The 144,179-nt window shown below is 32.9% G+C and overlaps 4 protein-coding genes and 2 long non-coding RNA genes across 20 annotated transcripts; 1 reads left to right on the top strand and 5 right to left on the bottom strand.

Moving 5' to 3' along the window:
* Positions 1-44,912: 44,912 nt before the first annotated feature.
* Positions 44,913-77,724, bottom strand: LOC115718995 (protein CHROMATIN REMODELING 5). 4 transcript variants are annotated; one of them, XM_030647831.2, is made up of 32 exons: positions 77,347-77,706; positions 76,948-77,022; positions 75,705-76,556; positions 75,468-75,535; positions 73,167-73,604; positions 71,838-72,062; positions 71,578-71,661; positions 69,843-69,902; positions 69,636-69,739; positions 68,784-68,835; positions 60,635-60,698; positions 60,024-60,117; positions 59,835-59,922; positions 59,604-59,738; positions 59,280-59,471; positions 59,117-59,184; positions 57,942-58,035; positions 57,699-57,823; positions 57,539-57,602; positions 51,378-51,590; positions 50,087-50,329; positions 49,844-49,954; positions 49,622-49,708; positions 49,187-49,369; positions 48,907-48,987; positions 48,511-48,747; positions 47,491-47,646; positions 47,180-47,357; positions 46,924-47,105; positions 46,102-46,455; positions 45,916-46,009; positions 44,913-45,827 (listed from the first exon to the last, which is right to left on the bottom strand). In XM_030647831.2, the coding sequence occupies exons 3-32, from the start codon at positions 76,420-76,422 to the stop codon at positions 45,376-45,378; spliced, it is 5,244 nt and encodes a 1,747-aa protein (XP_030503691.2). In that variant the 5' UTR covers positions 76,423-76,556; positions 76,948-77,022; positions 77,347-77,706; the 3' UTR covers positions 44,913-45,375. The 4 variants fall into 4 exon arrangements, with proteins under 4 accessions (XP_030503691.2, XP_030503689.2, XP_030503693.2 ...); XM_030647829.2 differs by lacking the exon at positions 76,948-77,022 and having other exon boundaries at positions 77,347-77,724; XM_030647833.2 differs by lacking the exon at positions 76,948-77,022 and having other exon boundaries at positions 75,468-75,532.
* A 43,732-nt stretch (positions 77,725-121,456) lies between these two features.
* On the bottom strand, positions 121,457-122,695 carry LOC115718680 (nucleobase-ascorbate transporter 1-like). 4 transcript variants are annotated; one of them, XR_009686425.1, is made up of 3 exons: positions 122,651-122,695; positions 122,225-122,401; positions 121,457-121,875 (listed from the first exon to the last, which is right to left on the bottom strand). XR_009686425.1 is itself a non-coding variant. In XM_061110951.1 (3 exons), the coding sequence occupies exons 1-3, from the start codon at positions 122,577-122,579 to the stop codon at positions 121,798-121,800; spliced, it is 333 nt and encodes a 110-aa protein (XP_060966934.1). In that variant the 5' UTR covers positions 122,580-122,695; the 3' UTR covers positions 121,457-121,797. The 4 variants fall into 4 exon arrangements, 2 of the variants coding, with proteins under 2 accessions (XP_060966934.1, XP_060966933.1); XR_009686426.1 differs by having other exon boundaries at positions 121,457-121,837; XM_061110951.1 differs by having other exon boundaries at positions 122,502-122,695.
* A 347-nt stretch (positions 122,696-123,042) lies between these two features.
* On the bottom strand, positions 123,043-123,916 carry LOC115721016 (uncharacterized). Its single transcript, XR_004012360.2, has 3 exons — positions 123,823-123,916; positions 123,691-123,731; positions 123,043-123,606 (listed from the first exon to the last, which is right to left on the bottom strand). It is a non-coding gene; the product is annotated as an uncharacterized LOC115721016 (long non-coding RNA).
* Positions 123,917-125,221: 1,305 nt separating this feature from the next.
* LOC133034550 (zinc finger BED domain-containing protein DAYSLEEPER-like) lies at positions 125,222-125,755 on the bottom strand. Its single transcript, XM_061109655.1, has one exon. It carries the CDS (start codon positions 125,753-125,755, stop codon positions 125,222-125,224), a length of 534 nt encoding a protein of 177 aa, XP_060965638.1.
* Positions 125,756-127,422: 1,667 nt separating this feature from the next.
* Positions 127,423-129,986, bottom strand: LOC115718678 (uncharacterized). The gene is made up of 4 exons (XR_009686427.1): positions 129,643-129,986; positions 128,548-128,612; positions 127,809-127,868; positions 127,423-127,442 (listed from the first exon to the last, which is right to left on the bottom strand). It is a non-coding gene; the product is annotated as an uncharacterized LOC115718678 (long non-coding RNA).
* Positions 129,987-131,155: 1,169 nt separating this feature from the next.
* Positions 131,156-135,683, top strand: LOC115700825 (ABC transporter A family member 1-like). 9 transcript variants are annotated; one of them, XR_009686424.1, is made up of 8 exons: positions 131,156-131,676; positions 132,119-132,498; positions 132,771-132,912; positions 133,509-133,547; positions 133,730-133,826; positions 134,194-134,321; positions 134,412-134,516; positions 134,886-135,683. XR_009686424.1 is itself a non-coding variant. In XM_061110949.1 (8 exons), exons 4-8 carry the CDS (start codon positions 132,845-132,847, stop codon positions 135,096-135,098), a joined length of 591 nt encoding a protein of 196 aa, XP_060966932.1. In that variant the 5' UTR covers positions 131,208-131,676; positions 132,119-132,224; positions 132,405-132,498; positions 132,774-132,844; the 3' UTR covers positions 135,099-135,683. The 9 variants fall into 9 exon arrangements, 5 of the variants coding, with proteins under 5 accessions (XP_060966932.1, XP_060966930.1, XP_060966929.1 ...); XR_009686423.1 differs by having other exon boundaries at positions 131,159-131,676; positions 132,774-132,912; positions 133,487-133,547; XR_009686422.1 differs by having other exon boundaries at positions 131,159-131,676; positions 133,487-133,547.
* The last annotated feature ends 8,496 nt before the right edge of the window (positions 135,684-144,179 follow it).

Here is a 144,179-nt window from a genome sequence, read left to right as displayed (position 1 = left end):
TGTGACTCTCTTATGTCAGGGTATTTTAGGTACAATACATATAAAAAGAGGTATGTTTCAATTAAATATAAAATTAGAGGTAAATTTGATTAATTGATTAATAAAAGTGGTATTTTCCAACTTACCCCTGCTATTGGCCCCCTAACTCTCACACAAGGCCCAATGGAGAGGAATTTAACCATTAAATAAATAATTGTTATTCATTGAATAAACCCAATTCTAATTGGGCCTAAATAAAATTACTTATGTGAAATTTTATTTTTAGCAACCTAGTCCATTAACTTAGTAAAACTTAAATGGGCTTCCTATATGCATCTAAGCCTACAAGCAAACATATAGGCTCACACAGGTCAAATGATTTGGATGGGCCCTATCATGTTACTAGGTTTACACAGATGAAAAAAGTACAAAATTTACCTGTTACAAATTATTTATAAGATCTATTGACAATTCTATGATTAAAATCACATCATTGGATCTGTCAACAAGTTAATCATAGCAATTTAGATCAAATAAATAATAAGTTTATTAATTTTTTTCTTGAATAAACAATAAAATTAAACAAACAATGTCCATGTAACAGATGTGATATAAGATATTAATATAATTAAATTATTATTTTAAACTAACCAACTAAATTTTGAAAATTTAGGGTTGTTAAATAAAAATCTCATCAAAATTTAAATTCAAAAATGAAAAAATAATTTAAAATATCTAGGTTTATGTGAATTATTTTTATCAAATTAAATTAAATATCAAATAAGATAAATTATTTGAAAAATAATATTTTCAATATCATTTTCTAATCTTATAATTTAATAAAATTAAAATAATAAAATAAACCAATTTTAAAAAATAGATGTGGTTAGAAAATTATTATTTTAATAATAAAATAATAAATAAATAATAAATATCCTAATTATATGTCAAAATATCTCAAATTAAGCATTATTCAAATTTCTACAAAAATATCTAAGTTATTTAAATATTTAAAATATAATTTATAAATTTCTAATAAGTAAAATGATATAAAATGTAAAATATCATTTTTCAAACTTATAATTTATAAACAATTAAATATTTAACAAAACAACAAATTTTGAATTTGAAAATATTATGGTTAGAATATTTATAAAAATATCTAGGTTAATTTCAAATTTATTAATTATTTAATTTATCATATAAGATAATTTCAATATAATATTTCAAATAAAAAAGATAAAGTTATCTTTTAATTTAAAATATGTCAAATATTAAAAAATCTAATCTTATAAATAAATAATATATAAATATTAAAGAAATTAACAAATTTTTAAATTTGACCATAATTTAAAAAATAAAATAATCAATTTTTAAATTTAAACCTTAAAATATCAAAATTAATAATAATCTATTAAAAAATATATATTATTAATTTAAAAAATGATATTTAAGTTCAAATATATTAACAATAATATTTTATTTTAATTTGGTGGTTTGAAATTTGAAAAATCCAAAATTTGTGGAAAAAATCACAAAAATCGCACTTTTTTGGGAAAACACTTGGCTGCCCAGCAGGAGGCTGCATACGCGTGCGGAGAGGGGGTGACGCCGAGAAATCTCGGCATTTGCAGCCTCCTTGACCGAGAAACCTCGGTCAGGTGCAGTGTCCTGGGCGTGTCTGTGTCTGAGCATTCAGCGCCTTCAGACAAGGATTTTCTGAAGATGCGCGCGCAAATTGGGTTGTCTGAGGGGCTGTCTCGTGCGATTGAGCACCCATTCAACCCGAAACTTCCAAAATTCAAAACTTTTGTAATTTTTATCGGAATCGAGTTCCGTAAAAACCGAAATTGCTTAATTTTTCACAAGGGATCCAAATAAAATATTTTTAGAAAGAAAAAAAAATATTTTTCAAGGAAAAATTTCATACAACAAATATATTCATCATATAAGCACATAAACCAACATGAAACCATCCAAATAAACACAAAACATCGTTTTAATTCATATTTCATGAAAGTAAATCATTACCATGGCTCTGAGGCCAGTTGTTGGAATTATTTTACCAGGATCTAGATTAACTAACAAGTATGTTTCATTAACATCCTAATATGAATTTCTAAAACAATGAAATAAACACATAAGGGTTTAAGAAACCTTACATTGGGTGCAGCGGAATATAATGACTCTTTCCGTTCAGATCTCTAGCCCTTGATTCCTTTTTGTAGCAGAGCATTATCAAGATCTGAACCTGGATCTCTTTCTCTCCTTCTTGAGCCTGATTCTCCTTCTTGTTGATTGGATTCTTCACAGTCTTACACACTATGATTGAGATACCACTTGATGTGTGTGGGCACTCACTCTATCACTCAAGGTATGAAAATTTGAAGAAGAAAAGAGAGGGTATAGGTTCGGCTATAGGTAGGAGGCTCAATTTTCTGAAGACAAGAATTTTTATCAATCTTTAAGTGTGAGCCATCACTATCTATTTATAGGTAACTACTAGGTTTTAGGTTAGATTTATTTGGCATTAAAATATTAGAAAAATAAATGGTAAAATTTACACTAAGTGGCCGGCCATGGGTATTGGATTGGGCCCCACTTTGTAATTTTGCCATTTTGTCATTTTTCTATCTCATTTTCTCAGAAATACCAAATTTCAAATTTAACCACTTAAATGCCAATTCCAATTATTTAATAACTAAAAATTAATTATTAAATAATATTTTCATTTAATATACTTATTAATTAGACTTAATAAAGTCTCTTAATTAACAAATAAGATCTAGAATCTTTATTCTTCACAATTTTGCCCTTGCTTAGTGAAAATTCATAAACTAGATATAGTCTAATTTTAGAATTATAATTGATTAATTAAAATCAATTAACTGAGTCTTACAAGCAGTATGGTCTCAACTAGTATGGGGACCATGGGCCTATATATCCGAGCTTCCAATAAGCAGACCCAGAATTTACCAAGTAAATTCACTGACTTATTAATTCCTTGTTGCATCCACGCATAGAACTTGGAATAACACTCTCAGTTATATAGAACACTCTATATGTTCCACGATATAGATACGCTATTAATTATCCATTGTTATAATCCCAATAATCAATGATCCTCTATAGATGATCTACATTGCATACGAATAAAATTACCGTTACACCCTTTCAATGTATTTAATCCTTAAAACACTTGGCCACCTATAAATGATATTATAGTGAATTAATAATCACTAAAATGAGCGCTCTATCATTTATCTCTATTTAGCAAGCTTAAAGGAAAACATCGTTTCACTTCTAAATACCTATAGAAGCTATAGATTCCACATTTATGATTAGCGCTCCCACTCAATTGCACTATCATGTTCCCAAAATGTAGGTATCACCCTGACCAAAAAGTAGGCTTAACTAACAAATCAAAGAACATGTATAATACTCTTGAGATCAAACCTAAGCATGTCAGGATTAAGATCATTTAATCTAGGATCAACTAGGTGATATTAAATTGAATAGATATTCTGATAAATTTATCATATCTAATCAAAGTTCAATATTTGTCCCTTCCAATGTATACTCCATACATCCGATACTAGTAAACTTTGCCAATGCCCTGGAAAGGACATAACACTTATCCAAGGTGTAAGTATACCTATCGCTGAATATCATGCCAGTCTAAATCTAGTGAACTGACAAATCGGAGAATTAAACTTTCGAACATATAAACATGATTATATTCCAATGTGCTGACAACACTATAATCACGAACAAAAACATATGTTCTGGAATTAATAGAATTTATACATTAAAGATAATCATGAAATAAATTATATGAACCATGCCACATAAGATGTGATTTCTGATCTTTATTAATTAGTAAATCTGATCTTTAATCATTCGAAGTTGCATTTTTTTTCATTTTTCATTATATTTTAATTTTAGACCAACTTAAATTGTTATATTTTATTTTGAATGATGCATGAATATCACTTTGGAAAAATGTGGTTTGTAAATGGCATAGGAATATGTTATTTACCATGTATGACTTGAAGGAATTGTGCTTAAATTGGTATTCTTAAAATTAATTGGGCATAGGAATATGTTAATTAATTAGAGAATCAAACCATAAATACTTTGGAAAAAGGATTATGACATTTTAAATTCCTAGTTGACATCATCAATTTACAACAATACTCATTTGCACCATTATATCAACTTTGCATTTTTTAGGTCAATTTAATAGTTCTAGCTTGTTTTCTTCATAGTTTGTCTTTGTTAATTTTTTTTTTTACATATTCTCATCACTTTATTTTATTTATTTTTTTTTGTTGAAACCAATTTGTGAGTAATTAGTTTTATAAATTAATTTCAAATTTTTAATCCCTGTGGAGACGATACTCGATTTACCACTTTATTACTTGTTACGATTGCGTGCACTTGCGTATAATAATTTTCACAACAAGTGTTTGGCCTCGTTGCCGGGGATTGATTTAGTAAAATTTTGTTTGTGGAACTTAATTACTATCAATTTGGTTTTTTTTTTGTTTTCATTTGTTTAGTTTTTCTTTTGTTCTATTTTACGATTTGTTTGTCTTGTTTTGGTTTGTTTTGCAAGGAGCTTGAGATTTCGCATCGACAAGTCCTTATGAATTTTGTTCAACGTGACTTGGAGCCCTTGTATAAAGCATGGTGGAGATACAAGGCATTTCTAATGAGATTTCCATATCATGGGTTGTCCAAAGAGTGTCAATTAGAGGTCTTCCTCAATGGGTTGAATCCAAGGACACGAGAATGGGTAGAAAGAGGAGATGGTACCACCAATTTCTACCAATTATCAATTGATGAAGCCTATTGTATGTTGGAAGACATGGCGGAGTACAATGAGTGGTGTCGTAATTGTCCAAACAATGACCATGTTTGGGAGGAGAATTACAACAATTTGGAGCCAAATTTTGATACTTACACTCAAGGACCAAATGATGAGATTTTAGAAGATTTACAAGAGTTCAACATAGAAGAAGATCTTCATCAAATGGCTCAATCAAGCTCATTTGAGGTATTGATGATGGAGTTCATGGCTAAAAATGATGCCTTAATTCAAGGCCAAGCTTCATCCTTGAGGAAATTGGAGAACCAATTTGAGCTTTTGGTGAATGAGTTATGTGATAAACACCATGAAGCTTTGGGGATTGATATGGAAAATTCAAGGGAGAAAGAAGAAAGTTAAAATGTCATTTTGAGGAGTGGTAATGAGTTGGAGATACTTGGGGAAAATTTTGAGCAATTACAAGAGCTTACTTCAATCCAAAGTAGTGAAAAAAAAATAAGGAAGCAAGCATTCCAAGTTGGTCAACATTTATTGCTGCTCATAATGCTGTAGCATTATCACAGCAAAACTGCCCAGTTTTTGAAAAAATTCAGCAAGAATATTTTTGCATTCCTCAAGTCAAAAAATTCATGGTAATGGAATATTATGTTTATGAAGATCCTTTTTGGCCACCACCTCCTCCTCCACCATTGGCATGGTACCTTGGCATCCATCATGTGCATTCATTGAATTCAAGTCAACTTGAGTATTTTACCTTTTCAATTCCATATCTCGCCAAGCTTGAGGGCGTTCATGACGAAGACCCATTTGTGAGGGCATATGCCACTCTCTATGGGCAGAAGCCGCTCTTTGACGAGTGCTTCTTAAAAAGTCAAGCCGACGACTTTAAATCAAGCGCTTCTTGGGAGGCAACCCAAGCTTTCTAAACTTTGTCTTTATTTTGTTTTAAATTCAATAAACATGCAATGTTAAATGGCTTTGACAATTGCATTGTAGTTTTTTTTCTCTCTTTCTTTTCTTTTTCTCTCTTGTAGGTGCAGGCATAAAGTCAAATGGAATTGGGCGCACCTACGGAGGTTGACACTAGCGAGTTTGCACATCATTGAAAGAAGAGTTCTTCTTTAACTCTTCTTTATTAATTTTAAAGTTGCTCACACATATTTGAGAATTTTGTGCATACAATGTTTTGGGAAACTAAATATTTTTTTTCTTTTCTTTTATTTTGTTTGTTTGAAAAAAAAAATTGAGGCATATGTGCTTTGGTTTGGTGATTTTCCACATTCTAATACATGATTGATAGTGTGCATAGCTTTTTGAAAAATGTAAATATTGCTTGAGCTTGTGACTAATTCGTGTGCTAGTTTCATTTTGATTGAGATATGTCCAATTTTGAGCATAAATGCCTTTATCATTTAATTGTGTGTGATTTGGTGAAAGTTTGTGTAAATATGTGATTTTGTGATCTCCCAAGTCTTAGAATTTGTTTGATTCTCTCTTGAGGCGAAATCCTAGACTACACTTAACCAAATACATTATTTAGGCCATTTTTGGATCGTTTGAGCCTTTTGAGCCAACCATGATATCATTTTATCCCTAGTCACCCTATTAGAGCATAATTGATCCCTTTATTTTTTTTACCACATGTAAGCCTAGCCAAATACAAATCTTTCCACCATACACTCGTTGAGCACCTTATTATTCTAAGATTTTGTTTGTTGTGTCATTAAGGGGAGGGGAGGAGTTTAATTTTGGTAGAGTGGTAATTGGGTGAGTGTTTTCATTGTGTCATTTTATTATTCTCACCATTGGGACACCGTTGAATTTTACGTTGGGGGAGAGTCAACATATTTTGTGTATATTACCATTATTATATTTGTATTGTTAGATAAAAAAAAAGAGAAAAAAAAAATAAAAAAAGTGTTTAAAATTAAGTTTGGGGTGTGCCACCCCTTGAAAAACAAAGGCGTGTTTAAAATTAAGTATGGGGTGTGCCACCCCTTGTTAAAAAAAGAGCAAGATTTTTTTAGAAGTTGGAAGTTCCAAGTGTTATAGCATTGCTTCAGCATTCTGGAGCAGAGACCCATGAAAAAAAATATTATGCTAAGGCATTGCTATAACTCCTGGGAGCACATTATTTTGCAAAATTTTGGGGCAATAAATATTGGCAATGCTAATACTCAAATTTTTCTTTGGGATATTCTTTGAGGAAGTAAGTGTGAGGTCTCATTTTGGTCTTAGGAAAATTAAGGTGCTTTTAGGTGATTTGAGCCAAAAATGACTTCTCTTAACCACCTTCACCTAAGCCTTACATTACAAGCTTGAAAAAGTCCTTTTGATCTTTAGTTTTGTGTTTGTCTACATTAGTGGAGAGAGAGATGAAAAACAAACCTATGAGACTTTGTCACTTTAGAGATTTTGTGCTTAATTCATATTTACATAAATTGATCTAAATTGCAAGTAATATTTTGATAAAAGGCATTTTACACACACACTTGGAGTAATCAAAATTGGAATGAAACTTGTGCTTGAATTTTTCACAATTATTGGACAATCTTTTTATTTTTCTCTAAGCTATGTTCACTAATCAATCTTTAAGGGAAATTTGGAGATCACCAACTTTAGTGTCATATTGCCTATTGTTTTACTTTGATTGTGATTTTTTTTCCTTTTGCTTGAGGACAAGCAAAGTTTTAAGTTTGCGGTGTGATAACTCTATGAAAATAGAGTTCTTTATATCTTTTTGGGCATTAAATTAGTTTTGTTCTCAAGTATTTTTAGTTTATTTTAGTAACTTTTATTTGGTTTTATTTAGTTTTTCATAAACATTAATTTTAGTAGTTTGAAATTAATTTTAATTCATTTTCTTAATTTTTATTTGTTTCTTTAGTCTCCCATAATTAATTCATGTGGTGTTATAAGATTTTAAAATGCAAACTTTGCGTGTAATATTATAGGCCCATCCATTTAAAAGAGAAGAAAACAAAAAGAAAGAAAGAGAATTGGGCCATCACATTATGGGCTTGACATTTAGAATTTAAAAAAGAGATGTGTAAGGTATATATACATTGATATACATATATGTGAAGAAGGCAGTAGGCGTGACTTGAACAAACACAAGGAAGAGGAGGGGCGGCTGGGTCTTGCTGATGCTACTCCAACGCCTACAGTGAAGAAGTGAAGAAATGAAGAAAAAGAAAGAGAAGAAAAAAAGAAAAGAGAGAGAGAGAGAGAGTTTTATTTAGGGTTTAATTTAGCATTTTTATTTAGAGATTGACAAAAATTAAGAGGAAGAAGAAGAGAAATTTGGAAGAGAAACTTGGAGTATTGTGACAAGCTCCAAATGAGTTTTTATTTCTATCTCTCTTTTCTTTTAAACTTTGTAATTTTTGCACAATCTATTATGAGTTAATTTTCTTTTTGCTAGAATTATTTTATTGACTTGAATTGTGTGATATTTTATTGTTATGTTTTAGTAAATTAGTTTTGTTCATTCAAGTGTGTTTATTGTGCAATTGCTTACTTTTGCTTGATCACCATTAGTAAGTAGTAGCTAATCTTGATTTTGGAAAAAATAGGGTTAGTGGAATTGCTTGAATGATGCATGAATATCACTTTGGAAAAATGTGGTTTGTAAATGGCATAGGAATATGTTATTTACCATGTATGACTTGAAAGAATTGTGCTTAAATCGGTATTCTTAAAATTAATTGGGCATAGGAATATGTTAATTAATTAGAGAATCAAACCATAAATACTTTGGAAAAAGGATTATGACATTTTAAATTCCTAGTTGACATCATCAATTTGTAACAATACTCATTTGCACCATTATATCAACTTTGCATTTTTTTAGGTCAATTTAATAGTTCTAGCTTGTTTTCTTCATAGTTTGTGTTTGTTAATTTTTTCTTACATATTCTTATCACTTTATTTTATTTTAATTTTTTTTGTTGAAACCAATTTTTGAGTAATTAGTTTTATAAATTAATTTCAAATTTTCAATCCCTGTGGAGACGATACTTGATTTATCACTTTATTACTTGTTACGATTGCGTGCACTTGCGTATAATAATTTTCACAACATATACTTACACCTTGGATAAGTGTTATGTCCTTTCCAGGGTATTGAAAAAGTTTACTAGTATCAGATGTATGGAGTATACATTAGAAGGGACCGATATTGAACTTGGATTAGATATGATAAATTTACCGTAATATCTATTTAATTCAATATCACCTAGTTGATCCTAGATCAAATGATCTTAATCCTGAAATAGTTAGGTTTGATCTCAAGAGTGTTATTTATGTTTTTTGATTTGTTAGTTAAGCCTACTTTTTGGTCTGGGTGATACGTACATTTTGGGAACATGGTAGTACAATTGAGTGGGAGCGCTAATCATAGATATGGAATCTATAGCTTCTATCCGGACATAGAAGTGAAACGATAATTTTCTTCGAGCTAGGCTAAATAGAGATAAATGATAGAGCGCTCATTTTAGTGATTATATTAGTTCACTATAATATCATTTATAGGTGGCCAAGTGTTTTAAAGATAAAATACATTGAAAGGGTGTAACGGTAATTTTGTCCCTATGTAATGTAGATCATCTATAGAAGATCATTAATTATTGGGATTATAACAATGGATAATTAATAGCGTATCTATATTGTTGAACGTATAGAGCGTTTTATGTAACTGAGAGTGCAATTCCAAGTTCTATAGTGGATGCAATGAGGAATTAATAAGTTAGTGAATTTACTTAGTAAATTCTAGATCTGCTTATTGGAAGCTTGGTTATATAGGCCCATGGTCCCCATACTAGTTGAGAGAAACTCCTTACAAGACTCAGTTAATTGATTTTAGTTAATCAATTATAAATCTGAAATTAGACTATGTCTAGCTTACAAATTTTTCACTAAGATATTGCTTGATTGTGAAGAAATAGTGTTTTGGGGTTTATTTGTTAATTAAGAGACTTTATGGAGTCTAACTAATAAATATTATAAATGACAATTTTATTTGATAGTTATTTTAATTATTAAATAGATAGTTTTGGCATTTATAAGGTTGAAGTTGCAAAAAATGGTATTTATGAAAAATAGGTAAAATAGTTGAGAAAAATGAGAAAAGCCAAACTTGTGTGGGACCCATTAAGTGGCCGGCCATCAAGTGGTATTTTACTCTATTTTATCATTTTTTTATTCGTAATAAATCAACCCTAACCCTATTGAAGATAGTATAAAAGGAAGGCTATGGTCTCATTATCCAACTAATGCCTCCAAAGCTAAAAACCTACTTTTCTCTCTAGGTTTAATGATACCTCTTCCTTCTTCTTCCTCTTCAATTTTCGAAACACTATAGTCTCTCTTCACAAACAATTTAGCCATTAGTGATTGAGTACATGCCCACACATAACAAGTTGGTCTTCAATCATAGTGTGTAAGACTGTGAAGAATCCAAACACAAGGAAGGAGTTTTGGACTCAGATATTGGTGATACTCTGCTACAGAAAGGATACAAGAGTTAGAGATCTGAGCGGAAGGAGTCATTTAATTCCGCTGCAACCACTGTAAGGTTTCTCAAACTTTATATGTGTTTAAATTACATTGTTTTAGAAATTCATATTTTGGATGTTAAATAACATACATGGTAGTAAATCTAGATCCTGGTAAAATATAATCCAACAGTTACTGCCTGTAGGTCGTACAAGGCTGGATGACTTATCATGGCGTTGAAGGCTGAGGGCATGTCCATTACTACGAACTACGACATCACTATTCTGGTTCTTGGATTCTCTCAAACAACTAAGGGCAGTCGGATGTACCCCTTGGGCGCAATGCTTTGGCCATAGACGTTGTACATTACTAATGTGCAAGGTGTCAAGTCGGTTAGTTGGAGCCCCATTTTTCATATTATTTTCTTGATTTTTGCCCACTTGATGTGGCATGCTTACATAGACAATATCAGTGCCAAGTGGCAGTATAACTCACCAACAAGGAGGTCAAGTCAGCACTTTAGCCAACGAGGGTCCCTTCACTAAAACGAGACAACGAGCAACAGACCAGCCACCTCAATGGGGCTAGCCAGCCACCCCTAGTAGGCCCTATGGCCAGCTAGCTTCTAGACTGCACAAGGCCAGCCAGCCTGCATCCTACAGGTGCATGGCCAGCTAGGATTGGACTTGGCAAGACTTCAATGCACAACCTTACACGTGGACTACAAGTTAGACTGTGAATTGGGCCTTAACAGCCCACGAAAGTACATAGAAAATACCTATTTTTAAGGGGCATTTTAGTCTTTTGTATTTTACCAATTTAATATGTAAATATCTCTTATTTTATTTACTAATTAGGGTTTAAGCTCTCCTATATAAAGAGTCTTAACTTAACCCTAAAACTCTAAGTCTAATTTTAAGCCGTAAAGCTCTAAGTATGATAATTCACTTCATCTCTCTCTCACTCGCCCACTATAGCATCTCTCAACACTTAAGATTTGCCATCTTTGATTCCTACTTTGTAACCTCAAGAGAGCTATATCAGATTCCACCAATAGTGATCTGAATAGTGTTATCTCTCGGTATCAATACAGCTAAAATGGGAGTAGGTCATTACCCACTAACTAAGGGGGCTAAACCTCTATAAAAATACTTGTGTTCTTTTACTTTCTAGTTCTAATTGTGTAACACATGGCAAGCCTCAGTTTAATACGACTCCACTGTCAGTTGTCCAATTTTTGAGGTCAAGAGTTTGGTAGTTTCATCGAGAGCAAGTTGACATCATATCTGATCAAATGCCATGGTTAACACGAGGAGAACTCTAGTTGCACCATATGCATCATCGGGTCTTCCTCAAGACCCTCTGACTGTAGATCCTGATGTCCATGTTCCAGCCACTACTAGAATTCCCATGAACACCACAGATGTGGTCAATCTTACGATCACAGTAGGCACTTCGAATCTGGTCACTACAGCTGGCAAGAGTGACACGAACGTCCCGATGGATCTGAACAACAAGCCTTTGCCTCTGAGGGAGGACCCTCCACTTGCATCTCCTCCGACTGAACGAAGGACCCTTAGGGAATAGCCCATAGGAACAACAACTTGATCTCATCTCCGATACTATGTTAAAGAGACAGGACTAGGAATCGGCAAGCAAGATATTGGCGAGCCCCATGTGGACTAGGGAAAAGATCTCGAGTTAGCCAGACTGAGAGAGGTCGTCTGTGAAGCCGACCTAAGTGAAGAACTACGAGCTGCTGATTGCAATGTATTTGCTTAGTAGAGATGCGAATACTTGAGATGGATGGATGACAAAGAGTACATCCTTCGATCTCACTAGGTTAGGTGGAGTTGGATCGTTACAATAGAGAAGTCAGCGACATGATAAGGCGGTTCAATTAGAGAACCAATCGAAGAGCGCAGGATCTCATCAGAGATCCACTCCAAGGAAGACTAGTTTATAGATCAGGGAAGGTCTATCTGTTGGAATATATTTTACCAGGATCTAGATTTACTAACAAGTATGTTTTTAACATCCTAATATGAATTTCTAAAACAATGAAAATAAACACATAAAAGGTATGAGAAACCTTACAGTGGTTGCAGCGGAATTAAATGACTCCTTCCGCTAAGATCTCTAACCCTTGTATCTTTCTGTAGCAGAGTATCACCAAGATCTGAGCCCGATTCTCCTTCTTGTTGTTTGGATTCTTCACAGTCTTACATACTATGATTAAGGACTCACTTGTTATGTGTGGGCATGCACTCAATCACTAATGGCTGAATTTTGGTTTGTGAAGAAGGCTATGGTATTTCGAAAATTCAAGAGGAAAAAGAAGGAAGAGGTCTCATGAAACCTAGAGAGAAAAACTAGGTTTTTAGCTTTGAAGGCATTAGTTGGATAATGAGACCATAGCCTTCCTTTTATACTAAATTCCAATAGGGTTAGGGTTGAATTATTAGGAATAAAAAAATTGATAAAATTAGAGTAAAATAGGCATATAGTGGCCGGCCACTTAATGGGCCCCACACAAGTTTTGTTTTTACCTTTTTTCTCAACTATTTTATCTATTTTTCACAAATACTTTCAACCCTATAAATGCCAAAACTATTTATTTAATAATTAAAATAATCATCAAATAAAATTGTCATTTATAATATTTATTAATTAGACTCCACAAAGTCTCTTAATTAATAAATTAACCCTAAAATACCATTTCCTCACAATCAAGCCATAACATAGTGAAAATTCATAAACTAGACATAGTCTAATTTTAGAATTAAAATTGATTAACTAAAATCAATTAATTGAGTCTTACAAGTAGTTTGTCTCAACTAGTTTGGGGACCATGGGCCTGTATAACCGAGCTTCCAATAAGCAGATCTAGAATTTACCAAGTAAATTCACTAACTTATTAATTCCTCATTGCATCCACCATAGAACTTGGAATTGCACTCTCAGTTACATAGAACGCTCTATATGTTCCACGATATAGATACGCTATTAATTATCCATTGTTATAATCCCAATAATCAATGATCCGCTATAGATGATCTACATTGCATAGGGACAAAATTACCGTCACACCTTTTCAATGTATTTTATCCTTAAAACACTTGGCCACCTATAAATGATATTTTAGTGAACTAATATAATCACTAAAATGAGCGCTCTATCATTTATCTCTATTTAGCCTAGCTCGAAGGAAATTATCGTTTCACTTCTATGTCTGGATAGAAGCTACAGATTCCATATCTATGATTAGCGCTCCCACTCAATTGTACTACCATGTTCCCAAAATGTACGTATCACTCAGACAAAAAAGTAGGCTTAACTAACAAATCAAAGAACACAAATAACACTCCTGAGATCGAACCTAACCATCTCAGGATTGAGATCATTTGATCTAAGATCAACTAGGTGATATTGAATTGAATAGATATTACGGTAAGATTATCATATCTAGTTCAAGTTCAATGTCGGTCCCTTCCGATGCATACTCCATACATCCAACCCAAGCTTACTTTAACCAATGCCCTGAAAAGGACATAGCACTTATCCAAGGTGCAAGTAATTGAGTAAACTACGTTGGAGATTATCATATTTGTTCAACCCTGTGTACTGATAAATCTAGGAATACATTTAATCACACAATTTTGATTACTTTCCACTGTGTTGACAACACAATAAATAAGAATACCAGTGTGATAAGGGTTTGGATGAATTTTTTAATCAAATAAGTACATTGATGATCACATGAAGCAAATAACACATTAAACAAGTAATGAAATTTAAATCTGTTTCTTTATTGATAATTGAAAGAAAAGATTATATTGAAATAAAATTTATTTAGGGCACAAAGCCCAACACTATTAGCAAGCTGACAAATCCAGTTCTTTAGGAACCAAGACAGACCTTCCTCTATTCGAAGGAGGACATGCCTTCCCACAAAGGTCTACTGGCAAGAATAGCCAGATCTCTGTAACAACAGCATGGGGGCCATCCAAGGATCTCAAGATCAACAACAGCCCCATCAACTAACCTTTGGTCGGTCGCCCACCTGTTGGAATACCTCTGGCCAGCCAAAGAAGTACACTCTCTCCCTGAGGGGAGAGAGCCACTCAAAGGCCAATCTTCAACCAGTTAGAACTAAAATGGGTGGAAACACCCAAAGTAACAATTTAAGAAGTGAAACTGATCACTTTAGGTATCTAAATCCACTAAACTCCAAAAATTGGTGTGATCTACCTCCTATCAACACACCAGCAACATTAGCCAACTAGGGAGTTATAGGCGACCAGGCCCTGCCTAATGTAGGTCTGGCCAGCCATGCGCAACTGCCTAGTGTAGGCTTGGCCAGCCAGAGCCAACATCCCTACTTAAGAGTGACCGGCCAAGGCCTACAACACAACACTGTTATGGCAAACCTCCACCATACACTCTCTCAGAGTATGGCCGGCCAGACCTTGAGCCTGCAATCCCTCCAAGGAGGGCTAGTTAGTGAAATCCCTACAGCAACAAATCCTTTGATACAAGCACAATTGGACCAACTAAGGGACATGATCAAGGGCCTAGTTGGTTCAAAACCTTCAGATCTTTAGCTAGATCGGTCAAGGGGATCACCATTCTCGGCATACGTAAATGCCTTACCCTTGCCTAAATTTAAGATGCTGGTATAAAAGATGTATACTGGGCGAGAAGACCCACTGACGCACATCAAATACTTTGAGATGGAGCTTGATCTCTAAAAGATTATTGGTGATGTGCAGTGTTGTATATTCTCAGCCACTTTGTCGAAAATAGCTTAGCAATGGTACTTTAAACTTGCTCTAGGAAGATTAAATTCTTGGGTCGAGTTTTCCTAAGAATTTTACACACAATTCTCGTCCTCAAGGCTCATACCATTGTAGCTAGAAGACCTTGTCGAAGTCAAACAACGACAAGAAGAACCTTTGAAGGATTACATGGCTGAGGCCACCAAGGTCAAAGGTCTTACAGAATAAAGTCAGTATACAGACATATTAGGGGGCATCCTCCCATTGAGTGACTTCTGGAAAGACATCAAGAGGACTTAAACTAATAACATGAAGGAGTTCCTCACTAGAGCTGATGGATTTATCAAACTAAAAGAAGTTGTCTGACAGGCCCAGACAGAGAAAGTCAATAACAGGCAGTCACAAGACATCCTGCAGTCCCATGACTTGCCAAGCGCACATGTAGGTACCAGCAACACTGCCCAAACCTCTAGTGGCAAGAACACTAGGAGCAAACACAATAATGAAAACTCTAGAAGAAATAGTGGGAAAAAGGGGAAGTTTAACACTTCTCCCATTCCATAAAACTAGAAGGACAAGGAGGAGAAGAACACATGCTTCACCCTTCTGACGGAGAAACTTGAGACCATCTTTATGGCCATCCAGGGAAAAGTCCCATATAGAAAGCCCTTTCCCATCAAAAGGGAACTTAGGGGTAGAATGACCAGACTCCGGAACAAGGTTCCCAGAACAGAGATCCAATGCCACCACCAGTGGCAAGACACTTAGGGGTCACAAGAGAAGAAGACGATGTACAACACCCTTTATACTACATCAGTAAGAGATTGATTGACGCTGAAAGTTAGTACCCACTCATGGAGAAGCTGACCTATAGCTTGCTCTTGGCTTCCAGAAAGTTAAGGCCATACTTCCAAGCATACCCTATAAAGGTGTATACCAATTAATTATTGCGGCAGGTTTTACAAAAACCTAAAGCATTAGGCCGACTACTTAAGTGGGCCATTGTGCTTGGTCAGTTTAACATCACATATTAACTAAGAATGTCCATAAAGGGTCAAGCCCTTGCAGACTTTGTGGCTGAGTGCACAAACTCATCTATTAAAATCTCTCAAGATTTATGAGAAAAGCAAGAGCCATAGAATAAGAGAGAGCAAGAGCAGCTATAAAAACCTAAAGAACCAACATGGAAATTCCGTGTTGACGGAAGCTACACTGACCAATTGTCTGGTGTAAGCATTTCCCTTATAACACCTTGGGCCAACAATTGCACGGAGTAATCAAATTCGGCTTCAAAGCCTCAAACAACATGAATACAAAGCCCTAATAACTGAACTCAAGTTGGCACATAAAGTACGAGCTTACCACCTAGACATATTCAACCACTCTCAATTAGTCGCGAATCAAGTCCTAGGTGAATACACAGCTCGAGGTGAAAAAATGGTGGCCTACCTGAGCAAGATCAAAGACTTGCTAAGTCAGCTCAAAGGCTACACAATTAGGTAGATCACCAGAGAACAGAATGCTACAAAAGATGTACTTGCCCGTCCGACAATCAGCACCATTGCTGACAAGGCAAACCTAGTGCCAATATAGCTCATGAAAGAACCAAGCATTACCATCCCTAAAGAAATTGAAATGTTGGACGAGAGTCCAACATGGATGACACCTATTATAGCTTGCCTTCAAACTGGAGCTTTGCTAGAAGGCAAGAATGAAGAAAAAAAGATAAGAAGAAAAGTTGTTAGGTATCCAATCCTAGATGGAGTAATGTACAGATGGAGCTTCTCAATGCTGCTCTTAAGGTGTGTCACCAAGGCTCAGGCCAAGCGACTAATGACAAAAGTGCATGAAGGCTTCTGTGGTAACCATGCGGGGGGGCAAAGCCTATCCAAAAGGATACTCTAATAGGGGTACTTTTGGCCAACAATGATCAAAGACTCAATGGACTATTTCAAAAGATGTGACAAGTGCCATAAATTCTCAAAAATTCTAAGAGCTCTACCCAATGAGCTCACAATGATGTAGTCTCCTTGGCCCTTTCCAGTATGGGGGATAGACCTGATTGGTTAATTCCCGTAGGGAAAAGAAGGTGTACAATTTATTGTAGTCACAGTAGACAAGTGGGCAGAAGCTGAACCCCTGACAACAATCACCTCCAAGAAAGTCCTTGACTTTATTGTCAAGAACATCATATGTTAATTTGGACTTCCACAAAAGATTGTGTTAGACAATGGAAAGCAGTTTGACAGTGACATGTTCACTAATTTCTACAACATACATGGCATCATCAAAAACTTCTCTGTCGTGGTCAATCCTCAAGAAAATGAGCAGGTAGAAGCTATCAACAAAACCCTCAAGGACACCCTGAAAAAATTCCTTGAGGAAGAAAAAGGCAACTAGATTGAATTGCTCCCAGAGGTCCTATGGTTGCACAAGACTATCGAGAAGATGATCACCGAGCAAACTCCATTCGCTCTAGCTTATGGCTATGAGGCGATGTTGTCTGTAGAGCTGGTGCCACCGTCTCACAGGAGGACAACCTATGACCAAGATACAAACAACATATTGATGGTAGAATCCCTTGACGAAGTAGAAGAAAGAAGAGATCAAGCTAACCTAAAGTTGGAAGCCTACCAGTAAAAGGTAGCAAGGAACTTCAACAAGCAAGTTAAGGATAAGAAATTCTTCATAGGAGACCTAGTGCTTCGAAGAGTGTTCCTGAATACCAAAGATTCAGTAGTAGGAGTGTTCAAACCCAATTAGGAAAGCCCCTATCAAGTGACAAAGATAACTAGTAAGGGAGCGTACAAGCTGGGAAGGTACAATGAGACAATGGAGCTTGTTCTCCTACCAAGATATTGGAATGGAGAGCACCTTTGCAAATACTATCAATAACCAACTTACAGAACACTACCATAAAGTAGCAGTTCTACCAACTCAACATTAGATTGTAAAAGAGTTAGTACCCACGACCTTTTTAGCGTGGCTTCCCACCGTTCTTCAACGGCGACCTCTCTTATGCAAGTCAACCAGGGGTAGCCATTTGATATCTAGAAGCAAAACTTTGTTATGTAAGCGTGTAGATTAAATTTATGTAAGTTGCACATCAATAAAGACCAATTAATGAATAGAATACAATATTTATGTTCAAATTATCATGTTTAAACTACTTGCTAACAAGATTAACTTCTTAAAGTTATTCTTTTTTTAGTTCCACATGCGTACAATAGGTAGCCCCCCAAGAAAATTCCCAGGCAAGGTCTATGAAACTTGGTGAATTGCAAGTGACCAAGAGATTGCAAGTCTGTGTGCTCACTTGGAGGGCACCCAAACTGTACAATGAACTAGCATAGAGAACTTATGCAGAGAAATTTTAATGCTTAGGATAAGCTACTAAACCTGCCTCTAAGTCAGGTGCCAACATACTTCAACTTGACAAAAAGAAAAGTAAATTTGGATACTTACACGTCAAGCCCATAAGAAGATAGCCAGGATTAAAGACCGCCCGTTCGGTTGCACAATCCATGATAAAAAGCAACAGGGCTAAACAATAGTAATGTTCAAAAATAGAGTGCCTATAGGCCAAAAGTACAAACATGAAGGCCCTAGGGTTGAAAAACAGTAGTGTTCAAAAAGTAAAAGCATACAAAACATGAAAACATTGTCTATACTATAAAACCATAATGCTGAAAACTAATAAGCTGAATCTACATGTGTGTAGGTGAAGGTGGGACTGAATCGAAAGCTACAAAGTCTGGATCACCTTTGTGTGGGCCGAACATAGCCTCCATAGGCTGGCTGGCCACTTGATCATGGCCCTAGCTGGCCACCTCCTCAACAGATGGGCCGACCATCTCTTCATCAAATTTCCCCAAAGAAGACCCCTCTAGCTTGATGGTGGTTTTGCTGCTTCCAACCTGCTCTCGAATAGTGCTTTGCCTTAGGCCAGTGTGCTCTCTAAGAAAGCCAAGTCGCCCATATAGGAAAGATCAGCATTGGAGTTGCGCAACTTGAACTCATAGATGATTTCTAAAGACAAGCTGACATACTCGTCCCTTATCGCATGCTGGCCATCAAGGGTTGCCCTTAGCTTCACACACCATGAGCTTAGTCTCCAAATGTTAGCAACTTACATGTTATTCTCTTGATTCCTGGTGCCAAGCATGGCCTCCAAACCAGAAATCATGCTCTGGTTTTGTAGGCTAAAAGCCTCTATCTCAGATAAAGCATGGCCCTTCACCAGGAGATTAGCCTCCTTTGTTATGAAAGCAGCCTCCAAGATCTTTATCAGCTCACAAAGAGCGATCGAAGACCCCCTGGAGCTGTCACATGATAAGCTCAGCTTCATAAAGGCCTGAAAGCAAAACAAGATCAAAATCAGTGTCAAAAGACAAAACTAGCCAACCAGCCCTTCCCCAAAAGTTGCCAAAGTTGGCGAGCCCCTTAAAGACACAACATTGGCTAACCAACTCCATGCAACAATCACTATGGCTGAACAACCTATAATAATGCCAAAAAAATGAGCAAAGTTAAGTGTACAACTCACCGCGGATAAATCCAGAAGGCTAGTAGAATAGAGCATGTCAGGGTTGCTATCATCGAGCTCTTCATGCTAATCATCTACAGAAGGAAAGGCTCTCTTTAGATGCCTGTGAGCTGCATCCATGGCTCTCTACCTCGTGGCTGAGCATGCTCCCAGACTAGGCCTCAGGCAACCTTTGCCCGAAGGCCGTTCCCTCTTAGCTGGAGGGTCATCCATCACGAGTTGCCCGACTGGTGCAGGCCCTAGAGAAGGAGGGGAGAAATGATCTAGTAGCATCTTTGGCACGGGTGGTCTGAGCCACCTTGGCCCTCAGACGACCTAAAGGCTCCTCTGATGGTCCATCAACAAGACCTCTCAACTTGGAAGTCATATCTACAGAAAGAAAGTAGGAAAGTTAGAATGCAAGTTACAAATATTCAATGCAAGACAAGAATATAAAAGATGGTACAATTAGTTATCAAATACCATTGTCCTCAGAAGAGGAATCATTTGAATCCTCAACAACCGCCTTGCCCTTGCCTCTAGATGCAAGCAAGGGCAAGTAGGTCCTATGGAGCTTTGGCCTCTTAGCTTGGTTAGAAGAGAAGCATCACCAACTGTTCCCCACAAGCCAAGTGCTGGCGGAGGGCCCTCTCTCTTCTTCAAACCTTGAGCTATCCGAGATAGAGGAACATCATCATCCATCTACAGAACTTTATAGCTAGGGCTCCATCCACACCAACTGATGGACATGGGCCCGCATAACTCTAGAGGCAGGAGGGTATATGGCATACCTTTTAAAGTTGGCCACACTAGCCAATATAATTATATTCTTCTTCTCTGTGAGGAGGGATAGGATGTGATTTGCCCTATCCCTCATCTACAATGTAGGGATGGAGCGCTTGTAAAGCGGCATCCGCTGGAACTGGTGGTGTCGAATCTCATGGATGTCCCAAGCAATGAAGTAGTTCTAAACATACCCACCAACATTTCACATAGTTGTGTTGTTGGTGTCACCCAACCACTGATGGCCAACCTGACTAAAGTAGATGTACCTAGTCTAGTTCTGCTTTGAGGCAGACTTCAGATCAAAGTAATATCCAATCTCATACAGAGTAAGCTAAGGCCAACCTAGCTCTGCATACAAAATAAACATTGTCAAAAGGTACTTTATACTTTTCGGGGCGATTTGTGTTGGACAAATCCCGAAATAAGCATCAATGTCTCTAAAGTATGGGTGTAGTGGTAACACCGCCCCTGCTGTATATGACGCTCTGACCATGCCATCCAAACAAGGGCAAGTCGGTGTGCCCTCTAGTCTCTAGTGGAAGATATGTCACAATGAACACCCCTCACTAGACCACTAGCCAGTATCTCGTCAAAAGTCTAAATAGAGAGGACAGATGCGGGAGAAACTTACCTATCTCCATGTGATCTAGCATCCAATATCTTAGGCTCAGAAGGCTAAATCAAGACATGGCCTAGACCCATCACTGAAGGCTGACCAAGCCTGTTTAACGGCTCCCTGTCGACATCATATCCACCCAAAGGACAACTGCGAAGGACAAAACAAGTTTTGTAGGTCCTTCTCCTAACAAGCACATCCTCCACTTCAGATTTAGAGTCAAAACTCTTGACCCCTTGGTCGACCTCAAGCCCCTCTGCCTGACCAACCTCTTGATCTATATCCTCACAAGTCTGTGTCGCCTCCTCTACAACTCTGAATCTACCCATTGTTGCCACCCTGGAAACATGAGGATCATAGGTGCTCTATGACATGATTATTTTGTTTTGGCCATGACTGTCAGTCTAGAATCACACAAAAGGAGCAAAGGGACAAACTAAATGCTCTCTCTGAAAAGCAAGGCTAACAGGACCTATGACACAACAGTTGCCACCTTACAAATCAACACTTAAAATCACCTTCATAGAAGAGATATAGGAGGAAGGTGAGCAACCTGACAAAGCTACAAAAAAAATTCCAATTAACAATACCCAAGGGTACCTTCCAGGTAAATCACATTGTACAAGGCTGGGTGTCAGCGAAGTACCATCTTAAGTACATCTACTTAGATAAATAGTGAGTCCTAAGTTGTGCACTCGACTATAATGGACTCACTATCAAGTCCTAGATAGTGTTCCCAAGGGGAACCACGCATAAGACAATAGTTGTATTACCTCCAAGGCTATCACGAGACCCTAGTTGAGGTCAATAGAGGACAAAAGATTGGCCGCTTACTTGGAACCTTGGCCTTGGTCGGCCAGGGTTCCTAAGCCCTAGAAGGCCGACCAGGTCCCATGACACCCAGCATAGGGCCAGCCAAGAACTTCACTTCCAGGTATAGGTCAACAAGCCTATAGGGTATCCCCCCACGACTGACCGAACCCAATTGTGACCACCCATGGTCAGCTAGGTCTCTAACAAGACCTCCTTGGTCGGTCAAGAAATGTATAGGATCTGTACACGTGTTTTTTCAACTCAAACACGTTCTTCATGACTCAAGGAGTCAAGAATCACAAACAAAGGTCAAATCAGATCTTTTTTGTCTAGAAATTACACATTACAAATCCTAAGACTACCATGCGGATCAAAATACCTAAAGGATTACAATCTAATGTGAGAATTAAAAGACACTCAAAGCAAAGAACAAGGTTCATACATTCATGGCAAAATAAACTAAATCAAGTAAATAACATGAATAAAAACCTTACCCATAACAAGAAACTATTGATGAAGAAGATGGAAAGCTTGGATCGTCAAAATGACACAAAAATCCCAAGGGAATGGAGCAATGTGGGTTAAGCCTATAGAGAGAAGGAGGAGCTTCTTCAAAGTTTCTATTTGTAGAGAAATATTTAGAAGTGTAAAGTGAAGAGAGGTTTCCCCCAAAAAGACTTAAATAGATTTTGTGGGGCCACTCTTTTACTTGCCACGCATTACTCAATTAAAAGACATGTAGAAGTATAATGCAGTTAATTTACTGCAACAAATGAGATTAGATAGTCAAGAGTAGATATTTCAAAGACTAAAATTGAAGCAGCATTTATTCAGTAAAGGCTACATCAATTCAAACTTAGCTAGTAAGTCCCTATCCATACAGATGTCCACATAGGGACTTGGGGGGGCAAATGTTATCCCAATTTTTGCCCACCTAATGTGGCATGATTACATGGAAAATATCAGGGTCACATGGCAGTACAACTCACCAATAAGGAGTTCAAGTCAGCACCTTAGCCAATGGGGGTCTCGACAATGAGCGACACACCAGCCACTTCAAGGGGGCTAGCCAACTACCCCTACGACCATCCAGCCTGTATCTTGAAGGTACATGGCTGGCCAAGATTGGACTTGGTGGGACTTTGGTGCATAGCCTTACACATGGACTGCAAGCTACACTGCAAATTGGGCCTTAACATCCCACGAAAGTAAATAGAAAAAACCTATTTTTAAGGGGCATTGTAATATTTTGTATTTTACCAATTTAATATGTGAATATATCTTATTTTACTTGATAATTAGGGTTTAAGCTCTCTTATATAAAGAACCTTAACTCAACCCCAAAACTCTAAGTCTCACTTTAGGCCGTAAATCTCTAAGTCAGATAATTCACTTTCTCCCTCTCTCTCTCTCTCACGCTCATTATAGCATCTCTCAACACTTGAGATTTGGCATATTTGGTTCCTACTTTGTAACCTCAAGAGAGCTATATCAGATCCCACTTATAGTGATCTAAATAGTGTTATCTCTTGGTATCAATACAATTAAAAGGGGAGTAGGTCATTACTCGCTAACTAAGGGGGTCAAACCTCTATAAAAATCGTTGTGTTCTTTTACTTTTTAGTTCTAATTGTGTAATATGTGGCAAGCATCAATTTAATACAACCTTGTCATCAGTGGAACAATTTCTGAGGTCAACACATGTGTTGATCTGAAAAGAATGTTGGAGGAAGATCCGTCATCAACCATGCACCATGCAACCATCATGCTCTCGATTTCTACAGCAATGACCAGGGGTCATTGTGTGGGAAGTTGACTTGGGTAGCATCTCCCTCTATAAAAGAGATGGTGGCCTCTCCAAGCTTGCGTTGCTTGGAGCCCCTCTTTTTGACGGCTAGGATATCACTTTTAGGCTCATGAAAGATTGTCTGAGCATAGCCTAAACTTGCTAGTTTTGCCTACAATTTGGGGTCCGCCAATAATGACCCCTAGCTGACCCGCCTTTGGGGGTGGTATAAGGTCTCCATTTTGGGTAACTTGTGCCTAAGATTGGTTGTCCTGCACATAACGATGCAAGTGGGGATTGTACCTCCTTATAAGGAATTCAATCTCCCTCCTCAAGTATTGACACTCGATTGTATCATGGCCAAAGTCAAAGTGATATCGATAGAATTTTTACATGTCTCGCTTGCTCATCTCCTTTTTGATGGGAAGGGACTTCTTGTATGGGACAGTGCTCTGAGTGGCCATGTAGATGGTCTTAGGTTTCTCCATTAGGAGGGTGAAGTAGGTGTACTTCTCCTCTTTATCTTTCTAGTTTCGTGGCATGGGAGAAGTGTTGTAATTCCCCTTTTTGCCACTATTTATTTTGGAGTTGTTATTGTTGTGCTTGTCCCCAATGTTCTTGCCACTAGAGGTTTAGGCGACATTGCTAGTTCCGACCTGTGCACCTGACAACTCCTAGAGCTATAGGGCGCCTTGAGACTACTGATTGCTGACTTTCCCTATCTAGGCTTGTCAGACAGCTTCCTCTAGCTTGATAAAGCCATCCACTCTGTCAAGGAACTCCTTCATATTGTTGGTTGAGATCCTTTAGATATCTTTCTAGAAGTCACTCAATGGAAGGATGCCCCCAGTATGGTCGTATACTGACCTTCTTCTATTAGGCCTTTGACCTTGGTGGCCTCAACCATGAACCTTTGGATGTAATCCTTCAAAGGTTCACCTTGTCGTTGTTTGACCTTGACAAGGTCTTCTAGCTATGAAGGTATCTATCACGAGGATGAGAACTAAGTGTAGAATTCTCAGGGAAATTCATTCCAAGAATTGAATCTTCCTAGAGCCAGCTTGAAGTACCTGTTGGGTTATATGCCCTAAATAAAACTCTTTACAATCTGATTAGTTATCAATATAAGAAATTTGAAGTGATTTATGTTTGCATGAATTTTACATGCTAATGGTTTAATATGTTTATTACATTTATATACAAAATCAGTTAAATCCAGATCATATGTTTATTCACAATTACAGTATCGTCAACACAGTGAAATGTGATTGTGATCATATGAATCAAAAGACTAAGTCCCAGTTTCATCAGTGTTTCGGATTTACACTAATGTGATAATCAGCGATGATGTGTACTTACACTTGGAGTAAGTGTTATGTTCTTTCCAGGACATTAGTAAAGTATACTAGTTTCGAATGTATGGAGTATACATTGGACTGGACCGATATTGCAACTAAGTTAAGATATTACAAACTTACCGTTATATCTTTCCAAGTCAATATCAGTAGTTGATCTTAAGATTAAAAGAATCTAAATCCTGATATGCTTAGGCTCAACTCAGGAGTACTATTCATGTTCTTTGATTTATTAGTTAAGCCTACTTTTGGGTCAGGGTGATACGTATATTTTGGGAACATGATAGTATGATTGAGTGGGAGTGCTGAACATAAATATGGAATCTACAGCTTCTACTGGTGTATAGAAGTCAAGTGATGATTCCCTTCGAGCTTAGCAAATAGAAGTAAATGGATGAGCTCTTGTTTAAGTGACTAATTCTTAGATCACTAAACACCATTTACAGGTAGCTAAGTGTTTTAAGGGGAAAAATACATTGAGGGGTGAGAACGGTAAAATTATCCCATCTTGATGTAAATCATCTATATAGAGGATCTTTGATCACAATAAGATTATAACAATGGTTAAATGAGATAGCATATCTACATCGTGGAACATATAATATGCTCTATATAAGTCTAAGAGTGCAATTCTAAGTTCTAAGAGTGGATTCAACGAAGAATTAATAAGTAGGAATTTACTTAGTAAATTCGGTTAGGAATTATTTGGCATTAAAATAATGAAAATATCAATTTGAAATTCCACAAATAGTGGCCGGCCATGGTGTGTTTATGGGCCCCACTTGATTTTGCAGTTTTAACAAATTTTATTTCTATTTTCTCAAAAACGCCAATTTTCCAATTCTAACCATTTAAATGCCAAAACTAATTATTTAATAACTAAAATAGATTATTAAATAATATTGTCATTTAATTTAATTATTAACTAGACATATAAAGTCCATTAATAAATAAATGAGCCTAGAATCTCTTTTCTTTACAATTTCACCCCTGCTTAGTGAAAATTCATAAAATTAGACATAGTCTAACTTTAGAATTATAATTGATCAATCACGAATCAATTAATGAGTCTTACAAGCAGAATGTTCTCAACTAGAATGGGGACCATGGATCTATATGCTGAGCTTCCAATAAGTGAACCAAATTTACCAAGTAAATTCCTACTTATTAATTCTTCGTTGAATCCACTCTTAGAACTTAGAATTGCACTCTCAAACTTATATAGAGCATATTACATGTTTCACGATATCAATATGCTATCTCATTTAACCATTGTTATAATCTTATTGTGATTTAAAGATCCTTTATATAGATGATCTACATCGAGATGGGATTTCTTTACCGTTCTCACCCCTCAATGTATTTTGCCCCTTAAAACACTTAGCTACCTGTAAATGGTGTTTAGTGATCTAATAATTAGTCAGTTAAACAAGAGCTCATCCATTTACTTTTATTTGCTAAGCTCGAAGGGAATCATCACTTGACTTCTATACACCAGTAGAAGCTATAGATTCCATATTTATGTTCAGCACTCCCACTCAATCATACTATCATGTTCCCAAAATATACGTATCACCCTGACCTAAAAGTAGGCTTAACTAATAAATCAAAGAACATGAATAGTACTCCTGATTTGAGCCTAAGCATATCAGGATTTAGATTCTTTTAATCTTAAGATCAACTACTGATATTGACTTGGAAAGATATATATAACGGTAAGTTTATAATATCTTAACTTAGTTGCAATATCTGTCCAATCCATGTATACTCCATACATTCGAAACTAGTACACTTTACTAATGTCCTGGAAAGAACATAACACTTACTCCAAGTGTAAGTACACATCATCGCTGATTATCACATTAGTGTAAATCCAATAACACTGATGAAACAGGGACCAAGTCTTTTGATTCATATGATCACAATCACATTCCACTGTATTGACGATACTGTAGTTGTGAATAAACATATGATCTGGATTTAACTAATTTTGTGTGTAAATGTAATAAACATATTAAACCATTAGCATGTAAAATTCATGCAAACATCAATCACTTCAAATTCTTTATATTGATAACTAATCAGATTGTAAAAAGTTTTATTTAGGGCATAAAACCCAACACTTCTAACGTTCCTTATTTGATTACATCTCCGATAGCTCCCAGTCAATAGCAGATGTCTGGTTAAATATTGTTGGGTTTTATGCCCTAAATAAAACTCATTTCAATATAATCAGATTTACTTATTAATATAGATCAAAAATAACATTTAATGTTGCATGGTTCACATGATTTATTTCATGATTATATGTACATAATGTATAAATTCATCTGAAACCCTTTTCACATACTTGATCCTGTTTATTGTGCTGTCAACACACTGGAAAGTAAACATGACTATGTGAATAAAGTTTCCTAGATTTATCAGACATAGGGTTTTACTGATATGATAATCTACAACAGAGTTTACTTGCATTTGGAGAAGTGCTATGTTCTTTCCAGAGCATTGGTTAAAGTAAAGCTCATGTTGGATGCATGGAGTATGCATCGGAAGGGACCGATATTGAACTTTGACTTAGATTTAATTAAACTTACTGTAAAATCTATTCAAGTCAATATCACCAAGTTGATCCTAGATCAAATGTTCTTAATCCTGTTATGATTAGGCTCAATTTCGAAAGGCTATTCGTGTTCTTTGATTTGTTAGTTAAGCCTACTTTTGGGTCAGGGTGATACGTACATTTTGGGAACACGGTAGTGCAATTGAGTGGGAGCGCTAGCATAAACATGGAATCTATAGCTTCTATCTGGCGAATAGTAAGCAAAGGATGATCTCCTTCGAGCTTGACCAAACGAACGTAAATGGTGGAGTACTCATTTCACATAAGCTGAAATATCATTTATACAGGGTCAAGTGTTTTAAGGAATAAATACATTGTAGGGTGTAACGGTAATTTAATCTCTTTACAGTGTAGATCATTCATATAGAGGATCAGTGATCACATTAGGATTATAACAATGGATAACTAATGATGTGTCTATATGGTGGAACATATAGAGCATTCTATATAACTGAGAGTGCAATTCTAAGTTCTATGCGTGGATTCAACGAAGAATTAATAAGTTAGTGAATTTTAGTAATAAATTCTTGATCTACTTATTGGAAGCTCGGTTATATAGACCCATGGTCCCCCCACTAGTTGAGATAATATTTCTTGTAAGACTCATATAATTGGTTTTGATTAATCAATTATAATTCTCAATTAGACTATGTCTATTTGTGAATTTTTCACTAAGTAAGGGCAAAATTGTAAAGAAAGAGTTTTAGGGGCATATTTGTTAATTATGATACTTTGTATGGTTCAATTAATAAATATGATAAATGACAATATTATTTAATAATTATTTATAGTTATTAAATAATTAGAATTGGTATTTAAATGGTTGAATTTGAAAATTGGCGTTTTTGAGAAAATCAGATGCAGAAAAGATAAAACTGCAAAATTGCAAAAAGTGAGGCCCAAGTCCACTAAGCATGGAATACCACTTTTGTAGGGAATTTAAACTGATATTTTCATTATTTTAATGCCAAATAATTCAAACCTAACCCTAGTGGAATGCTATAAATAGATAGTGAAGGCTTCAGGAAAATTACACTTAAATTTTCTACTTTTTCATTCAGAAAAAACTGAGCCTTCTCTCTCCCTATCTTTGGCCAAACCCACTCTCTCTCTTCCTCTTGAATTTCGAAATCCTTAGTGTATGAGTAGTGCCCACACACAGCAAGTGATACCTCAACATAGTGAGGAAGATCGTGAAGAAAGACTTTCAGCAAGAAGGAGGTTCCAGCATCAAAGATTCAGATAAAGAGATCTAGGTTCAGATGTTGATAATGCTCTGCTACAGAAAGGAATCAAGGGCTAGATATCTGAACGGAAGGAGTCATTATATTCCGCTGCACCCAATGTAAGGTTTCCTAAACTTTATATGTGTTTATTTCATCGTTTTAGAAAGTTCATATTTAGGGTGTTAATCAACATACTTGTGAGTAGATCTAAGATCCTGGTAAAATAATTCAACAAATATTACTTTTAACCTCTTATTGTTTGGAGAGATATCTAGTTGTGACTTATTGTATTAGTCTGAAACTACAAGTTTCTTTTAAGACTAAATCATCAACATAGCAGACTAGTATTTGAAGTGAAAAATACTTGCTAGAGATTAAGTAATCAAAATTAAGATACCATAAAATGTTATGAGGATTAAGAAATCTTGGCTCAAGTCATTCGAATAGACTGTGCTAGAATTCCTTTATCTTATTCTCATAATTCTGATAAGTTATTTCTATCCACATGAATGGTTAGATTTGCTTCTCAGTAGTGTTCTTAAGTTCCTATCACAAGTGTCAACCAAATGAAGATGGGTAAAGAATTTTAAAATTCTCCCACTCAATTAAGGTAGTGTGATACATTATCAAAGAACTTTTATAGGTATCATTATTTACTACAGTTGTAAAACTAAATTGGAACATACAATCAAGAGCAAGGATTTATACTGATAATAGCTAATTCATTATATTACTTCCATGTTTAAAGAAAATATGTGTTACATAGGGTATTGTGGATAAATCCACCGCTAAGTATATAGTGTTGGGTTTTATGCCCTAAATTTCATATAATCAGATTTACTTATTAATAAAGATCAGAAATAACATTTTATGTTGCATGGTTCACATGATTTGTTTCATGATTATATGTATATAATGTATGAATTCTTTTTTAAGTCCAGAACATATGAGTTTGTTAAAGATTATAGTGTTGTCAGCACAGTGGAATATAATCTTAATTGTATGTTCAAAAGTTTATTCCCTGATTTGTCAGAACACTCGATTTAGACTGACATGGTATAATCAGCGATAGGTATTCTAACACCTTGGAAAAGTGTTATGTCCTTTCCAGGACATTGGCAAAGTTTACCAGTATCCGATGTATGGAGTATACATCGGAAGGGACCGATATTGAACTTTGATTAGATATATTAAAATTTACCGTAATATCTATTCAATTCAATATCACCTGTTGATCCTAGATCAAATGATCTTAATCCTGATATGGTTAGGTTCAATCTCAAGAGTGTTACTCGTGTTCTTTGATTTGTTAGTTAAGCCTACTTTTGGGTCAGGTTGATACGTACATTTTGGGAACACGGTAATGCAATTGAGTGGGAGCGCTAACATAAACATGGAATCTATAGCTTCTATTTGGCAAATAGAAAGTAAAGGATGATTTCCTTCAAGCTTAACCAAATGAAGATAAATGGTGGAGACCTCATTTCACTTAGCTGAAATATCATTTATACAGGGTTAAGTGTTTTAAGGATAAAATACATTGAAGTTGTAGCGGTAACAGTAGTGCCTTTTCAATGTAGATCATCTATATAGAGGATCAATGATCACATCAGGGTTATAACAATGGATAACTAATGACGTGTCTATATCATGGAACATATAGAGCGTTCTATATGACTGAGAGTGCAATTCCAAGTTCTAAGTGTGGCTTCAATGAGGAATTAATAAGTTAGGGAATTTACTTGGTAAATTCGGTTCGACTTATTGGAAGCTCGGTTATATAGACCCATGGTCCCCATACTAGTTGAGACCATACTGCTTGTAAGACTCAGTTAATTGATTTTAATTAATCAATTAAAATTCTAAAAGTTAGACTATGTCTACTTTATGAATTTTCACTAAGCAAGGGCGAAATTGTAAAGAAAAGAGATATTAGGTTTATTTATTGATTAAGAGACTTTATATGTCTAAATTAATAAATATATTAAATGGCAATGGGAATGGAAAATAATAAAATGGGAAAGTTGCAAAGTGAGGCCCAATCCCTTTGTATGGCCGGCCCTATGCATAGGAAATTTCATTTGTAGTTTCCATTATTTTAATTCCATACAATTCTAACCTAAACCTAGAGGGTTTTCTATAAATAGAAAGTGTTGGCTTGAGGAAACAAACACAATTTTGATCATTTAGTTTTCCTCAGAAAATGCCTCACACGCCTCTCTCTCTTTTCTTCTCTCTAATTTTCGAAACCTTTGAGTGAATGAGTAGTGCCCACACACATCAAGTGGTACCTCAATCATAGTATGTAAGACTATGGAAATTCTGCATCAAAGAAGGTAAAAAGAAGATCCAGGTTCAGATCTTGGTGATGCTATGCTACAGAAAGGAATCAAGGGCTAGAGATCTGAACAGAAGGAGTCATATTATTCCGCTGCACTCACTGTAAGGTTTTCTAACTTTATATGTGTTTATTTTCATTGTTTTAGAATTCATATTAGGTTGTTAATCCAACATACATGATAGTAAATATATCCTGGTAAAATAAATTCCAACAACTGGCACCAGAGCCATGGTAATAATTTACTTTCATGTAATATGAATTAAAACGATGATTGATATGTTCTGTGTTGATTTGGATGGTTTAATGTGGTTTATGTGTTAGTTGATGAATGCATATGTTATACAGTTTCGTTTTCCATAAAAATATTTTTTCGATTTTTGAAAATATTTTATTTGGATTCCTTGTGAAAAATTAAGCAATTTTGTTTTTTACGGAACTCAATTCCTATAAAAATTGAGAAAGTTGTGAATTTTAAAAAAATTGGATTTCGGGTATGCATGGATGCTCAATCGCACTCCCAGGAGCTTCGGACAAGCTCCTCCTCCGCGCGCGTGAGCTGAGCATCTAGCCCATGTGCACCCTGCTGTACGCCCACATACGCCCACGAAAACCCTGCTAGCGCCGAATTTTCTCGGCGCCCCTCCTCATGATCCGCGCGCGTATGGGCAGTGGTAGAACCCCCCTGGGCTGCAGTGCAGCCTACTGGGCTGCCAACCCAAAAATTGCGATTTTTGGGGTTTTTTCCCCAAAAATCCAATTTTTTCATGGGATTGTTTCCCAAAATTCATTTTTCTATTTTTAAATATTTCTAAATTGAAATGTTTCTAATTTTATATATTTTCAATTTGGAATTTTTCCAATTTTTAAATATTTCTATTTTGGAATGTTTCCAATTTTAAATATTTCCTATTATGGTTAGATTTAAAAATTTGTTAACTTCTTTAATATTTATTTATTATTTAATTATAAGATTAGATATTTTGGTATTTAAGATATTTTAAATTAAAAGATAACTTTGTCTTTTTATTTAAAATATTACATTAAAATTATCTTATATGACAAATTAAATAATTAATAAATTTGAAATTAACATAGATATTTTTATAGATATACTTACCATAATATTTTTTCAAATTCAAAATTTGTTATTTTGTTAAATATTTAATTATTTATAAATTATAAGTTTAAAAATAATATTTTTTCTATATATATCATTTTTTTTCTTACTAGAAATTTATAAATCATATCTTAAATATTTAAATAACATAGATATTTTTGTAGAGATTTGAATATTTCTTAATTTGAGATATTTTGACATATAATTATGGTAATTATTAAAATAATTATCTAACCAAATCTATTTTAAAATTAGTTTATTTTATTAAATTATAAGATCTGAAAGTGATATTGAAGATTCTTTCCTTTCAAATCATTGATCTTATTAGATATTTAATTTAATTTGATTGAAATAAACATAGATATTTTAAAATTAGTTTCCTTTAGTTGGTTAGTTTAAGAATAATAATTTAATTATATTAATATCTTATTTTCACATCTGTTACATGGACAATGTTTGTTTATTAATATTGTTTATTAAAAAAGTATTTTTTACAAACCTATTATTTATCTGATCTAAATTGTTATGATTAACTTGTTGACAGAGCCAATGATCTGATTTTAATCATAGTCCAATTGACGATAGATCTTATAAATAATTTGTAATAGGTAAATTTTGTACTACTTTCATCTGTGTAAACCTAGTAACATGATAGGACCCATCAAAATCATTTGACCTGTGTAAGCCTATATGTTTGCTATTGGGCTTAGATGCATATAGGAAGCCCATTTAAGTTTTACTAAGTAAATGGACTAGGTTGCTAAAATAAATTTTGACATAAGGAAATTTATTTAGGTCCAATTAGAATTGGGCTTATTCAATGAATAACAATTATTTATTTTAAGGTTAAATTCCTCTCTTTTGGGCCTTGTGTGAGAGTTGGGGGCCAATAGAAGTGGGTACGACATACTGAACCCAGCTCCCCCTCACATGAACTACCCCAATTGTATTAGGTTAATTATATTAGTCTAACCTAATTAAAATTGAATTAGCAACATAATTAACTTTTAAAATATATGAAATTTATTTTTCATTGTAATATTTTAAAGTTAATTTTAGAAAAACACTTAATTAATGATATATATTCTAGATAGTTATTTCTATACTAATTATTATTTCTAATATTAAATAGGAAAATATCATTGATTGTGAAATTAATTGTTTAATAATTAATTTTGGTACAATATAAGTTTAGTATATTTTCCTAGTATTAAACTAGAATTAATAATTAAGTTTCCTCTATACTTAATTATTTATTTCTTGAATTCAATACATTTAATTAAATTGAAAATTTCAATATCTAAGTTGATTTTCATCTTGATACTTAAATATTGTTATTTTCATGTTATTTAATTAAAGTTGAAAATTATCTTAAGTTTGGAATCTTTTATTTCAGAATAACTTAAAGCTGAATAATTTTCAAAATATATTTTATTTTATTTTATTAATCATTTCCCAAATTTTCAAAATTGCATTTCTTTAATGCAGAAATTTCGAATTTTATTTGAAAAATAGATTAAAGTTGAAAATTATTTATTTAATTTTGGACCAACTTAAATCAATGATTATTTCATTTAATGATTAATTAAAATAAATGAACTAAAATATATTATAATTAGAAATTTAATTAATTAGTCTATGAAAGTCTAGATAGATATTATCTGTTTTGCTTGAAGTATTTTTCTAGTGTATTTAATTAAATAGAAAATTAATGTTTAAGTTGATTTTTTAATCATGATACTTAAATATTTGAAATTCTTAGATATTTAATTAAATAGGAAAATTAAATTTTTTGTTGAAAATTAATTTTTATTAATTTTGGGCCAACATAAAATTAAAGTAATTTTCGAGGATTTATTTTTATTTTATTTTAAAGCATTTTCGAAAGTAGTATTCTTATACATTTTTTTTCGAAAAATGCAATATATATTTATAGAAAATTAAATTTGAGTTGTAAATTAATTTAAATTAATTTTGAAACAACTTAAATTGAATAATTTTCTAAATATTTATGGAAATTATTACTAAGATGGAAATCATTCACGTTATTTTCATATCCATCTAAGTATAATTTATAAATATTAAATTAAAATTTATATTTGGAATTTTTCATTCTAAATTAAAAAATTTAATTAAATAAATATATATTTAAAATAAATTGATTAAAATAAATATTAGGAGAAAATACAACCTTCATTAAATAATGAGCTTTATTATTATAAGAATATTCGATCTCCATTGTTGGTTTTACATAGCTATTGTTTTAGTGAGTAATCCTCCCTAATGGAGGAACGTTCATTAGCAAGTTAGCACCGTTTAATCTCGAAAGATAAGTAATCTTGTAAGTTTTTTATATAGTTTATGATCACCCTAATGGTGGCGACTGTATAAGACTTGCAAGAATATGAAACAATGGTGGAAGCTCATAAGATAGAATAGCCTTGACTCTCGCCTAAACGGGACAACGCGGATTCCAATCTTGATCGAATAAAAGGTTGTTAGAATGTTGATCATTTTAGATGAACTCACAACTCTATTCAATGGATGGTAGCTTTGACTCTCCCCTAAACGGGACACTGATATCAGTTTGTTGAAAACCTTGGAAATTATTTAGGATTGTATGTTTTAGTATTTTCACTTGTCATTCCTATTTGCTATGTGCTTCATAATTTCTGAATTGTGTATGAATTTGTATTGAACCATGTTATTCTCTGTTATTAAATTGTAGTTTAATTTCGAATCTTCATTGTTGGTCTAACTTGGCTTGTTTTTCTAATGAGATAAATTCCTAATGAATTTTCACCATTAGACTAACATAATAGTGTTAGATCTCGAAAGATAAATATTGTATATGCAATATCTAGCTGTTCATCAATTGATGACACCTTAGACTAGTATTTTAGAATATGAAACAAGAAGATTGTATAAATAAGATTACTTTGACTCTCGCTAATCGGAGCATTGTTGGATTCTTATTTAAAATGAAATTATCCTAATTCCTCTTAGCTTATTCATTTTCGAATCAGCTTAACAACATATCATTGGATGAATGGTCTATAAATCATATAAAATCATTCCATATTTTCTCTTAAGAAATTAAATGACGCATATGATTATATTCACGAAATTCTATCCCAAAATGATATAAATCCTCAATCTTAGAAATCTCCTACTTGTATGGGCAAATCAACTTAGAGTTAGATTAGTAGTGGTGGTCCAAGAAAGAATTACTAATTATACAGTTACACTTTCACAAGTGTTTTATAATCATTTTCTTTCAATGGATTCAAACTGTATGAGTTTAGTATTCTGTGACCAGAATCCACTTGCACTATTCTAAGAACTCTTTGATGTAACTAAACTTAAGTCATCAAAAGATTCAACCACATATTTTATAAATCTATGGCATCTGTATCTTATTCATAGTGGTTTTGACAAGATCATTCTCTGCAAAGAGTTAATATACCTATATCCACTGAAAGTACTTTCATCTCATTCGCAGATGGATGTACATTCAGGGGTGGATATGAGTTATCGTTGTATTCTTAAAACGATCACTCTAGATTTTACCTTATGCAAAAGAAATTTGAAATGTTTGAAAAATTTCATGAATTTCTAGCAATGGTGAAGGTAAGTGGTTAAAGATCTTGCGAACTGATAGGGGTGGAGAAAACGTTAGTTGATATGCAGTTCAAAGATCACTAATTTGATTCTGAATTATATCCAAACTTACCTCCCCAGAAATTCGAGTTACATATTGATGATTAGTTACTAGTCGTTGCCTAATTCCTTCTATGGTAATATAATTTCAGATTGATGCAATGGTTGTATACTTAATGTAAATCATTACTAGATTCATGGATGACCTAATCGAAATCTTAAGAAAAGCTAGAACTGCTAACCCTGGTTTGCATGTTTGTTAGCTATTCTAAGTGATTAGGGGTGGAGCATCCCATAGTCATTAGATAAGAAAGTGTTTGTTTAAACAAATACTACTTTTCTAAGAAAATGACTAAGTCTGAAAATAAAGTAGCAAATAAAGGAGATAATTTTTCTTTATTCCATAAGTGTTCTATCGTCTTATTCGTTACAAGATGATCCCACTGCCTCTGTTGTCTTAACACAACTGAAGAGGTCAATACCATTTAGTTTTCTTAGACATAATTCACGGTACCTTGTCGTAGTGGGAGAGTTACAAGGAACTTTACCTTCTCATGACTTGGAAGATACTAGTGATTAAAATCCATTGAGAGTTTAAACAAGTAATGGATTGTCAAGATAAGAAACTAAGAAGAAAGCCAAGAGAACTATGGTTTGATCCATTCACATGGAGTAACTTAAAGTTTTCTATAACAAGGACATGAAAGGAAATTTTCGTTAATAAGTCTATTCAATGGACTCAACAAAACTTCCTGTTCCTAGTATTATAGGTTTGAGTTTATCTAAACCTATGGCTTGTGGTATACCTGGTAATTACTTACTCTAATGCAAGCATGAGATGCTGAAGCATTTTCTTTCCAATGGAAATCTTTAAAAGCTTCACAACTTCTTAGACATAGATTTTATTTATCTAAGGAAAAGTCTCAACTATTCCAAAGGAGATAAAGCCATGAAAGAATTTCTTAAGTCAACAGTGAGAGGTCTCAGATATGCTTTAGTATGCCTTAGACCAGACACCTGTTGTTGAGTGGGAGCAATGAGTAAGTATTAGATTAATCCAGGAGAAGAACATTGGAAGACAATCAAGTAAATCTTAAGATTAAGAAGAGGAACTATATGTTAGTCGATAAGGGTGTGTTTAAAACTCTTAGACTACACCACATCAGATTTCAAGACTTGCCTGTGTGCTAGAAAGTCAATTGATGAGATGGTGATTACTTTGGGGGTGGAGTAGTGATTTTGGAGAAGTGTAAAAACCTATCTGAAATCTCTTAGTCTACCAGAGAGAGACTGAATGTTAAAAGTTGCAGGAAAGATACTTATTCAGTCTAAGGAAAGTTCTATACATTTGTGGCACTGTTCCAACTTGCCTTAACTACTAGGGTTACTTCCTGAATAACCAAGAAGTAGTTGCCCAAAAGTATAGAATCCAGTATCCCAAGAGAGTAGACATATAGAGAGGAATTTCACAATATCAAGGATTTTGTGATTAAGGGAAAGTAATAGTGGAGAAAAGGTTGTGTTTAATTCATGTCAGATCCTATTACGAGGAGTTTACTACTATTACACTTGATTTGTATATCAAGGTGTTAATGATTATTTGAAATGCACTTTTTGTTTTATATTAGTGCAAGTGGGAGTTTGTTGGCTTTTATGCCCTAAATAAAACTCATTTCATATAATCATATTTACTTATTAATAAAGATCAGAAATAACATTTTATGTTGCATGGTTCACATGATTTATTTCATGATTATATGTATATAATGTATGAATTCTTTTTTAAGTCCAGAACATATGAGTTTGTTAAAGATTATAGTGTTGTCAGCACAGTGGAATATAATCTTAATTGTATGTTCAAAAGTTTATTCCCTGATTTGTCAGAACACTCGATTTAGACTGACATGCTATAATCAGCGATAGGTTTTCTTACACCTTGGAAAAGTGTTATGTCCTTTCCAGGACATTGGCAAAGTTTACCAGTATCGGATGTATGGAGTATACATTGGAAGGGACCGATATTGAACTTTGATTAGATATATTAAAATTTACCGTAATATCTATTCAATTCAATATCACCTGTTGATCCTAGATCAAATGATCTTAATCCTGATATGGTTAGGTTCAATCTCAAGAGTGTTACTCGTGTTCTTTGATTTGTTAGTTAAGCCTACTTTTGGGTTAGGGTGATACGTACATTTTGGGAACACGGTAATGCAATTGAGTGGGAGCGTTAACATAAATATGGAATCTATAGCTTCTATTTGGCAAATAGAAAGTAAAGGATGATTTCCTTCGAGCTTAACCAAACGAAGATAAATGGTGGAAATCTCATTTCACTTAGCTGAAATATCATTTATACAAGGTTAAGTGTTTTAAGGATAAAATACATTGAAGGTGTAGCGGTAACAGTAGTGCCTTTTCAATGTAGATCATCTATATAGAGGATCATTGATCACATTAGGGTTATAACAATGGATAACTAATGACGTGTCTATATCATGGAACATATAGAGCGTTCTATATGACTGAGAGTGCAATTCCAAGTTCTAAGTGTGGATTCAATGAGGAATTAATAAGTTAGGAAATTCACTTGGTAAATTCGGTTCGACTTATTGGAAGCTCGGTTATATAGACCCATGGTCCCCATACTAGTTGAGACCATACTGCTTGTAAGAATCAGTTAATTGATTTTATTTAATCAATTAAAATTCTAAAAGTTAGACTATGTCTACTTTATGAATTTTCACTAAGCAATGGCGAAATTGTAAAGAAAAGAGATTTTAGGTTTATTTATTGATTTAGAGACTTTATATGTCTAAATTAATAAATATATTAAATGGTAATATTATTTAATAATTATTTCCAAGTTATTAATAATATTATTGGAAAATTGACATTTTTGAGAAAATGGGAATGGAAAATAACAAAATGGGAAAGTTGCAAAGTGAGGCCCAATCCCTTTGTATGGCCGGCCCTATGCATAGGAAATTCCATTTGTAGTTTCCATTATTTTAATGCCATACAATTCTAACCTAAACCTAGAGGGTTTTCTATAAATAGAAAGTGTTGGCTTGAGGAAACACACACAATTTTGATCATTTAGTTTTCCTCAGAAAATGCCTCACACGCCTCTCTCTCTTTTCTTCTCTCTAATTTTCGAAACCTTTGAGTGAATGAGTAGTGCCCACACACATCAAGTGGTACATCAATCATAGTATGTAAGACTATGGAAATTCTGCATCAAAGAAGGTGAAAAGAAGATCCAGGTTCAGATCTTGGTGATGCTCTGCTACAGAAAAGAATCAAGGGCTAGAGATCTGAACGGAAGGAGTCATATTATTCCGCTGCACCCACTATAAGGTTTTCTAACTTTATATGTGTTTATTTTCATTGTTTTAGAATTCATATTAGGTTGTTAATCCAACATACATGATAGTAAATAGATCCTGGTAAAATAAATTCTAACATATAGAGATTATGATCCACCCCTAAAGGTTATAAAGATCTTGATTCTCTAAGTGTGATAGAGACTATGTGGAGTTGAATACAATCCAGTGTTCATTAGATATAAAAGATCGTTGAACTGCATAGTTTTATTAAACAAATTCTCAATAATTGTATTAGAATTAACAATTATTTACAAACATAGAAATAATTTCTAGTGTTTATATATAATATAACTCTATGAAGAGTTGTAAATATTATAGTATTTGTATCAATAATAAAAATACTTACACATACAAACATATAAATATAATGTGGTAATTGTAGTTTAAGATAAATTAAATGAAGCTCAATCTCATAAATTGCAATTTATTTGTAATAGAAAATAAGATATTATTAATAATAAAAAAAATGTATTGCAACATTATGAGAAAAACAGGGACAAAAATCCCAAACTAAAAATTCGAAGTTGTCGAGTTAACTTGCTTTTTCCCAATTGAAGTTGTTTAGCTATGATCACCACGAGGTCTGAATCGTCAAGTTGGCTCTTCTCTCCAACATTATCACCAGCGGCTTTGTCCTGAGGGTCGTCTTCAAGCAAATCTAGTGGTGTGTCCTGAGTGTTACCTTCAGCGTCATCAGAACTACTTTCTCTAGATTTTGCATCTTCAATTATGGAATCGTCTCGATTCTGATCTTCATCCTGGTGACCTTTTTGTGGACCAGTTGCCTCATGTGGATCATTGGAGGCTATTGCTTTGGTGCCACGACTAGTAAAATGAAGACCTGACTTTTGTTCGGGTGAGGACCATTATTACTTGGACGTAATCTATAAATGGTCTCACTGCTTCCTTTAGCTCTCAATGAAAGCACCAAAATATTTATCGAGATTTTTGAAAACTTGTTATAAATGATAAGAACTGAAGAAACAAAAAGAGAAAAAATAAAAAGTGACAAACAGTTGTTTACGTGGTTGGGGTGTTAATTAACCTTAGTCCATGAGTCAGTATTATTCAGTAGTTCTTTAGCTTGAAAAGCCTTTAGGAATACAATGAATATATGTTCTCAAGTTTACTTGAGCAAGTTTTGCAAGAGAATTCAACCCTTAATACATAGGATTCGATAGTTATTTTTAGTAGTTTAAGAATTACATTTAGTTTCCCTTTCCATCTATTGGGGAGCTTACAGTGAATAACATACTTGGGCTACTTCGTTAAGTCTAGCCCACGAAGGAGAGGATTTGCTGACTAGGCAGATCATATTTGGTTGGATTTGGTCAACACCGTGTACTTTAAATGTGGGAAATTAACTGTGAGTTAATTTCTTAATGTCTGTTTTAGGAAGTTTACCCATTTAGCACGATATGTTCTTCTGTCGAGATCTTATAGCTATTGTTTCCTTATTTGTGCGCAGGAATAAAATGGAAAACCTAATCAATCTTTTAGGAACACGTTGTTTCACCCTTTCGACCTCACGGTAGCGGACTTGCTTCCGAGAATGAGTTATTAATGGCGGGAGGCTCTATGTGTTGGAAATTATTTTACCAGGATCTTAGATTTACTCACAAGTATGTTTATTAACACCGTAAATATGAACTTTCTAAAACGATGAAATAAACACATATAAAGTTTAAGAAACCTTACATTGGGTGCAGCGGAATTAAATGACTCCTTCCGTTCAGATATCTAGCCCTTGATTCCTTTCTGTAGCAGAGCATTATCAATATCTGAACCTGGATCTCTTTCTCTGAATCTTTGATGCTGAAACTCCTTCTTGCTGAAAGTCTTTCTTCACGATCTTCCTCACTATGATTGAGGTATCACTTGCTCTGTGTGGGCACTACTCATACACTAAGGATTTCGAAATTCAAGAGGAAGAGAGAGAGAGTGGGTTCGGCCAAAGATAGGGAGAGAGAAGGCTCAGGTTTTTCTGATTCAGAAAGTGTCAGAAAAAAGTGTGTAATTTTCCTGAAGCCTTCACTATCTATTTATAGCATTCCACTAGGGTTAGGTTTGAATTATTTGGCATTAAAATAATGAAAATATCAGAGGGAAAACCCTACAAAAGTGGTCGGCCCTATACATGTGGATTTGGGCCTTTATTTTTGCAATTTTGCAGTTTTACCTTTTCTGCATCTGATTTTCTCAAAAACGTCGATTTTCTAATTCAACCATTTAAATGCCAATTCTAACTATTTAATAACTATAAATAATTATTAAATAATATTGTCATTTATCATATTTATTAATTGAACCATACAAAGTATCATAATTAACAAATATGCCCCTATTAACTCTTTCTTTACAATTTCGCCCTTACTTAGTGAAAAATTCACAAATAGACATAGTCTAATTTGAGAATTATAATTGATTAATCAAAACCAATTATATGAGTCTTACAAGCAATATTATCTCAACTAGTGCGGGGACCATGGGTCTATATAACCAAGCTTCGAATAAGTAGATCAAGAATTTAGCACTAAAATTCACTAACTTATTAATTCTTCGTTGAATCCACGCATAGAACTTAGAATTGCACTCTCAGTATATAGAATGCTCTGTATGTTCCACCATATAGACACATCATTAGTTATCCATTGTTATAATCCTAATGTGATCAATGATCCTCAATATGAATGATCTACACTGTAAAGGGATTAGATTACCGTAACACCCTACTATGTATTTTATCCTTAAAACACTTGACCCCGTATAAATGATATTTCAGCTTATGTGAAATGAGTACTCCACCATTTATGTTCGTTTGGTCAAGCTCGAAGGAGATCATCCTTTGCTTACTATTCGCCAGATATAAGCTATAGATTCCATGTTTATGATAGCGCTCCCACTCAATTGCACTACCGTGTTCCCAAAATGTACGTATCACCCTGACCTAAAAGTAGGCTTAACTAACAAATCAAAGAACACGAATAGCCTTTCAAGATTGAGCCTAATCATAACAGGATTAAGAACATTTGATCTAGGATCAACTAGGCGATATTGACTTGAATAGATATTATGGTAAGTTTAATAAATCTAAGTTAAAGTTGAATATCGGTCCCTTCCGATGCATACTCCATGTATCCAACCTGAGCTTTACTTTAACCAATGCTCTGGAAAGAACATAGCACTTCTCCAAATGCAAGTAAACTCTGTTGTAGATTATCATATCAGTAAAACTCTATGTCTGATAAATCTAGGAAACTTTATTCACATAGTCATGTTTACTTTCCAATGTGTTGACGGCACAATAAACAGGATCAAGTATGTGAAAAGGGTTTCAGATGAATTTATACATTATGTACATATAATCATGAAATAAATCATGTGAACCATGCAACATTAAATGTTATTTCTGATCTATATTAATAAGCAAATCTGATTATATTGAAATGAGTTTTATTTAGGGCATAAAACCCAACACTATGGTCGTGAACCTGGGATACGTTCTTGAAAGGATTTGTCTAAATGGGCTTGGCCCACTTTATCTTCATTGATGGGCCTACTAATGGGCATTTGATGTCAACCCGAATTTCACGTGTCTATTGCCAGAATCACAAATAACAACATATTTAGGATGTAACATAATGTTATAATCAACATACTTGATTAGTAAATAAGATTTTGGTAAAATAAATTCCAACAAGTGTCACTTTAAACCACCACTGTGGCCAGCAGATCTAGGTGGAGCCCCATGGGCCACAACGGCTTACGGTGAGCTAGGCCTCAAGAAACTCATACGGGTCAAAGACCCTAAACCCTATTGGGTCCATTATCTATCGCACTACATATACACAAGTTACGGTAGCACAAAAAAGGGACGAATGTCCCCGAAAAAGTACTTTGAGGTGGTGCAAGGCATCAGATGGTTGTTACAGTTTCTAACCGAGCCCCTTCAACTGCAGAATATCCATGGCCTTTGATGTCGAGGCTTCTTGCATGGACTGGGTCAGGCAAACTCTTCAGGTTCACTGCGTAGTATTCACGCAAAAGAGCCAATGATGCTGGGTCCAACGAAGAGGAGGACCGGATGGGCAGGACCGAAGGTTCAGGTCTTTCATACGTCAAACACAGGGGATGGGCATGATACTCGAAGGCCAATAAAGTGGTTTGCGCGGTTGAGTCCAGCAAGGTTCACGATATGGATTCAATGTCGAATTCGAGCTCTGTGTTCGTAAGCATTACAATGTAATATATATTTTACTATATTTCCAAAAAAATAAGTTAGATAAAAAAATACTTATGCGCCAATAATGGCTTATAAAATTTCTAAGAATATTAAAAATGATTCTCACACCAAATTATCACCATATAAATAATGATCATCATTTAACCATCCATTCACATATCATATATAATACAAGAAAACTCACACAATATTTAACATATATATATAGTGTGGAATTAGCTCTTGATACTAATTGTTAATTTTGTAGTACTGAAAAAAAATATATTAAATTAATACTAATTGTTAATTTTGTAGTAATGAAAAAATATATTAAATTAAAACTCTGTAATAAATGATATATGTGATAATTTTCATATATCTTGCTAATTTGTTGTTGTATGGTCTCAATGCCGACTATCGGATGAGCCTGACAAATCCATCTCCACTCATACCTTGATACTTTCATCTCCATACATCATGAACACAAAAATTTAAGTGGCACTGACAATATTTTTATTGGATAATAATAAATTGTCTCACTGTTTTCAGAAGAAAAGTATTATTACTAAATTCAGACTTAGGAGGTGATTAATTTTATTAATGTTGTATAATATTTTTTTTTTCATTTTATTTTAATATTTTATCAAATAATAAAAATGTTAAACAAAAGTAAAAACCAAGAACCTTGAACATCCCAAATTCGTATTCCTAAAGCACATTATGGTTGCTACTACTATTAGCCTTGTTGCTTTTTCTTTTTATTATGTCTAGCCAATTTATAAGGAACTACGAACAAAACTAAAAAAACAAAGGGATCCTTCCTTCAAAAAAAAAAAAAAAAGAAAAACAAAAGGATCCGCGAGAATTGCTCCAAGACCAATAAAAATTTTACTATACAATATAAATAGACTCGTAGTAGCAGTACATTTTTAAGCACAATTTTCTATTAAATTCAATTAGTCTACCCACATTGCTTTCCCCATCAGACGATGCGGAGAAAATCTTCTAGTGTTTTACTTTTTTTTCAGAATTACCCTTTCAAGCTGCTTCATTGCCTCTAGAGTGCAATTTTTCCTATGGATTTTTCCTCATTTGTTTGATTGAAATACTTAAATAATTTTATTATTATGTAATTAAAAATACTGCATTTTGTATCCCACCAATAATATTCACCTAAAGTCCTCACAGGTAGTGGCTAAAGTAAATGCCCTACCCCAGAAAATTCTATCAATGAAACTATGAAAGATTACATTACCCTTCACCTTGTCATAGACAAAGATCTAGCCTAGTGTAACAGTAACATGCAGAGGACAATGATTCACAGAATCAAAGAAAATTCATGCATCGATACAATAAAAGGCAACACAAATAACAAGAAATGAAATTTAGCCAAAATTATTGCAAAATTGGTAATGTACACTTTCCGTTAGGATACACAGGTTCTCTTCAATGTATGTTGCATGCATCAGATGAGTAACGAGTAATCCTTTCCTTAACTTTCACTATACAAGTAAACATATTAAAACTGAACTCATCTTCAGAAAAAAAGAAAAAAAATAATAGAAGGGGGAAAAATGGAAGCAAGACTCCTCGAGTGTTGCTTGTGGCAACTGGCAAGGACTTTGGCTCTTTTATTTCAGCCACTTGGTCTCCGATGGTTGTGTTATAAAAGAATGCACATCCTTGTCTGGACAATGTTCGGTCACAAAATACCGTACGTATCTGCAAAATTTTATTCCCATGGTTGAAAAAATCTCCCGAGAATATGTCAATCACTTAGGCGGTTGATGCAACTAGGTAAGCGCTTTTGTCAAACTACTTTACTCTCATGCCTACTGAACACCTGATGAGAAACCTTGTTTTGGGGCTATTCCAGTTTGACGCATCCTATAGGGCCTGTCATTACCGCTACGTCTATTTTCAAATGGCGCTGCCCCAAGAATCCCCAATGAGCTGGGGTCTGATATTCGGGTCCCATTACTCAAAGATCTTTGAGGTGGGGCCTGAACTTGGATATGACTCTCGGTTTCTGCTCTTCTCCTTCGTTTCCATGCTTCAAATTTGGCTGTGTCTATACCTTTCAGAAAGGGCTCTGACCCTGGGAAGTTTTCCATACTTCTGTAACCTCTTTGCCTGAAAGGATTTGAATCCCCATTGGCATTAGCATGGGAAGGACCTGCCTCCTCACCACGCTCTAATTTTAGTTTAGAATAAATTTGATGCAGTCTCTCCCCAGACAAATTTGAAAAGGTAGACACATAGTTCCACAATCGCATTGTCATCCCTACACATAACCCAATTACAAAATGAAACTTAACAACAAATTTGCTTTTATGCAAGATCAACAAGACAAAGCATGAGAGAAAACATACTGTCTTGTCTGTATGGCTCCTCCTCATGCTCAATAACAATTTGATCTATCTTCCGTCCAAGAAGTTGTAAATAATTTCTAATTTTTGAAAGCACCTGACAAAAACAAAAAAAAAACGAAGAAACATTCTATTAGTTGCAGTATCCAGCGGGGGTAAGAAAACAAGAAATGCAGAAGTAATACGTACCTTATCCTTTGGAAGATTAGCACTGGTAGTTTGCAATCGCTGAAGACGCCCCAAAGTTTTCATTTGATCAACCATTACATCTTCACACCATTCCATCCATTTTTCTTCCTTAAACTTCTCATATACCTCTTCATTATCTGACATTTCACCCTCCTCTTTCACTAGTGGTTCAACTTTTTGGGATCTTGCAGATCGGTCCTTGTTCATTTTACCAGCAATCAGAACAGACCCCGCTTTTCCTTTCTTGGCTCGGCTTTGAGATATAGGTACATTAAGAATATTTCCTCTATCTTTCTTAGAACCTTTCCGACCTATTTTAGCACTGGAATTTTTCCCTCCAAAAGCTGCGAGTTCCTGATCCACATGCACCCAAAATGAGTTCACGCAATCCAAAGACCAAACCAACTAATATGTAACCAATAAAGAAAAGCCTAGTCAACAAATACTAGCAATATAAAAGCAAAAGAAAAGAGTCATAACAGCATGAAGGACTTCAACTTAAACATAGCAGCTAGAACCAGTAATAAAATCATCCATAAAGAACATAGCACATGATGGTGCTGGTTCTAGAGAAAACCCATTCATGACACAGACAAGTTAGTGCAAAAATTTCAGACCATATCTAATGCAGTCAGCATTGATGAAGGCCAAATTAGAAAATCATAAGTGCAAGTTCACACATACATAGATTCCAAAAACACAACTTTGATAGACTTTAAACTTTATCAATACTGGACTAAAATAATAATTGCTTTGAGTGCCCCACTCCAATCGATTACTAGCTTAAACGAGAAGACATTATGATGGTAAGGGAAACATTACCATTTCAAGTAGAGCATTAGCACGGTCTCTTAAATTAGGAGCACGAGGTAGAAAAGTTTCGTGATGTTGAAGTTCCACTGGAGCAATCTTCTTCATAAGGCCAAGCCTTTCGTCTAATCTTATCTTTTCCCAATTGCCAAATCCATGGTAATGGATTCCCAAAAGTAATCTTGCATCATCAACTATAATAAACATAGTAAAACACCTCTTTTATCAAATAAAATAAATGAATTTCAAGAAAATAATCAACACATACTTTGATTCCAACCGCATCCTTTTGACCAGTTTGAAGGTTTCAGGTAAGTCAAGGCACGGAATTGTGCAATTGGGTCTTCATAACGACTGATGCGCTTAGCTAAAAGTTGAAGTTCTTGAACACGTGAGAATACATCATTAGCCTTCACAGGAACTCCAAAAAAGTCCAACAAGGGGCCCTAGAGATAGATGAATTCCACATAAACTTTTTACATAATGAAAGCTATATAATGCTCAAGAACATACAAAATCCGATAGTTGAAGTCAATAGATATCATTAAGTGAAAAAAGAAAACAAAAAATCAAACAAACCTTTGGGTCCAAACTTCCTACTTCTACAGCCTCTTTACTGCCGTCTATCAATATATTGAAAAGCTCAATTTGTGCAGCAGTTTGAGCTGCTGCAACTGCACCTCCAACCTCCTCTGCTATCAAGCTGATTTGGCTCTCATTTCCGAATTTCAGGACCTAAATTCCAATCAAGGTAGTATGAACTGACTTATAACGCAAGAAATCTAGGACAAACATAAATTCCAATTGACAAAGTATGAACCATTGATTTACCGGCTCCATTGGTTTAATCCATAGAATCAAAAACTTAAAGTTATGTCAAGTTTTCAATGATCGAAGAATATGAAGGGTAACCCCTTAGAAACCTTTTCTTGTAAATCAGCTTTTAACATGATAGTGGGAGAAGTATATTAGGGAAGACTTCCCTTGGGTAAACATCTTGAAAAGTCCTATGCCTCCTAAGTTGAAGGTATTTATTCTAAATGTTCATGGCTAGCAAGAAAAAAAACTACTGTGTGCTTATCCCCACGGTGGCGTGTTATGTGGAATAAGAGCAGGGAAGACAACAATCACCTATTTCTACAATGTCCCTTTTCTCTCAGACTATGGTTTAGACGTCTAAAGAAACTCAAAATTATGTAGTGCAATACCAACGAATAGAATAGACCTCCTTAATTACCATTGAATTGGAAACCAAGCTAAAAAGTTGTTTTAAGTTCCCTTTCTCTGATCTAAGCAAAGATTGGCATAATTCTTCGCAATTTTGTTCTATTTTTTTTTTAAGTAAGATCTTCTACAACTTTTTTTTTTGGAATATAGTTCTTCTACATTAATATAAGCCTGAGGTTTGCTTCAAATGAAGAGAGAGAGAGAGAGAGAGAGAGAGAGAGAGAGAGAGAGAACCAAATGGCACTAACGGACAACATTTTGTTTATGAGAAAAAATTCCAGGACAAGTCATCACAATTAGCAGATTCAGAAAAGCCATCATTCTTATCGAAGTTTGAAAATGACAATACTACAAAATTCAACAGAGCATTACCGCACGTGAAAAACGTAATGCATCCCTCTTCGACAGATTCCCACAGGACCATCTTTTTGATTGAGCAGATGCTCCCTCAATCATAGGCGCTGCAGGAGCTGAATAGTCTGCTTTGCGCCGTTTCTGGGATCTCTCCAGTGGCTCGGATTCTTTCTTCTTTCGTTTACTACTTCGCTCAGGTTGAGGAGCTTCTGCATAACTCTTAGTGTTTCTTGCAGCACGTGGAACAATAGCTTCCTAAATTTTGATAATTGATTAATTAGTAAAATCATTCACAACAAAACAACTTCATAAGAAATAAAAATAAACAAACAAATAAAATCTAAAAGTAAGCAACTTAAACCTCCAAACAAACTACAATGATTAAACAATATAAGAAAGCAAAGAGATTCATACTTCTGCTTGGGCTACAGCATCAGGCTTTATCCACCGACTCCAGAAACTTCCATCATCTTCAGTGGTGCCAAAATTGGCAACCTGAAAAATTATATAATCAAGAAATGAAAAACTTCCATATGGAACACAAAAATCTGTAAGTCGGTGCAAAATATAAGCAGAAGCAACTACGTGAAAGTATTAGATCATCAACTACGTAACCAAGAAAAAGAACACATGGAAAATAACAATGAGGAAGTTAGGAGAAAAATGATGACGAATTAGCATAGAATCATCTTGCCTTAAAAGCACTCAATAATTCATTGCCCTGTTCTCCTTCAGCTTCCTTCTCTTCCACCTTCTCTGCTCTTTCAAGAATCTCATCAATATCCATACTCAAGAGCCTTTTCTTACTTTCTTCTTCATTCTTCTCTTCTTTAAAAAGTTCCTCTGCCCCAAATCTCAAAATAGCTGAAAGCTCATTCTACAATGGTTATAGAAAATGAAATTTTCAGAAGACATGGAGAGAAGAATAGTATAGAGACTCTACATTACATTTTTTGTAAAACTATCTTCCCTGCCTAACCCAACAATAGCTGGGGACCAGAAAACTATAGCAATTGTGGTACCCAAGAGAGACGCAAACTCTGGCAGCAAACCCCATGCTCCATTTGAGCTACCCCCAATCAATTTAGGAAAATAAACAGCAATTTACACACTCCCACAGGACCCATACCTTGTCAAAATAACTCCCCTTCTTTGCTTCTTTCTTTTCCAATCTGCCTTCTGCATTTAATTTCTGGATCACCAGGTGGTCAAGAACCTAATAATACATGCAGAGATGTAAGTGAAACTTTTGAGAGAAAACAAAATCCCTTAGACTCTATATGGCCTCAAACAAATGCAAATACATATAAAGCACATGATTTGTCATGATTTTGAAGAGAATGCCATCAACCATTTTTTTCTTAGCTCGTTCCAAGATATCTTCCTCAACACTTTTGCTTGTGACAAATCTGTAGATGTTCACAACTTCTTGTTGGCCGATTCTATGAGCTCTACTCATTGCCTGAAAATGAGCAAAATAATTAAGTAAAACCATTTTCTCTGATTTTATTCTGCAATGAAAAACACCATAACAAAGAACATAAAATAGCAAAGAAATTAAAAATTTAGATGGAGATTTCATTTCAAGCAAAACCTGTAGGTCATTTTGAGGATTCCAGTCCGAATCAAATATGATAACCGTATCTGCTGTTGCAAGGTTGATACCTAGGCCACCTGCCCGGGTTGAAAGTAGAAAGCAGAAATCATCACTACCAGGTGCATTAAAATGATCCATCGCTTGCTGACGCAGTTCAGCCTTAGTGCTTCCATCTAGCCTTTGAAATTGAAACCCTCTATGTGACATATATTCAGCCAGTATATCCAACATTCTTACCATCTGCAATAAATAAGTATTATTAATTTAATCATCAGACATCAGTAAATACTTTTATCAGTACAATATACTGCAAGCACATAGTCACAGTCTAGTAAAGATACAGCAACACAGAACATCGACAACATGCCTTTTAAATATCTGGGCTGATATTGGCGTTATATTTCTCTTTCTAAGAAGAAAGTAAATAAACAAGTCTCGCCTGTTTTAAATAAATAAATCAGAACTCTCACAGAATAGCCTCAGAAACCAAAAAATCATTTTTTCATGCTCAATTTTACTTATCAACAAAAGTTGTAGCATCAAGAAACATAACATCTAAGTGTTGCTAATTTTGACAACTGAACATAGAACGAAAGAAAATAAATCTTATACTGCTTTGATGTCTACCAAAAAAAAAAAAAGCAGTTTGGATTCTTCTATTGAATGTCGAACGGAAAAAGTGAAATCAGTGTGCTTAGATACCAACAAAAAACAATGTACTTTAGGATTCTTCTACTAAATGTCAAATGAAGAAATGAAACAAGTCCTTAAATGCCTACAAAAAAAAAAAAAAAAGCCATGTACTTGAAACACAACTACCTGATGGTTCAAGAAGAGAACATAAAGTGAGGAACAAGAATACTAGGAACACATAAATCATATTGGTCTAACATGCCAATTGAAAAGCATTTTGATTTATGTTAGTAATATTATTACAAAATAACAGAAAACAATGTTGCTAATACTTGGAACTATGGTACATCAAAAAAAGTATGGCTTTTTTGAAATATAAAATAAAATAAAAAAATAAAAAATTATGGCTTTGGGATTGATTTCACAAACACTTTTTGACATGCTTAGACAGTGTCCTACTTTACAGTAAGTTATGACTATGAGACACTAGACTTCCTAGAATATAGTAGGAGACATGGTAACATTGCATAGCCAATTATATGCAAGGGGAAAACAAAGCGGGAGTTTAAGTATATAACAAGTGTTGCACTTTACGCTCCATGGCTTTAAGCAATCTGTCAAAAAACATATCAATCAAAATAGCATCTTAACAAACCTGAGAAAAAATTAAAACACGATGCCTTGTCTCATGCAACCTAACAAGCAGCTTATCAAGTATAACCAACTTCCCACTGCTCAAGATTATCCTCTCAAGTTTACTGCTCTCATTGGTTCCTGAGTCGCCACCATAACCATGGTCTGCACTTTCGAACAGGAAGGGATGATTGCAGCACTTCTTCAACTCAACCACAATATTTAAAAGTGAAACCTGAAAATAATTGTTATGCAGAAATGCTTCAGAAATCGCTTCATACAAAAGCTAGAACCACACTATGATGTTGACAGGGAGTGATGAAATTTTACTTAAGGTAAACGTTTCCACTAGACACCAACACAGCATGGACACAAGAATCACAATAATGGTGTTCCTAAACGACATTAATTTATGAAATCAGGAACTCTAGAAACAAAACTACTGATCTAAATCATTGGGCATTATATTATATTTAATAAGTTACAAAGACACCCATAAAATATATACATTAAATTCCCAGTCAAAGCAAATTCAATAATAAAACCCAAAATCATTTGAAAACAAACAGGTTAGAATGGATCAAGAAGAATAATTTAAGAAGTAAAGAAGGGCAAATGATAGACCCAGTATATTAATAGAATATAGATAGTAGAGGGGTATGTGGGTAATTATTGTATTGATGGATAATGGATGACCTGAAAAAGGATAATAGAATATAGATAGTAGAGGGGTATGTGGGTAATTATTGTATTGATGGATAATGGATGACCTCAAAAAGGATAGTATAAGTAGAAAAATAAAGGAAGCATGATAATTGTGTAATGAATTAAGCAGTAGATCTTGCGAAATAAAAATGATCAAATTAACAGGAGCATGTAGGAATTCAAGCTAGTTACTAGTCTTAGTTTCAGTCATCTTCCAAACTGTATTTATATTTTTGATGAAATCTCTGTTTTCTAGAATTTTCTAGGGTTTAATTTGTATATTTTTACCCTTGTTCTCCTACTGAAATAATAAGAATAAATTCATTCTCAATTTCTTCATGGTATCAAAGCAATAATAGAAGCTCAAAATTCAATATTTTTTCTTCTCTTTTTCCTCAGCCTTTTTTTCAAATTAGGGTTTGGTACTTTTGGGTTTAAATCCTAAAAAACCATTTTAGAGTGGTTTTCTATTCTCACCTCTGGCCCAGGGACCTTTCTCCAATCGGTAAACCCCAAGCTCCGGTGCCCAGTAAAGTCGCACGTGCCGCCACCATCACCCGCTGCCAGCTCTGCCACACACCAGCGCATGTAGGCATGTGACAATGTCCAACGCCCTCCGTAATATTAGAGGCAGTGGGGATAGAGAGAACGAAGAGCGATTAAGGCAACAATTTGTAAGGTTAATCCGGATTTGATTATTTTATAAGAAATAAAAAGAGAATTGGTGGACAAAAGCTTTATTGGGAGTGTTTGGCAGTCCCGTTTCAAAGCTTGGATTCTTATCCAGCAATAGGGAGATCGGGAGATACTTTGATGGCTAGGTAGGGACACTAGAAGTATCAGGATGGTGGGTGATTTTTCATTTTCATCTTTGATTCAAGCTGAAGGTTAAGACCCTTGATGGTTTTTCAGGGGTTTAGGCCTTGTTCTTATAAACTTAAAAATGATTTTTGGGACGAACAGCAGGATTGAGTTCAATTTGTGGTGAATCATGGTGTTTGTGTGTGTGTTTGTGTGTGTGTGTGGGGGGGGTGGGGGGGGAGACCTAAATGTGGTAAGAAGAGTTGAAGAAAAATTAAATGGTAATTCTTGTACTAAAAGTATGAAAATGTTTGATGATTTAGTTCGGGAGTTGAGGCTAATGGATCCAAAACTCAACAACAGAAGGTTCACTTGGTCGAATTAAAGATCGGTACCCATCTGTAGCATACTGGATCAGTTCTTAATCAGTAATAAATGGAATATCATATTCTCTCATACAAAAAATGTTGGTGAGACTAGTCTCTAATCACAACCCAATAGTCCTTAATTCCTAACCCCCTAAATGGGCCCTGCTCTGTTCCGGTTTCGTAACCAATGGTTGGATCACAACTCTTTCCCCAATTTTTTTGAGGTATGGTGGAAAGATGCAGTGGATTCAGGATGGTCGGGGACCAAGTTTATGAGTAAATTTAAGATGGTAAAAGAAAATATTAAGTTGTGGAGTAAGTCGATTTTCAGTAACAATCAAATGGAAAAGGATGAGGACTGATACTTCTAGTGTCCCTACCTAGAAGTATCAGTCCTCATCCTTTTCCATTTATTACTTGGCAATAAATGAGATTGCACACGTGGCTCCTTCAAATCTCTCCACAATCATTCACTCAATCCTCATCCTTTTCCATTTATTACTTTTCCATGTTCAAAGCTCCAAAGGTAGTCACCAATGCTATGGAGAAATTGATGAGAGATTTTTCTGGGAGGGTGCGGATTTTGCGGGTGGAGATCACTTGGTGGCTTGGGAGGAGGTCCGTAGACCTCGGGATGAGAGTGGCTTGGGCATTGGGAGGTTGGAAATGAGAAACAAAAGTATGCTAATGAAATGATTGTGGATATTTCCTCTAGAACCAAATTCGCTGTGGCATAAAAGGATGTCGATTGTCTCTTAAAGGTCCATGGAGGGATATTTCATATATGTATGATGAATATCTTGGACTGGTACACATCAAAATTGAAAGAGGAGACAGGTTTCAATTTTGGGAAGATGTATGGCTTGGAGATTCTTCTCTGATAAAGGCTTTCCTTGACTTAGCAATAAATCTACAGGTAGGAATGCGTCTATAAAGAAACTGTCTATAAAGAAACTGATTATTGATGAAGGGTTGCCAGGTGGCTGGGTAGAGAGCTGGGACGTCAAGTTCAGAAGGAATCTACTGGAGCGTAAGGGTCCAAGTCTTATTTTGTTATTGCAAAAGGTGAAACATGTTAGAGTGGTAAATATTTCGTATGATAGTCGTATTTGGAAGCCAGATCTTTCAGGGGTTTTCTCTTGAAAATCAGCCTTTAACTAGTTTACTTCAAATTTGGGTCAGCTGGTTTGTGCTAGACGAGAATCTTATGGACAAGTTGTGCACTTTCAAAAGTTAAAATGTTATGCTGGCTTGTGTCTTTAGACAAAGTGAACGTCTATGATAAGATGCAAAAGAGAAAGCCTTACCTATGTATGTACCCTGGATGGTGCGTCTGTTGTAAAGCCCTACCTGTGTATGTCCCCCGAATGGTGCATCTGTTCTTGGAATGTAATTTTGTTAGACGATTATGGACCAAGTTGACAAAGGAATTTGAGTTGAAGTGGGTTATGCCAAGCTCGGTACCACAAATGCCAATTGGCAAATTAATTAGCAGTAAACGTAGAACAAAGTTATGGAGAACGAAGATCTTATCAATAATTTGGGTTGTGTGGTTAGAAAGAAACGCTAGAATTTTTGAAGGTAATACAAGTTCAGAAGCGGATGTGTGGGAGAAAGTCAAGTTCTGGGCAGCTACCTGGGTATTTAAGACCAGATTTTTTGAGGTCTTGTCATTTTTAGATTTATGTAGAGAATGAAAATCATTGATGTATTAGCAGTAGTTTTGTTGTTTTTGGCCTAATTTGTTTTTGGGCAATTTTGTAATCAAGGTATTCCTATGCAACAAGTGAGGATTTTCAATAGATAACGGGGAGGGTCCTGTCTAAGACAAGAGGTCCCTTTCTCTTTTTCAAAAAAAAAAATGGCGTGGCCGAACGCAAAAATTGTCATCTTCTTGAGATAGCTCGCTCCTTACTCTTTTCATCTCATGTTTCAAAAAGATTCTAGGGTGAAGTAGTCCTCATTGCCACATATCTCATAATCAGAATGTGGTCACAGGTCTTAAAATTCAAAACACCGCTGCAAGTCCTCCTTAAATCATACCCTCACTCACATCTTGTATCTTAAATTCCCCTTCACGTCTTTGGTTGTGTTGCTTTTGTTCATGTCCATTCCTCACATCGAAGAAAACTTGATGCACGCACCACCAAATGTATTTTACTTGGCTACTAATCCGATAAAAAAGGCTACAAATGCTACTGCCTTCTTTCCAAAAAGTTGTTCCACTCCATGGATGTCACTTTCTTTGAAGAACAATCTTATTACACCAATTATGTAATTCAGGGGGAGAGCCATAATCATGAACTACAAAATTGGGACTTTCTTTCTCTCATTGACTATACTTCTAATTATCCTTTAACTACTCGCAGCACCATTTTTCAAGAAACGTCACCAACTCCTGTTTCTGATGCTCCAAACTATCAGTTGACTAACATGAGCCAAGAACTCCTCATCCAATCTCTCCAAATCCTATCCATATTCCAAGCAAAGAGGTCCAACCTCACCATTCAATTGAGTCAAATGAGCCAAGAAGAAAAAAATCCCTTCAAGCCCTTTCCATATCCCAAGCAAAAAAGTCCATGTTTACACAAGAAAAAAAAAGCAACCAGCAAGCATTGAACAAGCCACTATGCGACTCAACAAGGTCAATAATCTAATTTAATCTGATTCATCCTTGAACAAACACGAGAAGATGTTAGACCTGAGCCTATTATAGAAGAAAATGTGCCAGACAATCTTAGCATTTCCATTACTCATAGAAAAGGGGTCTGTTCTTGCACTCAATGCCCCATTCGCAACCATCTGAGTTACTCAAGCTTATCTCCTACATATAGAGCTTTTATCACCTCCTTGGACCAAGTTCAAATTCCCAGTTCGTTCTAAGAAGTCATTCAGATTCCTTAATGGAAGGCTACCTCAATGGAAGAGCTTAGAGCACTTGAAAAGAATGAAACATGGATCATTACAGATCTTCCTCTTGGCAAATGCACAATTGGGTGCAAATGGATCTTCTCAATCAAACATGAGGATGACGGAACAATTGAAAGATTCAAGACCCGCTTAGTTGCCAAAGGATTTACCCAATCCTATGGTATTGATTATCAAGAGAGATTTTCTCCAGTTTCTAAGTTAAATACTATCTGGGTTCTCTTGTCTACTGTTGTAAACAAAGAATGGCCTTTGTTCCAGCATGATATAAAGAACCCATTTCTTAACGGCGACCTTGTGGAAGAAGTTTACATAGACATTCCTCCAGGATTTGAGGATAGATTCACAAAAGGAAGGTGTGCACACTAAAGAAATCTCTCTACGGCCTCAAGCAATTCCCTCGAGCCTGATTTGAGAGGTTTACTAAGGTTCTCAAGGTTGATGGCTACACTTAATGCCAGTCTGATCACACTTTGTTTCTAAAGCACTCGACAAGTGAAAGGATAATAGTTTTAATAGTTTATGTCAATGATATTGTGGTTACAAGAAATTTGATGGAGGAAATTACTCATCTCAAGCAACTCCTTTCCAGTGAATTTAAGATTAAGGATCTAGGGAAATTAAGAAACTTCTTAGGGATGGAAGGAGCAAGATCCAGCCAAGGAATCTTAGTCAATCAAAGAAAGTATGCCCTTCACCTCTTACAGGAAATAGGGATGATTGGATGCAAACATGTTGACACACCTATGGACCTCAATACCAAACGTGGAGCACAGACAAATGGAATAAAAGTTGATACAGAAAGGTACCAATGCCTTGTGAGAAAACTAATTCAGTGCTTTGTGTTGTTAGCCAATTCCTCAATAACCCCTTAAGAGGAACATATGGATGTTGTCTACCGAATTCCTAAGTACCTCAAGGGAACACCAGGAAAAGAGTAATGGGTTGGATTATAAAAAATTTAAAATGTGAATGGGTTAAAAATCTCTAGGCCGATGTCATTGGGTTGGGTCATTAAAATACCCTCAACCCGGCCAACCCAACCCATGCTCAGCCCTAGTAATGAAATGGAATGGAAAGGAGCCGACTTTCATTTCTTTCTTTAGTTTGGTTGCATTTTAAGGTATTGAAATCCATTTCAATGGAATGGCTTTACCACCATGGTGGAATGACTAATTCCATTAAAAAAAAAATGAGGAAAGACCATTCTAATGCAAGATGAAAAAAAATTATAACTTTATTATTTATAATATATTTTATTCTATTCCTATTCCTATTCTCTTTCTTATTTCTGAGTTTTCATTCCTCCCAACCAAACATACCCAAAGAGTAGACATATAATACCACTAAATTTTTCTAAGAATATTTGTAACACACATACCTGATTCCCACGAACTCCTTTGTTCAAATCATGGAAGTTGCGTTCCAATATCCACTTATAGTACCTAAATGAAATAGATTGGCATTAGACATGCAGAGAGAGTAAATTGACTGGTATTAATCAAAGAGACTCCTGATTAAAAAGCGACGGTATGACTTACTGTTTCTGAAGTGGTGACATCTCAACCCTAAGAATTCGCTCAATTTTTGGAGGCAAAGATTTCTCTACATCCTTAATAACTCTTCGGAGAATATGAGGTCTTAATTCCGTGTGAAGATTAGCAAGCTATACATATTCAAATGCAAATATTGATTTCAGGGTATAGACAATTAGCTAAAAGAAATCAGTATTAACTACCTAAGCAAAATGATTCTATGATGACTAGGCAAGATAAGTTGTATACCTCATTCTCATTAAAAGAGCTAAGATTCTTATAATTCTGAACAAAATCATCCTTACTCGTGAACTTATCTGGATCAAGGAAATGAAGCAGGGCCCTATAAGAACAAAAGGTGAATACAAAAAACCAATAAGCAAAAGTACAAAGGCAAATCATATGACAAACTAAGCAAAGTTTCCCTCATCCACATAAAAATAAATTCGGCTTTCCAATATAATTTTCAGTCTCAAGATCTACTTCTCAAGCTGTTTCTTTGGAACCAAAGAAACCCGAATAAGGTTAATGAAATGCTGGTCTAAAAATTGCAGAAGTATAAAACAGGCAAGTGAAATACCTGACATAATAATACATAAGAAAAATCTCATTTTCCATATATATAATATATCTATATCTATATATAAGCACACACACAGTTTATTTTATTTCTGGAAATCAAATAATCAATAAAGTAAGGGCTTTCGGGACTTTATCCCCCTCCCTTTTTCTTTATTTCCATCGTCTCCTTTCTATATTATTTTCAGTTACAATATAAGCTGCAATTCTGCAATTATGTTATGCCCATTATAATATATAATAAAAAAAATATAATGAATAATTCATAGAAGAACAGCATCTGGGAATTGAAGCTAGTTCAAACACAAACATTATGATAACTAAAAATCTAATAAAGGTCAAGAGAATAGAAGACTTAGCGATATTGTAAGAAAGAGGGAAAAAAAATATATTTTTAATACAATATTCAGACACCAGATGACGTTTCCACTATGTCAGCTAACAAAAACAGTTGCCAACCATCAAAATTTTAGCATATCTAGAAACTGTAGTAGCTGCTTCATACTATCCAAATAAAGAAAGATGCCAAATATTTTCAGAGTGAGATAAGAAATTCAAATTTAATAATTCAAAGGTTCTGCAAATTTAAAAGATAAAAGGAATTCTGTGTATAAATTAAATAAATAAACTAAGCAAAGAGAGTTTAAACTCGTCAAACAGCTTGATTTGGTCTATGTGCTCATCAAAATCACAATCAGTGCCGGGAAATTATTCCCATACAACACCAAAGAAGCTGGATTATTTTGCTAAATGAGTAAATTACATGCATGTACAAAAAATTAACAACAATTGGGAACACACGCAAAAGCTTATATTTCTGTCAGTGGAAAAGAGAAACTATTTACCACAACTCTTCCACACTGTTCTGTAATGGAGTACCAGTTATCAACAATTTGTTCTTGGTGCTAAATTCCTGTCAATTACAGCACTAAATAATGTTAAACAAACTAAATTTGAAAAGGAAAATAAAATGGGTAGTTGTAAATTCGATTGCCAAGATTAGCCTACCGAAAGGGTTGTATACAGCTGTGCTTCACTATTTTTTAACCTGTGCGCTTCATCAACCATCAGATAGCACCACTTGATCTTTGAAAGGACTGCTTTATCTTTCAGAACTACTTCATATGTAGTCAATAATGCATTAAACTTTATTGGCCTCCCAACATTTTTGTTGTTGTAGAATTCATACTGCTGACAAACCTGCATCCAACAGAAAACTATTAAGCCAATTTTACTAGAAATATTTTTTCTCGGAAACATAATGGGGACGATATTAGAATATTTACATTATATGTCTGTGTGACATACATGCAATGGAAAAGCATGACTCACCTCTCGACTTGCACGAGTACCAACATATACAATAATATTCATCTCAGGAAGCCACTTCCTAAATTCCTTTGCCCAGTTTGACAATGTGGATAATGGTACAACAACAAGAAATGGCCCATGGATTTGTTGAGCATTCTGTAAAGAGAACAAGCAAAACCTTGACCTCAGTTCCAACTCTAAAGAAAAAACTCATGACCTCCAATTTCAAATTTAAAATAAACACATTTACACCTGTAAAAACCCAAGCATGGATACTGACTGAACAGTTTTACCAAGACCCATCTCATCAGCTAAAATTACATTTGTATCATTTCGCCAACTGCAGAAAGAAATAGATTTTAAACAGATAACTGCCAAACGATAATCCTTTTACAGTAACACTTAATCTTCAAAAAAACAGTTCTGAGTAAAAAGGCATACCTATTGACAAGAAAATTTAAACCCTCAAGCTGATAATCACGTAGCTTTCCTCCCCTCAACCATTCAGGCTGTTCATCAAGCTTCCGTAAACTTGCTAAAGATAAAAAATGCTCAAAGGTTAAGTATTATGTTTGTTGCTTGCAAATGACAAACCAACTTCTGGACATATATACAATTCTTAAAAGCATAGTTGAAAGATAATTAAAGTAGAAATAAGCTGAGTTTAGCAAACCAATGTATGGAAATAAGTGCACAGTTAGCAAACCAACGTATGGAATAAGTGCACACTTAGCATGTACTACCACATTTAAATAAAGTTAGTATTTACATTACCCAAAAAATTTGCCTATCTTTCCTTGTACAGTACTAACATGTCCTTTATATTTCATATTTCTATATTAATAAAACTTTGGTTCATTTGAAAAATAAATAAGTATTGTCATTAAACAAGAAATGGCATGATCACAAAGTGATGTACGAGCATCAAAATGAATGTATTTTACCTACTTTTGTACATCTTTATTAGAAAAGAATGCCAATGGAACTTTTATAGGCCATTCCAATTTGATCACACCATCATTCAAGTTTTTAAACTCCAAAGAAATACTAACCTTTGCTCTTTCTGCGCTGGGGATCTACCAATTTTCCCTGTACAGCAATTTCAGCCTCACGTGCCTGCTCATAGATGACACTACAAGCATTAGTAACATATAGAAACACTTCCTACTTGGGTGAGAATTTGTTTTTGTGTGTAGACTAGAATCAGAACCCAACCAGTGAAGTAAACTACGAAAAGAGCTCTAAAAACACTTGACATGCGTAGTCACAAATAAGAGGAGCATACATGATAAACATTCACATTTTCTATCCCATTGGTTGGGTCAAGGAAAAGATTCATATTCAAGGCTCCTCTTCTTGCTATGGTTCTAGTAAGAGGTATTGGAGTTATAGGACAGGACATCAAGTAAAACTACATCTATCTTAGTAAAAAGAGTGTTAGATGCATGTGATTCAAGTTACTGCTAAATAAAAAAAGATTTTGGTTATAGTTTTCCCACCGATGCTTGATCCGGTCATGTAGAACTAGAAACAACCGGACATGCGAGTGATGGATTAAACGAATTTCTTTATCTCTCTGTGAATCATATGTTTTCATCAAGGACATATTTTTTGTTGTTTAAATTGACAACTTTGGCAGTGGTTTTGTTGGAATCTCCAAGCAAACCAAGCTTATTTTGGGCTTAAGAGATGATGCATGAGTTGATTGAGGTAAGGGAGATGAAAATTTTCATGAGCTTATTTGTGTAAGCATTTCAAAACAACATATGAGAAGTATCATTGCTCCAATTGAGATAGAGCATCAATTTTAATAATTCCTGGTCACGCAAAGAAACAAAATGAATAAAAAATTTGGGCTGGCGTATAGCAAAACATTTATGAGATAAGGGGAGAAATAACTAATCAAAGAAGATTTTTCTAGTGACGAGGAGATTCTTTTCAAATAAAAAAAGAAAAATGAAAAAGATATGAGAAAGTTGACAGAAGTTTTCTATTCAGATTGGATAGACAAATTCCATGCCAGACTAAATGGAAGAAGAAATAGAAAATTGAGACCTCTCAATTTATTGGTTATAGCTAGGATAAAAATGGTGCCTCTCAAAAACCTGAGAAAGCTTTTTCCTTATCCTTTCGTTGTTTGCCTCCAATATTCTTCCCAAGCAAAACGACATATCCTTTCATCCCTAGTGTGATCTTTCTCCTAGAACAATAATGTTCGAAACTATGCCTCCTTGAATTTTAAGCAATCACCAAAGCAATCCTCTAGGATTCTTTAGACAATCAACCAGAAGCACATACAAAGTTCCTCTTGGAACCTTCAACTACCTTTAGCTCCATTTCTTCTGCAATTGATTTTCTAACAAACACCTCCTATTAGCGAAGATCAGCGATGGATTCTCGAAAATCCAAGTTCCTTTGGGCAAAGGAAGATTGATGCAAATACTAAATGGCTTCATTATTTAATGAGCCCAAGGAAATCTAAAAACTTTATTTTGAAAATTGAGAGGAAGGATCGGTCTATCTTGGCCAGAGAAGAAGATATCAAAGCATATCTTAGTTTCTATAACAAACTTTTTAAGTAGAGGAGATTTGTTTTGTAGGTGGTAGATGGGTGAAGTAGAGACGTATTTCCCAAATTATGGTGGATTGGATAGAGAGATGTGTAAAGAACAAGAAATAAGAATATCGATTTTGCATGATGCAAATAAGTTTCTTGGCCTTTGGCCTTACCACAGTTGTCTTGCTACCATGTTTTCTAAGATCATTAGGATGTAATTAGAGAAGGTTTGGTGTGTATTCTTAACAAATTTGGTGCCCACGATTTTGTTCATGGAGTGGCTAAGAAGATTTACATTCTAAAAGCTTTGGAAGAGGAGTTGCTTGCACTTTAGGAGGGGATCAAGGTGTTCGATAGGCTGCGGTTGGAGACTATAGTGTTTTGTTTTCTGATTGCCTTTTGTTGGTGCAGGCCATGTGGAAAAAAGCCTCCTAGATGGTCTTTGGCTTGTGCTTTTCAATTTGTTGTTGTTTGGTTTTCTGTTAAAAACTGTTTGTTTAGGAGGGTTCCTATAGAATCTAATGTTGTTGCTCACACTGTAGGCATCAAAGACTATTAAATTGATTGATCTTATAACAAGTCTTTGTAAAATAATCTCAAATGCAATTTCCTCAAGATTGAAAAAAGTGGTTGAGAACACATTTTAGTAAATTCAGGAGCAATTCTAAAAGAAATGTTGGTGGCTAACCAAAGAAAGAGGATAAGAGGGGTGCTTAAATAAGACTTTGAAAAAGCACAACCTCATGGATTGGAATTTTTAAGATTTTGTGCTTCTTACGAAAGATTTTGGGGAAATAAATAAAGTGGACGAGAAAGATTTACAAGGTATCTATCCTCCTTTCTTCTGTTCACTTTAGTTTTAGACTCTTGATTAAATTCACGTATGCTAAGAGTAAGAAAGGGAGCCAGGGGGAAGAGTTGTTCGGAAAAAGATGTAATGTTAGTGGGAGGAGTATTTTTTCATTTGACTAGTTAGAGGAACATGTAATGTTATATAATGTGAGTGGGAAGGGTATTTTGATATTTGATTAGTTAGAGAGGAAAATGTAGCATTGGAGTGAGAGATTTTAATCATGAATGTGCTTAGAAATCGAGCAGTGTATCATGGAGAAGCAAACCTCTCAAATATATGGGGTAACTTCTGGCCTATTTCAATAAAACTCTCATAACCTTCTTTTGTTCCAGTTATTTCTTTGTTGGTATTATACCATCTATACTACTAACCGACAAAAGGAGAATATCAAATTGGTATCGAAACCACTCGATTTCGATGAATGCCTCTCAAGTTGAACAGGTTAAAGGGGCTATTTCACCGATTAAGGGAATAATATCTACAGTCAACTAAACAATTTCTCACATGCAAGAGAATGTTCAAGCTCACGAGCACAGTTTGGCTGAAACAACAAAGAAGTTGGATTTGGTGTTAAACGGCCAAGCCTTCATTGCTAACGAGGTGGTTGTCGATCACAAAAGTCTAGAAGCAAGAGCCCAAGAGGTGTGCAAGTGTCTTCGGGATTAGCAAAATAGCACTGGTGGAGCTTCACGCAAAGGCGAGGGTGTTGTCGATCTAAGTGTTGTCCTCAGAAGATTGAGTTGCCCATTTCCCTAGTAAAGACCCGGACAACAGGCCTACCCAGTTGACTGTTACTTTGGTCTTCAGCATTTGAGTATTGCAGAGCAATTTGAAACAATGATCCTTTGTTTGGAAGGGGCTCCATTGCATTGATTTTGTTGGGAGAACACAAACCATGAGATTCAGAGTTGGGAAAAACTCCAGTCCTTATTAATATGTCGATTTTGTCCTGCACATGAAGGATCTGTGTAAGATAGATGTCTAGGGCTTCAACAATTGTCTTATGTTCAAGAATAATGGCGCCAATTCAAGTGCTTGGCTTTGTCCTTGGGATCAATATCTAAACCTCTTTTGGAAACATCATTCTTGAAAGGGTCACTTTGTATCCTAAAACTGGAGAAGACAAGGGAGCTGGCCCTCAAACAATTGAGGCCAACCAAGCCTTCGTACAGGCTCATCGTATTGCACCTAGTAAATGAACCAGTCCTAGTCTTGCCCATTCATCAGGAGGCTTCTCTTCTCAAGGCCTTAAGGAGACTTCTGTTGAGCCCTCTAAACACCATCTTCGCACGACTATTCCTCGAAATTTTGTAGGCATATGAATCGATTAAGGAGAATAAGTTTAGTGGAGTTTGCTTCATATGAGACGACAAGTAGTCTTATGGCCATCAAAGTAAGTTTCTGAAACTCCAAATTATCCTGATTCAAGATGTGATCGCGGAATCGAAGCTAGAAATGACAATTGAAGAAGTGTTGAGTTTGGCCAGGGAATAGAAAGTGGGGACTCAACTTGTGGAAGTGGCCCTTAGTTTCGTGGTGGGGCTGCTTCGTCGAAGACCATGGAACATTAAGGTAGTATTAATGGACAACAATTGCCAGTTTTAATTGATAGTGGGGCCCAAGTTATTTTATTACTTTCGAGTTGGTTGCCCAATTACAGCTACCTACGGCTCAAACGGAGTCATATGGGGTCCAAATAAGGATTGGTTAGGAAACTCCAAACAAAGGAATGTGTCAAGAAGTTCACCTCTCTGTGTAAGAATTGGACGTCATTACTTATTTTCTTCTTCTTCCCCTTGGCAACACTAATGTTATTTGGTAACACTAATGTAATTTTGGGCATTCAATGACTTAGAGACCGTGGGCGAAATTTATCACCATTGGCAAGTGCAACTCATGTGATTAACAATGGATGGGAAGAAGGTAACCTTGTGATGTGACCCATCTCTACATGAGATAAGACAGTAGGAAGGTAAGAAGTTTGGGTGGAACTTTACAGTACTGCGGAATATTATTGGTATCATCATTTGGAGGCCAATCCAAAATTAGTACATGTTTGAAATGCCTCCATGGCCATTCAATCATTCTTAGGTACCTCTCTGGTTAGCGACCGTTCTTACCGCTACCCCCCAAATTTAGGAGGAGGAGATTGAGAAGGTAGTTGGCAAGATTTCAACAATTAGAATTATCCAATCGAATCTTAGCATTGGTGTTTTTGCATAGATTATCGCGCCTTACACAAGGAAAAGTTGTTCATTAAGTTTTTGATCCTATGTATTGAGGAACTTCTTCATGAATTGAACGGTGCTATAGTGTTTTCAAAGATGCACTTACTTGAAGACTAGCTATCACCAAATCTTAGGTTGACCGGAAGATGCCCAAAAAAAACAATGTTCCAAACGCATGAAGGTCATTACAAGTTCTTGGCTATACCCTTTGGTCTTATTAATGCTTCTTCCATAGTGCTCCTGCCACATTCCAATCTCTCATGAATAAGTGTTCAAGCCTTTTCTCCAACATTTTGTGTTCTTCTTTGATGACATCTTGATTTATAGTTCGGATCTCTCCACTCACGTGTCTCATTTGACAATGGTGTTGAGGACCTTGGCCACTCAAAGCCTTTATGCCAATAAGAAGAATAGCTTGTTCAAGCAGCACCAAACTGGGTACTTGGGCCATATTATGTTAGGCACAAACGTCTCAGTTGACCCTAGTAAAGTCCAAGTAATGTTGGATTAACCCAAGCCTAAGTCCTTGCGTGACCTTTGTGGTTTTGGGGAGTATTACCAGAAATTAGTGACAGGTTATGGGAAGATTGCTAGTCCCTTGACAAACAAACATAAAAAAGGATCTGCTTGGTTGGATAGCCCCAGCAACTGCAGACTTTGATGCCTTTGATGCATTGAAACTCACCACGACTTTCGTACCAGTGTTGACTTTTCCAAACTTTACTCAGCCTTTTTGAGGTGGAGACAAATGCGTCGAGGTATGGCATCAAAGCAAATCTAATGCAAAACAATCGCCCCATCGCTTATTTCAGTAAGGTTCTTAAGCTTCAAGTCATCTCTACCACATCATCCCTTATTCCATAGTTTTTGACCGCCTATAAATTAGTGGCATTCTAGAAAGACTCAAACCTACAAACGACAGACGATTGATGTTTACTGGGTGGGCATGAAAAAAATATGACAGAGTTTTTCGCTCGATGTGATGTGTGTCAACGCAACAAACATTAGGCAATGTCACTCTTTGGGCTAATCCAACCCCTCTTGTTGCTTGATCAAGTCTTGTAGGATTTGACCATGGACTTCATTAAAGGTCTGACGAACTTGAATGGGGTGGATACAATCGTTGTGGTGGTAATTCATTTAGCAAGTACAGCCATTAAATTCCTCTTAAGCAACCTTTTAATGCTCGAGTGATGGCTAATGCTTTCTTCAAAAATGTGTTTAAGCTCTATGGCATTCCCCGCTCAACTTCTCACTAGGACAAAGTTTTCCTAAGCCACTTTTGGGCGGAGTTGTTTAAACTCAAAGGTATTGAGCTCCATCATAGCACTGCTACCATCCGGAGACCGATGGACAAGCAAAAGTCATTAACCTTTGTTTGGAGACATACCCCCATTTTTTGCTTCTAACCAAACCCAGGGTTTGGGCCAAGCAGCTTCCGCAGGCAAATATTAGTACAACACTAGCTTCCACACCTCTCTCGAGTGTAATACACCGTTTAAAGTATTGTTTGGTCATGATCCTCCACCAATAGATCATTTCTCACTAGGATCCACTACTGTTCTTGTGATTGATCAATGGGTCGAGGAACGCGATATTTTCCTTGATAATTTGAAGATGCATCTACTTCACGCTCACCAGAAGAGGAAATTGGCAATGTGGAGTTTTAGGTTGGGGATTTAGTTTTCATCAAGCTACATCTTTACCGGCAAGAGACGTTGGTTGTCTGCAAGAATGAAAAATTGGATGCACGCTACTATAGTCATTTCAAGGTCTTGAGGCATATCGACCCCATTGCTTCCCATTTGGAATTACCTAGCAAAGCAACTGCTAAAGGCCCAACTCATTCCTCGCCCACTATTCCACCTCAATTGATAGCAAACCTCAAGTTGCAAGTGCAGTCAAAGGGTGTGTTATAGGTGTGTTGTAGCCACTCTAGCACGACTCAAGACATGAAGTTGTTGCTCAAATGAAGGGGCTTGCCACTCTATAAAGCTACCTAGGAACACTTTAAGGAGATCCATAGACAATTTCTAGAGTTTCACCTTGAGGAAAAGGTGGCAGCTGTAATGTTAGAACCTTGATTAACTTCACATATGGTAGGCATAAGAAAGGGAGCTAGGGGCAGTTTGTTTTGGACAAAGATGCATTGTTAGTGGGAAGGGTATTTTGGTATTTGTTGAGTTAATTAGAGAGGAGAATATAACATGGGAGTTTAAGGGATTTTTATCATGCATGTATTCATAAATTAAGCATCGCATCATAGAGAGAAGCAAATCTCTCAAATGTATGAGGTTCCTTCTAGCCTAATTCAATAAAATTCTCATAGATTCTTTCTGTTCTTGTTATTTCTTTGTTGGTTCTTGTATTATACTATCCTACTACTAAACCACAGGTGGAGCGTATCATATTACGATCATGATTAACAAACTGAATTCGTTTAGTGCGATTTCAAGGTTGAGAATTAATTGGTATAGTGCTTACTTGGGTATGCCTTTTAGAGGACAATCCAAGAAAGCTTTACTGAGAACCAGTTGTGGCAAAGGTGACCACCAAAAAGCTTGTCGGTTGGAAAGGTGCTTCTATTTCAAGGGGAGGAAGACTAACTCTCAACCAATTAATCCTTTGAACTTTCTTCCCTTCCTATTTACTAATTGGGAAGTTGATGAGAAAGCTCTTATGGAAAGGGGGAGAAGACTTAAAAGGGTATAATTTAGTTTTTTGGAAATTTGTGTACAAATCAAACTGGAAATGAAGCATAGGATTGGAAATTTTAAGGGGAGAAATAAGGCCTATGTATATGGAAATGGAGCAGCCTATTAATAAAGATAACACAGCAATGGAAGTGTTATGGACTACAAAGGCAGAGGCTATTTTGTGGTCTCTTTGACTTGAAAGAAACAATATGATTTTTGATGAAATTGAAACAAATGCAGAGACCCTTTGGGATAGAGGTAGACATTTGATGGCAACTTGGCTTTTAAATGTTGAGGATTCAAAAATATTCTGTTCTTAAACCTTCATAGAAAATGGAAATATTACTTACAATTATGGCTTGTTATATGCCCTTAAAATCCTATGTATTATTGTCTCTATTATACCATCTGTAATTTTTTTTTCTTCTTATTAATTAGGACTTCTTCCTAATTTTTGATGTAATAGTTCAAATTAATTTGATATGGTCTCATTTCAAAAAAAAAATGATAAAAAGATCAGCATTGTAGACTCTATGTTGCAACACATTTCAAGAATGACTAATTAATTGACAAATCACTGATTCACTGGTAGCCCGAAATCAGAATATTACATGTAACAGGGGAGACCAGATTGCAATTGATAAATGATAAGAATCACGTATGGTTAAGTTTACCATTAACTTGCCACAAAATAAATAAATAAATAAAAATTCACCCTTATTACTCGTTCAAAAAAAATGGTTTACCATTATTACCAAACCAAACAACCACTTGAGGCTGGCTCAAGTGATTGGGTGAGTGTGTGTGAGAGATGATAGTTCTAGTCCCTATAATACATCAAAAATTAAATGACCAAACAAACAATACCTTGTACTCATCAATGGCATCTTGGGCGAATGTGATATCTACATCCTTTTCCCTAGTTCCAAATTCCAATAGTAATAAGCACATAGATTAAAGAGGTGAAATGAACCAACTTTCAAGCTAAGAGACAGAGAATATGCAAAAAGGAACTCAAAATGTATCACAGAAAAAAAAAATATTGCATCAGAATTTGAATCTAAGGGTTCGTGGAGCAGGTGAAAATTGTCATATGATGGCTCAAAGTTTAGCAAAATCATTTAAAAATCAAGCATACAGCATTAAACATCCAGAAGTTCAACCCCTCATTCTATCAGTATGAACCATCCAACTTCAAAGGCACTACTACAACTAAAACAATTGCAGATATTAAAGAGATAAAATGAACCAACTTTCAAGCTACGAGACAGAATATGCAAAAAGGAACTCAAAAAGTATCACAGAAAAAAAAAATTGCATCAGAATTTGAATCTAAGGGTTCGTGGAGCGGGTGAAAATTGTCATATGATGGCTCAAAGTTTAGCAAAATCATTTAAAAATCAAGCATACAGCATTAAACAACCAGAAGTTCAGCCCCTTATTCTATCAGTATGAACCATCCAACTTCCAAGGCACTACTACAACTAAAACAATCCCAGATACTAAAGAAAGCAGTGGTAATATGAAAAACAAACACGATAGATTTATCTGATGGACCAAACTTTCTTAGTAAGCAGCTGAGCATGCAATAAAGTTAGTATGTTAATTCCAAAATCAAACCAACAATTAGACTATTATAGGTGTGAAGAAAAATAGTTATCAAAATAGTACAATCAGCAGAAACATCAGCTGAAAAAATTTCTGATGAGCTTAATATACCATGTCGCTTCAGCATAAGATAACCCTTGCCACTTGACTAGATATTCTGGTACTACATCTCCGGAACTGTCTTTACTAACGCGGTCTGCAATTATCCTTTCTACCTGAGAGATAATTGAACCAATTATAGAGAACTAAATAAAAGGGGAAACACCAAGGAAATGAATACTTTGGTTTACAAACCAAAACAAGAAATTGAAAGCAAACCTGACTATTTTGCTTGATGAGGTCCAAGTCCATCTCCTTGCTCACATCATTAACCTCAATCTTGAACATACAATTAAAGAAAAAAAGGGCATCATAGTCAACATAAATTGTAATAGCTCTTCAAATCATGTGAGATTAAGCAAAAAGGAATAACAATAGTTAATAAAAAGTGCTTCACTTTTAGAACCCTTTTTAAACTGAGGTTCCCAAAAAATAGTATTAAGGCTTATGTCTATCAGGTTTTGCACAAAACGTATGTGCCTCAATGGTCTGAGGCTTACGTTTTAGATTCAGTTCATGTATACAATTTCAAATAAAATTGGGCTTATATGTGTTGTTGGGCCTTTAATAATTTTGGGCCTACAACTAAATGAAATAAAATTAAAACCGTAACTTTAAATTAAAACCTATATAATTTTTTTTTTGAAAGAAAAAACCTATATAATTTAAAAGACTTAATTTAAGGTTTAAAGACTATGACTTAGGTCTAAAAGACTACCCTAGGATAATAAATTTAATGTTTGTCTAATTTAAAACTTCTATTTTGTTTTACATCTAACATCTAATTGTTTTTTTATGTAGTTATTATTTATGTTTAATTTGAAACCTACACATCAATCTAATCAGAAACCTACGCCACAATCCAATTCAAAAGATACATCTTCATCAACATCTGTTGATGAAAACGTCTCAGTTCCCATAAATTATTAGGATATGAAATAAAACATTTGAACAGAATCAAGTCCATTAAAAAGTTACTGATCTCTTTAAATATCAATTTAAACTGGCATCCAATTTCAACATCTTACAGAATCAAAGTAAGTCTATCCAGTGAGAAAAACCAAAAACCCTCGGGTTACAGAAGACTGAATTTGTCTCAATAAAAACTCAGAACAATATTGTGGAGGAATATTAATAGCTAGAAAATAACCAATCTACTAGGCAGTTGGCCAGATTTCTAAAAACAAAATCACACCCCAATCCCCCCATATATAGCTTAAATTGGCATCCAATTTTCAACATCTTAAAGAATCAAATTAAATCTATCCCGTGAGCAAAACCAAAACCCCTCAGGTTACAGCAAACTCCATGACGGTGAAAGCTGAATTTCTCTCAATAAAAACTCCAAACAGCATTGTGGTGGAATATTAATAGCTAGAAAATAACCAATCTACTAGGCAGCTGGCCAGATTTTTAAAATCAAAATCACACCCCAATCCCACCATGTATAGATTATACAAAAAGTAGATAACAATACACACCATTAGAAGCACCACTGAAAGACAAACAAACAAATCAACAGAGCATATTTCCCAAATGATAGATACCTTTATATGAATATGAAATATAAAAGTCACTGTTTAAAGGATAAAGAATAAATAATAAATTATACTAACATATATGATGTGTGGGGTGGGGGTGGGGGTGGGGGTGGCAAAGGAGAGCCCCGCCACCCAACAAGTTGGGTAGCCCTCAAATAGCAATTAAACCCAGTTTATCTAAATGTAAGTGATTTTGTTATCCTTTTTCACAATAAATAGCCAGCTTATATTTATTAAAGAATTGGAAATTCAGAAAACTGCTTTCATAATTGACATCCATTAGGAGAATGGGAATTGCCACAGGTCCAACAAAAACATACATCTTTATTGCTTCTGAACATTCTGCCTTTATGAAACAAAGTCTGTCATTCAGAAAAGAAAAAGGAAAAAAGGGAAAAAGAAAAAAGTATTACCTCCTCCCGTGTGACTGTCTTCCTGAACCTAACATCCTCAGTTACCTTTTTAGTGTAATTCAAAACCTTCTTAAAACCACTAAGCTGCAAAACAACATAAACCAGAAATACATAAAGTAACTTCAATATCTGGGGGAAGGGGGAGAAAGAGCCAAACATCAATGCTACATCAAGAACGAAAAGTTACAACTGACAAGATAGTGCAAGAAGGCTTAAACAAGAACTACACCCAGAAGCAGCACAAGAAATGTACAACATACGTTTTGAAGCTCAGAAAATGATTTCCACTGACAGTGCAAATGGGATTGGCCTTTCCATTTTATCAAGAACTCCACCTCATTCCAATTTGGCTCAGAATCAAACAAGTAGCTGAGTAGAACAGGATCAGTTGACCGTTTACTCCTAAGAGCTTCTTCAGCCACGCCCTTTGGTTGATGCCACAGCACCTTCTCAATACAATCACTATCTTCCTCTTCAGGTTCCTCCTGAAAAGGTAAACCCAATAATGTAAGTACACAATATGATTGTAGTCATCCAATGGCAGAAGAAAAATTCAACACAAACAGCCCAAAAGACAAAAGTATAATTTCATACAAACTAGCCTGGTTTGATGAAGAAAATCATGCAGCAACTAATAAAATTTGCAAAAGTAAAATCAGTTGATTAAGGGATTTAATTAATCTCCAGATCAAACAACTTCATCAGAACAATATGTCTACATCAAATTCTAGCAGGCTAAGCTTTTGAAACTTTAGGGAACTACCACTTTTTCTATTTTTTTCATAGAAAAGGTAGGGAAGTGATACACTATGCATAAGCATGTGACCAAATATGTGACATTTATAAGAATTTGGCACGCATCTCACGTCTTCTTCTCTATTCTGTCATATAACTGTCTTTCCTTCTCTTTTGAAGTTTCACATTTCTTCTGGTTCCCGTTATGATCATTTCTTGTTCTTAAGACAAGGAAAAATCTGTACTACCCTAAGGTCTCATCTCACCCATATCCCCTCGTCTTTATTTAAAAAGAAACAGATTGTATATTAATAAAATGCTGATAAGTCTGTTAAACGAAATAAAAAATAAAATAAAAAGATGATAAGGTGCCAATTATATCTTTATAGGATAAGCAAGTCATACACCAGCGAAAAAGGGTATCCACTAAATCTTATCAATCAAGATTATGTAGCATCAGAAACACAAACCCAAAATCTCCACCTGTTTCTATTAATTAGTCCCTTTAATATCTTTTAACCCAATACATGCAATTACCTCTATCAAATTTCAGTAACAGGGTTTACAAATTATTCAGAAGGGGTTTGCGCATTTGAATAGATTTTTTCATTAAAAATGAAACTTGCATCAATGAGTTACATCCAGTAAAAAAAAAAAAGAATTACAAATTTGGCAATGCAAAGTACTTTTCCAAATAATAACCCACCAAAGGCCCAATTCATAGCATATTTTATAAAGTAAGGGGAAAAAACGTGTGTATTATCAAAATCATAAGCCTTGTAGTTAACAAGTGAAGAACCAAGAGGTACAAGCAAAAGAAACAATAATGTTACTAGTACAAAACTAGACTGTACCTTTTGGAGATTTTTCTTCTTGCTTTCATCAGCGTCCTCACTTTCATCACTTTCAACGTATGACACCTTCCGCACAGACCTAGTAGAAGTGCGTACCTCATTGTTTCGTCTGGTTGAATTTATGGACAAAGTAGATCGACCGCTAGTTTTTCGCTGATGTGAACCTCTCCTCAAGCTTTTAAAACCCACATCACTATCACTTTCAGAGTCCTCCCCCAAAGACTCGTCATCTTCAAATGATGATTTACCTCTTCGCTGATGAGCATACCCTTGGTATGATTTACGTTCTCTGGTAGATTTAACAATATGTACACTTTTACCACGTTGCTTACTTTTTGATTTCCTTGCAAAATAGGAATCATCTTCATCTGACATATCCAGCTCATTATCACTGTCATCTTCTTCTTCTTCAGATTCTTCACCTCCCCAATTTTTATCCTGGTATCACTAAAAATACATCATTAACATGCAGATTAACAAATTTTCACAGTAGCACAACCAAATAATAGATCAGTAAATCTTATCTCTCAATGAAATTATGAAGAGGAAGGAACAAAGCAACCAATTACAATACCATATCTAAACATACAAATGGGAGGAACTCACAAAAACAAAACAATAAAAACAAGACCTATAACAAATAAAGCCTAGGACTTCCATCAAAACAAAACAACTAAATTTACATGGGAGCCTCACTTGTGGCGAAGGAAAACCCCACGTAACACATTAACAAGACCTATAACAAATAAAGCCTACGACGTCCATCAAAAAAACTAACAAGTAACAACTAACAACAAAGTTCCTAAGCCAATTTGAAGTATCTTATCGCAATATACATCTCCACTCTCTGTTGAGATCTACAAAGGAGAGGCCAACAAAACCTTTGGTCTTATAAACCCAAGTTGCAACCCAGAATTTGACATTCTCCCACAACACATCCTCTACATTATTTTCTGTAATTTCAAAGATCCTCTCTTTCCTTTCTAACCATACAGCCCAAAAAATGGCTAAAATTGCTGCAGACAACAGCCTAAAAGTCCAGTGTTTGCCTTTATTTTCGCTACTCTAATTAAGTCATAAAAGTTTTATCCTTTTGCGAGAAAATAAAACATCAAAGCTTGCATTATTAATCAGCAGAAATTATACAAGGCAATGTGTGACAATCACCCTAACAAAACAAGGAAAAAGCAATTACATAATAAAAGTAATATCAAAGATTACAGTATACCACAAAGTCAAGGTTGACTCATCAATGATTCATCAGAGCCTTCCACTAGAAAATATACTGGAGCAAGACTAATACAAAAATATGAAACCAAAACTACATTGAGATTAATTCATTAAAAAAAAAAATCAAACTGCAGATAAAGAAGTTATTACCCAACAAGCCAGCTAAGATACCTGCTATACTACAACTAGATGAATGGCTTCACGAAGGCTGAATAATGGCTCAGAGTAAAAGGAAATCAAAGCCTTCCTTTAGAAAGTTTACAGTGTAATGATCAATCCAGTAATAAGAATACATTAATACAAAAAATTTAATGTTCATTTATTGCGTGAGAAAGCGCTTCTCAACTTAGGGTAAAAGGTGGTTCAGATATTGAATTCAAAGAATAAATCAATTGTTATGAAATTGTTGTGAGGAATTCCAAACGAACCAAATATTCTGTGGCACAAAGTTATCATGAGTAAACTAGATAGTTTTGAGTATAATTGGGTTGTTGGTTTGGCACTTAAGGCTATGTAAGATTGAGATAATAGTTGATTTGGGATTCGAGGCGAGCTGTTAAGGCTACATATCATAGCCCACAGACAAACCGAGAATCCTAATCATTATCTTTTTTTCAATTGGACTGTTCTTCGTAAAAACAAAGTTGATAAAGTGTGAATTGTAATTTGTTCATTGCACATTTACACTAACTTTATGGCCAAAGTTCATGTTTGACACTTTGACTGGTTGCTCTAACAAGATGCCATGTATTTTTAATGACCTCATGTACGTTCAATTTATTTGTAATTTTTTCATCTTTATTTTTTTTTTCATCTTTATTAATATAACAGTTTCATTTCTTGCCATATAATTTGAGAACCCTCAATACCCATTCAAAAACTAATGAATCTCAAGCATAATTTGTAGTTTGTGTAGTACTATCCAACATAGAAGTAGAGTAATCCCCTCTAATGTGGTTTTGATATCATGAAAACGAATGCCAAGGATTTGACAGCTTCATCCAAAGAGTACAAAAGTAGGAAAAGAATCACATTAATAAAATAATATGGTATATTGCAGTAGTCGCAAACCTTGTTCAATGTGCGTTCGTTGGTAATGCCATAATCAGGTTCAAAATCTGCATCATCAGGATCATCTTCTGCCATCACACAGGATAAATTCAGTCTTAAATCTTCATGAGTGGAACAATAATATAATTAGAGTTCATAAGTTCCATGCCAAATGTCCTCACAAGCACCCAAGGACTAGAGTGAGCAGCACTAATGCAGCAATATCCTAAAATTACAAAGGAGAATAAAGTGAATTACCATCTTCATCCTCTTCATAATCAGCATCGTCATTATTGTTGTCATCGTCATAGCCAAAATCTTCACTGCCATTCAATATTCTAGAAGATCTTGCAGTATTCTTATTCCCTGCAGCTGGCTTTAATTGTTGCTTAGAATTAGACCCCATAGAATGAGGAAACCCTCTATAATGCATCAAATCATTCTGCTCTTTCCCATCTTGTTCGTAATATTCATCAGACAGCATCTCATCTGTAGGGACATCTGAAGGGCCTTGATGACCCTTGGTTGTGTCTTTTGGCCCATCATCATCCTCTGAATCTAATCTCTGCTCCCTGTCATCAGACGAATTATATTCCAATCCATCTGCATTTTTACCGTCAGAATCTTGCCCAGAATCAGAACCATTCTGCGAGTGCATAGGCTGGCAATCCTTCCAAAAGGTTGAACCCCATTTTCCAGCCACAGCACTTCTCCTCCCAGATGGTTGCGAGTTTGTTAAACTTATTACACCATCATTAACAGTTGCCTCATTTTGTGACCTAATAGCATCATCCAGTTCACCTTCACTTTGATCTGGTGCATCCATGTTTATATCAAATTCCTTTTCACTTGATGTGACATCTACATCCTCATTACCTGCTGAACTGCGAATTCTGCTTACACTCGTCCCCTGATTTTTTTCTTCCAGGTCACAAGGGGAAACTGTTTCACTGGAAAAATTTCTAAAAAATGCCATCTCTCACATGGAAGTTATAACTAAATTATTTACTTAATTTCTCATGCCATAAACATTTAAAGCATCAACAAGAAAGGCGTAATTGATTGACCCGTACTAGTCCTGCCGTCTATCAGAAAGTCTCACCAGAAGATCTGGATAACAACAAAGAAAATGCTGGTAAGTACAGCGACATACCATTTCCAGAAAATTAACAAAAAGAACAATATACACCCACAAAACACCTAGAAGAAGTGTAGAACTAACGCCAAAACATGCATTAAAAGACACAATTATCCGAAAATGTCTTATAAAAATAAGTAAATGAAGCATGCCCATTATCCATCAAAGTATATCCAGTATCCATCCACCTCCTCCTCTTTCTTCAAATATTCCAGAACCTTACTATGACTTGTAAAAATTTGCCGTATTCTTCTTCACACACATTTTCTCAACAGCAAAAGCGTCTAAGTTAGCCTTGAGCGAAATTCCATTCCAGCTTAATATGAAACCAGTAAAACAACAAAATTCAAATTCATTACTAACCTTTGACTGTAAAACACTCAGGGAAGTATGACCACCTAAATCACTTACAGCGGAACCAGCTACGGCAACCAAATTCTAAGACGATAGCATCAAAAAATGGTGAACGTTAATCGAAACACGAATCAATGCCAAGAAATCCAATCACACGTACAAATCAATCCAAACAAGCAATAGATCATAATAAGAATTTACTAAAATCGAAACGCAAAGATGGAAAGCTAAAACCCTCCATGTACTTCAACAAACAAACCCTAGAATGGAAAACGAACGACAAATCCGATACCACAAAGCCCTAACTCCCAAGGAAAACACACAGAAATTAGCGAATCGGAGGACCAAAGCAGCAGGTAGCGAGAAACAACGAGAGGAGGGAAGAAACTACGAAAAAGAGATGCTCACCTAGAAGGATAGTAAGAGCCAAACTAATTGGGTCAATACCAAATGAACATAATAAAAGTGTGAAGCCTGACAATCATGCGCTTCACGCGAATAATCTCCGGTGAAACCCACCGCCGGCGAAAGTTTTACGGAGTGGTTGTTTGGGGTGGGACAAAAAAATTGGCGGCGGCGGCTGCTAAGATGCGCTGAGTGAGCGAAGTTTAAGAGACCGATTTGGGCGAAAAGAAATCGATGATGTGATTATGGATTGAACGACGACGACGGTGGTGGTGAAAAAAAAAAAATAAATAGAAAGAGGAATTTTTTCTAGAGAGGGTGCAGATATCAGGAAATTAGAAGAGATATTTGGTTTTATTTACTTTATTTTATTTTATTTTTAATATATTTTTGGAAAATGACTCTTCTCATCGCTTCTTTGGAGAAAAGTGCTTATGGAGATTTCATTTTTCTCAAGGATGTTACGTGGCCCAATTGTGTAGATTGGCATGGGGCAACAATCTAAACAATTTTAAAAGTCAAAAACTTCAATAAAACTAAATAAATTTCATCAAATCACAACATTTTTATTTTAGATGATCTTGGTAGCGCTTGGTTGTGAGAAATAAAAATATAAGAATAAGAATGGGAATAGAATAGAATTAAATTTAAAATGCATAAAAAAAAATTGATATAAAAATCATTAAATTTTTTCTATTGTTACATTAGAATAGTTTTTTCTTCCATTTCAAAATAGAATAGTCATTCCACCAAAATGGTGGAAAGGTCATTCCATTGGAATGATATTCCAATACTTTTAAATACAACCAAACAAAGGAATGGAATGAAAATTGTTTTATTTCCATTCCATTTCATTATCTCCAACCAAACGCCACCTTAAATCAATAAGTACTACTCTAAACCCTTTATCAAAGCATTTTAAGCTTAACTCATTTTCTGTAGTTTTTAAGGTTTTTCCTCTTTTCTCATTCTAGTTTTTTTGAAGGTTTCTTATGCTCCCATGGGTGCCGCCAGCCGACTATGGGCTAGTGGTGTCCAAGAGCCCAGCATCTAGTTCTTTTTCGTGCAACGGCAGAGCTCCCTTCTGGTGGATTTTGGTACTGGATGGTTTGTGTGGGTGTTGGGTCTCACTCCTTAGGACCTGCTCAGTGGTGCCTGCGTTTTTCGGCATTTGGCGGCTGGCCACAGTGGTTGGACATCTCTTCCAAGTCGTCTTTTCTCGTCGGTTGGGAGTTGCAATTGAAGTCGTTCTCTTGGGCACAAGACAACAACGGCAATGGGCGTGGGTATCTCCGGTTTCTCGAGATGGTGAGAGTCATGACGGTGGACTTCTTCTGGTTGTATCACTTTCGATTTTAGCGATGGCATTTCGCAATGGCTCTTCTCAGGCATGAGCTAAGGCTAAATAGCTTTGTTTTTCTTCTTTTTATTTCAGAACTTGGTGTGTCCCCTTGGGTTACTATTCAAGCATCTTGGCTTCGGTGCACAATGGCTCGTGATTAGCTTTCGAAGTGTTGTAGATGTAGAGGGAGGGACTTGTTGGAAATTATTTTACCAGGATCTAGAATTACTAACAAGTATGTTGGATTAACAACCTAATATGAATTCTAAAACAATGAAAATAAACACATATAAAGTTAGAAAACCTTACAGTGGGTGCAGCGGAATAATATGACTCCTTCCGTTCAGATCTCTAGCCCTTGATTCCTTTCTGTAGCAGAGCATCACCAAGATCTGAACCTGGATCTTCTTTGATGCAGAAATTCCATAGTCTTCCATACTATGATTGAGATACCACTTGATGTGTGTGGGCACTACTCATCTCACAAGGATTTCGAAATTTCTCTCTATTTTTCTCTCTTAATTTCGTGGTTGATAGCATGCAAGAGAAGAGACACAAAGGTTGCTTTATATAGGGAAAAGGGAGAGCACAACTTTCCAAATAAATAGTTTCCTCTTTTACTGTGTAATTGATTAATTGCCTTATTTAGTGTGATCCACCACTTTCCTATTATAGCTAGGCTTTGATTAGCAATTACATGGCAATTAAAAATGAAAATAATAATTGGGAAACACAAAGGGAGTGCTCGGCCATAGAGGGAAATGGGCCTCACTTGGATTTTGCAGTTTCCTCAATTTTATTTCTATTTCTCCAAAAATGCCATTTTTCCAATTCTAATCATTTAAATGCCAAAACTAATTATTTAATAACTAAAATAGATTATTAAATAATATTGTCATTTAAAATAATTATTAATTAGACATACAAAGTCTCTTAATTAATAATTAAACCTGGAAACCCTTTTCTTTACGATTTCATCCTTAAACTGTGAGAATTCATAAAGTAGACATAGTCTAACTTTTAGAATTATAATTGATTAATTAAAATCAATTAACTGAGTCTTACAAGCAGTATGGCCTCAACTAGTATGGGGACCATGGGTCTATATAACCGAGCTTCCAATAAGTCGAACCGAATTTACCAAGTAAATTCCCTAACTTATTAATTCCTCATTGAATCCACACTTAGAACTTGGAATTGCACTCTCAGTCATATAGAAACGCTCTATATGTTCCACGATATAGACACTATTGGAATATATTTTACCAGGACCTTAGATCTACTCACAAGTATGTTTATTAACATCTTAAATAAGAACTTTCTAAAACGATAAATTAAACACATATAAAGTTTAAGAAACCTTACATTGGGTGCAGCGGAATAATATGACTCCTTCCGTTCAGATATCTAGCCCTTGATTCCTTTCTGTAGCAGAGCATTATCAATATCTGAACCTGGATCTCTTTCTCTGAATCTTTGATGCTGAAACTTCTTTTGTTGAATGTCTTTCTTCGCGATCTTCCTCACTATGATTGAGGTATCACTTGATGTGTGTGGGCACTACTCTAATCACTAAGGATTTCGAAATTCAAAGGAAGAAGAAAGAAGAAGTGGTAGCTAAAGATAGGGAGAGAGAAGGCTCAGTTTTTCTGATTCAGAAAGTGTTAGAAGAAAAGTCTTATTTTCCTGAAGCCTTCACTATCTATTTATAGCATTCCACTAGGGTTAGATTTGAATTATATGGCATTAAAATAATGAAAAAATCAATTTAAAATACCTACAAAGGTGGTCGGCCATACACTTAGTGGATTGGGCCTTGTTTTTGCAATTTTGCAATTTTAACACCTTTTGTATCTGATTTTCTCAAAAATGTCAATTTCCTAATTCAACCATTTAAATGCCAATTCTAACTATTTAATAATTATAAATAATTATTAAATAATATTGTCATTTATCATATTTATTAATTGAACCATACAAAGTATCATAATTAACAAATATGCCCCTATAAACTCTTTCTTTACAATTTCGCCCTTACTTAGTGAAAATTTCACAAATAGACATAGTCTAACTTGTGAATTATAATTGATTAATCAAAACCAATTACATGAGTCTTACAAGCAATATTATCTCAACTAGTGGGGGGACCATGGGTCTATATAACCGAGCTTCCAATAAGTAGATCAAGAATTTAGCACTAAAATTCACTAACTTATTAATTCTTCGTTGAATCCACGCATAGAACTTAGAATTGCACTCTCAGTATATAGAATGCTCTATATGTTCCACCATATAGACACATCATTAGTTATCCATTGTTATAATCCTAATGTGATCAATGATCCTCTATATGAATGATCTACACAGTAAAGGGATTAAATTACCGTAACACCCTACTATGTATTTTATCCTTAAAACACTTGACCCCGTATAAATGATATTTCAGTTTATGTGAAATGAGATCTCCACCATTTATTTTCGTTTGGTCAAGCTCGAAGGTGATCATCCTTTGCTTACTATTCGCCAGATAGAAGCTATAGATTCCATGTTTATGCTAGCGCTCCCACTCAATTGCACTACCGTGTTCCCAAAAAGTACGTATCACCCTGACCTAAAAGTAGGCTTAACTAACAATTCAAGGAACACGAATAGCCTTTCAAGATTGAGCCTAATCATAACAGGATTAAGATCATTTGATCTAGGATCAACTAGACGATATTGACTTGAATAGATTTTACGGTAAGTTTAATTAAATCTAAGTCAAAGTTCAATATCGGTCCCTTCCGATGCATACTCCATGCATCCAACCTGAGCTTTACTTTAACCAATACTCTGGAAAGAACATAGTATTTCTCCAAATACAAGTAAACTCTTGTTGTAGATTATCATATCAGTAAAACCCTGTGTCTGATAAATCTAGGAAACTTTATTCACATAGTCATGTTTACTTTCCAATGTGTTGACGACACAATAAACAGGATCAAGTATGTGAAAAGGGTTTCAGATGAATTTATACATTATGTACATATAATCATGAAATAAATCATGTGAACCATGCAACATTAGATGTTATTTCTGATCTATATTAATAAGTAAATCTGATTATATTGAAATGAGTTTTATTTAGGGCATAAAACCCAACAAACTCTCACTTGCACTAGTATAAAACAAAAAGTGTGTTTCAAATAATCTCAACACCTTGATATACAAATCAAGTGTAGTAGTAGTAAACTCCTCGTAATAGGATCTGAAAGGTTGAACTAACCACAATCTTTTCTCCACTATTACCCTTCCTTTAATCACAAAATCATTGATAATGTGAAATTCCTCTCTATATGTCTACTCTCTTGGGATACTGGATTCTATATCTTTGGCAACTACTTTTGGTTAATTAGGAAATTAACACTAGTAGTTTAAGACAATTTGGAATGGTGCCAAAGATGTATAGAACTTTCCTTAGATTGAATAAGTACCTTTCCTGCAGCTTTAACATTCAGTCCCTATCTGGTAGACCTAGAGAATTCAGATAGGTTTTTACACTTCTCCAAAATCACTATTCCACCCCCAGAGTAACCACCATCTTATCAGAAATATTTACTAGCACATAGGCAAATTTCGAAATCTGATATGGTGTAGTCTAAGAGTTTTAAACACACCCTTATAGACTAACATATAGTTCCTCTTCTTAATCTTAAGATTTACTTGATTGTCTTCCAATGTTCTTCTCCTGGATTAATCTGATACCTACTCATTACTCCCACTCAACAGCAAGTGTCTGGTCTGAGGCATACAAAAGCATATCTAAGACCTCTCACTGTTGATATAAGAAATTCTTTCATGGCTTTATCTTTTCTGGAATAGTTGAGACTTTTCCTTAGATAAAATCTATGCCTAAGAAGTTGTGAAGCTTCTATAGATTGCCATTAGAAAGAAAATGCTTCAGCATCTTACTAAAGTAAGTTGCTTGCATTAGAGTAAGTAATTACAGGTATACCACAAGCCATAGGTTTAGATAAACTCAAACCTATAATACTAGGAACATGAAGTTTGTTAAGTCCATTGAATAGACTTATAAACGAAAATTTTCTTTTATGTCCTTGTAATAGAAAACTTTAGGTTACTCCATGTGAATGGATTAAACCATAGTTCTATTGGCTTTCTTCTTAGTTTCTTATCTTGACAATCCATTACTTGTTTAAACTCACAATGGATTTTAATCACTAGTGTCTCCCAAGTCATAAGAAGGTGAGTTCCTAGAAACTCTCCCACTACGACAAGGCACCGTGAATTATGTCTAAGAAAACTAAATGGTATTGATCTCTTCGGTTGTGACAAGACAACAGAGGCAGTGGGATCATCATATGTTATATAAGATGATAGAACACTTTTGGAATCAAGAATTAAATATCTCCTTTATTTGCTACTTGTTTTTCAGACTTAGTCATTTTCTTAGAAAAGTAGTATTTGTTTGAACAAACACTTTCTTATCTATTGACAATGGGATGGTCCACCCCTAATCACTTAGAATAGCTAACAAACCATGGTTAACAGTTCTAGCTTTTCTTAAGATTTTGATTAGGTCATCCATGAATCTAGTAATGATTTACATTAAGTATACAACCATTACATCATTCTGAAATTGTATTACCATAGAAGGATTTAGGCAACGACTAGTAACTAATCATCAACATGCAACTCGAAATTTCTAGGGAGGTAAGTTTGGATATAATTCAAAAATCAATTTAATGATCTTTGAACTGCATATCTACTAACTATTTCTCCACCCCTATCAGTTCGCAAGATCTTTAACCACTTACCTTAATGGTTTTTAACCATTGCTAGAAAATTAATGAAATTTTTCAAACATTTCAAATTTCTTCGCATAAGGTATAATCTAGAGTGATCGTTTTAAGAATACAACGAAAAACTCATATCCACCCCTGAATGTACATCCATCTGCGAATGAGATGAACTTACTTTCAGTGGATATAGGCATATTAACTCTTTGCAGAGATTGATCTTGTCAAATCCACTATGAACAAGATACAAATGCCATAGATTAAAAAAAATGTGGTAGAGTCTATGATGACATAGGTTTAGTTACATCAAAGAGTTCTTAGAATACTGCAAGTGGATCCTGGTCACAGAATACCTAACTCATATTCCATACTGTTTTAATCCATTAATAGAAGATGGATATTAAACACTTGAGAAAGTGTAACTGTATTGTATTCTGGAATTAGAAATATAAGAAAATTTCTGTTTGGAATTTAAAATTAAAGTCAAAGACTTAAATTTATACCAAAAATAATGAGTAATTCTATCTTGGACCAGCACTACTAATACAAACTCTAAGTCAGATTTGCCCATACAAGTAGGAGATATCTAAGATTGAGGATTTGTATCAATTGGGAATAGAATTTCGGGATTATAATCATAAGCGTCATTTAATTTCTTAAGAGAAAATATAATGACATGAAATGATTTATAGACCATTCATCCAATGATATGTTTTGAAGCTAATTCGAAATGAATAAGCTAAGAGGAATTAGGATAATTTCGTTTATAAATAAGAATCCAACGATGCTTCGATTAGCGAAAGACAAAGCAATCTTATTTATGTAATCTTCTTGTTTCATATTGTAAAAATACTAGTCTAAGGTGTCATCAATTGATGAATAGCTAGATGTCATATATACAATATTTATCTTTTGAGATCTAACATTATTATGTATGTCTAATGGTGAAAATCCATTAGGGATTTATCTCATTAGAAAAACAAACATGTTAGACCAACAATGAAGATTCGAAATTAAACTACAACTTAATAACAGAAAATAACATGGTTCAATATAAATTCATACACAATTCAGAAATTATAAACATGTAGCAAGTAGGAATGACTAGTGAAAATACTAAAACATACAATCCTAAATAATTTCCAAGGTTTTCAACAAACTGATACAGTGTCCCGGTAGGCGAGAGTCAAAGTATCATTTATTGAATAGAGTTGTCAGCTCATCTAAAATAGAAACCATTCTAGCAACCTTTTATTCGATCAAAATAAGAATCCAACGTTGTCCCGGTAGGCGAGAGTCAAGGTTATTCTCATTTTATGAGCTTCCACCATTGTTTCATGTTTTATGAGTTTATCTCTAAGTAGTCACCGTAGGGGAGAGTCTAAATAGAGACGAAAACTCACAAAACACTTATCAAATGAAATTTTACGGTGTTAAATGCGTTCAACGAATAACCATCCATAGGAGGACGAAGTCTAGCGTCTCGAGGTTATATTGAAAACATTTAACTTTTGTAAGACCAACAATGAAGATCGAATATCTTAATAATAATCAAGCTCATTATTTAAAGTGAGTTGTATTTTCTTTGATTCTCTTTATTTAATTTATTTATTTTAAATATATATTTATTTAAAATTTCCAATTTAGAATTAAAAATTCTAAATATAAATTTTAATTTAATATTTATAAATTTTACTTAGATGGATATAAAAATAACATGAATTATTTCCATCTTAGTAATAATTTCCAATAAATATTTAGAAAAATATTCAATTTAAGTTGTTACAAAATTAATATAAATTAATTTACAACTCAAATTTAATTTTCTATAAATATATATTGCATTTCGAAAAATTAAAGTATTTAAGAATACAATTTTCGAAAATACATGTTAAAATAAAAAATTAATCCTGGAAAAATTATTCTAATTTAATGTTGGCCCAAAATTAATTTACAACAAAAAATATAATTTTCCTATTTAATTAAATATATAAGAAAAATTTCAAATATTTAAGTATGATGATGAAAATCAACTTAAATATTAATTTTCTATTTAATTAAATACACTAGAAAAATACTTCAAGCAAAAATATCATCTATCTAGATTTTCCTTTGACTAATTAATTCAATTTCTAATAATATACTTTAATTCAATTTATTTTAAATTAATCAATAAATGAAAAAATCATTGATTTAAGTTGATCCAAGAATAAATTAAAATAAATAATTAATTTACAACTTAATCTATTTTTCAAGATAAAATTCGAAATTCTAGCATTTAAGAAATGCAATTTCGAAAATTGATTAATAAAATAAAGAAAAAATATATTTTGAAAATTATTTAAATTTAGTTGAAAAAATAAATTTCAACTAAAAATAATTTTCTATTTAATTAAATGTCATGAAAAAGAAATATTTAAGTATGATGATAAAAATCAACTTAGATATTTAATTTTCAAATTAATTAAATGTATTAAATTCAAGAAATAAATAATTAAGTGTAGAGAAGACTTAATTATTAATCTCTAGTTTAATACTAGGAAAAAATATACTTAAAATAAATTGTACCAAAATTAATTATTTAAAGAATTAATTTCACAATGTATAATATTTTCCTATTTAATATTAGAAATAATAAGTAGTCTAGAAATAACTATGTAGAAAATATCTTATTTGACTAAGTATCTTTTCCACAAAATTTGAAAAAATATCTAATTTAAGTTGTATTAGAAAAAATCTAGAACTTAAATATTTTCAAATTTAAATTTAATTAAATATTAAAAATTAAGTTGTAACCACTTAATTTGAAAATATTCCATTTTATGTTAATATTCGAAAAGATATTAACTTAAAAAATATCTAAAGAATCTTAATAACCAATGCCTAAAATTCCTCAACTTAATTTTAAAATTTGAAATTCAAAAGATATTCAGATTTAAGTTGGTTAGTTGTAGATAATTAAATATCAACTTAAATAAGAATATTTAATGAAAAATTTAAATTAAGTTCCAGAAAGAATCTAGATGGTTATAATTCTATATTTAATTAAATACAAGAAAATACATATAATTTAGCTTAGAATAAAAAATTCTTTAAACTATAATTTTCTTAAATTAATTTCAAAATAAATGAAATTAATTATGTTGCTAATCAATTTTATTAGGTTAAACTAGTGTAATTAACTTAGTACAGTTGTTCAAATCAGGCAAATGGGCCTTCACAATTGGAGTGGTTCATGTGAGGGGGTGCTGGGTTCAGTATGTCGTACCCACTTCTATGGCTCCCAACTCTCACACAAGGCCCAAAAGAGAGGAATTTAACCTTAATAAGAACAACTGTTATTAATTGAATAAGCCCAATAACTAAATGGGCCTAAATAAATTCTATCAGGAACTATGATAATTTATTTTAGCAACAACAACCTATATGTATCTATAATCAAATTAAACACATAGGCTCACACAGGCACACTTTGGATGGGTCCTATCATGTTGCTAGGTCATACACAGATGAAAGAAGATTGTAAATATACCTGTTACAAATTATTAACTTGACCAAGGGAGCCATCAGATCATTAGATCTGGCAAAAAGTAACCATGGCTATTTGCAATCAAGTAATAATAGGTTTTGAAAACTTACAAACAAGCTAAAACACATACTCCTGCAACAAGGTTAGCTGGATAGTTGGATGTAGGATTTATTTAATTTTAAATTAAATAATTAATTTCGAAATAAATTAATTAAATAATAATAAAAAAAATTTCGAAAATTTTAAAAAAAAATTTGAAAAATACGATTTTTTTTTTTTTAAAAAAAATTAAATTTAAAATTAAACCTACAATTTTTGAAAAATTAGGTTTCAACCAACCTAAATATCATTTCAAAAAAAAATTTTGCTAACTACTTTTAAATTTTAAATGTTATTTTATAAATAAAAATTAAATAAAAAATTAGAAAAGATAAATAAATATCTTTTTCAAATTTTAAATGTAATTTAAATAAATAAAATAACAAAATTTAAAAAAAAAAATTAGCAAAATATATTATATCATTTAAAAATTACATGATTATGAATATGTTATTTTTAAATTTAAAATAAGATAAGATATAATCAAATTTTAAAATAAGATAGATTTTTAAGCAAGAAGATAGATACTAATTCTATTCAAATTCAAATTACACTAATATCTTGAATTAAATTTAAAAAATATTAAATTAATTCAAAATGATAATTAGAATTGAATTAGGAATAGTAATAGTATAAATACAAAACTATACAAAAAATCGGAAGTTAATTCCATGAAAAAGCATGAAAAATCGAAAAAAAACGAAAAAATTGTGAACTGTACGGACAGTTTTGCGATCGCAGGAAAAATATCAGCACAGCCCCGATTTTTTCAAATCTTCAAAAAATCATAACTAATTCAAATAAAATCCAAATTAAGTTCTGTAAAGGCTAACTTGCTTAATTTTTTTCCATACTATCCAATAAAAATAATTCCAGAGATAAAATCGCAATTATTTTTCACGAAAATTTTACAAACATCAATCAATCATCAAATAACACTCAATACAACATGATACCATCCAAGAAACATACAAACAATCGTTTTAAAGTCCAAATTTCTTGCAAGTAAATCAATTACCATGGCTCTGAGGCCAGTTATTGGAATATATTTTACCAGGACCTTAGATCTACTCACAAGTATGTTTATTAAAATCCTAAATAAGAACTTTCTAAAACGATAAATTAAACACATATAAAGTTTAAGAAACCTTACATTGGGTGCAGCGGAAAAATATGACTCCTTCCGTTCAGATATCTAGCCCTTGATTCCTTTCTGTAGCAGAGCATTATCAATATCTGAACCTGGATCTCTTTCTCTGAATCTTTGATGCTGAAACTCCTTTTGCTGAATGTCTTTCTTCACGATCTTCCTCACTATGATTGAGGTATCACTTGATGTGTGTGGGCACTACTCTAATCACTAAGGATTTCGAAATTCAAAGGAAGAAGAAAGAAGAAGTGGTAGCTAAAGATAGGGAGAGAGAAGGCTCAGTTTTTCTGATTCAGAAAGTGTCAGAAGAAAAGTCTTATTTTCCTGAAGCCTTCACTATCTATTTATAGCATTCCACTAGGGTTAGATTCGAATTATATGGCATTAAAATAATGAAAAAATCAATTTAAAATACCTACAAAGGTGGCCGGCCATACACTTAGTGGATTGGGCCTTGTTTTTGCAATTTTGCAATTTTAACACCTTTTGTATCTGATTTTCTCAAAAATGTCAATTTCCTAATTCAACCATTTAAATGCCAATTCTAACTATTTAATAATTATAAATAATTATTAAATAATATTGTCATTTATCATATTTATTAATTGAACCATACAAAGTATCATAATTAACAAATATGCCCCTATAAACTCTTTCTTTACAATTTCGCCCTTACTTAGTGAAAATTTCACAAATAGACATAGTCTAACTTGTGAATTATAATTGATTAATCAAAACCAATTACATGAGTCTTACAAGCAATATTATCTCAACTAGTGGGGGGACCATGGGTCTATATAACGAGCTTCCAATAAGTAGATCAAGAATTTAGCACTAAAATTCACTAACTTATTAATTCTTCGTTCAATCCACGCATAGAACTTAGAATTGCACTCTCAGTATATAGAATGCTCTATATGTTCCACCATATAGACACATCATTAGTTATCCATTGTTATAATCCTAATGTGATCAATGATCCTCTATATGAATGATCTACACAGTAAAGGGATTAAATTACCGTAACACCCTACTATGTATTTTATCCTTAAAACACTTGACCCCGTATAAATGATATTTCAGCTTATGTGAAATGAGATCTCCACCATTTATTTTCGTTTGGTCAAGCTCGAAGGTGATCATCCTTTGCTTACTATTCGCCAGATAGAAGCTATAGATTCCATGTTTATGCTAGCGCTCCCACTCAATTGCACTACCGTGTTCCCAAAAAGTACGTATCACCCTGACCTAAAAGTAGGCTTAACTAACAATTCAAGGAACACGAATAGCCTTTCAAGATTGAGCCTAATCATAACAGGATTAAGATCATTTGATCTAGGATCAACTAGGCGATATTGACTTGAATAGATTTTACGGTAAGTTTAATTAAATCTAAGTCAAAGTTCAATATCGGTCCCTTCCGATGCATACTCCATGCATCCAACCTGAGCTTTACTTTAACCAATACTCTGGAAAGAACATAGTATTTCTCCAAATACAAGTAAACTCTTGTTGTAGATTATCATATCAGTAAAACCCTGTGTCTGATAAATCTAGGAAACTTTATTCACATAGTCATGTTTACTTTCCAATGTGTTGACGGCACAATAAACAGGATCAAGTATGTGAAAAGGGTTTCAGATGAATTTATACATTATGTACATATAATCATGAAATAAATCATGTGAACCATGCAACATTAGATGTTATTTCTGATCTATATTAATAAGTAAATCTGATTATATTGAAATGAGTTTTATTTAGGGCATAAAACCCAACAAACTCCCACTTGCACTAATATAAAACAAAAAGTGCGTTTCAAATAATCTCAACACCTTGATATACAAATCAAGTGTAGTAGTAGTAAACTCCTCGTAATAGGATCTGAAAGGTTGAACTAACCACAACCTTTTCTCCACTATTACTCTTCCTTTAATCACAAAATCATTGATAATGTGAAATTCCTCTCTATATGTCTACTCTCTTGGGATACTGGATTCTATATCTTTGGCAACTACTTTTGGTTAATTAGGAAATTAACACTAGTAGTTTAAGGTAATTTGGAATGGTGCCAAAGATGTATAGAACTTTCCTTAGACTGAATATGTACCTTTCCTGCAGCTTTAACATTCAGTCCCTATCTGGTAGACCTAGAGAATTCAGATAGGTTTTTACACTTCTCCAAAATCACTATTCCACCCCCAGAGTAACCACCATCTTATCAGAAATATTTACTAGCACATAGGCAAATTTCGAAATCTGATATGGTGTAGTCTAAGAGTTTTAAACACACCCTTATAGACTAACATATAGTTCCTCTTCTTAATCTTAAGATTTACTTGATTGTCTTCCAATGTTCTTCTCCTGGATTAATCTGATACCTACTCATTACTCCCACTCAACAGCAGGTGTCTGGTCTGAGGCATACAAAAGCATATCTAAGACCTCTCACTGTTGATATAAGAAATTCTTTCATGGCTTTATCTTTTCTGGAATAGTTGAGACTTATCCTTAGATAAAATCTATGCCTAAGAAGTTGTGAAGCTTCTATAGATTGCCATTAGAAAGAAAATGCTTCAGCATCTTACTAAAGTAAGTTGCTTGCATTAGAGTAAGTACTTACAGGTATACCACAAGCCATAGGTTTAGATAAACTCAAACCTATAATACTAGGAACAGGAAGTTTGTTAAGTCCATTGAATAGACTTATAAACGAAAATTTTCTTTTATGTCCTTTGTAATAGAAAACTTTAGGTTACTCCATGTGAATGGATCAAACTATAGTTCTCTTGGCTTTCTTCTTAGTTTCTTATCTTGACAATCCATTACTTGTTTAAACTCACAATGGATTTTAATCACTAGTGTCTTCCAAGAAGGTGAGTTCCTAGAAACTCTCCCACTACAACAAGGTACCGTGAACTATGTCAAAGAGAACTAAATGGTATAGACCTCTTCAGTTGTGTTAAGACAACAGAGGCAGTGGGATCATCTTGTAAAATAAGATGATAGAACACTTTTGGAATCAAGAAAAAAAATATCTCCTTTATTTGCTACTTTATTTTCAGACTTAGTCATTTTCTTAGAAAAGGTGGTATTTGTTTAAACAAACACTTTCTTATCTAATGACTATGGGATGCTCCACCCCTAATCACTTAGAATAGCTAACAAACATGCAAACCAGGGTTAGCAGTTCTAGCTTTTCTTAAGATATCGATTAGGTCATCCATGAATCTAGTAATGATTTACATTAAGTATACAACCATTACATCATTCTGAAATTTTATTTCCATAGAAGGATTTAGGCAACGACTAGTAACTAATCATCAATATGCAACTCGAATTTCTTCTGGGGAGGTAAGTTTGGATATTATTCAAAATCAAATTAATGATCTTTGAACTGCATATCTACTAACTTTTTCTCCACCCCTATCAGTTCCCAAGATCTTTAACCACTTACCATTGCTAGAAATTCATGAAATTTTCAAACATTTCAAATTTCTTTTGCGTACGGTAAAATCTAGAGTGATCGTTTTAAGAATACAACGAAAACTCATATCCACCCCTGAATGTACATCCATCTGCGAATGAGATGAAATTACTTTCAGTGGATATAGGCATATTAACTCTTTGCAGAGAATGATCTTGTCAAAACCACTATGAACAAGATACAAATGCCTTAAAATATGTGGTTGAATCTTTTGATGACTTAAGTTAGTTACATCAAAGAGTTCTTAGAATAGTGCAAGTGGATTCTGGTCACAGAATACTAAACTCATATAGTTTGAATCCATTGAAAGAAAATGGTTATGAAACACTTGTGAAAGTGTAACTGTATAATTAGTAATTCTTTCTTGGACCACCACTACTAATCTAACTCTATGATTTGCCTATACAAGTAGGAGATATCTAAGATTGAGAATTTATATCATTTTGGGATAGAATTCCGGGAATATAATCATATGCGTCATCTAATTTCTTAAGAGAAATTAAGACTTTATATGATTTATAGACCATTCATCCAATGATATGTCTTTAAGCTAATTCGAAATGAATAAGCTAAGAGGAATTAGGATAATTTCGTTTTAAATAAGAATCCAATGATGCTCCGATTAGCGAGAGTCAAAGTAATCTTATTTATACAATCTTCTTGTTTCATATTGTAAAACACTAGTCTAGGGTGTCATCAATTGATGAACAGCTAGATGTTGCATTTACAATATTTATCTTTCGAGATCTAACAATATTATGTTAGTCTAATGGTGAAAATCCATTAGGGATTTATCTCATTAGAAAAACAAATCAAGTTAGACCAACAATGAAGATTCGAAATTAAACTACAATTTAATAACAGAAAATAACATGGTTCAATACAAATTCATACACAATTCAGAAATTATGAAGCACATAGCAAGTAGGAATGACAAGTGAAAATACTAAAACATACAATCCTAAATAATTTCCAAGGTTTTCAACAAACTGATATCAGTGTCCCGTTTAGGCGAGAGTCAAAGCTATCATTCATTGAATAGAGTTGTCAGCTCATCTAAAATGTCAAACATTCTAGCAACCTTTTATTCGATCAAGATGTGAATTCGCGTTGTCCCGTTTAGGCGAGAGTCAAGGCTATTCTATCTTATGAGCTTCCACCATTGTTTCATATTCTTGCAAGTCTTATACAGTCGCCACCATTAGGGTGGTCATAAACTATATAAAAAAAAACTTACAAGATTACTTATCTTTCGAGATTAAACGGTGCTAACTTGCTAATGAACGTTCCTCCATTAGGGAGGATTACTCACTGAAACAATAGCTATGTAAAACCAACAATAGAGATCGAATATCCTAATAATAAAGCTCATTATTTTATGAAGGGTTGTATTTTCTTCTCATATTTATTTTAATCCATTTATTTTAAATATATATTTATTTAATTAAAATTTCCAATTTAGAATAAAATATTCTAAATATAAATTTTAATGTAATATTTATAAATTATACTTAAATGGATATGAAAATAATTTGAATTATTTCCATCTTAGTAATAATTTCCATAAATATTTAGAAAATTATTCAATTTAAGTTGTTTCAAAATTAATTTAAATTAATTTACAACTCAAATTTAATTTTCTATAAATATATATTGCATTTCGAAAATGCTTTAAAATAAAATAAAAATATATCTTGGAAAATTACCTTAATTTTATGTTGGCCCAAAATTAATAAAAATTAATTTTCAACAAAAAATATAATTTTCCTATTTAATTAAATATCTAAGAAAAATTTCAAATATTTAAGTATCATGATTAAAAATCAACTTAAATATTAATTTTCTATTTAATTAAATACACTAGAAAAATACTTCAAGCAAAACTGATAATATCTATCTAGACTTTCATAGACTAATTAATCCAATTTCTAATTATAATATATTTTAGTTCATTTATTTTAATTAACCATCAAATGAAAAAGTCACTGATTTAAGTTGGTCCAAAATTAAATAAATAATTTTCAACTTTAATCTATTTTTCAAATAAAATTCAAAATTTTTGCATTAAAGAAATGTAATTTCGAAATTTTGGGAAATGATTAATAAAATAAAATAAAATATATTTTGAAAATTATTCAAACTTAAGTTATTCTGAAATAAAATTCCAAACTTAAAATAATTTTCAACTTTAATTAAATAACATGAAAATAACAATATTAAAGTGTCATGATGAAAATCAACTTAGATATTGAAATTTTCAATTTAATTAAATGTATTAAATTCAAGAAACAAATAATTAAGTAAAGAGCAAACTTAATTATTAATTCTAGTTTAATACTAGGAAAATATTCTAAACTTAGATTGTACCAAAATTAATTATGAGACAATTAATTTCACAATCAATGATATTTTCCTATTTAATATTAGAAATAATAACTAGTACTAAAAATAACTATCTAGAATATATCATTGACTAAGTGTTTTTCTAAAATTAACTTTAAAATATTACATGAAAATAAATTTAATATATTTTAAAAGTTAATTATGTTGCTAATTCAATTTTAATTAGGTTAGACTAATATAATTAACCTAATACAATTATTTAAATAAGGCAAATGGGCCTTCACAATTGGGGTAGTTCATGTGAGGGAGAGCTGGGTTCAGTATGTCGTACCCACTTCTATGGCCCCCAACTCTCACACAAGGCCCAAAAGAGAGGAATTTAACCTTAAAATAAACAATTGTTATTCATTGAATTAGCCCAAATCTAATTGGGCCTAAATAAATTTCCTTATGTCAAAATTTATTTTAGCAACCTAGTCCATTTACTTAGTAGAAACTTAAATGGGCTCCCTATATGTATCTAAGCCCAAAAGCAAACATATAGGCTCACACAGGTCAAATGATTTGGATGGGTCCTATCATGTTACTAGATTTACACAGATGAAAGAAGTACAAAATTTACCTGTTACAAATTATTTATAAGATCTATCGTCAATTGGACTATGATTAAAATCAGATCAATGGATCATGATCTGTCAACAAGTTAATCATAGCAATTTAGATCAGATAAATAATAGGTTTGTTAAAAAGTTTTGAATAAACAATATAAACAAACAAACATTGTCCATGTAACAGATGTGAATCAAGATATTAATATAATTAAATTATTATTCTTAAACTAACCAAATAAAGGAAACTAATTTTAAAATATCTAGGTTTATTTGAATCAAATTAAATTAAATATCTAATAAGATCAATGATTTAAAAGGAAAGAATCTCCAATATCACTTTCAGATCTTATAATTTAATAAAATAAACCAATTTTAAAATAGATTTGGTTAAATAATAATTACCATAATTATATGTCAAAATATCTCAAATTAAGCAATATTCAAATCTCTACAAAAATATCTATGTTATTTAAATATTTAAGATATGATTTATAAATTTCTAATAAGGAAAAAAATGATATATATAGAAAAAATATCATTTTTAAACTTATAATTTATAAATAATTAAATATTTAACAAAATAACAAATTTTTGAATTTGAAAACATTATGGTAAGTATATCTATAAAAATATCTATGTTAATTTCAAATTTATTAATTATTTAATTTGTCATATAAGATAATTTTAATATAATATTTTAAATAAAAAGACAAAGTTATCTTTTAATTTAAAATATCTTAAATATCAAAATATCTAATCTTATAATTAAATAATAAATAAATATTAAAGAACTTAACAAATTTTTTAAATCTGACCATAATAGGAAATATTTAAAAATTGGAAACAATCCAAAATAGAAATATTTAAAATTGGAAAAATTCCAAATTAAAAATATTTAAAATTGGAAACATTTCAATTTAGAAATATTTAAAAAAGGAAAAATGAATTTTTGGGAAACAAACCCATGAAAAAATTGGATTTTTGGGAAAAAAATCCCAAAAATCGCAACTTTGGGTTTGGCTGCCCAGTAGGCTGCAACTGCAGCCCAGGAGGGCTGCTAACAGCCCATACGCGCGCGGAGAGGGTGAAGCTGGGCGAGAAATCTCGGCGCCAGCAGGGTTTTCGTGGGCGTATTTGGGCGGACAGCAGGGTGCACATGGGCTGGATGCTCAGCTCACGCGCGCGGAGGAGGAGCTTGTCCGAAGCTCCTGGGCGTGCGATTGAGCATCCATGCATACCCGAAATCCAATTTTTTCAAAATTCATAACTTTCTCAATTTTTATCGGAATCGAGTTCGGTAAAAAACAAAATTGCTTAATTTTTCACAAGGAATCCAAATAAAATATTTTCAAAAATTGAAAAAATATTTTTCATGGAAAACGAAACTGTACACATCAACATTCATCAAACAACACATAAACCAACATGAAGCCATCCAAATCAACACAGAAACATGCATTCATCGTTTTAATTCATATTACATGAAAGTAAATCATTACCATGGCTCTGGTGCCAGTTGTTGGAAATTATTTTACCAGGATCTAGATTTACTAACAAGTATGTTGGATTAACAACCTAATATGAATTCTAAAACAATGAAAATAAACACATATAAAGTTAGAAAACCTTACAGTGGGTGCAGCGGAATAATATGACTCCTTCCATTCAGATCTCTAGCCCTTGATTCCTTTCTGTAGCAGAGCATCACCAAGATCTGAACTTGGATCTTCTTTGATGCAGAAATTCCATAGTCTTCCATACTATGATTGAGATACCACTTGATGTGTGTGGGCACTACTCATCTCACAAGGATTTCGAAATTTCTCTCTTAATTTCGTGGCTGATAGCATGCAAGAGAAGAGACACAAAGGTTGCTTTATATAGGGAAAAGGGAGAGCACAACTTTCCAAATAAACAGTTTCCTCTTTTACTGTGTAATTGATTAACTGCCTTATTTAGTGTGATCCACCACTTTTCTATTATAGCTAGGCTTTGATTAGCAATTACATGGCAATTAAAAATGAAAATAATAATTGGGAAACACAAAGGGAGTGCTCGACCATAGAGGGAAATGGGCCTCACTTGGATTTTGCAGTTTCCTCAATTTTATTTCTATTTCTCCAAAAATGCCATTTTTCCAATTCTAATCATTTAAATGCCAAAACTAATTATTTAATAACTAAAATAGATTATTAAATAATATTGTCATTTAAAATAATTATTAATTAGACATACAAAGTCTCTTAATTAATAATTAAACCTAGAAACCCTTTTCTTTACGATTTCATCCTTAAATTGTGAGAATTCATAAAGTAGACATAGTCTAACTTTTAGAATTATAATTGATTAATTAAAATCAATTAACTGAGTCTTACAAGCAGTATGGCCTCAACTAGTATGGGGACCATGGGTCTATATAACCGAGCTTCCAATAAGTCGAACCGAATTTACCAAGTAAATTCCCTAACTTATTAATTCCTCATTGAATCCACACTTAGAACTTGGAATTGCACTTTCAGTCATATAGAAACGCTCTATATGTTCCACGATATAGACACGTCATTAGTTATCCATTGTTATAACCCTAATGTGATCAATGATCCTCTATATAGATGATTTACACTGTACAGGGATTAAATTACCGTAACACCCTACAATGTATTTTATCCTTAAAACACTTAACCCTGTATAAATGATATTTCACCTAAGTGAAATGAGATCTCCACCATTTATCTTCGTTTGGTTAAGCTCGAAGGAAATCATCCTTTACTTCTATTTGCCAAATAGAAGCTATAGATTCCATATTTATGTTAGCGCTCCCCCACTCAATTGTATTACCGTGTTCCCAAAATGTACGTATTACCCTGATACAAAACTGGGCTTAACTAACAAATCAAAGAACACGAGTAACACTCTTGAAATTGAGCCTAACCATATCAGGATTTCGATCATGTGATCTAGGATCAACAGGTGATATTGAATTGAATAGATATTACGGTAAATTTTAACATATCTAATCAAAGTTCAATATCGGTCCCTTCCGATGTATACTCCATACATCCGATACTGGTAAACTTTTCCAATGTCCTGGAAAGGACATAACACTTTTCCAAGGTGTAAGAATACCTATCGCTGATTATACCATGTCAGTCTAAATCCAGTGTTCTGACAAATCAGGGAATCAACTTTTGAACATATAATAAAGATTATATTCCACTGTGCTGACAACACTATAATCTTTAACCAACTCATATGTTCTGGACTTAAAAAGAATTCATACATTATATACATATAATCATGAAATAAATCATGTGAACCATGCAACATAAAATGTTATTTCTGATCTTTATTAATAAGTAAATCTGATTATATGAAATGAGTTTTATTTAGGGCATAAAACCCAACAGGACTCGGGTTTTATCCAAAGGGATGTGCTTCCCTTTTCCCTGAACCTTTGTCGTTCAAAACCACAATAGGATACTGAGTGTGGATTTTTCTCATTGGAAGATGGTATTGCTCCTCTACTTTTGGGTTTGCTTGTTTTGGGTCGTCATGTTGCCTCCTTTGGGTTAGGGGGATTAACTTTAAAGTTGTTGTTCCTTTATTTTTTTCTTATGTTTTTGTTTGGTTTGTTTATTTTAATTCTTTTAGCTTTTTCGGTATTGTACACTTTATGTCCTTAGTGGCATTGGCGTGAAGCCTTTTATGGGGAGTTTGTTCCTCTTTATGCTCCTGCGTGAGCTTTGAGCTTATTGCTCCTTTCGAATTAGTGTGGTTGGCCAACCATTGTCATCTCCTTGTGAGATTGCGGTTTTTTTGTTGGAATTGTAGGGCTCTTGCCCTTTGATCAACCTTGAATGAAGTTACCGTTAAGAAAGATCTTATATTTTTTATATATAAATTTTTATGAATTTATTGATCTTTTTCATATTTTTAAATGTATCTATGTTGATGGTTAGATCTCGTCAATTAAATTAGTGATTGGAAAATTAAAGTTGAAAACTGTTATTCGTATTTTTAGATAGGGATACGTAGATTTCAAGTCAGCACCAAAAGCCCACCACTGGGTCCAAAGAAGATAATTTGGGCCAAGCCCAAGACATATAAGACCTTCCATGAAGGCACCTTAGCTCCATAACTCGATGAGCTTCCACCAATGAAAGTCCGTATTCGGAAGCAACTCAAGCATCGTGACGCTAGAGGACCATACAGCGTATTCCTGGAAGACTAGTCCAGTTTCCCTTTTTATCCAAGTGATCAGAATATGGAAGTAAATGATCCTTGAATCTCAATAGAAGTTCGTATTAAGCTAAAAAGTGAAATTAACTAAATAAAGATCAAGAATTAACCTATAATTAATTGCTCACAATTATAGGACACGATATTGACAACTCAATCGTATCTAACCTTCTTAGTCAGTAGATCGATTCCTTCCTGAGCTGGGCCTTACGAGAATTGCCCAACTCTATGTTGGAATATATTTCACCAGGATCTAGATTTACTAACAAGTATGTTTTTAACACCCTAAACATGAACTTCTAAAACGATATAAAATAAACACATAAAAGGTATGAGAAACCTTACAGTGGTTTCAGCGGATTTAAATGGCTCCTTCCGCTCAGAACTCTAACCCTTGTCTCCTTTCTGTAACAGAGTATCACCAAGATCTGAGCCTGATTCTCCTTTTCTTGAATTTGGATTCTTCATAGCCTTACACACTATGATTGAGTACCACTTGATGTGTGTGGGTACTTACTCTAATCACTCTAGGGTTCGGATTTGAAGAGAGAAAGAGAGAGAGAGGGTTTCGAAATAGGTATAGAAAAGATGGCTCAAATTTGACTGAAGGAAAGTGTTTGCATCATCTTTTCCTTTGAGGCCATCACTACCTATTTATAAGAATCCACCTAGGGTTAGGGTAGATTTATTTGACATTAAAATAATGAAAAAATTAAATGGTAAATTGCCCATTAAGTGGCCAGCCATGGATATTGGGCCGCACTTTGCAATTTTGCCATTTTTCTGATTATTCATCTTATTTTCTCAAAAATATTATTTTTCCAATTTAACCACTTAAATGCCAAATCTAATTATTTAATATAAATTAATTATTAAATAAAATTGCCATTTAATACATCTATTAATTAGACTTAATAAAGTCTCTTAATTAATAAAAAACCCTAGAATCTCTTTTCTTCACAATTAAGCCCTAGCTTAGTGAAAAATTTATAAACTAGACATAGTCTAATTTTAGAATTATAATTGATTAATTAAAATCAATTAACTGAGTCTTACAAGCAGTATTGTCTAAACTAGTATGGGGACCATGGGCCTATATATCCGAGCTTCCAATAAGCAAATCTAAAATTTACCAAGTAAATCCACTAACACGAATTGCCTTGTACCTTTCAAGTCAAGTACTTCATAATATGCTTAACATCATTCCAATGTTCCTGTCTTGAATTTTTCTGATACCTGCTCACAATTCCTACTGCATAACAGATGTTAGGTCTAGTGCATAACATTGCATACATTAGACTTCCAACTGCTGAAGCATAAGGAACCCTTCTCATGTCCTCTATCTCTTGAGGGTCAGTGGGACACTGTTCCTTAGATAGACGGACACCAAATCTAGAAGGCATTTGTGCCCCTTTGGTGTTTGTCATTGAGAATCTCTCTAAAACCTTATCTATGTAAGTTGTTTGTGAGAGAGCAAGGGATATGTTCTTTCGGTTTCTGATAATCTGAATACCGAGAACATATGCAGCTTCACCCAAATCCTTCATTTCAAATTGAGTGTCAAGCCATTCCTTGATGTCAGTCATTTTCTTGATGTTGTTACCAATGATCAATATGTCATCAACATAAAGGACCAGGAAGACTACCACTTGATTTTCCTTGAGTTGGTAAACACAAGGTTCATCTTCATTCTGAAGAAAGTCGTAGGTCCTGATGATTTCATCGAACCTTTTGTTCCAGGAGCGAGAAGCTTGCTTAAGTCCATAAATGGACCTATTGAGTTTGCAAACTTTCTTTTCCTGTCCTGGAAGAACATAGCCTTTTGGTTGCTCCATATAGATGGTTTCTTCAAGAATTCTATTAAGGAAGGCTTTCTTGACATCCATTTGCCAAATTTCATAATTGAAAGCAGCTGCTATGGAGAGAAGAATTCAGATGGATTTGAGCATGGCGACCGGACTAAAAGTTTCCTCATAGTCCACGCCTTCTCTTTGGGTATAACCCTTGGCTACAAGTCTAGCTTTAAAAGTTTCGACTTTGCCTCCAGCGCCTCTTTTCTTCTTGTAGACCCACTTATATCCAATTGGACGATAGTCATCGGGTGCGTCTACATATTCCCAGACTTTGTTCTTTTTTATAGAATCCATTTCTGAATCCATGCGGCTGACCATTGTTTCTGTTCGGGACTTGCCATTGCCTGTTTATAGGTTAATGGGTCGTCATCAATATCGTCACCAACGACCATATTGATTTCACCATCCAAGCCATAACAAGATGGTTTAGTAGAAACCCTCCCACTACGACGAGGAGCGGTGACCTTCTGAATAGGAACTTTTGTGGTAGATCTCTCAGTTGTAACATCTTGTGTTGTTTCAACTGAGGGAGTGGGATTATCCTCTACTTGAGTAGAAGAGGATGGAACATCAGAAGTAGTTATGTCTGAAAGCATTTCTTATAACACCACTTTACTTTTCGGCTTGAAGTCTTTAATATAGTCATCTTCAAGGACGGTAGCATTTGTAGAAACAAACACTTTGTTATCCTTGTGACTATAAAATAGTCCACTCCTAGTGTAACGCCCTAAATAATTAGGCACGCTACCCAAAATGCTTATGAAACCCTAATCCCCTAATCGGGATTACTAATTAAAATAGCGCAGAATTTAAACTTTTATATTAAACAGACTGAAAATAAACTTGTAATGTATTTAAACTTTTCAAAGTAGTTGGGATCCCAAAAATATTTACAAACTTATTACAAGTTCTTTCTTACTAGCCGACCTAAGCGGCAAAACAGAATACAAAAGTCAACACTGTTAGACCCATAACCCGCTTGGTCTGAAGTGGCATGAACATGTACATTCTTCGCCCTACTCCTGAAACTCATGGCTGATCAGCTAATGCCTTACCCTTTCCTGCACAGTAGAGCACCCGTGAGCCAAGCCCAGCAAGACAGTATAAAACATTATTGGAAATTATTTTACCAGGATCTTAGATCTACTCACAAGTATGTTGATTAACACCCTAAATATGAACTTTCTAAAACGATGAAGTAAACACATATAAAGTTTAGGAAACCTTACATTGGGTGCAGCGGAATATAATGACTCCTTCCGTTCAGATATCTAGCCCTTGATTCCTTTTTGTAGCAGAGTATTTTCAATATCTGAACCTGGATCTCTTTCTCTGATTCTTTAGTGCTGAAACTCCTTCTTCCTGAAAGTCTTTCTTCACGATCTCCCTCACTATGATTGAGGTATCACTTGCTGTGTGTGGGCACTACTCTAACACTAAGAATTTCGAAATCTTTAGGAAGAAGAGAGAGAGGGAGTGGTCGGCCAAAGATAGGGAGAGAGAGAGAGGCTCAGTTTTTTCTGAATGAAAAAGTAGAAAATTTAAGTGTAAATTTCCTGAAGCCTTCACTATCTATTTATAGCATTCCACTAGGGTTAGGTTTGAATTATTTGGCATTAAAATAATGAAAATATCAGAGGTAAAACCCTACAAAAGTGGCCGGCTCTATACTAAGTGGATATGGGCCTGACTTTTTGCAATTTTGCAGTTTTATCCCTTTTGCATTTGATTTTCTCAAAAATGCCAATTTTCTAATTCAACCATTTAAATGTCAATTCTAACTATTTAATAACTATAAATAATTATTAAATAATATTGTCATTTATCATATTTATTAATTGAACCATACAAAGTATCATAATTAACAAATATGCCACTAAAACTCTTTCTTTACAATTTCGTCCTTACTTAGTGAAAAATTCACAAATAGACATAGTCTAATTTGAGAATTATAATTGATAAATCAAAACCAATTATATGAGTCTTAAAAGCAATATTATCTCAACTAGTGGGGGGACCATGGGTCAATATGACCGAGCTTCCAATAAGCAGATCAAGAATTTATCACCTAAATTCACTGACTTATTAATTCTTCGTTGAATCCACCCATAGAACTTAGAATTGCACTCTCAGTATATAGAATGTGTTGGGTTTTATGCCCTAAATAAAACTAATTTCAATATAATCAGATTTACTTATTAATATAGATCAGAAATAACATTTAATGTTGCATGGTTCACATGATTTATTTCATGATTATATGTACATAATGTATAAATTCATCTGAAACCCTTTTCACATACTTGATCCTGTTTATTGTGCCGTCAACACATTGGAAAGTAAACATGACTATGTGAATAAAGTTTCCTAGATTTATCAGACATAGGGTTTTACTGATATGATAATCTACAACAGAGTTTACTTGCATTTGGAGAAGTGCTATGTTCTTTCCAAAGCATTGGTTAAAGTAAAGCTCAGGTTGGATGCATGGAGTATGCATCGGAAGGGACCGATATTGAACTTTGACTTAGATTTATTAAACTTACAGTAATATCTATTCAAGTCAATATTGTTGGAATTTATTTTACCAGGATCTTAGATCTACTCACAAGTATGTTTATTAACATCCTAAATATGAACTTTCTAAAACGATGAAATAAACACGTATAAAGTTTAAGAAACCTTACATTGGGTGCAGCAGAATATAATGACTCCTTCCGTTCAGATATCTAGCCCTTGATTCCTTTCTGTAGCAGAGCATTATCAATATCTGAACCTGGATCTCTTTCTCTGAATCTTTGATGCTGAAACCTCCTTCTTGCTGAAAGTCTTTCTTCACGATCTTCCTCACTATGATTGAGGTATCACTTGCTGTGTGTGGGCACTATTCTCACACTAAGAATTTCGAAATATTGAAGAAGAAAAGAAGAGGGAAGTGGCGGCTAAAGATAGGGAGAGAGAGAGGCTCAGTTTTTTCTGAATTAGAAGTGTGAAATTTTAGTGTAAATTTCCTGAAGCCTTCACTATCTATTTATAGCATTCCACTAGGGTTAGGTTTGAATTATTTGGCATTAAAATAATGAAAATATCAGTTTAAATTTCTTACAAAAGTGGCCGGCCCTATACAAGTGGATTTGGGCCTCACTTTTTGCAATTTTGCAATTTTATCATTTCTGCATCTGATTTTCTCAAAAAACGCCAATTTTCAAATTCAACCATTTAAATGTCAATTCTAACTATTTAATAACTATAAATAATTATTAAATAATATTGTCATTTATCATATTTATTAATTGAACCATACAAAGTATCATAATTAACAAATATGCCCCTAAAACTCTTTCTTTACAATTTCGCCCTTACATAGTGAAAAATTCACAAATAGACATAGTCTAATTTGAGAATTATAATTGATTAATCAAAACCAATTACATGAGTCTTACAAGCAATATTATCTCAACTAGTGCGGGGACCATGGGTCTATATAATCGAGCTTCCAATAAGTAGATCAAGAATTTATTACTAAAATTCACTAACTTATTAATTCTTCGTTGAATCCACGCATAGAACTTAGAATTGCACTCTCAGTTATATAGAATGCTCTATATGTTCCACCATATAGACACATCATTAGTTATTCATTGTTATAATCCTAATTTGATCAATGATCCCCTATATGAATGATCTACACTGTAAAGGGATTAGATTACCGTTACACCCTACAATGTATTTTATCCTTAAAACACTTAACCTCGTATAAATGATATTTCAGCTTATGTGAAATGAGTACTCCACCATTTATGTTCGTTTGGTCAAGCTCGAAGGACATCATCCTTTGCTTACTATTCGCCAGATAGAAGCTATAGATTCCATGTTTATGCTAGCCCTCCGGCCCACTCAATTGCACTACCGTGTTTCCAAAATGTACGTATCACCCTGACCTAAAAGTAGGCTTAACTAACAAATCAAAGAACACGAATAGCCTTTCAAGATTGAGCCTAATCATAACAGGATTCAGAACATTTGATCTAGGATCAACTAGGCGATATTGACTTGAATAGATATTACGGTAAGTTTAATAAATCTAAGCAAAGTTCAATATCGGTCCCTTCCGATGCATACTCCATGCATCCAACCTGAGCTTTACTTTAACCAATGCTCTGGAAAGAACATAGCACTTCTCCAAATGCAAGTAAACTCTGTTGTAGATTATCATATCAGTAAAACCCTATGTCTGATAAATCTAGGAAACTTTATTCACATAGTCATGTTTACTTTCCAATGTGTTGACGGCACAATAAACAGGATCAAGTATGTGAAAAGGGTTTCAAATGAATTTATACATTATGTACATATAATCATGAAATAAATCATGTGAACCATGCAACATTAAATGTTATTTCTGATCTATATTAATAAGTAAATCTGATTATATTGAAATGAGTTTTATTTAGGGCATAAAACCCAACAAACTCCCACTTGCACTAATATAAAACAAAAAGTGCGTTTCAAATAATCTCAACACCTTGATATACAAATCAAGTGTAGTAGTAGTAAACTCCTCGTAATAGGATCTGAAAGGTTGAATTAAACACAACCTTTTCTCCACCATTACTCTTCCTTTAATCACAAAATCATTGATAATGTGAAATTCCTCTCTATATTTCTACTCTCTTGGGATACTGGATTCTATATCTTTGGCAACTACTTTTGGTTAATCAGGAAATTAACACTAGTAGTTTAAGGCAATTTGGAATGATGCCAAAAATGTATAGAACTTTCCTTAGACTGAATAAGTACCTTTCCTGCAACCTTAACATTCAGTCCCTCTCTGGTAGACCTAGAGACTTCAGATAGGTTTTTACACTTCTCCAAAATCACTATTCCACCCCTAAAGTAATCACCATCTTATCAGAAAGATTTACTAGCACAAAGGCAAATTTTGAAATCTGATGTGGTGTAGTCTAAGAGTTTTAAACACACTTTTATAGACTAACATATAGTTCCTCTTCTTAATCTTAGGATTTACTTGATTGTCTTCCAATGTTCTTCTCCTGGATTAAGCTAATACCTACTCATTACTCCCACTCAACAGCAGATGTCTGGTCTAAGGCATACAAAAGCATATCTAAGACCTCTCACTGTTGATTTGAGAAATACTTTCATGGCTTTATCTTTTCTGGAATAGTTGAAACTTTTCCTTAGATAAATAAAATCTATGTTTAAGAAGTTGTGAAGCTTCTATAGATTGCCATTAGAAAGAAAATGCTTCAGCATCTCACTAAAGTAAGTTGCTTGCATTAGAGTAAGTAATTACCAGGTATACCACAAGCCATAGGTTTAGATAAACTCAAACCTATAATACTAGGTACAAGAAGTTTTGTTAAGTCCATTGAATGGACTTATAAACGAAAATTTCATTTTATGTCCTTGTAATAGAAAACTTTAGGTTATTCCATGTGAATGGATTAAAGCATAGTTCTTTTGGCTTTCTTCTTAGTTTCTTATCTTGACAATCCATTACTTGTTTAAACTCACAATGGATTTTAATCACTAGTGTCTCCCAAGTCATAAGAAGGTGAGTTCCTAGAAACTCTCCCACTACGACAAGGTACCGTGAATTATGTCGAAGAAAACAAAATGGTATTGATCTCTTCGGTTGTGACAAGACAACAGAGGCAGTGGGATCATCATATGTTATATAAGATGATAGAACACTTTTGGAATCAAGAAAAATATCTCCTTTATTTGCTACTTGTTTTCAGACTTAGTCACTATCTTAGAAAAGTAGTATTTGTTTGAACAAACACTTTCTTATCTATTGACAATGGGATGGTCCACCCCTAATCACTTAGAATAGCTAACAAACCATGGTTAACCGTTCTAGCTTTTCTTAAGATTTTGATTAGGTCATCCATGAATCTAGTAATGATTTACATTAAGTATACAACCATTACATCATTCTGAAATTGTATTACCATAGAAGGAATTAAGCAACGACTAGTAACTAATCATCAACATGCAACTCGAAATTTCTGGGGAGGTAAGTTTGGATATAATTCAAAAATCAATTTAATGATCTTTGAACTGCATATCTACTAACTATTTCTCCACCCCTATCAGTTCGCAAGATCTTTAACCACTTACCTTAATGCTTCTAACCATTGGTAGAAATTAATGAAATTTTTAAACATTTCAAATTTCTTGCTAAAAGGTATAATCTAGAGTTATCGTTTTAAGAATACAACGAAAAACTCATATCCACCCCTGAATGTACATCCGTCTGCGAATGAGATGAACTACTTTCAGTGGATATAAGCATGTTTAACTCTTTGCAGAGATTGATCTGGTCAAATCCACTATGAACAAGATACAAATGCCATAGATTAATAAAATGTGGTAGTGTCTTTTGATGACTTAGGTTTATAAAAGAATTCTTAGAATAGTGCAAGTGGATCTTGGTCACAGAATACCTAACTCATATTCCATACAGTTTGAATCCATTAATAAAAGATGGATATTAAACACTTGAGAAAGTGTAACTGTATTGTATCTGGAATTAGAAATATAAGAAAATTTCTGTTTGGATTCTAAAATTAAAGTCAAAGACTTAAATTCAACCAAATATAATGAGTAATTCTATCTTGGGCCACCAGTACTAATAGAACTCTAAGTCTGATTTGCTTATACAAGTAGGAGATTTCTAAGATTGAGGTTTTATATCAATTGGGAATAGAATTTCGGGATTATAATCATATGCATCATTTAATTTCTTAAGAGAAAATATAGAATGACATGAAATGATTTATAGACCATTCATCCAATGATATATTTTGAAGCTAATTCGAAATGAATAAGCTAAGAGGAATTAGGATAATTTCGTTTATAAATAAGAATCCAACGATGCTTCGATTAGCGAATGTCAAAGTAATCTTATTTATACAATCTTCTTGTTTCATATCGTAAAAATACTAGTCTAAGGTGTCATCAATTGATGAACAGCTAGATGTTTCATATACAATATTTATCTTTCGAGATCTAACACTATTATGTATGTCTAATGGTGAAAATCCACTAGGGATTTATCTCATTAGATAAACAAGCCAAGTTAGACCAACAATGAAGATTCGAAATTAAACTACAACTTAATAACAGAAAATAACATGGTTCAATATAAATTCATACACAATTCAGAAATTATAAACATATAGCAAGTAGGAATTGTTGGGAATTATTTTACCAGGATCTTAGATCTACTCACAAGTATGTTTATTAACATCCTAAATATGAACTTTCTAAAACGATAAAATAAACACATATAAAGTTAAGAAAACCTTACATTGATGCAGCGGAATAAATGTCTCCTTCCACTCAGATCTCTAACCCTTGATTCCTTTCTGTAGCAGAGTATAATCAAGATCTGAGCCCGAATCTCCTTCTTCTTCAAGCTTTGATCCTTCACAGTCTTCCAATCTATGATTGAGTTACTGCTTACTGTGTGTGGGCACTTACTCTTTCACTAGGGTCACGAAAAAGATGAAGGAAAAGAGGGAGAGAGGTTTCGGCCAAGGTAGAGAGTGAGGGAAGGCTCAGTTTTTCTGAAGAGAGAAATTTCTGTCAGAAAGGCTTATGAAAACTTATGTTGTGAATGAGCCATCACTTTCTATTTATAGGCAACTTACTAGGTTTAGGTTTAGAATTATTTGGCATTAAAATAATAAAATAATAATTTGAAAAAGCCTTATAAGTGGCCGGCCATAGGTGTTGTAATGGGCCCCACTTAATTTTGCAATTTTATCAAATTTTATCTCTATTTTCTCAAAAATGCCAATTTTCCAATTCTAACCTTTTAAATGCCAAAACTAATTATTTAATAATTAAAATACATTATTAAATAATATTGTCATTTAATTTAATTATTAATTAGACATATAAAGTCCATTAATAAATAAATAAACCCAGAAAACTCTTTTCCTTACAATTTCACTTCGAATAGTGAAAATTCATAAAATCGGACATAGTCTAACTTTAGAATTATAATTGATCAATCACGAATCAATTAATGAGTCTTATAAGCAGAATGTTCTCAACTAGAATGGGGACCATGGATCTATATGCTGAGCTTCCAATAAGTGAACCAAATTTACCAAGTAAATTCCTACTTATTAATTCTTCGTTGAATCCACTCTTAGAACTTAGAATTGCACTCTCAGACTTATATAGAGCATATTGTATGTTTCACGATACCAATATACTATCTCATTTAACCATTGTTATAATCTTATTTTGATTTAAAGATCCTCTATATAGATGATTTACATCGAGATGGGATTTCTTTACCGTTCTCACCCCTCAATGTATTTTGCCCCTTAAAACACTTAGCTACCTGTAAATGGTGTTTAGTGATCTAATAATTAGTCAGTTAAACAAGAGCTCATCCATTTACTTCTATTTGCTAAGCTCGAAGGGAATCATCACTTAACTTCTATACACCAGTAGAAGCTATAGATTCCATATTTATGTTCAGCACTCCCACTCAATCATACTATCATGTTCCCAAAATATACGTATCACCCTGACCCAAAAGTAGGCTTAACTAATAAATCAAAGAACATGAATAGCACTCCTGAGTTGAGCCTAAGCATATCAGGATTTAGATTCTTTTTAATCTTAAGATCAACTACTGATATTGACTTGGAAAGATATGTATAACGGTAAGTTTGTAATAACTTAACTTAGTTGCAATATCGGTCCCGTCCAATGTATACTCCATACATTCGAAACTAGTATACTTTGCTAATGTCCTGGAAAGAACATAACACTTACTCCAAGTGTAAGTACACATCATCGCTGATTATCACATTAGTGTAAATCCAATAACACTGATGAAACAGGGACCAAAACTTTTGATTCATATGATCACAATCACATTCCACTGTGTTGACGATACTGTAATTGTGAATAAACATATGATCTGGATTTAACTGATTTTGTGTGTATGAATGTAATAAACATATTAAACATATTAAACCATTAGCATGTAAAATTCATGCAAACATCAATCACTTCAAATTTCTTATATTGATAACTAATCAGATTGTAAAGAGTTTTATTTAGGGCATAAAACCTAACAAACTCCCACTTGCACTAATATAAAACAACCGTGCAAATAGGTCAATTCGATGTCTTGATCTTTAGATCAAGTGTAGTATATTTGAATCCACCCAAACTTCGGAAACAAGTTCATAAATACTCTTATGAAACATCCTTTACTATATGCTTTACTCATCAAGGGATACCGAAATCTTTCTTCGTTTTAAAAGTACATCTGAATTAACAGAGGACATATCTCTCATATTTTAAAATATGTAATTGAGATAATACAGTGTAGACTTTTCTTCAGTGATATAACTTTCTGGTATTTTCGAATAGACCAAGTTATAGTTCTTCTCTGGTAGAGCTTGAATTATTATACAATAATTCCTCCACCCCCAAAGTAAGCACCATCTTAAGAATTTCGAAATTAGATGGTGTGATACAAAGACAACTGATACACAGTTCCTTAATATCTGACATATAGATCACTTTCATAAATCCTTCTTGAATATCTTCTAATGTTCCCTATTTGATTACATCTCAGATAGCTCCCACTCAATAGCAGATGTCTGGTTAAATAATACTTTTAACCTCTGATTGTTTGGAGAGTTACCTAGTTGTGACTTTTGTATTAGTCTGAAACTTTAAGTTAAGACTAAGTCATCAACATGGCAGACTAGTATTTGAAGTGAAAAATACATGCCAGAGATAAAGTAATCAAAATTAAGATACCATCAAATTTTATGAGGATTAAGAATTCTTGGCTCAAGTCATTCGAATGGACTGAACTAGAGTTCTTTATCTTATTCTCATAATTCTGATAAGCTATACCTATCCATGTGAATGGTTAGATTTGCTTTTCAGTAGTGTTCTTAAGTACCTATCACAATTATCAACCTAATGAAGATGGGTATAGAACTTTAAGATTCTCCCACTCAATTAAGGTAGTGTGAAACTTTAACAAAGAACTTTCAAAGGTATCAAACTCTTACTTACAACAGTAAAATCGAAATGGAACATACAATCAAGATCAAGAATTATATTGACAATAGCTGACTCATTATATTACTTTTATGTTTAAACAAGATATGTGTTTCATAGGGAATTTTGGAATAGACTCCACCCCTAAGAATATACATATAGGGTACTATGGATAACCTCCACCCCTAAGTATATAGAGATTATGATCCACCCCTAAAGGTTGTAAAGATCATGATTCTCTAAGTGTGATAGAGTTTTTGTGGAGTTGAATACTATCCAGAGTTCATTAGATATAAAAGATCGTTGAACTGCATAGTTTTCTTAACTTTTCTCCACCCCTATCAGATCATAAGATCCTTTTATTAAACAAATTCTTAATAATTGTATGAGAATTAACAATTATGATAAACATAGAAATAATTTCTAGTGTTTATATAATATAACTCTATGAAGAGTTGTAAATATTATAGAATTTGCATCAATAATAAAAACACTTACACATACAAACATATAAATATAATGTGGTAATAATTGATGAAGATAGAATTAAATGAAGCTCAATCTCATAAATTGCAATAGGGAATTTCGAAAGAAAAAAAAAATAAAACTTTATTAAAAAAAATGTATTGCAACAATATGAGATAAACAGGGATAAATATCCCTAACTAAAATTTGAAATCCAAATTGTCTTTAAACTAAAACAATTAATTCAAAAAATAAATTGAAGAGCTTCATCTTCATCTGGACGATTTCACCCTTGGTCCAGCTTGCTGATCCAACTCAATTGAGTTCAAGTAGCTTGGCCTATAAGAAGAAGAAAACAAATAAACAAAGTTAGTCCAGAATTATAAATCCAATTGGATAATAATTCACTAAAACTCTTAAAGTTTATGAAAGGAAATACCTTGTTTCTTTGCAAGAAGTTTAGGACATTGGGGTTTCCAATGGCCTTTTTCATTGCAGTGGAAACACTTTCCTTTAAGTGTAGCATCACCAGAAGGAGCAGTCTTTTTCATGACTTTTGTTCGCTTCTTGGTGTTCTTCCACTTCTTCTTCGATTTGGGCTTTGAAGCAGAGGCGACATTTGCTTCAGGTTTCATCGTCCCATTACCATTACCAGGATGAGGTTTACTCCCTTTCTTCTTGGGTCCTCCAATCAAATTTTCATAAGTTTGAAGGTCATTGACTAATTCATGAAAGTCAATTTCCTTCTTATTCATGACATAATTTGATGTGTATGGTAGAAATGCTGGAGTCAGGCTGTTCAAGATAAGACTTACTTGAGTAGCACTGTCCATTTCAGCACCATGATCCTGGGCTTCTTGGAAATAACTGGACATGAGGAGAACATGATCACGCACGTTTTGATGAGGTTCCATCCGTGCGTTAATGTACTTCTTAGTCGCGTCAAAGCGTGACTGAAGTGATGCCTTACCGAATAGCTCATTTAACTTCGTCATAACTTCAGCAGCCTTCTCAGTTTTAGAAAACCGAGTTTTGAGGGTGTCAACCATGCTAGAAAGCATAAAGTATAGAGCTTTGTCATTTGCCTTCGCCAACGCTCATACTTTTCTTTCACGGCTTTGGATGCATTATCCCTGTGCACTTCGTGTGACGGCTCGCTTAAAACAAACAAGGCACTTTCTCCTATGAGAGCAATATTAATGTTCTCATTCCATTTATTAAAGTTAGATCCATTCGGCTTATTTTCGGTCAACAAAGTGATAACATGGGATTCATTTTGACAAACAGGATACTACAAAATAATAGAAATCAACAAATAGAAATTAATAATGGTTTAACACACAAAATCAATTCAGAAATTATAAGCACATAGCAAGTAGGAATGATATGAGAAAATACTTAAAAAAAAATCAATCCTAAATAATTTCCAAGGTTTTCAATAAACTGATATCAGTGTCCCGTTTAGGCGAGAGTCAAAGCTATCATCCATTGAATAGAGTTGTCAGCTCATCTAAAATGTTAAACATTCTAGCAACCTTTTATTCGATCAAGATCAGAATCCAGCGTTGTCCCGTTTAGGCGAGAGTCAAGGCTATTCTATCTTATGAGCTTCTACCATTGTTTCGCAATTTGCAAGTCAAATATGGTCGCCACCATTAGGGTGATCTATACCATATAAAACACTTACAAACCACTTATCATGCGAGATTAAACGGTGCGAAATTGCTAATGAACGTTCCTCCATTAGGGAGGATTACTCACTAAAACAAACGCGGTGTAAAACCCACAATGGAGATCGAATATCTTAATAATAATAAAGCTCATTGTTTAAAATGTATTTTCTTATTATTCTAATAAATAAATCTCATTAAATTCTATTTAAGAATTAAAATTCAAAAATAAGAATTTAATATAATATTTATAAAATTATACTAGATGGTGATTGAAATAAAATTAATTATTTCCATCTTAGTAATAATCTTAAATATAAATATTAAGGAAATTAATTTAAGATGAATTAAATAAATAATTAACAACTTAAAAATTTCCTTTGAGAATATATTTATTGAGTTCGAAAATTAAGTATAAAAACTATACAATTTTCGAAAATAATAAAAATAGAAAAGAAATACTTCAAGCAAAAATATCACCTATCTAGATATTCTTTTGACTAGTTAATTCAATTTCTAATAATATATATATTTTAAATTCACTTATTTTAAATTAATCAATTAAATGAAAAAAATCATTGACTTGAGTTGGTCCAAGAATTAATTAAAATAAATAATTAATTTACAACTCAATCTATTTTTCAAAAAAAATTCGAAAATATTGCATAATTAAAATGCAAATTTCGAAATTGATTAATAAAATAAAGAAAAAATATATATATATTGAAAATTATTTAAACTTAAGTTGAAAAATTAAATTTCAACCTAAAAATTAATTTTCTATTTAATTAAGTGTCATGAAAAATCAATAAATATTTAAGTATCATGATGAAAATCAACTTAGATATTTAGATTTTTCAACTTAATTAATTGTATTAAATTCAAGAAATAAATAATTAAGTGTAGAGAAGCCTTAATTATTAATTTCTATTTAATACTAGGAAAAATATACTTAATAAAATTGTACCAAAATTAATTATTTAAATAATTAATTTCACAAAAGTATAATATTTTCCCATTTAAATATTAGAAATAATAAGTAGTCTAGAAATTACTATCTAGAAAATATCTTATTTGACTAAGTATCTTTTCAAAATTTGAAAAATATCTAATTTAAGTTATATAGAAAAAATCTAAAACTTAAATAATTCAAATCTAGATTTAATTAAATATCACAAATTAAGTTGTAACCACTTAATTTGAAGATATCTTTTAAAGTTAATATTTGAAAAGATATTAACAAAAAAATATCTAAGATATTCCATTTCAAGTTAATATTTGAAAAGATATTAACTTAAAAAATATCTTAAGAATCTTTAATAACTAATGCCTAAGATTCCTCAACTTGATATAAAATTTAAATCAAATATTCAAATTTAAGTTAGTTAAGAAAAATCAGTTGATACAACTAATTTATAACTTAAATAGGAATATTTAATTAAATAAGCTCCGTAAAGAATCTTAGTTAGTTAAAATTCTATATTTAATTAAATACAAGAAAAATACAAATAGTTTATCTAGAAATAATATCTAAACTAAAAGTGTTTTTCTTAAAATTAACTTTAAAATATTAAAATGAAAATAAATTTTCATATATTTTAAAAGTTAATTATGTTGCTAATTCAATTTTATTAGGTCAAACTATTATAATTAACCTAGTACGATTATTCAAATCGTGCAAATGGGCCTTCACAATTGGGGTAGTTCATGTGAGGGGGTGCTGGGTTCAGTATGTCGTACCCACTTCTATGGCACCCAACTCTCACACAAGGCCCAAAAGAGAGGAATTTAACCTTAAAATGAATAACTGTTATTAATTGAATAGGTCCAATAACTAAATGGACCTAAATAAAATCTATCATGGTGTGACATTTTATTTAGCAACAACCTATATGCATCTATATAATAAAATAAACATATAGGCTCACACAGGCACACTTTGGATGGATCCTATCATGTTGCTAGGTCATACACAGATGAAAGAAGATTGTAAAATTTACCTGTTACAAATTATTTACTTGACCAAGCGGAGCCATCGTATCATTAGATCCGGCAAAAAGTAACCATGGCTATTTGCAATCAAGTAATAATAGGTTTTTAAAACTTACATACAAGCTAAAAACACATACTCCCGCAACAAGGTTAATGGATAGTTGGAAGTAGGATTTATTTAATTTTAAATAAATAATTTCGAAAAATAAATAATTAAATAAAATATAATTAATTTCGAAAAAAAAATAAAAAAATTAATTAATTTCAAAAAAAAAATAAAAAAAATTTAAAATTTCGAAATTATTTTAAAAAAATTTAAAATTAAACCTACTATTTGAAAAATTAGGTTTCAACCAACCTAAATATCATTTCAAAATTTGCTAACTACTTTTTAAAAATTAAATGTTATTTTAAAAATAAAAATTAAATAAAAATTAGAAAAGATAAATAAAATATCTTTTCAGATTTTTAAATTTAATTTAAATAAATAAAATAACAAAATTTAAAAGTTAGCAAAATATCTTATATCTATTTAAAATTACATGATTATAAATATCTTATTTTAAATTTAAATAAGGTCAAAATATCTAAAAAGATTTAAAAAATCTTAATAGATAAGATATTTTTAAAATATCTTAAAAGATAGGATATTTTTAAATATCTTAAAAGATATTATAAATATCTTTAAAAGATATTATAAATATCTTAAAAGATAAGATATTTTTAAATATCTTAAAAGATATTATAAATATCTTAAAAGATATTTTAAATATCAAAAAAAATATCTGACCTTAAATTTAAAAAAAATATAATCAAATTTAAAAATAAGATAGATTTTTAAGCAAAAAGATAAATACTAGTTCTATTCAAATTCAAATTACACTAATATCTTGAATTAAATTAAAAAAATTAAATTAATTCAAAATGATAATTAGAATTGAATTAGGAATAGTAATAGTATATATATAAAACCATACAAAAAATTGGAAGTTAATTCCATGAAAAGGTATGAAAAATTGAAGAAAATTGAAAAAATTCGAAACTGTACGGACAGCTCTGCGATCGCAGGAAACTATCAGCACAGCCCCGATTTTGTCAAATCTTCCAAAAATCATAACTAATTCAAATAAAATCCAAATTGAGTTCTGTAAAAGGCTAACTTGCTTAATTTTTTCCATACTATCCAATAAAAATAATTCCAGAACCGAAATAACAATTATTTTTCACGAAAATTTCATAATCATCAATCAATCATCAAATAACACTCAATACAACATAATACCATCCAAAGAACATACAAACAATCGTTTTAAAGTCCAAATTACATGCAAGTAAATCAATTACCATGGCTCTGAGGCCAGTTGTTGGGAATTATTTTACCAGGATCTTAGATCTACTCACAAGTATGTTTATTAACATCCTAAATATGAACTTTCTAAAACGATAAAATAAACACATATAAAGTTAAGAAAACCTTACATTGATGCAGCGGAATAAATGTCTCCTTCCACTCAGATCTCTAACCCTTGATTCCTTTCTGTAGCAGAGTATAATCAAGATCTGAGCCCGAATCTCCTTCTTCTTCAAGCTTTGATCCTTCACGCCTTCCAATCTATGATTGAGTTACTGCTTACTGTGTGTGGGCACTTACTCTTTCACTAGGGTCACGAAAAAGATGAAGGAAAAGAGGGAGAGAGGTTTCGGCCAAGGTAGAGAGTGAGGGAAGGCTCAGTTTTTCTGAAGAGAGAAATTTCTGTCAGAAAGGCTTATGAAAACTTATGTTGTGAATGAGCCATCACTTTCTATTTATAGGCAACTTACTAGGTTTAGGTTTAGAATTATTTGGCATTAAAATAATAAAATAATAATTTGAAAAAGCCTTATAAGTGGCCGGCCATAGGTGTTGTAATGGGCCCCACTTAATTTTGCAATTTTATCAAATTTTATCTCTATTTTCTCAAAAATGCCAATTTTCCAATTCTAACCTTTTAAATGCCAAAACTAATTATTTAATAATTAAAATACATTATTAAATAATATTGTCATTTAATTTAATTATTAATTAGACATATAAAGTCCATTAATAAATAAATAAACCCGGAAAACTCTTTTCCTTACAATTTCACTTCGAATAGTGAAAATTCATAAAATCAGACATAGTCTAACTTTAGAATTATAATTGATCAATCACGAATCAATTAATGAGTCTTATAAGCAGAATGTTCTCAACTAGAATGGGGACCATGGATCTATATGCTGAGCTTCCAATAAGTGAACCAAATTTACCAAGTAAATTCCTACTTATTAATTCTTCGTTGAATCCACTCTTAGAACTTAGAATTGCACTCTCAGACTTATATAGAGCATATTGTATGTTTCACGATACCAATATACTATCTCATTTAACCATTGTTATAATCTTATTTTGATTTAAAGATCCTCTATATAGATGATTTACATCGAGATGGGATTTCTTTACCGTTCTCACCCCTCAATGTATTTTGCCCCTTAAAACACTTAGCTACCTGTAAATGGTGTTTAGTGATCTAATAATTAGTCAGTTAAACAAGAGCTCATCCATTTACTTCTATTTGCTAAGCTCGAAGGGAATCATCACTTAACTTCTATACACCAGTAGAAGCTATAGATTCCATATTTATGTTCAGCACTCCCACTCAATCATACTATCATGTTCCCAAAATATACGTATCACCCTGACCCAAAAGTAGGCTTAACTAATAAATCAAAGAACATGAATAGCACTCCTGAGTTGAGCCTAAGCATATCAGGATTTAGATTCTTTTTAATCTTAAGATCAACTACTGATATTGACTTGGAAAGATATGTATAACGGTAAGTTTGTAATATCTTAACTTAGTTGCAATATCGGTCCAGTCCAATGTATACTCCATACATTCGAAACTAGTATACTTTGCTAATGTCCTGGAAAGAACATAACACTTACTCCAAGTGTAAGTACACATCATCGCTGATTATCACATTAGTGTAAATCCAATAACACTGATGAAACAGGGACCAAAACTTTTGATTCATATGATCACAATCACATTCCACTGTGTTGACGATACTGTAATTGTGAATAAACATATGATCTGGATTTAACTGATTTTGTGTGTATGAATGTAATAAACATATTAAACATATTAAACCATTAGCATGTAAAATTCATGCAAACATCAATCACTTCAAATTTCTTATATTGATAACTAATCAGATTGTAAAGAGTTTTATTTAGGGCATAAAACCTAACAGGAATGACAAGTGAAAATACTAAAACATACAATCCTAAATAATTTCCAAGGTTTTCAACAAACTGATATCAGTGTCCCGTTTAGACGAGAGTCAAAGCTACCATCCATTGAATAGAGTTGTCAGCTCATCTAAAATGTTAAACATTCTAGCAACCTTTTATTCGGTCAAGATTGGAATTCAGCATTGTCCCGTTTAGGCGAGAGTCAAGGCAATTCTATCTTATGAGCTTCCACCATTGTTTCATAATTTGCAAGTCAAGTATGGTCGCCACCATTAGGGTGATCCATACCATACAAAACACTTACAAACTACTTATCATTCGAGATTAAACGGTGCGAAATTGCTAATGAACGTTCCTCCATTAGGGAGGATTACTCACTAAAACAAACGCTGTGTAAAACCCACAATGGAGATCGAATGTCTTTTAATTAAAAGCTCATTATTTAAAAAGAGTTGTATTTTCTTTGATTCTCTTTATTTCTTCTATTTATTTTAAATATATATTTATTTAATTAAAATTTCCAATTTAGAATGAAAAATTCTAAATATAAATTTTAATTTAATATTTATAAATTTTACTTAGATGTATATGAAAATAACATGAATTATTTCCATCTTAGTAATAATTTCCAATAAATATTTAGAAAAATATTCAATTTAAGTTGTTAAAAAATTAATTTAAATTAATTTACAACTCAAATTTTATTTTCTATAAATATATATATTGCATTTCGAAAAATTAAAGTATTTAAGAATACAATTTTCGAAAAAATGCATATTAAAATAAATGAATAAATGAAAAAAAATCATTGATTTAAGTTGATCCAAGAATTAATTAAAATAAATAATTAATTTACAACTTAATCTATTTTTCAAGATAGATTCAAAATCATCTTGCATTATGAAATGCAATTTCGAAAATTGATTAATAAAATAAAGAAAAATATATTTTACTTAATTTATTTTAATTAATCATTAAATGAAAAAATCATTGATTTAAGTTGGTCCAAAATTAAAATAAATAATTTACAACTTTAATCTATTTTTCAAATAAAATTCGAAATTCTAGCATTTAAGAAATGCAATTTTGAAATTTGATTAATAAAACAAAGAAAAAATATATTTTGAAAATTATTTAAATTTAGTTGAAAAAATAAATTTCAACTAAAAATATTTTTCTATTGAATTAAGTGTCATGAAAAAGAAATATTTAAGTATCGTGATGAAAATCAACTTAGATATTTAATTTCAAATTAATTAAATGTATTAAATTTAAGAAATAAATAATTAAGTGTAGAGAAGGCTTAATTATTAATCTCTAGTTTAATACTAGGAAAAAAATATACTTAAAATAAATTGTACCAAAATTAATTATTTAAATAATTAATTTCACAATGTATAATATTTTCCTATTCAATATTAGAAATAATAAGTAGTCTAGAAATAACTATCGATAAAATATCTTATTTGACTAAGTATTTTTTCCACAAAATTTGAATAAATATCTAATTTAAGTTGTATTAGAAAAAATCTAGAACTTAAATATTTTCAAATTTAAATTTAATTAAATATTAAAAATTAAGTTGTAACCATTTAATTTAAAAATATTCCATTTTAAGTTAATATTCGAAAAGATATTAACTTAAAAAATATCTAAAGAATCTTAATAACCAATGCCTAAAATTCCTCAACTTAATTTTGAAATTTGAAATTCAAAAGATATTCAGATTTAAGTTGATTAGTTATAGATAACTAAATATCAACTTAAATAGGAATATTTAATGAAAAATTTAAATTAAGCTTCAGAAAGAATCTAGATGGTTATAATTCCATATTTAATTAAATACAAGAAAATACATATAGTTTAGCTTAGAATAAAAAATTCTTTAAACTATATTTTTCTTAAATTAATTTCAAAATAAATGAAATTAATTATGTTGCTAATCAATTTTATTAGGTTAAACTAGTTTAATTAACCTAGTACAGTTATTCAAATCAGGCAAATGGGCCTTCACAATTGGGGTGGTTCATGTGAGGGGGTGCTGGGTTCAGTATGTCGTACCCACTACTATGGCTCCCAACTCTCACACAAGGCCCAAAAGAGAGGAATTTAACCTTAAAATAAACAACTTTAATTGAATAGGCCCAAAAACTAAATGGGCCTAAATAAAATCTATCAAGAACTATGATATTTTATTTAGCAACAACAACCTATATGCATCTATAATGAAATTAAACACATAGGCTCACACAGGCACACTTTGGATGGGTCCTATCATGTTGCTAGGTCATACACAGATGAAAGAAGATTGTAAATATCCCTCTTACAAATTATTAACTTGACCAAGGGAGCCATGAGTTAAAATCAGATCATTGGATCTGTCAACAAGTTAACCATGGCTATTTGCAATCAAGTAATAATAGGTTTTGAAAACTTACACACAAGCTAAAACACATACTCCTGCAACAAGGCACTACAAGAAAATACGTTTTCAGCGACTAGATTTTTTGTGACCAAATCGACTTAGTCACTAATAGTTAGATTTTGTGACTAATTTTTAGTCGTAAATAATTTTAGTCATGAAACAATGTTTATTTAGAACCGAAAAAATCAATGACCAATTTTTTAGTCACTGTTTGTTATTTTTAGTGACTAAAATAATATTTAGTCACTAAAACTGTGGCGCCAAATTATAATAGTGGCGTGACTAATAATTATTTGTGACTAAAATTATTTAGTCATTAAAAATTTGAAATTTGTGACGAAATAGTTAGTCAGTAAAAGTTAATGATCTTTTACAACTAAAATATTAGTCTTAAAATATTTATTTTACAATTATTAATATTTTAAATGTACCAAGTAATTATTTAGTTTCTTTAAAACATAAGATTAATTATTACTATATATTGAATATACATTAACTACTAATTTAATCCTTAAAAAATATGATTAACATAAATTATATATTTTTAAAAAATATATATATAGTTATTGAATTAGTAGCAAATATATAGTTAAAAAAATTATTTTTACTAACAAAATATCATAACAAATAGTGAATTTTGCAACTAAAATTTTGTTGCAAAATAAATTAATTTGATTTATGATTTTTAAGTTGAATATATTTTTTATATTTAATTTTAATTACTACAACAACAATCCTGGCCCCCATCAAACATAACATCCTGTAAATCACAACACTATTATTAATATTATTATTACAATTCTCTTACATCCAGATCACTTGAAAAGAACAGCACCTTTTTCTATTTCAATCAAATTATGTTACAATAATAACACTTTGTTAATGTTACAATTTCTTAATGATAACACTTTTTTTTTTTGAAGATGTAATTGCAACAAGCATCAAGAGGGGAAGGGAGAGAAACAATTACAAACTTGGAAAAAGAGAGTCAGCAAACTCTCTTAATGATTAGAAGTTGTTACTGGATTGATGGCATACTGTGAAAAGAGGCCCCAAACTTGACTGTAGCCCATAATAATTTGAATACTTGAAGCTATAATTAGAGCTCCTTGAATAGCTCGCATTGTTTGAATAAATATCTGCAAACCAATGACATGGGAAGATCTCTTTCAATACCCTACCAAATAAGAGAGTTTCTTAAGTACATTGACTGAAATGTAAGTAGAGATAGATATCTAGGGGGACTTAGTTACCAATGACATGAATTATGACAAAGGCAACCTTAGATGCAATCTTCCATAATATTATTTTAAAAAATAGTGTCAAACTCAGACAGTTTTTCTACTTGTTCTTATTAAGCTGTTACTATAATGAAATTTGGGAAAAACTTTACAAATATTGCTCTATGTGGTTACCAAAAAAAAATGTAAATGATTAAAAAATGAAAAAGAGAGAGAGAGAGAGACTAGTGAAAGTAAAAACTGAGAACAGAGGTGACTACAAGCCAGACTAAGAAAACAGCTTACTTCTTGTGGATCATCAATGCGTTGCAACGAGGAGTCGCCTACAATGTAAGCTATTGGAATGACATAGGCGAAGGAACCTCCAACAACTGCTGGCAATTTGGTTCCAAAAAGCGCTTGGAGAAGTGTGTTAAGCCCAGCCACAAAGAGGAGAGTCTGTATTACACGTGCCTTGTCACCCTATTCATCAATCATAAAAATGTTAAGAAAGAACTCTTAGTAACTAAAATAGAAGATTGACTGACACCATGACAAATAAGCATTCAAATATACATCCCACCTGGATAAAATACAAGTGGCAGGCCAAGGGAACTACAAACATTGTTAAGAAAAAAGTATGTTCTGGATGAAATTGCATGTGCCCAGTAAAACCAAAAGAAAGGTTCAGAGGTTTAAGAGAAAAGATAATTTACTAGAGAATGAGCTTACATCGCTTCCACCCATTGCAGGCACCAACATTGATGGAATCATAACTAGGAATGTCAGTCGGGCCGGGCCCGGCCCGGCCCGCCACAAACCCGGCCCGGCCCGACATCACTTTGGCCCGGCCCGACTCCTTCTTTTGGCCTAGCGGGTCAAGCCCGGCCCGAGATAATTGGGCCGGGTTAGGCCCGACCCGGTTTTTTTTTTTTTTTTTTTTTTTTTTTTTTAAGAATACTTATTATTTGTTTTGTTTCATTTGGGTATTTAATTTTGGTGGTGGTTGAGACAATTCATTATAGACACTTTTTTTATATATTATGTTATTTTAGAGAGAGAAAATTTGATGAGAAAATAGATAATGCATCAAAACCCACCATTGATTATTATTATTATTTGTCCTCTTTTTTTTTTTTTTTTCTTTCTAAAAATTATTATTATTATTATTAGGAAGTGGTTAGTTATAACTATTATACTATTACAATATGACATGCCTTATTAAAAGGGATTTCTTTTTTCTTTGGTTTTGTCTTGTTTTGAGTCATGGGTAATGGGAGAACTATTATGTTGTTTGATTATGTTTTAAAATCAATATTATAATAATTATGTAAGTCAATTTATTTTTAATGAAGAGAATTATAAGGGTGTGATGGTAATGTTTTTTTTTTCAATTTTACTTTAATAATAGATAAGGTTGGAAACTAAGGTTTTCAATGAATAATTGCATTTTTGTTATAATGAATAAATGAGTGATTCAATTATGCATAATAGAGGAAAGTTTGAGATTGTACTTTTGTTACTAACAATGTTTAATACATCAATAATAACTACCAACCATAAACTCAAATATAATAACTAGTAACCATAAGTACTAAACACTACAATTTGTTCTCATCCATGTCCTCACTCATATACTAAAAAGAACAATGTACTCTCTAATCATCAAGATCAACTACGTAAGGCTCCTGCAAAAAAATAAAAACAGAAAAAAGTATTAATAATAAAAATAAATAATTTATTTGATAAATTACAAAAACTTAACTAATTACCATTGTTGGATCAACATCATTATCTTCATCATTCACTGTTGCTGTTAAAAAAAATAAACTAAATATTAATTCTAATTAAGAAATAAAAAAATGTATATAAATATATATTTACAATTGTTAAATAATATCTACCTTTTTTGTCAGTCTTCAACCAATTTTGTGTACATACTAATGCTTCTAATGTAGAAGGATGAAGTCTCGATCGATGTGAACTCACGTGCCTACCACCGAAGCCTTGAATGTAGATTCCGAAGCAACGATGCTTAAGCAGTACGCAAATACATCCTTGGCAATCATACTCAACAAAGGGTATTTGAGGCCCGTCACCTTCCAATAGTTGCATATATCAAATGACTCTTCGGTCCCAGGTATCAAGTTCTCCTCTAAATATAAATCCGGTTCGGACTTCATATTCTCTACTCGATAGGAAGCTCTAACAAATCTATCAAAGTTAGAAAGGGCATCCAATCGGCGTGTTGAAGACGATGTTGATACATTTTCTTCTTGAACCCTTCTTTCTCTCAAATGAGGAAACTTAGACCGTACTCCTCTAGTAGCTCGCAACAAAGCTCACGAACCTTCGCAATTTCGCTTACATATTGCTCATCTCCATAAATTACGGGGAAATAGTATTCGAGCAACATGAACTTGTACCTCGGTCCTAAAACAACCGCCACACACACATAAGCCCGTGAATCTCTCGCCAATATTTCGGAACTTGGACATCATTTGAGTTGCCATGTCCTTAATAAAAGGCACCTACGATAACATCCATGATTGAATGTTGGTCTTAATTTCACATATTTTTGGAAAAAAAATATTGGCGGTAGGTACTTTGTTCCGAGAAATTAATTCGGTTACTTCATGAAACAACTCACAACTTATCACACAATTGTTGAGCATTTTGCCAATCAATTTGCGAAGGAGCACACCTCAAACGCAACTCCCGCGGCCTTGCACGTTCAAATACTGCGCATCTTGTAGGATAAAGGCCGTGCTAAGCATTAGAAAAGTTGAATTCCACCTCGTTACACAATCAAGTGATATTTTTTGGTGTATGGTACTCCAAGTTGACGAGCGAGTGTCTTCAAATTTTTCATGTCTTTTTGGTGTGCCCGACCAATAAGCAACACCGTCTCGAATTTTGTCAACACTATCACCAATGACGATAAGCCTTCTTTGACAATTAGATTTAAAATATGTGCACAACAACGCACATGTAGCAACTTTCCCTTCAAAATAAAACTCGTCGAGCTCAAATTGTCCTTTCAAAAGATCAATCATGGAATCATTAGCGATACGAGTTATCGAGAGTCCTTTGTACCGATCTTGTCTTCTATTTTCCAATCATTAAGACAAGATCTTAAGGCCTCAAGTAGTCTTTGGAGCATCGTGAGGACACGGAACATACTTAAAACTCAATATACGATTGTGTAAGTTCCAAGAATCATCAATAAAATGAGTCAAGCATACCATATATCCCCTCTTCGATGATTTGGTCCACATGTCACTGGTTATGGCTATTCCGCTCCTACTTTTTTTCCAAATTTTGCTCGCACTTTTCTTTCTCAGTTTTATACATTTTCATAATGTCTGACCTAATTGTATTCCTTGACACCATTTGAAACATGGGACATAAAGTGCTTGAATATTCTATAAACCCGCTATGCTCAACCATAGACAAGGGATATTCGTGCTTAACGATCATTTGAGCCAATTTGGTCCTTGCTAAATCAGGATCAAAATTAAAAGAAACCGAAGGGCTTGCAGTTGCACTAGGATTGGCGGCAAGTTGGGCCTTTCTTACAGGACACGTTTTCACGTGAGAATTTAAATGCCTAGTCCCACTAGAAGTTTCTCCCACCAGCTTACGCTCGCAATACTTGCAAACTGCTTTAATTTTTCCATCAATTTTTTCCCGTGTGAAATGATCCCATGCACGAGAAGTTCTTTTTCTCTGATTCTGAGTTTCATCTACTGTATTGCTAACAGATTGTACTTCATTTGTAGTTGATGGCACAAAATCAACATCATCCTCAAAATTAGAATCAATTTGACCAGACATTCTATTTTAACCTACATTAACACCATATTCTCATATCTATCAATTAATCCATGCAATTGCTTTAAAACCATGATAAACATATCTACGAAAAATCGGGCAACATTTTCCCTATTTTATTAACCTAACCATCTGTCAATTTTAACTATAAATAATCAGATAACACACAATTTATCATCCTTATATCACCGCAGCACACAAATTTCGCAGAACCTACTTCACTATGGATGAATATATAAGATATTCAAACTCTTCTATAAAATTATATGTAATATAATAAAGCAATTATAAAAAAAAAAAATATATACCTCCGATGAATCGAGATTGAAAGTTCCACTTGACTCAAATTCTTTTCAAACACTTGCAAAACGCCAAAACCTATAAAAAAAATATAAAACAAAGTAAATCAAATGGAGCCAATAATTGATGTTTGAAGACCACATAATATAGTCAGATTGCAAAAGTAAAATATAATTAAGGTCATATCCTTTACTAAAACACTAAGATTATTATTATTTTTTTTTAATTTAATTTATATATTGGTTATGCAATTCTATCCATTACATTTGGCCTATGAAAATGGAAAATTATGGTAACTAGTGAAAGGTGCAATTTGAAATTTGATTTGAATAAAAGGAATCTTGAAAAAAGAAAAAAGAAATTGCTCCTTCCACACCTTATGCTGGACAATATTTTTAAAATTAATTATTTTATTGATAAATTATAATCTTAAATAATTATATTTTCGATACAATAATGATTTGATCATTCAAAGTATAAATAATTGTCATTCTTTCTACAGTCTATCTATACCTTATATTTTAAACATGTTATTCAACCTTACAACAAAAAAAAAACATGTTAATTTAAAGCTTATTGTTGCATGAAAATTACTCATAAAGATATGAAAATTTATTTTAACATAGGAACTGTACAATCACACTTCTTATCCAAAAGTAGTTTTGTTTATAAAGTTGTTTTAATATATATATATTCTCATCTAATGTACCAAATAATCAAAGTAAATCGATCTTAAACTAACACAAGTTCTTAAAGACTCCCTTGGTAATCATTAAAACTGAACTAATACTAATCAGAAACTAAACCCAGACTCTAATTTCAAACAGATCCATAAAAAAGAGAAAAAAAAATCCAGATCTTAAACTAAACCGATCGAAAACATGTCAACAGAATAATCAAAGAGCAAGCTTTTTTTGCTTTGTTTGAAATAAAACTGAGTAGTAAATCAATGAAAGGTAAGCAGAATAAAAAGCATAAAATCAATGAGTGATCTGAAACAAGAAAGAGAGAAGAGAAGAGATTACCAGGGAAGGGAGAGGAGAGAAAGAGAGGCGGCGGAGAAAGGGAGAAATGAAGGTGGAGCTTCAGTCTCCTCTAAATAGCAGATGAGGCAAAGAAGAAGAGATAGTTTCGGGCATATCGGTTTAGGTTTTTTTTTTTTAATATTTAAAACCGGGCCGGGCCGGGCCCGACCCGAAATAATATATACCGGGCCGGGCCGGGCCGGGCCAGAAGCCCGATAAGAGCCCGAATAATTCGGGCCGCGGTCGGCCCGTCGGGCCGGGGGCCCGGCCCGGCCCGCGAAAATAGCCCAGATTGACATTCCTAATCATAACACTTGTGCCCAACATCATGATGTAGTTTTGAAATGCCAAAAAGATGGTTTCAGCTGCAACATAAATGGAAAATTCAAGCAAACAAACAATGATAAGTTGATCAGAGACAACATATCATCCTATGATAACAATTTCTTAATGATAACACTTTTTTTTTTTTTTGAAGATGTAATTGCAACAAGCATCAAGAGGGGAAGGGAGAGAAACAATTACAAACTTGGAAAAAGAGAGTCAGCAAACTCTCTTAATGATAACACTTTGTCAATGTTATTATTTTTCTCCACAACTGTATTTATAGCTTTCTGATATACAGTCTTATGACTTCAAAAAAACAATAAAATCTTCACCAAAATATTTAGCTAAACGAACTAAATGCATTTTTATAAAGAACTAAAATCTAATAACTCACACCGACATACCTGAAACTTTTCAGCTGCTTTAGGGTCTCCATGATTTTTATCAGAGTGTACTATCCTTGCCTGGAAAGAAGACATAGATAGAGATATTAATCACTAAGCTCAATGTATAAATTGGAAAACAGTACACTAAAATTTAGAGAATGACTTGAAGACTTTATCCTAAGTGAGCTTTAAATACAGACTCAATTTGCAAAAGGCCTAATGAACTTGGAACCAAATTTTCAGATTATGTGGGTTGTGACATTCATAGGAATGTAATGTCCAAGCAAAAAGTTGCCAAAGATTGTGTCCAAATAGAAAATAACAGAATAATTAGATGGATATATTCCAAACAATGAATCATTCTCTTAATCAGCCCATCAATTTGGACAACAAATTACTCCAAATCCATAACAACCAAGAAAGTTAGGAACTTTATTTTCATGAACAACAATGGAAACTCCTAAAAAGTGAAAACTAACATCTACAAAGTACCATGTTTTAAAATGGGAACACCCAACAACTTCAGCTATTAATCATATTGACAGCCCTCTCTTATGTCTATGACTAAAACTACTTGGTACATTGGCCTAACCAATACTGGACAAAAACAGAAGGATAAATTTGTCTTTGTATGTGTGAATACATGTGTATATAGAGTTATAGACAAAAACAAGACTTATGTTATCTTAGAATAATTGGGCATATAAAATTGGTACACAGGTACAGGATTGTAAAATATAGAATTTAAGAAGCTCACCCTCCAGCCCTAAAATCTTAGTAACTTGGCTTCCAGCCCACACCATGGCCATTATTTTGAGGAACCTGCCATTGACCAAGATGTAAATATCTCATTTAAACATTTATATTCAAACTTTAAATGTCTTAGGTTGTGAAGAATAAAAGCAAAAACCATTAAAAAAAAATCTTTCCAATAGTGAATACAGATATATAAATTTAAAAGCAAAAACAAATACAGATATATATTAATTTAAAATAGTAACACGTATATTAATTTTCATAAAAAAAAAAAAGTAAAAGAAGATAAAGATGATATATACAAATATCTCTGGAGAATTTTTTTAAATTTAAAAATGTAAATGTCCTATTATACGTATTATACCTAAAAATATCAAAACCCACAAATTTAGAACATTATAGTTATAAACGTAACAATAATTATTTTAAAAATTTAAATTTGAATTTTGATTTTTAAACAATACTGTATCTTCAGATATACTATATATATATACACATCGTATATTTTTTTTTCTTTATTTTGTTCACTCTTCACTTTAATATTTTGTTTCTCAAAAGAGTCTTAATTGGCCTCAACAAATCTGAAGAGCAATTGAGAGTCATATTTGTTAAGGTATGAGCTAAATGAAATTTGATATATATGAGTTTATAATCTTGCATTGCTTCGAGTGTTAATTAAAAAAATCTCTTCTTCAGGTGTTTAAACTGGTTAGGGATTTCAAAGAAGATTCAAAGAAGATTCAAAGAGTCGTACATCCAAACAGGTTTGAGTAAATTTCTATCCAATTTCATTAGTAACATTACACATACACACTAAACCTTAGAAAACATTAGGCATAACAGAGACATAGGTGCAGGATAAGGATTTCAGAAATTAATTAGGCTTTTCTCAAAAAAAGAAGAAGAAGAGAGATTAAATAAATGAATAACTTAAATCGGAATCCTGGAAATTTTTCATGAACACAAAGATCAAATCAAACTAATAAAAAAATCAACACAAACATACACAAACTAATGAACAAATCAACACAAAGATGGACTCAATAAACCAGAATAAACAAATTTCATAAAAAAAAATAGAAAAAAAAAACAATACCTGGAAACAGAGAAAAGGCAGCAGTGGTGGCTTTGGAGGCGGCTATGAGTGGCTTTGGTTCTCTCCAAATCGCTCTCTCCAGATCGACTCCGATGTGGTTTCCGTTAACGTCTCCGAGCAGTGGGAGAATCTTCGTCAAGAATGATACAAATATCGTCTAGGAACAGAACAAAGAGAGATTGGACAGAGCGAGAACCAGAGGGAGAGAGCCATTTTTAGGTTTAGGTTTAGGGAGAGAGCGATGTGGAGAGAACCAGAAGGATACAAATTCGTATACTCAATTGAAAGTTTATATAATGCTATTTCTAGAGCAATTGTGAAATAACGTGTCTTTTTTGTCTACTGATCTTACAGTGTCTTCGTATCTATTTATCATAAAAAATTATATATATAGCAAGTCTTCATTTTTCTCATAGCAAATGAATCAAGATTAATTTCAATAAAATTCGTTAGTATTATTAAAACATACCTCAATATAGCTTACAATTGCACTAGTGTCTGATCCATTTATTTAAGATTGTCGTATAAGAAGTTAATCTTATTTCCATTCTAATAAAATTTCTATCCTTAAAATAGAAAAAGGTCATATACAATTTTAGAGATAATTACTTACACAAAGGTAAATACAATTTTATTTACATAAATACTCTTCTGTAATTGATGAAATTACCGAATAAATCTTTTTTGGTATAAATATATATATGGAAGCTAATATAATAGGTATTGTAATTTTTACCTATTGATAGCTATAATGATTTATAGCCATTGATTTAATCAAATGGCTTAAATTAACTTTTGGAAACTACACCATAATTAATATTTTTTATTTATAATTAATTTTAAATATTAATTTGGATCTAACTAATAATACTATGAAGATGAATAATACTGTCAGTGTGAGAAGAAGTAAAAAGAGAAAATTAGATGAAAATTAAATTATGTGATAGAATAATACTTTTCTAGTCAACCTTCATATCAGATCAACCTTTTAATGTGCATTATTGAATACGGCACAAGGTAGAGTTAGTCTGGGGCAAAGTGGAGATTGGCTGTCTCGAATACGACACTGTAATTGAATTGCTCTCTTGTTTGAGATTAGGAGTTGAAAAGAAATAAAAGAAAAACAAAAAGGTTTTATTGGGCACTGGTTGGGTTCTATAAGAGTCCCTGCAAAAAGTGAAATTTGATTTTGATTTTTGAATTTCTCTAGTTTCATATGACTCCTCTAAGATTGGTAATAAAAAAGGACCTGCAAGTTGTGGGGTCTTTAAGTCAATCCGCTATATATGTTGAAAGGAAAACTCTTGTTCTGCACTATCTTAGAGGCAATGTTATTGCTAGAAAAGTTAAATTTATATATCTTTAATTTATAAAAAAGTGAAATTTGATTTTGATTTTTGAATTTCTCTAGTTTCATATGACTCCTCTAAGATTGGTAATAAAAAAGGACCTGCAAGTTGTGGGGTCTTTAAGCCAATCCGCTATATATGTTGAAAGGAAAACTCTTGTTCTGCACTATCTTAGAGGCAATGTTATTGCTAGAAAAGTTAAATGTAATCTAACACTATAATACACTATTGTTATTTATTGACATAGTTTACACACCAGACAGAAAGTAATGAAGGGAATTGTTCATTCTCTTATCTTTTCTACTGTTACTGGGTAAATTATGTCTCAACACATAATATGTTTTTTCTGCCAAAGTAGTACCACTACTATTCTCTCTATCTCTCCTCTGTGTATCCCAATATATCTTGTATTTTTCTTAGTATGCCTTTTGAGCCTAATGGAAATTTGTTGCTTGGGTTGCTCAAAACCAGTGAAGGACGCCTCGTTTAGTGTTAAACCCTCCATGCCAGCGGTGGCTACGAGTAGTTCATATAGGTAAAAAACTAGCTTACTTATATATGAATTGATCTTGCTTCTCTCTTCATATAGTGGTCCAAAGTAGCTGCTTGTGTCTGGAAGAACATGATATCCTTAGTTGGATTGATTTTGGGAGTTGGGTATATACTCGTGCTAAATTAAAATGAGGTAATTGCTCTTGACAGGTTTTATTTTCTCTCTTATTGTGAGAGAATTCTCTTGGCACAGTTAAGCTTATATTGTGACAGGTTTTACTTTTTTTTATTTAATTGTTCTTTATCACTGATTTTCATGGAATTTGTATATGATTCTCTGCATTAACTCCGGGTAATCAGCGATCAATTTTTAAACAAATATAATACATTTTAAAATAAAAATAAAGTAGAGAAACAGCATATGATTTGGTCAAATATTTAGAGGATTTTATATGATTAATTATAAAAAAATTCGGCATTAGACATGGCATATTCGTAGGAAGTTATCACACATTGGTTATCATGGTATTAGCTTTATAATTATGTATGTATTGCTTTTGATTGTTAGAAATTGAAGCATTGCCATTAACTTAGCTCCATTGTTAAGGGTTGTGTGTCATTGTATATCCTAACAGGTATTGGCTTTCAGAAGACCCTTTCTTCATAAGGTTTTAGACTATGAAGATGAATTCTTTGCTTTGTTGATGCTTGTTCTTGAGACTCATAGCTTACGGACTACAGGTTAATCTATATTTTCGTTCCGATTATATATATTTTCTTTTTCCTATTTATTTGCTGCAAAATGTTCAATTGTTCAATGTTGAATTATTTTTGAAATCGGAGTTGTAATTTTGTTTTGGATTGCCTACAAAGTTATAAGAAAATGAGTTATTCTCACTGTTTTGATGAATATGCACATAGGGTATTGTTGTGGGGCTTCATAATTTGGATGGTGTAATTCCTATAATAAGAGAATCTTCAAGCAATGCAGTTGCAACATCTGGTCTAAAAAATGGTAAGCTTTCCATGCTCTTACATTTCATATAAATAAGTTGGGTAAATCAATTTAAGAGAATTAAGTTAAGTAATACAAATATTAATAAATCCTAATAAAAATACTGACTCTAATTATGTAGTTTTAGTACAGTTGTTATATTGCTGTCTCTTCCATTAGACCATTTGTGTTTGTCACATTGGTCATGTTTTAAAATATGATAAGTCATACAAGATGGAACAGTAACATAGTGTTTGGGGACATTGATCAATTTCATCAACTCTTTCTATTAGCAGGCTAAGGCAGCTGAAACTGTGTCAGAAAATAGGAAAAACTAGATCTTAAATGTTTGTGAATTGAGATTGAAATGAAAGAAATAGTTTGGAGTTACGATGAACTTGTGAAGATTCTTCAGGTGATAGCATCAAGGCAATTGTAAGTTTGTTTTTCAATTATTTTCATATTTGCTGGCACTAAAAAATGAGTGGCATGGGAGAACTTTTAAGACAAATAAGCTATAAGAGCAGTATGACTAGCTAGCCATGAGGCATACTCCTATTGCAAATAACACTAATTTTACATCTAAATTAAAACACCATCATTAGCTAACAAATGAGAGGCTGGCTATGTTAAGTTAGGAGTAATGTATTGAATTTTTCAATCTAGGACAAAAGAAATAATTTAGTAATGGAGCTCAACAGTGGTGGTGATATCACAGGAGCTATTAATGAATGTAGTTTTAGCCATCAAAACAGTTCCTTTACCTCATATTACTCCTTCAAGTAATTATAGCATATCAGATGTTGCAGGAATGCAATTACTGTGAGTTGCACTATTTTTCAAAAACAACCAAATCTGCCAACATAAAACATAGTTGAACTTAAGCTCAGCTTTAATTGAGAACTCATTTATTGCATAACCACAAAGAATGATTTTTTTTTCTTTCAAAAGGTGAGATTTATAGTACTGTTATATTATGTTTAACTTCTCTCATTGCAAGATAATGCAGAGTGGAACTTTTACTGTTGTAGATCTCTTTCTGTTGCAAGATAATCAAAGAAAGTTTTTTGGTATATCTAATTTCATTTATTTTTATAAAATTTCTTTTTACCCAGCTTGCCTTATATCAATAACTCGCTTTATTAATAATTCAATCAAAATAAATACAATTACCCTCAAGAATAAAATGTTTGTTATGCTTAACATATTTAATTTGATCTGAATCTGTCTTAATTCTGCCCTCCTTCATCAGGTTTCTATACTTTCATATTGGGCTTCCACTTACATATGGGACTTCATCAGCTTCTTATTTCCTTTCTCTTTTGCAATTGGTCTTTTTAGTATATTTGGTATGTCTTATCTTTAAATAATATTTTATAGAGAAAAGTTGTTGATTTTGAACTACTAAATCATTGTTAAAAAATTAGATCACTTTGCAATTCAAAATGCATAAAACAAATATCAATTTAATTTTTTTTTTATTTTAATGTATTTTGATAAGCATACAAACTATTTATTGAGAAATCTGTTACTTAAAAGTGTTATGTATTGTTTTTTTTTTAATTCTCATGAATGCTCTTTTTTCTTGTGTCTACATCTGCAGTGTTTTAGATAAATATATAGATGCATGTATTTTTTAAGCAATGCATTATTGTCCAGAATAGAATAAGCCTGTTCAATTTCACTTTTACTTACATTAAAATTGATTGTCTGTAGGTCTGGATCAGTTTATCGGAAGGGATTGTTTCTTGCCAACAGTCATCATGTTTTTGGGATATGGTTTAGCTGTTGCATCGTCAACATATTGCCTTTCTTTCTTCTTTTCAGACCATACTATGGCTCAGGTGAGAAATGTTTTTATCCTTATCGATGTCCGGGCAATCATAATTTCTGCTTACGCTTTCAAGCTTATAAAAATATTTTATTCTCTGCAGAATGTAGTTCTCTTGATCAACTTTTTCTCTGGACTCATTCTTATGGTCATATCTTTCATTATGGGGCTTATTAAGTCAACTGTTAGTGCAAATTCTTTTCTCAAGGTGAGTTTCTATTAGCCAACTGGAGAAGTGTTTCTTCAGACATTACTATCAAAGTAAATGACTAAGGTTTGGATTGTGCATAAATTTTTAACCTTCCTGTTCATTGAAAAAGCAGGAGTGAAAGTCTAATATCAACTATTTTATTTTTGATTAAGAAATGGGGAATATGTATTAAAATCAAGCTGAAAAATACTCTCTTTCAGTACCTGTATGAAACTGTGCTGCTGTGAAAACTGTTAAATTAGCATATTTTACACTACAAGAGGAATGAACCTCATTAAATTAGCATATTTTTGTGATTCAGTACTATGCACTGTAGGACATTATTAATTAATTATCATTCTCGACTTGTGTACTCTACTCTTGCAGAATTTCTTCCGACTATCTCCAGGGTTTTGCTATGCTGATGGGCTTGCATCACTAGCTCTTCTGCGTCAAGGGATGAAAGATAAATCTAGTGATGCAGCTTTTGATTGGAATGTAACTGGTGCCTCTATATGCTATCTTGGTGTTGAGGTTTATATCTTCTCATTTTTTTTTAAAAAAATTGTTTTGGATATCTTGCCATTTATAATTTTTTAAGTTAGAATTGAGTACGAATTCCTTAGAAATATGATATGATCTGACATGGCTTTTGCACTTGTCACATCATTTGTTACTTCCTGTTGACACTTGGGCTTGAACTCTTGCCTTCCTACAAGGAATGGTGGAGTATAAAAAGTTTCCGACGTGATGGTTATCCTCATTTAGAACCACTTTTGGGATCCTCTGCAGAAAAGGTTGCTCTTGACTTCGATGAAGACACAGATGTGGCAATGGAAAGAAACAGAGTACTTTCAGGTTCCGTTGAGAATGCTATCATTAACTTGCGTAATCTTTCACAGATCATGCCTATAGATGCTCAAAGAATGCTTTAAGAGTTTGAGGGGTGTGTGCTTTTAGCTTTTGAGTTGGAGCTAGATCATTTTTTTTATGTTTGTTTGCCTAATTTAGTGTTAGTTTTTTTTTTGTTCAGTTAGTTTGGTTTGTATTGGGGTAACTTTTTTCTGTTTTCCATGTTGGCAACTCTGATTCATGGAGTTTGTTGTTGTAGTTCATAGACAATACAATTCAAGCAAGGACTATGTAATTGAATTTTTTATGATTGCTATTGTAATTTTTATGTAATGAATAAATGTGTTCAATATTATTTAAATAAAGCTTTTTGAATAATTTGTTTTTATTATATAATTTAAATGAATATATTTTAAATTAAAAAATAATAATAATTAGTTTTTATGACTAATTATTAGTCATTAAATAATTAATTTATGTAATTTTTTATTTATTATTGCCAACTAAATTATTTAGTCACAAAATATTAGCTTTTTCGTGACTAAATTTTAGTTGTTAAAGTTTACTTTTTTAGTTGTTGAAAGTGAATATTGGTATTTATGTGACCAATACATCAATCTTACTGTGACTAACTTTAATATATTTTGTAACTAAATTTTAGTCATAGAAAATAACATTATTTGTGACTAAATATATTAGTCACTAAATCTCTTCTACGACCGACATTCAGCGACTAAATAGTGACTAAAAATAATTAGTCACAAAAAATTTTGGGTGACTAATTAATGAGTTTTAATGACCAAAAAACTAGTCGGGGAAAATGAGTTTTTTTGTAGTGAAGGTTAGCTGGATAGTTGTATGTAGGATTTATTTAATTTTAAATTAAATAATTAATTTCAAAATAATTAATTAAATAAATAAAATATTTATTTTTCAAAAATTTAAAAAAAATTTCGAAAATTTTTAAAAAAATTTAAATTTAAAATTAAACCTATAATTTTGAAAAATTAGGTTTCAACCAACCTAAATATCATTTCAAAATTTGCTAACTACTTTTAAAATTTAAATGTTATTTTATAAATAAAAATTAAATAAAAAATTAAAAAAAATAAATGAATATCTTTTTCAAATTTTAAATGTAATTTAAATAAATAAAATAACAAAATTTAAAAGTTAGCAAAATATCTTACACCTTTTTAAAATTACATGATTATAGTTTTCTTATTTTAAATTTAAATAAGGTCAAATTATTTAAAAATGATTTAATTTAAAATATTTAAAATCTGACCTTAAATTTAAAAAATAAGATAAGATATAATCAAATTTAAAAATAAGATAGATTATTAAGCAAAAAAGATAGATACTAACTATTTTCAAATTCAAATTACACTAATATCTTGAATTAAATTTAAAAAATATTAAATTAATTCAAAATGATAATTAGAATTGAATTAGGAATAGTAATAGTATAAATACAGAACTACACAAAAAATCGGAAGTTAAATCCATGAAAAAGCATGAAAAATCAAAGAAAAACGAAAAAAAATGCGAGCTGTACGGACAGTTTTCGCGCGCGTGGGACAGTGACACCATCCCGATATTTTTCGAAACTTCAAAAAATCATAACTAATTCAAATTAAATCAAAATTGAGTTCTGTAAAAAAGTAAATTGCTTAATTTTTTCCATACTATCCAATAAAAATAATTCCAGAAACAGATATTCAATTATTTTTCACGAAAATTCACAAATATCAATCAATCATCAAATAACACTCAATACAACATGATACCCTCCAAAAACAAACAAACAATCGTTTTAAAGTCCAAATTTCTTGCAAGTAAATCAATTACCATGGCTCTGAGGCCAGTTGTTGGAATTTATTTTACCAGGATCTTAGATCTACTCACAAGTATGTTTATTAACATCCTAAAAATGAACTTTCTAAAATGATGAAATAAACACGTATAAAGTTTAAGAAACCTTATATTGGGTGCAGCGGAATATAATGACTCCTTCCCTTCAGATATCTAGCCCTTGATTCCTTTCTGTAGCAGAGCATTATCAATATCTGAACCTGAATCTCTTTCTCTGAATCTTTGATGCTGAAACCTCCTTCTTGCTGAAAGTCTTTCTTCACGATCTTCCTCACTATGATTGAGGTATCACTTGCTGTGTGTGGGCACTATTCTCACACTAAGAATTTCGAAATATTGAAGAAGAAAAGAAGAGGGAAGTGGCGGCTAAAGATAGGGAGAGAGAGAGGCTCAGTTTTTTCTGAATTAGAAGTGTGAAATTTTAGTGTAAATTTCCTGAAGCCTTCACTATCTATTTATAGCATTCCACTAGGGTTAGGTTTGAATTATTTGGCAATAAAATAATGAAAATATCAGTTTAAATTTCCTACAAAAGTGGCCGGCCCTATAAAAGTGGATTTGGGCCTCACTTTTTGCAATTTTGCAGTTTTATCTTTTCTGCATCTGATTTTCTCAAAAAACGCCAATTTTCAAATTCAACCATTTAAATGCCAATTCTAACTATTTAATAACTATAAATAATTATTAAACAATATTGTCATTTATCATATTTATTAATTGAACCATACAAAGTATCATAATTAACAAATATGCCCCTAAAACTCTTTCTTTTCAATTTCGCCCTTACTTAGTGAAAAATTCACAAATAGACATAGTCTAATTTGAGAATTATAATTGATTAATCAAAACCAATTACATGAGTCTTACAAGCAATATTATCTCAACTAGTGCGGGGACCATGGGTCTATATAACCGACCTTCCAATAAGTAGATCAAGAATTTATTACTAAAATTCACTAACTTATTAATTCTTCGTTGAATCCACGCATAGAACTTAGAATTGCACTCTCAGTTATATAGAATGCTCTATATGTTCCACCATATAGACACATCATTAGTTATCCATTGTTATAATCCTAATTTAATCAATGATCCTCTATATGAATTATCTACACTGTAAAGGGATTAGATTACCGTAGCACCCTACAATGTATTTTATCCTTAAAATACTTAACCCCTGTATAAATGATATTTCAGCTTATGTGAAATGAGTACTCCACCATTTATGTTCGTTTGGTCAAGCTCGAAGGAGATCATCCTTTGCTTACTATTCGCCAGATAGAAACTATAGATTCCATGTTTATGCTAGCGCTCCCACTCAATTGCACTACTGTGTTCCCAAAATGTACGTATCACCCTGACCTAAAAGTAGGCTTAACTAACAAATCAAAGAACACTAATAGCCTTTCAAGATTGAGCCTAATCATAACAGGATTAAGAACATTTGATCTAGGATCAACTAGGCGATATTGACTTGAATAGATATTACGGTAAGTTTAATAAATCTAAGTCAAAGTTCAATATCGGTCCCTTCCGATGCATACTCCATGCATCCAACCTGAGCTTTACTTTAACCAATGCTCTGGAAAGAACATAACACTTCTCCAAATGCAAGTAAACTCTGTTGTAGATTATCATATCAGTAAAACCCTATGTCTGATAAATCTAGGAAACTTTATTCACATAGTCATGTTTACTTTCCAATGTGTTGACGACACAATAAACAGGATCAAGTATGTGAAAAGGTTTTTCAGATGAATTTATACATTATGTACATATAATCATGAAATAAATCATGTGAACCATGCAACATTAAATGTTATTTCTGATCTATATTAATAAGTAAATCTGATTATATTGAAATGAGTTTTATTTAGGGCATAAAACCCAACAAATATCGCCTAGTTGATCCTAGATAAAATGTTCTTAATCCTGTAATGATTAGGCTCAATCTTGAAAGGCTATTCGTATTCTTTGATTTGTTAGTTAAGCCTACTTTTAGGTCAGGGTGATGTTAGGTTTTATGCCCTAAATAAAACTCCATTTCAATGTAATCTATTTTATTCAACATCAATAAAGAAACAGAAATATTTTTCATTCATTTGTGTATGTTTTGGCTCACTTTATCAATTGCTTGTCTAATTGATTTATAAATTCATCTTAAACCCTTTTCACATACTTGATCATGTTTATTGTGCTGTCATCACATTGGAAAGTAAACATGACTATGTGAATAAAGTTTCTTAGATTTATCAGACACAGGGTTTTACAGATATGATAATCTACAACAAGAGTTTACTTGTATTTGGAGAAATACTATGTTCTTTCCAGAACATTGGTTAAAGTAAAGCTCAGGTTGGATGCATGGAGTATGCATCGGAAGGGACCGATATTGAACTTTGACTTAGATTTAATTAAACTTACCGTAAAATCTATTCGAGTCAATATCGCCAAGTTGATCCTAGATCAAATGATCTTAATCCTGTTATGATTAGGCTCAATCTTGAAAGGCTATTCGTGTTCCTTTGAATTGTTAGTTAAGCCTACTTTTAGGTCAGGGTGATACATACTTTTTGGGAACACGGTAGTGCAATTGAGTGGGAGCGCTAGCATAAACATGGAATCTATAGCTTCTACCTGGCGAATAGTAAGCAAAGGATGATTTCCTTCGAGCTTGACCAAACGAAAATAAATGGTGGAGATCTCATTTCACATAAGCTGAAATATCATTTATACGGGGTCAAGTGTTTTAAGGATAAAATACATAGTAGGGTGTTGCGGTAATTTAATCCCTTTACTGTGTAGATCATTCATATAGAGGATCATTGATCACATTAGGATTATAACAATGGATAACTAATGATGTGTCTATATGGTGGAACATATAGAACATTCTATATACTGAGAGTGCAATTCTAAGTTCTATGCGTGGATTCAACGAAGAATTAATAAGTTAGTGAATTTTAGTGCTAAATTCTTGATCTACTTATTGGAAGCTCGATTATATAGACCCATGGTCCCCCCACTAGTTGAGATAATATTGCTTGTAAGACTCATGTAATTGGTTCTGATTAATCAATTATAATTCACGAATTAGACTATGTCTATTTGTGAAATTTTCACTAAGTAAGGGCGAAATTGTAAAGAAAGAGTTAACAGAGGCATATTTGTTAATTATGATACTTTGTATGGTTCAATTAATAAATATGATAAATGACAATATTATTTAATAATTATTTATAGTTATTAAATAGTTAGAATTGGCATTTAAATGATTGAATTAGGAAATTGGCATTTTTGAGAAAATCAGATACAAAAGGTGTTAAAATTGCAAAATTACAAAAATCAAGGCCCAGTCCACCTAGCCAGGGCCGGCCACCTATGTTATCTTTTTTAAATGATTTTTTCATTATTTTAATGCCATATAATTCAAATCTAACCCTAGTGGAATGCTATAAATAGATAGTGAAGGCTTCAGGAAAATTACACTTCTGAATCAGAAAAACCTGAGCCTCCACTCTCTTCTTTAGCCGCCACTCTCTCTCTCTATTCTTCATCTATATTTCGAACCTCTCTTAGTGATTAGAGTAGTGCCCACACACATCAAGCAATACCTCAATCATAGTGAGGAAGATCGTGAAGAAAGATCATCAGTAAAGGAGATTCAGCATCAAGGATTCAGAGAAGAAGATTCAGGTTCAGATCTTGATAATACTCTGCTACAGAAAGGAATCAAGGGTTAGAGATCTGAACGGAAGGAGTCATTTAATTCCGCTGCACCCAATGTAAGGTTTCTTAAACTTTATATGTGTTTAATTTATCGTTTTAGAAAGTTCATATTTATGATGTTAATAAACATACTTGTGAGTAGATCTAAGATCCTGGTAAAATAGTATCCAACAACTGGCCTCAGAGCCATGGTAATTGATTTACTTACATGATATTTGGACTTTAAAACAATTGTTTGTATGTTCTTTGGATGGTATCATGTTGTATTGAATGTTATTTGATGAATGATTGATGTTTGTGAAATTTTCGTGAAAAATAATTGTGATTTCGTTTCTGGAATTATTTTTATTGGATAGTATGGATTAAATTAAGCAAGTTAGCCTTTTACAGAACTCAATTTGGATTTTATTTGAATAAGTTATGATTTTTTGAAGATTTGACAAAATCGGGGCTGTGCTGATTTTTTCTGCGATCGCAGAACTGTCCGTACAGTTTCGGATTTTTTCCTTTTTCTTCAATTTTTCATACCTTTTCATGGAATTAACTTCCAATTTTTTGTATGGTTTTGTATATATACTATTACTATTCCTAATTCAATTCTAATTATTATTTTGAATTAATTTAATTTTTTTTTAAATTAATTCAAGATATTAGTGTAATTTGAATTTGAATAGAATTAGTATTTATCTTTTTGCTTAAAAAATCTATCTTATTTTTAAATTTGATTATATTTTTTTAAAATTTAAGGTCAGATTTTTTTAGATATTTATAATATCTTTTTAAGATATTTATAATATCTTTTAAGATATTTTAAAAATATCTTTTAAAGATATTTATAAAATCTTTTAAGATATTTTAAAATATCTTATCTTTTAGGATATTTAAAAATATCTTATCTTTTAAGATTTTTTTTAAAAATCTTTTTAGATATTTTGACCTTATTTAAATTTAAAATAAGATATTTATAATCATGTAATTTTAAATAGATATAAGATAAAAGTAGGTTTAATTTTAAATTTTTTTTATTTTCGAAATTTAAATTATTTTTTTTTAAATATTAAAATATTTTTTTTTATTTAATTATTTATTTATTCGAAATTATTTATTTAAAATTAAATAAATCCTACTTCCAACTATCCAGCTAACCCTGTTGCAGGAGTATGTGTTTTAACTTATGTGTAAGTTTTCAAAACCTATTATTACTTGATTGCAAATAGCCATGGTTACCTTTTGCCAGATCTAATGATCTGATGGCTCCCTTGGTCAAGATAATAATTTGTAACAGGTATAATTTACAATCTTCTTTCATCTGTGTATGACCTAGCAACATGATAGGACCCATCCAAAGTGTGCCTGTGTGAGCCTATGTGTTTAATTTTGTTATAGATGCATATAGGTTAATGTTGCTAAAATAAATTATCATAGTTCTTGATAGGATTTATTTAGGCCCATTTAGTTTTTGGGCCTATTCAATTAATAACAGTTGTTCTTATTAAGGTTAAATTCCTCTCTTTTGGGCCTTGTGTGAGAGTTGGGAGCCATAGAAGTGGGTACGACATACTGAACCCAGCACCCCCTCACACAAACTACCCCAATTGTGAAGGCCCATTTGCCTGATTTGAATGACTGTACTAGGTTAATTACACTAGTTTAACCTAATTAAAAATTGAATTAGCAACATAATTAATTTCATTTATTTTGAAGTTAATTTAGAAAATCATAGTTTAAAGAATTTAATATTCTAAGCTAAACTATATGTATTTTCTTGTATTTAATTAAATATAGAATTATAACCATCTAGATTCTTTCTCGAACTCATTTGAAATTTTTCATTAAATATTCCTATTTAAGTTGATATTTAGTTATCCATAACTAACCAACTTAAATCTGAATATCTTTTGAATTTAAAATTTCAAAATGAAGTTGAGGAATTTTAGGAATTGGTTATTAGATTCTTTAGATATTTTTTAAGTTGATATTTTTCAAATATTAACTTAAAATGATATCTTAGATATTTTTAGGTTAATATCTTTTTTGAATATTAACTTAAAATATCTACAAAATTAAGTGGTTACAACTTAATTTTGAATTTAATTAAATCTGATTTGAAAGATATTTAAGTTGATTTTTTAGATTCTTTCTAAAACAACTTAGATAAGATATTTTCAAATTTGTTCCATTTAAAATTCAATTTTTTTTGAATTTAATTAATAATTGAAAATTAATTAAATTTGATTTTTTAATTAAATCAATTTTGATTTTTAATTTTTCATTATTATATTATGGAACTTATTCGATATTTATTTGAATTTATTTTTCAAATTTAAATAATAATTGAAAATTAATTAAAGTTGATTTTATTTAAACCAACTTTAGTTTGTAATTTTTCATTATTATAATATCGAATTTAAATGATTATACAAAATACATATATATTTTTTTTAAAATAATGAGCTTTTAATCAAGAGACATTCGATCTCCATTGTGGGTTTTACACCGCGTTTGTTTTAGTGAGTAATCCTCCCTAATGGAGGAACGTTCATTAGCAATTTCGCACCGTTTAACCTCGCATGATAAATAGTTTGTAAGTGTTTTGTATGGTATAGATCACCTTAATGGTGGCGACCATACTTGACTTGCAAGTTATGAAACAATGGTGGAAGCTCATAAGATAGAATTGCCTTGACTCTCGCCTAAACGGGACAACGCTGAATTCCAATCTTGATCAAATAAAAGGTTGCTAGAATGTTTATCATTCTAGATGAGCTGACAACTCTATTCAATGAATGATGCTTTGACTCTCGCCTAAACGGGACACTGTATCAGTTTGTTGAAATACCTTGGAAAATAAACTATGTTAGATTTAGTATTTCTATAACATATGTCATTACTTATTATTTTCTAAATTGTGTATGAATTTATGAGCCAAAACCTTACTTCTGTTTTATTGATGTGTTGTAGTGTCATTATGAATAACCCACCCCCCGATCCTCTCTTAGTTACTATCTTAGCAAAAGAACTCTATAGTGTGAAAATGCATCCTGGTAGTTGCATTAACTCGCACCTGTTGATGATGAATCTGAAGTTCCAAAAGGCAAATCTACTGGGAATTGATTTATCAAGAGAACAATGGGTCCAACTTATCCTCAATAGTCTTCCTCCGGAGTATAATGAATTTGTTATCTCTTACATGATCAACAATTCTAACTCCTCCGACATGGACAA

This window comes from Cannabis sativa, chromosome 2, assembly GCF_029168945.1.
Source record: "Cannabis sativa cultivar Pink pepper isolate KNU-18-1 chromosome 2, ASM2916894v1, whole genome shotgun sequence".
Classification (NCBI taxonomy): Eukaryota; Viridiplantae; Streptophyta; class Magnoliopsida; order Rosales; family Cannabaceae; genus Cannabis; species Cannabis sativa.
Note: the sequence above shows the minus strand (reverse complement) of the source record. Positions and strands in the feature narration are given on the sequence as shown.

What these genes read in the sequence shown, in the direction of transcription:
- LOC115718995 (XM_030647829.2), bottom strand. Translation starts at nt 76,422, where the DNA reads ATGGCATTTTTTAGAAATTTTTCCAGTGAAACAGTTTCCCCTTGTGAC. An exon ending in CATTTTCTGAGCTTCAAAAC is followed by an intron (nt 71,662 to 71,837) that starts GTATGTTGTACA and finishes GTTGTTTTGCAG; the next exon opens with CTTAGTGGTTTTAAGAAGGT. An exon ending in GTGTTTTAATTTTTTCTCAG is followed by an intron (nt 50,330 to 51,377) that starts GTTTGTTAAGAT and finishes TATTTATTGCAG; the next exon opens with ATGGTAAGAATGTTGGATAT.
- LOC115718680 (XM_061110950.1), bottom strand. Translation starts at nt 122,579, where the DNA reads ATGCAATTTCATCCAGAACATACTTTTTTCTTAACAATGTTTGTAGTT. An exon ending in GCCACTTGTATTTTATCCAG is followed by an intron (nt 122,402 to 122,501) that starts GTGGGATGTATA and finishes ATTGATGAATAG; the next exon opens with GGTGACAAGGCACGTGTAAT. An exon ending in GCATTGATGATCCACAAGAA is followed by an intron (nt 121,838 to 122,224) that starts GTAAGCTGTTTT and finishes ATTGGTTTGCAG; the next exon opens with ATATTTATTCAAACAATGCG.
- LOC133034550 (XM_061109655.1), bottom strand. Translation starts at nt 125,755, where the DNA reads ATGTCTGGTCAAATTGATTCTAATTTTGAGGATGATGTTGATTTTGTG.
- LOC115700825 (XM_061110949.1), top strand. Translation starts at nt 132,845, where the DNA reads ATGAAAGAAATAGTTTGGAGTTACGATGAACTTGTGAAGATTCTTCAG. An exon ending in CAGACCATACTATGGCTCAG is followed by an intron (nt 134,322 to 134,411) that starts GTGAGAAATGTT and finishes TATTCTCTGCAG; the next exon opens with AATGTAGTTCTCTTGATCAA. An exon ending in GTGCAAATTCTTTTCTCAAG is followed by an intron (nt 134,517 to 134,885) that starts GTGAGTTTCTAT and finishes CTACTCTTGCAG; the next exon opens with AATTTCTTCCGACTATCTCC.